This window comes from Gorilla gorilla, chromosome X (assembly GCF_029281585.2).
Source record: "Gorilla gorilla gorilla isolate KB3781 chromosome X, NHGRI_mGorGor1-v2.1_pri, whole genome shotgun sequence".
Taxonomy (NCBI): Eukaryota; Metazoa; Chordata; class Mammalia; order Primates; family Hominidae; genus Gorilla; species Gorilla gorilla.
The window spans coordinates 13,286,604-13,430,782 of NC_073247.2; the positions used below are offsets into that span (position 1 = coordinate 13,286,604).

The 144,179-nt window shown below is 41.1% G+C and overlaps 2 protein-coding genes across 4 annotated transcripts; both read left to right on the top strand.

The window, feature by feature from the left end:
• Window positions 1–3,318: 3,318 nt before the first annotated feature.
• Window positions 3,319–4,437, top strand: LOC129530067 (sperm protein associated with the nucleus on the X chromosome C-like). The gene is made up of 2 exons (XM_055376368.2): window positions 3,319–3,507; window positions 4,156–4,437. The coding sequence occupies exons 1-2, from the start codon at window positions 3,436–3,438 to the stop codon at window positions 4,381–4,383; spliced, it is 300 nt and encodes a 99-aa protein (XP_055232343.1). The 5' UTR covers window positions 3,319–3,435; the 3' UTR covers window positions 4,384–4,437.
• A 20,094-nt stretch (window positions 4,438–24,531) lies between these two features.
• ARSF (arylsulfatase F) lies at window positions 24,532–96,433 on the top strand. 3 transcript variants are annotated; one of them, XM_031005770.3, is made up of 11 exons: window positions 24,532–24,983; window positions 51,374–51,412; window positions 55,311–55,460; window positions 60,243–60,364; window positions 64,569–64,691; window positions 67,921–68,344; window positions 73,207–73,343; window positions 84,795–84,929; window positions 87,471–87,633; window positions 93,832–93,956; window positions 95,880–96,433. In XM_031005770.3, the coding sequence occupies exons 2-11, from the start codon at window positions 51,402–51,404 to the stop codon at window positions 96,260–96,262; spliced, it is 1,773 nt and encodes a 590-aa protein (XP_030861630.2). In that variant the 5' UTR covers window positions 24,532–24,983; window positions 51,374–51,401; the 3' UTR covers window positions 96,263–96,433. The 3 variants fall into 3 exon arrangements, with proteins under 3 accessions (XP_030861630.2, XP_055232345.1, XP_063558989.1); XM_055376370.2 differs by lacking the exon at window positions 24,532–24,983 and adding an exon at window positions 50,108–50,179; XM_063702919.1 differs by lacking the exons at window positions 24,532–24,983; window positions 93,832–93,956 and adding an exon at window positions 50,108–50,179 and having other exon boundaries at window positions 95,880–96,160.
• The last annotated feature ends 47,746 nt before the right edge of the window (window positions 96,434–144,179 follow it).

A 144,179-nucleotide genomic window follows, 5' to 3' on the forward strand; every position in this document is an offset into this window, starting at 1 on the left:
AACAAAGCACATCTTGCACCGCCCTCAATCCATTTAACCCTGAGTGGACACAGCACATGTTTCAGAGAGCACAGGGTTGGGGGTAAGGTCATAGATCAACAGGATCCCAAGGCAGAAGAATTTTTCTTAGTACAGAACAAAATGAAAAGTCTCCCATGTCTACTTCTTTCTACACAGACACAGCAACCTTCCGACTTCTCAATCTTTTCCCCACCTTACCCCCTTTTCTATTCCACAAAACCGCCATTGTCATCATGGCCCGTTCTCAATGAGCTGTTGGGTACACCTCCCAGACGGGGTGGTGGCCGGGCAGAGGGGCTCCTCACTTCCCAGTAGGGGCGGCCGGGCAGAGGCGCCCCTCAGTTTCCATGGTTTTATAGGTGATCGTGTGGCTGCATTTTGCTATTTAAATTTAAAAAATGTCTTGGTGATAAACAGACACCTAGAGCTTTTGTCTGATCAGCTGGAATAAAATGTGAAAACTTTCTATGGAAACCTCAGGGGAACGAAGGTGAGGTTCGTGATTTCACTGTGTTAGCAAATGGAAATGCATTGGGAGTGATGACGAATGTTATTGTCTGTGTTCCTGGGAGATAACACAATTGCATTCCAGTGGCTTTTAATGAGTTTTCACTTGAGATACAGTGAGTACATTTGCATGTCAACTACAGAGACCAAAAATATATTTCTTGTCATCACTGCAGGAGGAGAAATCATTTCTGTGCTGTATAAAGTAGAAGGAAAGTAGGTTCACGTACTGCCTTTTGTATTAACGATAAATAATTGAGTTCAGTTAGCTTGTTCTTACACAATCTGAGGAAGAAGAACTGAGTACAGTGGCTCCCATTTTGTAACAGTTTGTTATTTTTTTCTGGGATGACCTGAAGCTAAGAACATGGGGGTAGAGACATGTCTCATAATTTTTTTTTTTTTTTTTTTTTTTTGAGACGGGGTCTCGCTCTGTCACCCAGGCTGAGAGTGCAGTGGCACAATCTTGGCTCACTGCAACCTCCCCCTTCCGGGTTCAAGCAATTCTCCTGCCACCACGCCCGGCTAATTTTTGTATTTATAGTAGAGACAGGGTTTCACCGTGTTGGCCAGGCTGGTCTCGAACTTCTGACCTCAAGTGATCCACCTGCTCCAGCCTCCCAAAGTGCTGGGATAACAGGCATGAGCCACAATGACAGGCCCAAAATTTTTTCTTAAAGGTCTAAAAAAGTGTTTTCTTCCAACATAATATTCCGTACACTGCAGATGGTCTTTTATTTTGCTTATTGGTAACTGGCCTAAGAGATTTTACATTTTATTGAAGTAAATCCTATGTCATTATTATAAACTTCTGGATTGCTTAGAAAAAAATATATAAAAAATTTTTTACTTAAGGTTCTTCCATCTGTGTAACTTTCTGTATGTGCTTTTAAAGTCCTTGTGCCATTGAGCTATAGGGCTTTGACTTCTGGGTCTAAAAAGGACACCAAGTTCTGCTATATCTTAAACACTGACAGCAATTACAGCCTTATCTTCAGGCCCGGTAGAAGATGCTAATCAAAGTAAACTGCGTTCATGAGATGCAGGGCCAGAAATTAAAACTATTCAACTCCTCAAGGCCCAAGGACTATTGTGGAAGAGGTGGGCATGTGAGATTGTAAGGGCTGATATTAAGAGAAAAGTAGCTCAGTTTCTCTAGGAATTAACCATTCATATCAAAGGCACACTAAAGCAAAACCAGTATCTACGTTGCTGTGTCAGTTTAACAAGGCTTTCTTGGAGCATTAACTCACTCCTTCATGCAAAATGATAAAGGTTACAAGGTTTATAGAAATTATATTTTATAGTCAAGATGATTAAACTTTTATTATAAAATTTCAAAAAAACAAATTTAATTTGCCACATCCTGTTTTTAATTAGGGCTTATTGTTTGGGATATTAAGTCTCCTCTCTCAAAGAATAAAGATTTTCACCTTTTTTTTTTTTTTTTTTTGAAATCTTTGAGTTACTGCTTTGGTTAAATGAATGACTTATTTTACAATGACCCATGACCCTATTTCGTGATATCAAGCATTTTAAACTTTTTATCTTTGACGAACTTTCCAAAGTGAAATTCTAACTTGATTCTTCATTAATTTTTTGATATGAGTCCTCTGAAGTCCAAAAGAGACATATTTGTCTTCTTTGGTATAAAAATCATACAAGAAGCATCGTCAAATATAAAATGGTGTTTGACTTTCTTTGGGCTGTATTTATAGAAATGTTATTGATATGTGCTCCAAAATTATGGGAAACTCTTATAATTCTGAAATAACTTCTGTATGTTATTAATTATAAATTTTATGTTAAATTGTTGTATGCTACAGAAGTAACCAAAATTTACTTGTCAATGGTGGTTTTAATAATGGCCATCCTGGCTGGGTGTGGTGGCTCACGCCTGTAATCCCAGCACTCTGGAGGCCAAGGCGGGTGGATCACGAGGTCAGGAGTTCAAGACCAGCTTGGCCAAGATGGTGAAACCCCGTCTCTCCTAAAAATACAAAAATTAGCCGGGCGTGGTGGCACAGGCCTGTAATCCCAGCTACTCAGGAGGCTGAGCCAGAGAATCACTTAAACCCAGGAGGCAGAGGTTGCAGTGAGCTGAGATCATGCCATTGCACTCCAGCCTGGGCAACAAGAGTGAAACTCCATTTCAAAAAAAGAAAAAAATATACACCCCTGATTTGAAACAAGACTAGGATACACGGTAAAGAATGTCTATTCACTAAAGTTTTGACAGACTGAAGGCCATTATTTCAGATTGGAAATAGGAAACTTAAAAGAACTACATGGACATTGGGTAAAAGAACATGGGTTGAAATTTGCCTGGCAGTAGCCCAAAAGTAAATGGTCTTCGAGGTGCATGTGAAGGAACTGTAGGAGGGAAATGGGATAATTCACATCTCCGCCAATAAATAAATGTAGCCACACTAGCTTGGGGGATTTGAGGTGAGACATCGAAAATACTAAGTCATGGTGAGGGCTGGAAGACAAAAGAATGAATCACTTCATAGGAATGGCTGTGGGGAAGGGCTTGAAGGAATCATCCTCTGACTTCCACGTGAACCATGAACATTAAACATGGAGAAATGAGGAGCGGCAGCAGATCGGTTTGGGATGCATCTTCAGGGGATGCTGAAACAACAACAGCATTTGGTTTGCTCTACACCCCTGTCACCCCTCGCCCGCAAGCCCAGGGAGTGGTCAGCAGTGGTGCTTTGTGATGTCGAAGCCACCCTAGGGGTGCCATTGGCTGGGACACTGCCTGTATGATCAAACAAAGCTCAAGGGTGTGGCTTTGCCTTGTCACCAGGAGGGTACATATAGGGAGGGCAAGAGCTCTGGGCCACTGCGAAGATTCAAAAGCTACAAAAGCCCACTGCAGACATTGAAGAACCAATATATACAATGGGCCAGCAAGCCAGTGCCGGCGGGGTGAAGAGAAGCACCCCCTGTGCCTCCAACGAGGCCGGCGAGACGGTAAGATTGTTAGGTTTTGAAGCGAAGGCGAGGGTGAAAGAAAGACACACAGAGCGGGGGCGGCTCAAACAACAACACAGGAATATTGCAGACAATTGTGGAAGTGGGGGACCCGCTCAATGCCAGAGCCCACCGCCGCTTACAGGCTGGGGTGCTTGTAGGTAGGGGTGGGAGGGGCCTGGGCAGTATGGCTTGCTGCCCGGCAGGATATTGATAAGATGTTCTTATGATCAGGTGGTTTGGCCCTTTTTCTGGTGGAATATCATTGTGGTGTTCCTTAGAACGTTGCCAAGCAAGATATGATAGGGATGTTTCTTTAGTTGGGCCTTTGTCCGCCTTGCGGACAGGTGGTTAGGCAGGATGTTTCTCATGGCCTGAACCCCCATGGGATGTTTCACTTTGACCAAGGTCTGCAAAATAGCAAAGAACTTACAAAATGGTGCAGTTTGGACTAACAGATGACCCTACCCACGCTCCTCTTCTTCTTCCCCATAGATCCCTACTCTGTGATTCAACCTTGTTCTTCTCTGGATCAAACCCCTTCGTCAACCTGCGTTCCTTCTTCTCATGAAGCCCCCCATGCTATCCAGTCTCTATCCTGTTCATCCGAAATAATGTCCTCCTGGCCTCTCCCTGTTTTCTTAACAGATGCCGGAGACCCCAAGTGGGGACTCAGACCCCCAACCTGCTCCTAAAAAACTGAAAACATCTGACTCCTCCACCATAGTAGTGGTCCGCTACAGGAGGAAAGTTAAAAGACGTTACTCCGTCTCCGATGAATTGGTGAATGACCACTCCCGAGGGAACGGAATCAACCCCCTCCAAATGGAGGAGAAGGAATTCATGGAAATAAGGGTTGAAACACCTGCAAAGTAGAAGGAAGATGCATTCATTAGCCTTGGGCAATGAAAATAAAGTTTGAGAAGCTGATGGCTGTGTATATCTCTGCCTGTTTTCTGATGGTGGGGGGGGGGGGAAGGGAAGGGAAGGGAAGAGGTAGGCATTTGAGAAGGGAGGGATATGAGGTCCTGTAGGGTTGGTGGACAGACCCACAGGTTGACAGTAAGCCAGACATTGTAAATAAGGCCTGGGGGAGGACTGATTCCTAAAGAAAATTTTCTTCTTAAAAGTTTATCTCACAGGAAGTGGAGATGTGTATATGTTCACCCAACTGTACCCGGCAGCACATAGTTCTGCTGAATGGACATATCAAACGTATTCCCATCCCCTTTCCATCGGATATTTTCCTAGGCTAGAAATATATGCTTTATAAAGAGTAAATGTTCTGTAAAACACAAAGCACAATACAAAAGAAGATAGTAGATGTAGGAGTAAGTAAACGGCAGGAAAGCATTGCTTGTAATGAAATGATTGAAAAGCCAATTCTGAAACAAAATTTTCAATGCATCTTAAATATTTGTTACTGTTTTAATGACCTCAGCAGTCTTTAATCAAGATAAGTATGCTTTAGAAATGTGTTGATATCCGCAAAGTGTGAATATTCAAAATCGCCATGACTTGGGAAAAGGAAAGTAAAACACTCTTAAGTATGAGGAGCTTTTTTCCATGGAATGTGAACTGCAAGGTGGTGAGAAGGGTTAGGTGTGATGTGGTGAGATCATTTTTAGGAGAGTGTGTCTATTATCGGCTTCCTAACACTTCCATTTTGCATGATAATTTCCTGAAATTCATCATTTAATTAAGGCTATAGATTTTGATTACAATGTGTCTTAAAATGTCAAACAGTATAATATTTATAGTGAAAAAGAAAACTGCTTGGTGGATACACATCGGTTAGCGGGAAAAGACACCACAGGGATTCACCATGGAGTCACCCGTGGATGGGATTTTAGTTTCTGTCTTTGAATTGACCTTCACATAGTGTCTACCTCTTGAGAGTTCAGGGGATGTTGGAGAGATAATTAGGTAAAACAAGAAGGTCTTCTCAGGATACATGAGGGAGTTAAATAAAAATGCAGGAGCAATTACAATTTTAGTTATTTGTAACTGTTGTTTGCTAAGTCATAACACTGTCATGGATAACATGAAAAAATAAAATATACTAAATATCAATAGACAAAAACCAGTTTGCTTTTCTCCAACCAAATACCTAAATACCTAGCACTGATTTCCAGAACAAAATCCCCCATGTACCATCTTTGGAATAAAAGAATATTCTTTCAAGTTGTCGGACCACAAGGTAAAAACAAAAAATCCCAATGCTTTTTTTCTTACTCTTTGATATGTACAATTGAAGGTATTCCTCATTGCAAACTAATATTTCCATCCAGCACGTGACATTAAAGAAGTTTTCATATTTAGGATAGTAATACGGGATCACATTCTTTAGCCTTAGGCATTGCAGAGGAAAAACAAACAAACAAAAACAAACCAAAACTAAGCTGAGAGAGGCGGAGCAAGAAAAGCAGAATAGAAGGCTGCACAGATCAGCCCTCTCGCAAGGACACAAATTTAGCAACTATCCACACAGTAGAAAACACCTCCCTAAGAACCCAAAATCAGGCGAACTCTCATAGTACCTGGTGGTATCACTGAAAGAGGCACTGAAGAGTTAGAAGAAACAGTCTTAAATCGCTGACCCCACCCCTTCCCTATCTTAGGCAGTGGCAGTGTGGTGTAAAGAGCATCTCTGGAAGCTGGAAGAGCAAGAGCAGAGCAGTTGTGGGTCACTGAACTCAGTGCTGTCTCTTACAGGAGAAAGGAAAACCAGACCAAACTTAGCTGACTCCCATCCGGGAAGGGAGCATTGAAACCACCTCTAGCCAGAGGGAAATCACCCATCCCAGGAATCAGAACTTGAGTTTCTGCAAACCTTGCCACCAAGGGCTAAAAAACTGTTCCAGGTTTCTCAGACAACCTTAAAGGCAGTCTAGGCCATAAGACCTGTAACTCGTAGGTGAGTTCTAGCGTAGAATTGGGCCCAGAGGCAGTGGATTGTGGCGGGTATGTGGAGGGGTGCACATGACCTACTGAGATACCAGCTGGGGCAGCCGAGTGAGTGCTGGTGTCACCCCTGCCCTAGCCCCAGACTGCCCGGCTAGCGGCTCCATAAAAGGCCCCCTCCTTCCACTTGAGGAGATGGAATAGTGAGGAGCGTTTTTTTTCTTGCATCTTGAATACCAGCTCAACTACAGCGGGACAGGGCACTGGTCGGGGTTGTGAAGCCCCTGCTCCAGGCACTAGCTCCTGGATAACATTTCTAGACACACCCTAGGCCAGAAAGAAACCTGCTGCCTTGAAAGAAATGAAAAGAGAACACCTATACACTGTTTATGGGAATGTAACTTAGTTCAGCCATTATAGAAAACAGTTTGGTGATTTCTGCAAGAACTTAGAATTACCATTCATCTCAGCCACCACATTACTGGATATATACCCAAAGGATATATATCATTCTACCATTAAGACATATGCATGCGTATGTTCTTGACAGCACTATTCACAATAGCAAAGATACTGAATCAACCTAAAGGCCCATCAGCAGCAGACTGGATAAAGACAATGTGGTGCATAAACAGCAGGGAATACTACGCAGCCATAAAAAAACGAGATCATGTCTTTTGCAGCAACATGGATGGAGCTGGAGGCCATTACTCTAAGCGAACTCACGTGGGAACAGAAAATGGAATACCACCTTTTTCCATTTATAAGCAAGAGCTAAACATCGGTACGCATGGACACAAAGAAGGGAACAACAGACACCCGTGTCTACTTGGGGGTAAAGGATGGGGAGGAGGGTGAGGATTGAAAAGCTACCTGTCAGCTATTATGCTGATTACCTGGGTGATGAAATAATCTGTACACCAAACCCGTGTGACACACAATTTCCCTATATAACGAGCCTCCACGTGTACCCCTGAACCTAAAATAAAAGTTAACAAAAATTTAAAAATAAAATAATAAAAAATTAAGAAGTCTCACAGAGGTAGAGAGTAGAATGGTGGTGACTAGGGGCTCGGTGGTGGTGGCTGGAAAGACATTGCTCAAAGGATACCAAATTTCCGTTAGACTGAAGGAATAAGCTCCAGAGATACATTGTACAACACGGTGACTACAGGTGATCATAATATGTTGTATTATTGATAAATGCTAAGAGAGGAGATGGTAAGTGTTCTCAATACAAAATGATAACTTTGTGGGATGATGCATATGTTAATTAGCTATATTTATTCATTCTACAATGTATATACTTCAAACATTAGATACATGATAGATACATTCCATTTTATCTGTTCAGTTTAAAATAATAAAAATAAAGAAGAAAGACATGTCCAAGTGTTCTGCCTGGGAAGATGGGCCTGAGAGAGTCTTACATAGTTAATCACGTACTATGTTTTTCTGTGCAGGACAGCAGAGGGAGTGGGGCTACCTGAGAGCTGCACATAGTCAGTAAATGGCCTATAACAGCTCTACTTCCTTTCTTGAAGAATCAGAATGGTGAAAGAAACCAGTGTAATGTTTCTCATACCCCTAAGAAGGACACTAAAGTGTTTTAAAGAGAGTTGGATCTGAAGGGGCCCTGTGGTTGGGCTTGAGGGATGACATGAAAATGTTCTGCATGAATCAGCCATTTAGGGCCAGATGGGACGATACGCATCTCAGGAGACGTTCGATGGATACGACATTGGGAAATTCTGAGATTCTGAATTGACTAAGTGTGAGACTCATGCATATTAAGTGCAATTACATAAAATGGCATTGCATTTCTCATTCGGCCAAGCATTGTAACCAGGTATATTCATGTGCCAGCTATTTCAATAAAAAGTGGTATCTCTCACAACCGTTTGCATTCCAATACAATTTTCTGAATGTAAGAGAAAGAGATATAGTTATAACCAAGGTGTTAATCAATGAGAATAGTTTGCATCTCATCTTCTCTATTCTGCAGAAAGGCCCTTGAAGAGCATATTGCATCATTTTCTTCATGGCCAAGAAAATCAAGAATCACTGATCTGGCCAGGCGCAGTGGCTCGTGCCTGTAATCCCAGCACTTTGGGAGGCCGAGGCGGGCGGATCACCTGAGGTCAGGAGTTTGAGACGAGCCTGGCCAACATGGTGAAACCCTGTCTCTGCTAAAATACAAGAAAAAATTAGCTGGGCGTGGCGGCGGGTGCCTGTAATCCCAGCTACTGGGGAGGCTGAGGCAGGAGAATTGCTTGAATCCAGGCAGTGGAGGTTGCAGTGAGCCGAGATCGTGCCACTGCACTCCGGCTTGGGTGACAGAGCCAGACTCTGTCTCAAAACAACAAAAACAAAAACAAGAAATCACCGATCCATTTGAAAGTCAAAAAATATTTTGTCATTGACTAAATGTAGACCCTAGAGAGTGATCCCCATACACCACACTACAACTTAAGACTGATTCTGTTTCTTAATCATCCTTTGGAGGTCATCACGTTTTTGAACTCTTGTAATAACAGGGGACTTGAACTCATTTCAGACAGCAAACCTCGTCCTGTGTTATCTTATGCTCTGGGAGGAATCTAAAAGACAAGGAAGTAAGGAAGAAAGAAAGGAAGGAAGGGAGGGAGGGAAGGAGGGAGGGAGGGAGGGAGGAAAGGAGAAGAGGAGAGAAGAGAAGAGAGGAGACGATCTCTAAACCTAAATTGGTAGAGAGCTTCACAAGTCTGAATACTTAAAAAGTTAAATTAAGTAGCTAAAGATGTTTTTGAAAATCATCTGAGCAAACAACAAAATGATTCTGAAAAATATTTGGTAATGTAATAATGACAGTGGGTTATTTCTTCTATCCTTGATCTCCTACAATATATTTTAAGCCAGATCATGTTTTTCCTTTGATGAAAACTCCACAGAGTTTTCATCTTGATTAAAATAAAATCCAAATTCCTAATAAGGCCGTACATGATGTGGGCACCTATTACCTCTCTGACATTAATACTTATTCTTCTCATGAATCAGTCACTCTACTTCTATCACACTCCCCAATCTGTGACTCTTGTAACTCACCATGCATGTGATTCCTCTAACCTGCCATCCATATCAGGGTCTTTGCATACTTCCGCCTGGAAGGTTCTTCTCTAAAATATCCACTATGTATCCTAATTTTCTTTTCTTTTTCTTTCCTTCTTTCTTTTCTTTTTCTTTCTTTCTTTTTTTTTTTTTCTTTTTGAGATGGAGCCTTGCTTTGTCGGCTAGGCTGGAGTGCAGTGGTGCATTCTTGGCTCTCTGCAACCTCCGCCTCCTGGTTTCAAGCAGTTCTCCTGCCTCAGCCTCCTGAGTAGCTGAGATTACAGGCGCCTGCTACCACGCCTGGCTAATGTTTGTATTTTTAGTATAGATGGGGTTTCATTGGTTGGCCAGGCTGGTCTTGAACTCCTGACCTCGTGATCCACCTGCCTTCGCCTCCCAAAGTGCTGAGATTACAATCGTGAGCCACCACGCCCGGCCTGTGTATCCGAATTTTCTTAAGGTCACTAGTCAGAAGTCACTTTATTGGAAAGGCTATCCTCCATTTAATGGTGAAGACATTAAATGGTACTTGTACTTCTTTCAAAAAAAATGATACTTTTATCAGTTATTTTACTACAGTACCTGGAACACGTACACTCTCAAGAAATATTTGGTGAATGAATGCATGTTAATCTGAATTTAGTATTGCAGTCTTCATTACCAGAAAGCATTTACATGTTTTAACTGTCAGGGAGCAACGCTGGTAAGTGATTAATTCCCTATCAATAAAATGGATAGAGTACTATTCATGCTACATGTTCTCACAGTTGTGGCAAGGGTTATTAAATTGCCAACTGTAGTACTAAACTTATATTAATGTTGTACTCGTTAGTATTACTCTTGTTATGTTCAGAGGAAATATGGAATAAAAGTAAGATCATGGGCCTGGTTCAAATCTGAAATTCTGCTACGTCCTAGTTGGGTGATGTAGGTCAAGTTTCTTAACTCCTCTGAGTCTTAGATTGTTCGTCTGAAAAATGGAAAAAATGCTAGCACCTACTTCTCAGGATTGTTTTGAAAAACAAATTAATTAATATATTTAAGCTTTTAGCACAGAGCCTAGTACATAGTGTATGTTCAGTAATTACAAACTATTACTAGTGAGTATAATAGGATGTGAAAATTCATGACATCAAACAACTAGAACCAAGATTTATATATATATACACACACACACACACACACACACACACGCAGACATATGTATACACACACACACACACACACACGCACAGACATATGTATACACACACACACACACACACACACATAATTTTTTTTGCAACAGAGTCTAGCTCTGTCGCCCAGGCTGGAGTGCAGTGGCGCGATCTCGGCTCACTGCAACCTCTGTCTCCCGGGTTCAAGCAATTCTTCTGCCTCAGCCTCCTGAGCAGCTGGGACTACAGGCGCGTGCCACCATGCCCGGGTAATTTTTTGTATTTTTAGTAGAGATGGGGTTTCACCATGTTCGCCAGGACGGTCTTGATCTCCTGACCGTGTGATCCACCTGCCTCACCCTCCCAAAGTGCTGGGATTACAGTGTGAGCCACCACGTCTGGCCAGATTTTTGCAATAGAGAAAGCATTGGACATCATTTTATCATAGAATATTAAAGCTGGAAGAGACCATAGGATCACAGGAACCCATAGTCTCTTGCAAGAATCCAGGTCTCCAGACTCAGAAACATGCTGATTGTTCCTTCCTGAAAATGCACATTAGGCAGCATGGCACAGCTTTTGCAATCAGTGACGATACCAACGCATCAGGGGCTAGAGGCTTAGGACATCACCGACAAAGCAGGAGTATTGCCATCTTGAACAAGCTCTGTCATTTTTAAAATTCACCTTAATCAAAAACCGCCAAAAGCCAAAGGGCATCAGCCTAATGGCTAAGGTCAGCATGACCATAAACCACAAATAACATTTCCAACCAGAAGCATTCCAGACTCCTTCCCGACCAGAGACAAGCTAGCCCCAAGATAACCCCACCCTGGCCAGGAAGATGCCAGCCCCAAGATAACCTCCTCCCCTCCACCCAGAGGCGTGGGCTCGGCTCACTGCAACCTCTGCCTCCTGGGTTCAAGCGATTCTCCTGTCTCAGCCTGCCAAGTAGCTGGGACTACAGGCGCTTGCCTCCGCACCCGGCTAATTGTTGTATTTTTAGTAGAGACAGGGTTTCACTGTGTTGGCCCAGCTGGTCTCGGAACTCCTGACCTCAAGGTCCGCCCACCTCGGCCTCCCAAAGTGCTGGGATTACAGGCGTGAGCCACCGTGCCCAGCCGCGTTTATGTTTTTCTCTTGATAAATTCTGTTTTCCTGGAAAAGGTTTTTTCCTGGTCGACTAAATTACTTTTCTCCACTCTGTCTTGCCACTCTTGGTGCATGTATGAAAGACCCTGAAATGACTCCTGGTGGCCTGGGACTCCTCGGGAAAACAAAAAAGGTGCCGCAAATCCCGTTTTGGGAAAAACCTCTGTTTTCCTTATGAAACCCCTAGACTTAAAGATAAATAAGTACCTCTCAAAGATCTGTCTTTGCCTTCCAACCGTACTTGTTCATGAGGCCCTAGAAACTGTTTTCTTAGCCCTGTTCTTAAAAGGCCTCACCCGAAGGCCAATAATCCAATTGGAAAATTAGCAGAAAAAAAAATCTCATAACTACTACATCTTCTTCTGATTGTCTGTGTGGCTATATATGTTTTATGTGTGCGATGTCTATTAAAAGAACTCTAATTAACTGGCCAAAAAAATAAGCACTTAAATCAAATATTTCTAAGGGAAAAGTAAAAGCTGTGGGACCTTTCAGTTCTCGTAATTTTAATCTTTAGAACTTGCTGGTACAGCAAAGTTAAAAGTTGAGTTGAAAGTCGTTAAGAGTTGCCAGCGTTCGTTTTTATTTGCATTTATTAATCAAGCAATTTCATACTTATGGCTGCAAAATACTATAAGGTGTCAACATTTGTCACAGAGGCTACAAAACGACAACTCAGCCCAAACAAAATAATCTTTGCTTGTGTAATGTTTTAAATAAATAAAGCATGAATATTGGTTTAATGAAGATAGCTATATCTTAAACTATTTAGTAAAATATGCTAACTTCTAACCTTGTGGCCTTAGGCAGTCTAGTCCACAGACATGAAGGAAATTTGTTTTGGGAAAGAACTGTTATCATCTTTAATGTTAAAGAAAAGATAATTGGTATAAGAAAGAATCTTATATGGTAAATTTTTGTCCTAAAGGAAAATTAACTGTTGTTTAAAAAAAGGGATGACTTTACAACAAGTCAGAAAGTTAAGGCATGTCAGAAATTGTCTGTGAAAGTCGTGAAAAATTTTATAAAAGGGAATTTGTGCAAGAAATGTCGCACAATTTAAAAGTAATTCGGCCTCCTGAATGCTGTATACAATTTCACTCTAACTCTTAGCTGTACAACTTGCCTGCTTTGCAGCTGAATAAAACCTAGGACACATGGAGTTAAATGCTGGAAGAAGCCAGACCTTCTCCGCACTTCCGTCTCGGTCCTAGGCCCTACACCTAGTGCGTAATTAAATTCCCAAACTTACCAAGGTTTTCATCAAAAGTAAAGGTTGCTAAAAGTTAGCAGTGTAACATGTATTTAAAACTACCGAAGAAACAGTTTATGAGCAAGGTGTGTAAGGAAAGTAAAATATACTTTTGGTAAAAAGATTATAAGGAGGCTTAAGAATGTGGATTTTTGCCTACATTAAAAGGTTAAAACATTGTTTTAAAGGTTCAAGCAAGTTTTGGAAGGTTAATTGTAAAGAAAATTTTGTGTGTGTACATACTGGCTAAAGTTAAAGGGGTATCACATTCAGGTTTTCTGTAAATTGAGCATTAAAATAAAAGCACAATGGGTTTCTGTTAAAGCACTAACCTGCTCTTTAACAAAAAGTATAAACGGTTAAAAAGGGTCTATAACACGCTTACCTTCTGGTCAAACATGAAAATTGGGTAAATGCGTCTACAAGGTTTTATTAAAAATGGAGCTTAACATTAATAGCACACTAATACAATGGTAAAATTTGGCTTATTTGATATAAAATCATACAGGAAGCATTGTCAAATATAAAATGGTATTTGGCTTTCTTTGGGCTATAGTTGTATAAATATGCTATTGGGATGTGTTCCAAAGTTATGGCAGATTCCTATCATTCTAATATAGCTTAGTGTACATTATCAGTAATAAGTATAATTGTTTTGTTAAAATTATTGTGTGCCACCGAGGTAACGGATATCTTTGTCAACTGTGTCTTTAACTATGGCTACCCTCAAACTTTTTGTCATCCATAAACAATTGTTGTCTTGTTTTAGTCCTCTTCAAAGGGTGGTTTTCTAATCAGCTATAAAGCTCTGAATGCAGGTTTCTGATAAAAAGCAGGACAGGAATTAACTGCATAAACCGAACTAATAGGAAACTAATCTGTTTAACGTTTTGCTTAAAATATTGCTAACCCTTTGTTTTGCCTTTCAAAGTCAAAGAAACTCTTTTTAAGCGATTAACAGCTTTTAACTGTTAACTGTTAACTGCTAACTCCCATATGTATGGGAGTTAACTGTTCACTTTTAACTGTTTAACTTTTAACTGTTAACTCCCATCAATAAAATTCGGAGGATACTTGTTTCTCTCTACCTGATTCTCTCCACAATTTGGAAACTATCTATGAGTATCCTTAAGTTATGGCAATATAGTTATCTGCATAAATACAACAAGAATCTGTTTTCTTTTGTAACGGGACACGATTGGAAAAACTGGTTATTCTTACCGAGGCTTTAACTGGAATGGTGTGCTTTTCCTTTAAGGAATCCAGCTTTAACTTATAAAGCCAACAAAGCCCTTGAAAAACTGGCCTCATATTTTGTGTACACAGTCCCCGTACAGGGTTTGTGATCTGTGGTAAATAAAACATGTCACTTTCTAACAGGCCAGGAACCTAAGTTATCTTGAAACATCAAGAGGAGAGGAATTCACCCAACTCATAGGTATTTAATGGTACAAATCCATGGCTGGGCTTGGCTTTAAAAAGTCTTATCTCAGATTGCTTCTACAAAACCAAATTCCATCAAAGCCAATTTAAAAGGCCTATGTAACAAATAATTATTCTTGCAGCACTCTATGCAAATAATTAAGCCAAGTATCCTAAAGCAAACCTACCATAATTTGTCTTTTAATAAAAATGGGAAAGTGGAGAGAGGAAATTGTGTTTCCAAAACTATGACACCCCTCTTGTTAAATCCTAGAGTTGCCTGATGTTTTTCAGTTATTATTTTCTAGTGTTTAAATTCAATTCTAATTTTTCTGACTACAAGTCTTCAAAATAAGCTGTGCTTTCTTAAAGCCCTATAAACTGGAAACTAGATGTTTCAGCAGGCACTGCCTCTAAGCCCCCTAACCCTCACAGGAGCAAATAAAGAAATAGGAAATCTTAAGCTAAAAATCATAAAAAATAAATAACCGAGAAAGAACTGCTCGTCTTAGTCTCACCCCTACCTCACCAAACACTTTTGTCATTCCTACCTCTCCTTTCAAGCCAAATATTACAACTTTTTAATGGAAATTATTTACTACACCACCCTTGTGGAAACTGCTTTACTCACTCTACTATTTGCAGTAAAACTATATACTGTAGCACCCTCAGGGTAAAATGTCAGACAAAAACAATCTCAATTACTGTAGCATTTTGCTTAATTATTAGCCTCTTAGCAGGAATAACGCTTACTAACAGAAACTAACACATGGGCCTTTCCAAACATGTGCTTCTACCTCTCATTAGGTAAGAAATATTGTTTCTTTATCAACCAATCAGGCCTAGTAAAAAAAAAAAACGCTGCTAAAAACAACTTACAGAAAAGGCTAAAAAGCTAAGGGAGTACCAAAACAACCAAATAAGTTCTTGGTTTGGGAACAAAATCATAGCATGGGTCATCCTATTTCTGGGCCCTCTCCTAATAATATGCCTGGGACTAATTTTCTTACCCTGCCTAATTAACCTTTTTCAGAAAATTTTAACTAACAGGATCACGGCCATTTCACAGACAACTACCCAGAAACATCTACAGACGGCATTGCTCCTACTGTCAACCCAAAGCCAAAAAACTCTCCGTCCCCTCGTCAGCAGGAAGTAATTTTCATTTCAGGGAGATTTTCCAATTTATTGACATACAGTTTCCCACGGTCACCACAAGAGCCCTTTGAATTTTTGCAGCCTTAGCCTGTAATGTCTCCTTTTAATTTTGGAGTTTATTTATCTCGATCTTCTCTCCTTTTTCTTCCTTAGATTGGCTACAGGTTTATCAATTTTGTATAGCTTTAAAAAAAAAACCCAACTTTTTGTTTCCTTGATAGTGTTTTGACTTTCTTCATTTTACTTTCATTTATTTCTGCTCTGGTCTTTTATTATTTCTTTTCTTCTACTGATTTGGGGTTCAGTTTGAGCTTATTTTTCTGTTTTTTTAAGATGCGTCATGAATTATTTGCAGGTGTTCCTCTTTTTTAATGTAGGCACTTATAGCTATAAACTTCCCTCTTAATACTGCTTTTGCTGTATCCCATCGGTTTTGGTATGTTGTGTTTCCATGATCATTTATTTTGAGAAATTTTACAATTTAGTTTTTAATTTCTTCATTGACCTGTGGGTCATTCAGGAGCATTTTTTTTTTAATTCTATGGATTTGTATAATTTTCAAAGTTCCCCTTGTTATTTTCGGGATTTTCTTTTTTTGTTTTTTGGTGGTCAGAGAAGCAGCTTGATATTATTTCAATTTATTTGAATGTTGATGTTGTAAGACTTGTTCAAAGGAACTTAGTTTATAGGATATTCACCAGCTGAATATGCCCATTACCTAGAAAAAGCTTTTGAGAAAAACATCTTTAACGAAAAGAGTCCTAAAATCACCACAAAGATGGTATCACACATAATGCAACTTGTTTTTGAGGTGCAACTGTGTGGAAAGCTCATTATGTGACTCCTAAATTCTACCCTGAAGGAACAGGTGCCTGCTATGGGAGTGGAATATGTTCATGTTCGGGGGATGTAACCTACCACGACCCACCACTCCTCTTTGACATCTCAAGAGACGCTTCGGAAGCCCTTCCGCTGAACCCTGACAGTGAGCCATTATTTGACTCCGTGATCAAAAAGATGGAGGCAGCCATAAGAGAGCATCGTAGGACACTAACACCCGTCCCACAGCAGTTCTCTGTGTTCAACACAATTTGGAAACCATGGCTGCAGCCATGCTGTGGGACCTTCCCCTTCTGTGGGTGTGACAAGGAAGATGACATCCTTCCCATGGCTCCCTGAGACCATGGGGACCACGTGTTACCCACCACAAACTTACTGTTACAATGGTCATAGGAGCAGAGCTCACCTGACTGATTCATTCCATTTGGGATAAAAACTGATGGCCCAACCCATTGTTTTCTCCTCAGAAATCAGTTCTTTCAAGAGCTCGGTGAAATTAAAGTGGGCCCATATAACAGTGAACCTGGAGGGGAGCATTTGTTGTATAATTTTTTTCTAGTATATAATTGTGCCATTGCCCAAGGAAAAGAGCAAATCAAGGTGACTTCAGCAGATTCTTGTAGAGCTTTTGTTCCTAGAATTCATGGAAGCATCAGGTCCAATGTCATAAGTTAGAAACTTCTGCTTGCAGATTCTATACCCAGGCATGCTAGCTTTCTAATAAATCATGATAAGTACTTAATTTTTTCATGAAGCAGAGGGTCACATAAAACTTGAAGTAGTGCTATTATAGTCAGTTTGACTTCTTGATTTTCTCTCTTTCCTTCTTTTCTCTTCCTATCCGATACACATCTGGTTATGAGAAAAAATGCTGGGCTGAAGTTCTTGACTTTGCTTCCTCGTAGCTATATCATCGTGGAAATGTCTCTGTGATTTGGTTTCTTCATGTGTAAAATAAGGAAAACCAGTGTCTACTTCACAGAGTAGCTATGAGGATTACATGCATTAATTAATGTGAAATCGCCTTGTGTAGAATAAGCAGTCAATAAATGTTATTATTACAAATGTTGTTGTAAGCATCATCAATTGCAGTTAATCACGATTCCTTAAACACAAAATAAGAAAAATGGCAAAGAGTCAACATTTAAGAAAAAATAAAGAAACATGGCTAAAACAATTATTTAATTGAAGAAAGGCATTTGGCAATACACATAGGAAGTAATTCAAAGCAGGATAAACAAACATAAATCCAAAATTTGAAGCATTTGTGACTGCAGACTACAAAAGACAAAGAAAAGATCTACAGATGGATGCAGGGCAGGTGAGCCCCAAATTGGGGCTTAGCCTGGGAGGGTTCTTGGCTTCCCTCAGGAAATAATTCAATGAGTAAGCCAGTGGTGGAAGCAACAGCTTCATGGAGAAGGTAGTGTCACAGTTCTGTGACCGCTCCTGCAGAGAACAGGAGCTCAGGGCACTGCTGCAGTCATATTTATACCCACTTTTAATTGCATGCAGATTAATGGGCAGTTTATGCAGAAATTTCTAGGAAAAGGGTGGTAACTTCTGAGCGCTCAGGTCATTGCCATAGAAGAGGCCAGTAATGCCCAGATGTTGCCATGGCAATGGTAAACTGACATGGCATGCTGTTAGGCATGTCTTATGGAATGCTGCTTCCATGTTTTAGCTAGTCCTCAGTTTGGTCCTCTGTCTGCTTCTGCTGCTTCTTCTTACCATTCCTGGGCTCAAGCAATCCTCCTGCCTTGGCCTCCCAAAGTGCTGGGATTCCAGGTGTGAGCCACCACATGTGGCCAACAATGAATGTTCTTTATTTTATTATACTTTATATTTTGAGATAGAGCCTCACTCTGTCAGCCAGGCTGGAGTGCAGTGGTGTGATCTCAGCTCACGGAAACCTCTGCCTCCTGGGTTCAAGTGATTCTCCTGCCTCAGCCTCCTGAGTAGCTGGGATTACAGGCACACACCACTACAACCAGCTAATTTTTGTATTTTTAGTAGAGACAGGATTTAACCACGTTAACGAGGCTGGTCTCGAACTCCTGACCTCAAGCCATCCACCTGCATCAGCCTCCCAAAGTGCTGGGATTATAGGCGTGAGCCACCGTGCCAGCAACAATGAATGTTCTTAATATCACTAGCCTGTGCACTTAAACATGATTTAAAATGGTAAATTTTGTTATGTGTTATTTTACCATAATTAATTCTTTATTTTTATTTTTTTGAGATGGAATTTCCCTCTGTCGCCCAGGCTGGAGTGCAGTGGGAGATCTTTTCTCAAAAACCAAACAAAACCCCAAAAAACGACCGAACAAACAAATGCAATAACAACATCTTTTGCAATTTTTGAAGTTTGAAGATTACTTATTTCACTCAGAGCTCCCTTGTATTACTTGTCTTTAATGCTGTTCTCAAATTTGTGTGTGTGTGTGTGTGTGGAGAGAGAGAGAGAGAGAGAGAGAGAGAGGGCAGCTAGCAGGTCCTACATCACCCCAAATCCATCATTTTCTCTTTATTCAATTCTGCAGTGGTGCGATCTCGGCTCACTGCAACCTCCGCCTCCTGGGTTCAAGCGATTCTCCTTCCTCAGCCTCCCCAGTAGCTGGGATTACAGGCGCCCGCCACCACACCCAGCTAATTTTTTGTATTTTTAAGTAGAGACAGGGTTTCTCTATGTTGGCCAGGCTGGTCTCGAACTCCTGACCTCAGGCGATCCACCTGCCTCGGCCTCCCAAAGTGCTGGGATTACAGTCGTGAGCCACCACACCCGCCCCCATTCTGCTATTTCTTATCCCTCTTTACATTGCAGCCACACTGCAATGTAAATGAACCTTTGACCTAAATGAACCAATTAATGATGCCCCCACTTCACTAATGTGCCACAAGAGGGCGCCAGACAAACATTTCTCAACTACTCGGTCAATGCGTTCAAGCATGCCACAGGTGTTCTTGCTAGAGACTTGTCATTGATGTTTTCTTGAGCCATTAGAAGGAAATGGCCATGAGGAAAAGACTCGGTTTGTTTTATGTTAATCCAGGGGATATGATGGTAGATAGGTACCAACCAGACATGTCCATTTCAGACAGTCAAAGTAGCCAATCTGTCCTCCACAATTCAGCATTTTTAGAGAAATAAAAAATGGTGCTGAAACATGCAGAGTCTAAAACTGAATGTCTGTTTTTCAAGTTCTTTCTATTTATTGGCTAGGGAAAAATAAGCGTCACTTAACTTCTCTGTAGTGCAATGTCTCAACTTTAAAATGACTACAATAGCAAATGCTTCATAGAGTTGCTGCAAAGATTACATAGATAAATATGCGAAAACACAAGAGGCTGGAACGAGCACTTTAAGATGACAGTAATTTTATTTTATTACCAGAAAGACTGAGGTTGAATTTTCTTAACCCAGAACTTAGATTAGGAAGAAGTGGTCATTAAAATATACCATGCATTATTACTTATTATGGTCACCATTCTGTGCAATAGATCACTAAGCTTATTGCTCCTGGGAGGGGATAGATTTATTAACTTGCCTGATGTAATCATTCCACATTGTGAACATATATCAAAGCATTCCATGGTACTATATATATTATATACAATATTTTATATAAAATATTATATACAATATTATATATATATAATATATTATATATATAATATATATATTATATAATATATATATAATATTATATATTATATATATATTATATAATATATATATTATATATATCATATATTATATATAATATATATAATATTACATATATATAATATATAATATTACATATATATAATATATAATATTACATATATATAATATATAATATATATAATATATATAAAATATATATAATGTTATATATAAAATATTATATATAATGTTATATATAAAATATTGTATATAATGTTATATATAAAATATTGTATATAATGTTATATATAAAATATTGTATATAATGTTATATGTAAAATATTGTATATAATGTTATATATAAAATATTGTATATAATGTTATATATAAAATATTGTATATAATGTTATATATAAAATATTATATATAAAATATTATATATAATATATATATAATTTATCAATTAAAAATAAAAATAAAATGCTGACACAATAAGAGGTGTTAAATGAATGTATAAGAAACATGAGGTAGCTGAAGTAGGAGTCTTACTCAAACCATCTGCCCTGATCTGTCTATCATCCCATGCTAGGACATGAAAAGGCACATATTCAGAGGACTGGGGGAATTGAGAGAGAGTGAAGGACAGACAGAGTCTTCATCAGGGACGCTCCCACGTGGGAAGCCTCCTACCATGAACCTTAAAGACGTGAGTTCTGGAAGGTGTCTGAGAAGAGATTTTCTGTGGTTTTGCCAGAGAGCTGGCAACGAGGTGATGGGAGCAAACCCTTCCTTCATTATTATATTTTCCAAAACTCACAGCATTATTTTGGAGAATTGTTAAGGTAGTAGGAGGGAGATTTAAGAAATAGCCCCAGAGTGTCTTTGTGTTTGCTGCCCTGCATGTTTGCCAGGAAGAACATATTCCTCAGGTATTAGTCTCGTGCTGCTGATAAAGACATACCCAAGACTGGGTAATTTATAAAGGAAAGAGGTTTAATGGACTCACAGTTCCACATCACTGGGGAGGCCTCACAATCATGGCAGGAGGCAAAAGGCACATCTCACATGGTGGCAGGCAAGAGAGAAAAAAGAGCCAAGTGAAACCTCTTATAAAACCCTCAGATCTCATGAGGCTTACTCACTACCATGAGAACAGTGGAAACCGCCCCCATGATTCAATTATCTTTCACTGGGTTCCTCCTGCAACACGTGGCAATTATGGGAGCTACAGTTGAAGGTGAGCTTTGGATGGGGACACAGTCAAACCATATCACCTGAGGTATGGAGAGACTGAAGAAAATGAATGTGCCATTTTTGATCTTTACAGAGGGTTTCAAATTTGCAAATGCTCAAAAATGTTATCCCTCAAAGACCTTTGAGGAAAAAGTTAGTTGATTGACTCCAGCAAAATGGAATGTAATCCAAGAAAGGCGAGAGTAGCCAAGCACAGTGGCTCATGCCTGTAACCACAGCATTTTGGGAGGCTGAGGTGGGAGGATCGCTTGGGTCCAGGAGTTCAAGACCAGCCTGCACAACATAGTGCAATCTCATCTTTACTAAAAATTCGTTTAAAATTGCTGAGTGTTTACTAAAAATTTGTTTAAAATTGCTGAGTGGCACATGCCTGTATTCCCAGCTACTCAGAAGGCTGAGGTGGGAGGATCACTTGAGCCCAGGACATTGAAGCTGCAGTGAGCTATGACTACACTACTGCACTCCAGCCTGGGTGACAGAGCAAGACCCTGTCTCAAAATACTACTACTACTACTAATAATAATAATAATAAAAAGAAGAGAGTACACAGGAAGCAGTGCTGAATAAATAAATGTATAAAACAAAGTCTGAATGTGTTAGTGCACAGTTGTGAAAATAATCTGGAATTAACATTTCACATGGGAGGTAATTGAAAGAGCAGAGAAGAAAGAGAGAATAAGCATATGTTCATGTTTTTGTTTCGTCTGGGAAGAAGACATAGGTAATGACTATCTTTATATTTGATAGAAAATATAAGCTTAAATACGTGTGCTGACAGGTGAAAGGTGGTTACCACTAGAAAACTAGAAAAGATGTGTACAAGTTTCAGAGCCTTAATGGGAAATGCGTGGATTGAAGAAAACCTGATTCATGCAGTCAGAGGTGGGTGGGAAAGAATTACACTGAAGAAGCAGAAAATCTGATATATGTAAAAAAGGGAAAATAATATAAAGTGAAACTGCAGGACTCAATCCAAATATAACCATGATCATAATAAACATGGATGGATTAAAATTCCTTTAAAAAAGATAGGCTTTCTGAATGGGAAAATAAACATAAAATCCAGACATACAGTAGTGTAGGAGGCAGCTTAATTAAAAACAAACAAAATGTTGAAAATAAATGGATGCATTTGATATGATTCTGTTCCACTATCCAATCTAAGTAATGGTCAATTACTTTATAGATTGTTCTTCAGTTTTTTTTTTTTTTTTTTTTTTTTGAGACAGAGTCTCCCTTTATCCCTCAGGCTGGAGTGCAGTGGCGCGATCTTGGCTCACTGCAACCTCTTCCTCCCAGGTTCAAGCAATTCTCATGCCTCAGCCTCCACAATTGCTGGGAGTAGAGGCGCCCGCCACCACGCCCGGCTAGTTTTTGTATTTTTAGTAGAGACGGGGTTTCACCTTGTTGGCCAGGCTGGTCTAAACTCCTGACGTCAGGTGATCCACCCGCCTCAGCCTCCCAAAGTGCTGGGATTACAGGCTTGAGCCACTGTGCCCAGCCTTCAGTTTGGTTTTGTCCAGTGTTTTCTCATGATTAGACTGAGGTTATGCATTTTTGGCAAAAAAATCATCAGAATTGATGTAAGTTTTCAGTGTGTCATGTTACGGAGTGCATGATGTCTGTATGTCCTGTCCTGGTGATGTTAAATTTCATCACCTGGATTAAGTGGTGTCTGTTGGAATTCTCCACTGTAAAATTATTATTTTTTCTGATCCAGGAAAGGTTAAGCAAGAGTCTGGCACCATTTTAAGTCTAATAAGAAACATTTACTATCTGATTTCTCTGAAGCCTGCTACCTGCGGGCTACATGTGCATAATAAAAACTTTGGTCTCCTCAACGCCTTATCCTCACCCAGACATTTCCTTTCTATTGATTACAGGTCTTTAATCAGAAAATCCTGGAATCCACCTACGACCTGGAAGTTCCTCACTTTGAATGGAATCCCACCTTTCTGGACTAAGCCATTGTACGTCTCACATGTGTCGATTGATGTCTCCTGTCCCCATAAATTGTATAAAGCCAAGCTGTCACCCAACCACCTTGGGCACTTGTTCTCAGGACCTCCTTGGGGCTGTGTCGTGAGCCATTGGTTAAATGAATAACTCTTTTCAAATATTTTACAGAGTTTGACTCTTTTCATGGACATTAATTGGTGTCCTACACGTGGGGCCTCAGAAAAGACTCAGAATCCTTGACGCAGTTGCCCGAACCCGGAGCTAAGGTACCCGCGGGGCCATTGGAAGCCCTCCCTGGCTTTAGGTTTCTCCTCCAGTGGAACCGGTGAGTCCTCTGCAGCTCTGGACCTTCCATTTGGTTGATGGTCCTTGGTTCATTCTGAGCTGTTTTTCTACCTCCTTTTTATTTTTCTCCTAGGAAGTTGTTGTATAGGATCCTACTTTAGGTTTGGTGGTGCATTCTAAATGGTCTTCTCCACTGCCCTTTTCCCCCCAAATTAATCTCGATTGGCCTGTGAGTACATTTGCGTGAGAGACTGAACTGCCACTTTTGTGGCATAATTTTGAATTGCCAAATGAGAGGCTGACCTCCTCAGCTTGGAAAAGAAAGGGAGTTTTGCTCCTCCTAGCCAAAAACCACCCCTGGGTGGTAGGGGTTGAGTGGGAGTCTCTGGGGGATTGACTCCTGCCATGATGTGCAGTGACCCTACAGGGAACCACACAACAAAATTAATTTTAAGAGGCTCATCCAGGAGACAGGTGTAAGAGCTGATCACTTGCTATGTTGAGCTCTATCAGAGGTCTAGACCTCTGGAGAGAGAAACTCAGACACGTGAAAGGGTAGAAAGACTCAGTGGTGACACACAGTGTAGTCCCTCTCACAGCCAGCACACTTCAATCCACCCTACTAAAACCCAGGCCACAGTTTAGTTCCTCATTTTTAAATAAAAGTGGGAGACATGGCATGTAAGGATGAGGAAAGGCGGAGAGAGCGACCCCCATTTGGGCACTCCTTTTGGTTCTCTGGTTCCTCTACTTGCAAGTATTTGTGTAAGTGGGAAAAGCTTGAGGGCATGCCAGGTCAAACAAGAAGCTTCCTGTTACATATTATGTCTGTGCTTGTTCACATTTTAAACTGCTGCACACATTACACCAGAGAAAATTCCAGCCCAAAGGTCAACCTGCAACCATTCAGTTCCTAAGTCCTCTATTTTGCTCTTTTCTTTTCTGCCTACTTTAAATCTTCTGTGTACTTTTTGTTCTTTTCTTTTCTTTCTTTTTTTTTTTTTTTTTGAGACAGAGTCTTGCTCTGTCACCCAGGCTGGAGTGCAATGGCGCTATCTACTGCAGCCTCTGCCTTCCAGGTTCAAGCGATTCTCCTGCCTCAGCCTCCCCAGTAGCTGGGATTACAGACGTGCGCCACCACGTCTACGTAATTTTTGTATTTTTAGTGGAGACAGGCTCTCACCGTGTTGACCAGGCTGGTCTCGAACTCCCGACCTCAAGTGATCCGCCGGCCTCGGCCTCCCAAAGTGCTGGGATTACAGGCGTGAACCACCACTCCTGGCCCTTCTGTTACTTTTCCACTGCTGTTGAGATAGAAGTCACTGTTGGGATCCAACCTTTTTGTTTGTGTAAACTGGTGAGTTTGTGTTGATATCTCTTGCTAGAGTTCTGAAGTAAAAGCTATAGGATCTTTGTGTGAGTGTGCATGCGTGTTTAGATGTGTTTATGTACATGCACATATGTGTGCACATACATACATTTTTTACGTGCTTTAGCCCTGAATTGTCAAATTGGCTTCAAGTCAAAGAGTACTCATAAATTAAATAATAAGCCAAAAGCTTTTCAAGTTCACATGACTTACATAAATCTTTAATAAATAAGCTGGCTTTAAAATTATTGGTACGATAGTATTAGAAATATCTTAAAAATTGTCAGCATACATGTTTGTTTGCATTTACTGATCAAGCAGTTTCATATTTACCTCTGACAGATATTGTAAGGTGTCAAAATTTGGCATAAGGCTTACAAAACTATAAACCCAGCAACCCAGCATGAAACACAATAATCTTTGTTTCTGTACTTTTTGAGAAATAAGACATTTAATGTTATTAGTGTAGTAAAACTAGCTAAATCCCAAGTTATCAGTAAAATATCTATATATTTAAAATTTTTGCTTAGGCAAACACAGAAAATTCATAGACTATAAAAATGGTTAACAGGGAAATAACTTTAAATGATGACTATCAGAGTTTTCACAGATAATCTAGGTAAAAGATTTTATAAAATTAATTAGGTAAATGTAATGAAACAAATGCCTGTAAATAAATATAATTTAGAATCTAAAGTTAAATAATAGATATTCACTAAATGTCTGGGCCATTTTCAATTTAAATAAATTGTATTATAGAAAAACTTTTCTAAAAAATATGTTCTTATTCAAAGCTAAGTTATTTTCATCTAATTCCATGTTTATTTATTTATATTTTTTGAGATGGAGCCTCGCTCTGTCTCCCAGGCTGGAGTGCAATGGTGCAGTCTCAGCTCACTGCATCCTCTGCCTCCCAGGTTCAAGCGATTCTCCTGCCTCAGCCTCCCCAGTAGCTGGGATTACAGGTGCCCACCACCATGCCTGGCTAATGTTTGTAATTTTAGTAGAGATAGGGGTCTTGCCATGTTGGCCAGGCTGGTCTCGAACTCCTGACCTCAGGTGATCCACCCACCTAAGCCTCCCAAAGTGCTGGGATAACAGGTGCAAGCCACCGCACCCGGCCAGATTCTAGGTTTATTTAAGGGTTATTTATGAAATATGGTAAAAGGAACCAAGAAACAAGAGATGTAAAGAAAGTTAGGCTGCGTGTATTGGGTCACACCTGTAATCCCAGCACTTTGGGAGGCTGAGGCAGGCGGATCATGAGGTCAGGAGTTTGAGACCAGCCTGACCAACACAGTGAAACCCCACCTCTACTAAAAATATAAAAATTAGTCAGGCATGGTGGCACGTGCCTGTAATCCCAGCTACTCAGGAGGCCGAGGTAGGAGAATTGCTTGCACCCGGGAGGCAGAGGTTGCAGTGAGCCAAGATCGTGCCACTGCACTCCAGGCTGGGTGACAGAGCGAGACTACTCCATCTCAAAAAAAAAAGAAGAAAGTTACAAGGAGGTATTTTTGGTAAGAAATGTTAAAAGAAAAATAATTTTGTATGAGAAAGAATCTTGTTGTTTAAGAGATATGTTTAGGACAGAACAGAAAATCCAAGCAGGTTGTATATGGTCTGTGCAAGTCATAATACAGTCTGTAAAAAAGGAATTCAAAAAAATTTTTATGTAATTAAGTTTGCTATAACTAAAAGGAAATTATAATCATTCTAGGTATTGGACTTCAATAATAAAAATACAGTAATGCAAAAGGAGATCATTGGTTAGAACAAGATTTTCTTAAAATGCTGATGTACTCAGTGAAATTGCAAGAAGTTTTTTATTTTTGAATTCCATAATCTCTTCTTGAAATTCTTCAGATGGACATCCTAGGGGTTCCACTTCTGCTGCATCCTGCTTGCCTCAGAGCTTTCCCTCTTTTGAAAAGGCCTGGGATGGTAACTCTCTCCTTCAACTTTTGCTGGCTCCCGTAATTTTTTAAAAATTAATAGTCTAAAGGAAGAGAGAGAAGTTTTGAAAACAGGCAAGTGAAAAATGTTATAGGATGTGCCTCTATCTGTGTGTCTGTCTACAAGTTTATTTATTGTCTGTTTGTTTGATTGGTTTATTTTGGAGACAGGGTCTCACTCTGTCACCCAGGCTGGAGCGCAGTGGTGTGATCTTGGTTCACTCTTCCCTTGAGCACTGGGCTCAAGGGATCCTCCTGCCTCACCTCAGCCATCCATGTAGCTGGAACCACAGGTGCATACTATCTCGCCCAGCTAATTTTTTGTATTTTTTATGTAGAGATGGGGTTTTGCCATGTTGGCCAGGCTGGTCTCAGTCCTGAGCTCAAGCGATCCACCCGTCTTGGCCTCCTAAAGTGCTAGGATTACAGGCGTGCGGCACCATGCCTGGCCTTGTCTGTAAGTTTCTATCTGTCATGAGGAAGTAATATTTCAGTACCAAATTATATGAAAGAGCTCTAATCAAATGGCTTAAAGAAAAGTAAGTGCTTATCAGACAACCAAAAGCTAGCTCAGATGCTTTTAATTGACATTCCTTTAGTAATCTTTGGTAAGACTAATTTGGTAAATTTAATTTCAAAATCCTGTCCAGTGGTTTAAAATCTTAGAGTCACGTTAGATGGGACTGTTCCCCTGACCTTGACCCCCTTGGTGGGCAGGAACTGGAGTGGCTCATGTTACTCAGCCTGCAGTTTGTGGACAGCTATGTGTTAACAGCTCAGTGAAGGGTCAAGGTGACAGCCTTCTGCACCTGTCCTTTTGGACACCGACTTCTTGTTTGGTGTCCAAGAATCATCAGGTCACACAAACCGAAAGATGATGAATGTGGAGGACTTTATTGAGCGGTGGAAGTGGCTCTTGGTGGAAGAGGAGCTGGAAAGGGGATGGTGTGTGAAGAAGGTGATGTTTCTCTGAAGCCTAGCCTTCTCTGGCTGGGCTCCCCTCCAAAACCACATCGTCTGAAGTTAGTCATGTTTATCTGTAGTCTCCAATGCTCAGTTACTTCTCTGCTCGCCACTCAGTAGCTTGTATCCCTGCCGGTCAGCTGCTTGTGTTGCTTTTTTCTTTCTCTTTTTCGTTTTTCTTCCTGCCAGCTGGTCTGGTCCTTATGGGCACAGGATAGGGGGCAGGGCAGGCCATAAAGGCAATCATCTGGGCAGAGAAACGAGGTCAGCTGCTTTCACTAGGGCCGAGTTTCCAGAATTGAGGTTGTAGTTTAGCCGGGAGCCCAGCCATCCTGTATCAATGTTAGATTAAATTAGGCAATCCTAGGTTTGGCACTGGAAGTTAGGGTTACTGGGAGTTGGAATAGTAGGAGAGTAAGATGTATTTTTGGTGAGGTTTATAAAAACACAAAGATGTGGTTTTTGCCAAAGAAAATGTAATGTTTAGAGGCTATTTCAAGGTCACTTTAAAATAAATGGAAAATTATGTAGATAAAACTCATTGGAGAAAGAGAAAAATAAAGAGGTGGGGAATGAGAAACCTTTGACTTTTGGGTGGCCACGTGGTCACACATGGTAATGAAGTGGCATCATTGTCTGGGGTAAATACCCGAGATTCATTGTCTCATGGCCACAGAAAACGAGGACGTGGACACACAGAATGAGGTTGAGAGCAGAAGTTTAATAGGCAAAAGAAAGAGAAGAGCTCTCTGCAGCAGAGCGGGGTCCTGGAGAAGTGGGTTGCTGCTTCTTTGCTGAAATGCAGCAAGTTTTATAGATGAGCTTGAGGAGGCAGTGTATGATTTACATAGGACGCAAAAGATTGGTTGGACCAGGTGTACCATTTGCATAGGGCACGTAAAGCTGGTTAGGACTAGATGTGTCATTTGCATAGGGCATGAAAAACTGGCCTAATCTTTTTTTTTTTTTTTTTTTTTTGAGATAGAATTTTGCTCTTGTTGCCCAGGCTGGAGTGCAATGGTGCCATCTCAGCTCACTGCAACCTCCGCCTCCCGGGTTCAAGTGATTCTCCTGCCTCAGCCTCCTGAGTAGCTGGGATTACAGGTGCCTGCCACCACACCTGGCTGATTTCGTACTTTTAGTACAGATGGGGTTTCTCCATGTTGGTCAGGCTGGTCTCAAACTCCTGACCTCAGGTGATCTGCCCACCTCGGTGCCTAATCTTTTATTATGCAGATGGACTCTTTACCTGGCTAGTGCCATGTCGCCTGTTTTTTTTGTTTGTTTTGTTTTGTTTTTTGAGACGGAGTTTCACTCATTTTGCCCAGGCTGGGGTGCAGTGGCGTGATCTTGGCCTAATGCAACCTCTGCCTCCTGAGTTCAAGCAATTCTCCTGCCTCAGCCTCCTGAGCAGCTGGGATTACAGGCATGTGCCACCACGCCTGGCTAATTTTTGTATTTTTTTAAGTAGAGACGGGGTTTCACCATGTTGGCCAGGCTGGTCTCGAACTCCTAACCTCAGATGATCCGCCCGCCTCGGCCTCCCAGAGTGCTGAGATTACAGGCGTGAGCCACTGCGCCTGGCCTCTGGTTTTTTACTGTACACGTGGTGACAAAGAAAAGGGAAGATGGAGCCTCCATGTTGAACATACCTGGCTTCCAGGTAGCCCTTTCCCATTGGCACAGCTGCCAGCATTTACCCATGCAAGCTTCCAGCTTGCTTATCTATGCCTGCAGCTCTATTTTCCAGGCTGCTCTTTGTTAAAAAGAAATGTTTTGGGGGCTCCTTTTTAAAAAGGGAAATTCTGCCTAGGACTCTTTTACCCTCACTATCTGCCTGAATAATTTCTTTCTAGTTCCTCTATCAGTAAGGAGATGCAGCTGGCTTGTCTTCAGTCACTAAAGGTCAAAGCCACCAGAGGAATTTAGAGTTGGATCCTACTCATAGTCCCAGGGAATTTAGTTCACTGGATGTATAGCAAATGCAAATTAATAAGGAAAAAGTGCACTATTCAGTCCCTTGCTTACTGCCTCTGTAGTTGCTAAAATGAAAGTAAAAGAGCGCTGCCTTGGGCGTGAAGGCGGCACCAAGCTCAGATGTGGGTCTGTCTCAGATCAGGCCAGTGACCTCAAAGCTTCCTACACAAGGAAAAATTAAGCCACGTCAACCAAAAGTTACCTCTGAGACCTGTGATTACCAAGAAGATAGACATGTGGAGGAAGGGCAAAACCAAGTAACTATTAAACCCAGAGGCTATTTACAGGGCTGTTCAGTCTTTTGGCTTCCCTGGGCCACACTGGAAGAAAAATTGTCTTGGGCCATGCATAAAATACACAAACACTAATGATAGCTGATGAGAAAAAAAAAAGGCAAGAAAATGTCATAACATTTTCAGAAAGTTTACACATTTGTGTTGGGCCACATTCAAAGCTGTCCTGAGCCACCTGCGGCCCGCGGGCCGTGGATTGGACAAGCTTGAAAAGGAATTGGTTCATCTTCTAGACTGGTATCGTCAGCTTCCCGAGTTCCCTTTTCTAAAATGGGTTGTAAGAATGACTAGTTTAAGAACAGTATGTTTATTTATTTATTTTTTTTGAGAAAGGGTCTCATTCTGTCACCCAGACTGGAGTGCAGTGGCATGATCTCAGCTCATCGCAACCTCCACCTCCTGGGTTCAAGTAATTCTCCCACCTCAGCCTCCTGAGAAGCTGGGATTACAGGCACATGCCACCATGCCCGGCTAATTTTTCTATTTTTTGGTAGAGATGGAATTTCACCATGTTGGCCAGACTGCTCTTGAACTCCTGACCTCAGGTGATCTGCCCACCTTGGCCTCCCAAAGTGCTGGGATTACAGGCGTGATCCACTCTGCCCAGCCGAGATGTTTAATTTTGAAATGCCACAGAAAGAAAGAGCATGTTTGGGCTGGTGCAGGGCCCGCGGCTCACTCACCACTAAACACTTGCTGATGAGTGTATGGGACCCAGATGCACAGGAAGTTTTCCCTGAGGAAATGGCCAGCCTGGTGGACTAGGTAAACACCACTACAAGGCCTGTTTATCCTGAAAAGGGGACTGCCCAGCCCTCCCTATAAAATGCCAAGTGGAGCACCCTAGATAAAGCAGCTGATGTGCTTCATATGCAAGCCATGTGGGATTGGCTTAACGATGACCGGGATATTCACCAGCTGAATATGCCCATTACCCAATGTATTAGTCCGTTTTCATGCCGCTGATAAAGACATACCCGAGATTGGGCAATTTACAAAAGAAAGGGGGGTAATTAGACTTACAGTCCCACGTGGCTGGGGAAGCCTCACGATCATGGTGGAGGGCAGGGAGGAACAAGTCACATCTTACATGGATGGTGGCAGGCAAAGAGAGAGAGCCGAGCGAAAGGAGTTTCTCCTTGTAAAACCATCAGATCTCGTGAGACTCATTCACTACCACGAGAACAATATGGAGGAAACCGCCACCAGAATTCAATTATCTCCCACCAGGTCCCTCCCACAACAATGGGAATGATGGGAGATACAATTCAAGATGGGCTTTGGGTGTGGACACAGTCAAACTATATCACCGAGGTCACAGTGTGAAAGGAAAATAAATCTCAGGACCCCAACATCACTAAGCCAAGGGAAGAGTCAAGCTGGGAACTGTGTCAGGCAGGCCTGCCTCCCATTTGATTCTTAAATAAGACAGCTACAAAGATAAGAAGCTACATACCCCCCTCACAATTTGTGCTTAAGGAAATTCCTTGTGGACAAAGGACAGACGGAACTCAAAGTCATCCTTCCAAGGCTCCCCTGAGACAAATGCTTATCTGATAACTTCCTCTGCCCCATTGCTTATGTAAAAGTACAGATTCACGGAGCCAGCCTAAGTTGTGTATTCAGTGGAAAGCTGATCAAGGACTCAAAAGAATGTAACCTTTTGTCTCTTGTCTACTTCTAATCTGAAAGCTCCCACTCCAAGTTGTCCTGAATTACCGAACTGAGCCCATGTATGTCTTACACATATTGATTGATGTCTCATGTCTCCCTAAAATATATACAAGCAAGCTGTGCCCTGAACACCTTGGGCACATGTCGTCAGGACTTCCTGAGGCTGTGTCACAGGTGCACGTTCTCAACCTTGGTAAAAGAAACTTTCTAAATTGACTGAGACCTGTCTCAGATATTTTGGGTTCACAGTAGATTCTCAGTGTATTAATGATGTTATGGGAAGAACTGTGAAGCTCATAAATTTGGAAAGGAAAGGTTTATTTCTATAAATGTTGTGGTTCAAGGGTCCCCTTCTACAAGAGCACCCCAGGTGACATGACTCTTGCAGAATCAAACAATGGTTGGAGAAACCTTATCAAATTTGCAGTTGTAGCTTTCCCTCATGGGTCTTACAGATGCTACCAAAAGACTAGGGTGTCAACGAGAAGAGACAAACTGTAAATTTTTTTAAGAGGTTTATTCTGAGCCAAATATGAGTGACCATGGCCGCCCATGACACAGACTTCAGGAGATCCTGAGAACATGCGCCCAATGTGGTCTGAGGACAGCTTGGTTTTCTACATTTTAGGGAGACATGAGACATCGATCAATACATGTAAGACATACATTGTTTCCGTTCAAAAAAGGTGAGATAACTCAAAGTGGGGGATGCCAGCTCATGGATGGACAAGACACAAAAGGTTGCATTCTTTTCGGTCTTTGATCAGAATACACAATTTACATGTGACGGAGGTTGGGGGGTGGGGGTGGTGGGTAGAGGAATAGTGACTGATGCCTGTTCAGTGAATCTGCATGTTTGCGTAAACAATAGGGCAGGGGAATCTATCAGATATGCATTTGTCTCAGGTGAGCAGAGAGGGCTGACTTTCACTTCTGTCTCTCCTTTGACCCACACCTGTGAAGATAAGCCAAGGTGAAATTGAACAGAACTGTTTTAGGGTAAAGATCTTGAGGTCCACAAAAAATTTCTTTGTGGGCAAATTATGAAAGAGGTATGTAGCTTCTTGTTTTGTTTGTTTGTTTTTGTCTCCATAGCTGTCTTATTTAGGAGAAAATGGGAGGCAGGTTTTTCTGACACAGTTCCCAGCTTGCCTTTTCCCCTTGGCTTGGGGATTTTGGTTTCCTTTCACTAATTAACAAACAAAATTAATAAATTAACAAACAAAAACAGGGAAGGGAAAAGTGAGTCAAAGGGCTCATGCCAGAAGGGTGGAAATCTTTAGATAATTATTTTGTTATTATTATTAATTTTTCTTTTTTTGAGATGGAGTTTTGCTCTTGTTGCCCAGGCTGACATGCAATGGTGCCATCTCGGCTCACTGCAACCCCGCCTCCCAGGTTCAAGTGATTCTCCTGCCTCAACCTCCTGAGTAGCTGGGATTACAGGCACCTGCCACCACGCCCAGCTAATTTTTTTTTGTATTTTTAGTAGAGACGAAGTTTCACAATGTTGGCCAGGCTGGAATCTTTAGATAATTGTTAAGAAATAAAAGAAAAGGAAAATTGATGGAGTTAAAACAAAAGACTTTACAACATGATCAAAGGTTGGGTGGGCCACAGGGAGCCCCAACTGGTCCCCCAACATGAAGGGGCCCCATGCCAGTTTTCTTCATTTGCCTCAGATTGGAGAAGTTTAAGAAAAATTGAGGCTGGGCATGGTGGCTCAAGCCTGTAATCCCAGAACTTTGGGAGGCCAAGGCAGGCGGATCATCTGAGGTCAGGAGTTCGAGACCAGGCTGGCCAACATGGTGAAACCCCGTCTCTACTAAAAATACAAAAAAATTTGCTGGGCGTCGTGGCACGCACCTGTAATCCCAGCTACTCAGGAGGCTGAGGCAGGAGAATCGCTTGAACCCAGGAGGCAGAGGTTGCACTGAGCAGAGATCATGCCATTGCACTCCAGCCTGGGCAACAAGAGCGAAACTCTGTCTCAAAAAAAAAAAAAAAAAGTTTTAGAGCAGGAATGAAAAGAAGGAAAGTACACTTGGAAGACGGCCAAGTAGCTGACCTAAGAGATCAAGTGTATGGTTGGCCTTTAGACTTGGGGTTTTATAGGTTGGCATGCTTCTGGAGTCTTGTGTCCCTTCGCCGCTGAGTCTTCCCTTGGGGTGGGCTGTCCACACGCACAGTGGCCCGCCAGCACTCGGGAGGGGAGCATGCGCAGTGTGTTTACTGGAGTCGGACGCATGCTCACTTGAGGCGTTCTTCCCTTACCAGCTGAATGTTCCTAGAAGGTTATAGACCAGTTAAACTCCACCGTTTTGCTTCTCAGTGTGCATGCTTGAGCCCACTCACTCACCTCCTGAGATCGTATTGGGAAGCTGCTGACCACCAGTTTTAGGTGTTTTCTATTTACTGGGAGACGGCCTTTCCCTGGTGCTGACTGTGACCAATTATGATTTTAGAGAGACAGTTTAATAACCGCCTGATGCTCGCCTGACATTCCTGGTGGGGCTGGGGAGAGCCTTTCCTGCCCTGCTCATGCCTGACTAGCTACCTACTATAACAATAACTGAACTCTTTCTACCAATTTCCAGTGAGAAAATCTATGCATCTATCTATGACCTGCAAGCCCCCACTTTGAAGTGTGTCACCTTTCCTGGCTGAACCAATGTCCATCTTACATGTATTGAGGGGTGTCTTATGTCTCCCTAAAATGCATAAAACCAATCTGTAACTCAACAACCCTGAGCACATGTTCTCGGGATCTCCTGAGGCCTGTGCTATGGGCCAGTAGTCACTCATATTTGGCTCAGAATAAATATCTTAGAATAGTTTACAGAGTTTGACCCTTTTCATCAGCAGAGGCATACACTCTTGCTATGGGATGTTAACCGAAGCTAATGGAAATAATGGTGTCCAAAAGAGTTCCGTGATGAAACATAAATGGTTCGTGTAGGACCTGCTACCTGGGGAATGCAAAGATAATATACAAGGAGGGAGCTTCTTTTTCCTCTTCAGACTGACTCTGTAACTATGTGAGAAGATTTTTGCCTTCCAAAGTTATTAGTGTGTTCATTTTTATCTCTTAGGAAAAAAGTGGCAAAGTTGGAGATGGTGTACACTTTCCTTTATTGCTTGATTGAGGTTAAAAATTTGGCCAGGCATGGTGGCTCACTCCTGTAATCACAGCATTTTGAGAGCCCAAGGCCAAGTATAGCTTGAGCCAAGAAGTTCAAGACCAGCCTGGGCAGCATAACGAGACCTTGTCTCTACAAAAAATAAAAAAATTAGCTGGGTGTGGTGGTGAACACCTGTAATCACATCTACTTGGGGGGCTGAGGTGGGAGGATTGCTTGAGCTCAGGAGCCGGAGGTTGCAGTGAGCCAAGATTATACCACTGCACTCCAGCCTGGGCAACCAAGCGAGATGCTGTCTCAAAGCAACAACAACAACAAAAAGAACAACAAAAAACAAAAAAACCTTGTATTGTATTGTCACCCATCAGATTATTTTTAACTAATTTTATTTTAATCACTTACTGTTGAGTCACCTCTGAGATTTTCTATTCCAGTGGCGTCCTTATAAAATGAAGCTTCCTTGTCAACTGCACTTGTTATAACACCGAGCTTCTGCTAAGAAAAAGCAAATGCATAAGTCTGTATAACCTATCTCCCATGACAGGGTCTATGCCTCGCTGTATTTAAGCATTCATTTTAGTTTTCAGCAATGTAGTACTTTCACCTACATTTTGTCAAATTCAAACACTTGCAATACTTCATTTATTTTTTCTGCATGTCCTTCATATTTTGGCTTTGCTAGTCCACTTTGGCCAAAAAGCTTTGATTCTTCAAGTATAGGCCTAAATATCCTATCTTAAGCATGGGTGTAATTTTCTTCTATTACCAACAGAGGTTCTTTTATAGTTTTTGAAATCACTGATTAAAAAGAAACAGCTCAAATTATATTCTACTGTAAAAATGATACATTCAGCCTGGGCACGGTCAGTCACATCTGTAATCACAACACGTTGGGAGGCTGAGGCAGGAGGATCACTTGAGTCCAGGAGTTGAGGCTGCAGTGAGCTGTGATCACACCACTGCACTCTAGTGTGGGTGACAGTGAGACCCTGTCTCAAAAAAAAAAAAAAAAAGATACATTCAAAGAAGTCAAAATAAAACAGTATAAAACCTATCTCCCTGATTGCAGCTACCTTTTTCTATGCATACGCCTGCAATCCTTTTACACCTATCACACACTAAAAATGTTTTACAATTATTGTTATTGCACACAGAAGGCATCTAGGAATGTTTTAAAGAACCTGTCTCTCTGAAGTTCATCCTGCTTATCTAACTTGTCTATCAAGGAAATTATTTTCTTGATTATTATTGCTGAGAAAGACTGGGTGAGGTCGCTACCCCAGAATTAGCAGATGCAAATCAGGAGGAAGTGAACAGGCTGCAGATTAGCAAGTTCTGGCATGGGGTGAGGCAATGGCAGAAAATTGGTTTCCTGGGAACTATGCCCAGGAGCTAGCCTGACATCGTGAGAAAGCTCCCAACATTCATGATGAGTTGCATATTAAATTCCAGGGGAGGGCACTGTAGGTAAGATGGACCACATTTGGAAATACACTTTTTCAGACGTTTTATTTAGGGAGAATTTCTGACATGTCCTCCGATAATTTGAACTTCCTTGATTTGCAGTTGTACATTGAGAGATCATTTCTTGGTCAAAATAAATGTTCAGCAGGTGTGAATGCTGTATCCACAACTTTTTTTTTTTTTTTTTGAGACAGTCTCACTCTGTTGCCCGGGGTGAAGTACAGTGGTGTGATCTCAGCTCACTGCAACCTCTGCCTCCCGAATTCAAGCAATTCTAGTGCCTCAGCCTCCCGAGTAGCTGGGATTACAGGCATGTGCCACCATGCCTGGCTAATTACAACTTAATTTTTCAATTTGGGCAGATTTACAAAACTATCAAGCTATTACCCTGCAGCATCCTTAGCCCTAAGCTTGTCACTACTTGTAATGTATTTTTATTTTATTTATTTATTTTTTGAGACAGAGTTTCACTCTTGTTGCCCAGGCTGGGGTGCAGTGGCATGATCGCGGCTCACTGCAAACTCCACCTCCTGAGTTCAAGCGATTCTCTTGCCTCAGCCTTCTGGACCACAGGTGCATGCCACCACGCCTGGGTAAATTTTGTTTTTTTTTTTTTTTGAGATGGAGTTTCGTTCTTGTCATTCAGGCTAGAGTGCAATGGTGCGATCTTGGCTTACTGCAACCTCCACCTCCCAGGTTCAAGCGACTTTCCTGCCTCAGCCTCCCAAGTAGCTGGGATTACAGATGCCCACCACCACACCCGGCTAATTTTTGTATTTTTAGTAGAGACAGGGTTTCACCACGTTGGCCAGGCTGGTCTCGAACTCCTGACCTCAGGTGATCCACCTGCCTCGGCCTTCCAAAGTGCTGGGATTACAGGCATGAACCACTGCACCCAGCCTACCTACTGTACTTTTTTTCGGAGACACACTGTAGTTTCTCAAGAAAGAATGCCTGTTCCTGGTCCCAGCTGCACACTCACTTTACAGTGTGTGCTGTACTTGGTCAAGTGTATTGATATTGAAACACAAGCCAGAGTGGATGGACCTTGATCATAAATCATGGGGCAGCTCTCCTTCACTGTCAGATAAAATCCAAATTCTCTATTACTACCTCCAAGGTCCCAGCATTGACGATCTGTTCTTTTCTTCCTGAAGGGACATCACCCCCGGTTCTCAGGGTGTCTCCTCTCAGGCTTCTTACAAATGCCTTTCCTCAGGAATGTGGCTCCACAATGACTTTTTTTTATTAAAAAATTTGCAGCCTATAATCAGCCTCCTCTATTATTATTATTATTATTATTAATTGTTATTATCATTACTTGAAATAGGGGGAGAGTCTCACTGTGTGGTCCAGACTGGTTTCAAACTCCTTGTCTCAAACCATCCTCTTGCCTTGACCTCCCACAGTGCTGGGATGACAGGTGTGAGCCCCCGCACCTAAGTGTCCTCTTAAAACCCGTGAAGTCTTTTAGGGCTGTCTACTTTTCTCTATGGAATTCAAATCGCTAAGCATTCATGAAAGTTTAGATAAGGTGGAAATAAATCCAACCTTTAGGATGGATGCATGAAACTGCTCTCTTTTTTTTTTTTTTTTTTTGGTAGAGTTTTGCTGTTGTTGCCCAGGCTGGAGTGCAACGGCACGATCTCGGCTCACTGCAATCTCCACCTCCCAGGTTCAAGCGATTCTCCTGCCTCAGCCTCCCGAATAGCTAGGATTACAGGCATGTGCCACTACGCCTGGCTAATATTTTTTGTATTTAGTAGAGACAGGGTTTCACCATATTGGTCGGGCTGGTCTTGAACTCCTGACCTCAGGCGATCTACCCACTTCAGCCTCCCAAAAGTGCTGGGATTACAGGCATGAGCCACCACATCCAGCCAAAACTGCACTTAAAATCCAATCTTTGGCCGGGCGCAGTGACTCATGCCTGTAATCCCAGCACTTTGGGAGGCCAAGACGGGCAGATCACCTGAGGTCAGGAGTTCGAGACCAGCCTGACCAACATGGAGAAACCTTGTCTCTACTAAAATACATAATTGGCTGAGCATGGTGCCACATGCCTGTAATCCCAGCTACTCGGAAGGCTGAGGCAAGAGTATCACTTGAACCTGGGAGGCGGAGGTTGCAGTGAGCCCAGATCGCACCACTGCACTCCAGCCTGGGCAACAAGAGCAAAACTCCGTTTCAAAAAAAAAAAAAAAAAAATGTCTAATATTGTCCCCAATTCCTACTTTTGGGAGTAAACTATGCCTATTTCAAACTATTGCTGGACAAGATTGCCTGGTTTCTGCTTCCCCTTATCCCTCTTGTTCAAGTCAACCAGTCAGGAAATATAAAGAATGATCAAGGAAACCTCCAAGTTAACACAGAAATACGTATATAAGGTGAATGCTGTCTGCAGACAGCTTATGGCCCCATGGTACTAGCCATCATAGCACATGGCAAAGTTGTCCTATTGTCTCTGCTGTCAGCCCCTGCATGGAAGACCAAATAAAGGTGCTGGGACAGAAGGATGAAAAGGAATCCTAGGATAAATATCTCATCTTCATCATCCCTGGGTTGGATAATTCTGAGGGTCTGTCGTTGAATCTCAGTGTTTCTGCACAGGACTCAGCTTCAATAGCCCAGTGGCAAGCTGCTTCATAAGTACAACCTCTACTGGCTTCCTGCCTTTCCCTGTCTCTCTTCCTCTTTCCCTGACCAATGCTCCCTCAATTACCTCCCTAATAACCTACTTGGAGTTAAGGTTTGAAAAAGAAATGCAGCATCATTCTTTTTGTCTTAAATTTTTAATTAAAAAAATTTTTTTTCGAGATGGGATCTTGCTTTGTTGCCCGGGCTGTAGAACAGTGGTGGAATTACGATACGGCTCATTGCAGCCTCAAACCCTTTGGCTGAAGTAATCCTCCCATGTCAGCCTCCTGAGTAACTGGGACCACAGGTGTGTGCCACCATGCCTGGATAATTTTTGTAAAATATTTTTTGTAGAGACAGGGTCTCACTAGTTGCCCAGGCTGGTCTCAAACTCCCAGGCTCAATCAATCTGCCTGTCTCCACCTCCCAAGGTGTTGGGATTACAGGCGTGAGCCACTGCGCCGGGTCGCACCGTAATTACTATTTTTTTTTGGAAATGAAGTTCCCTCTGTCACCCAGGCTGGAGCACAGTGGCGCTATCTCGGCTCACTGCAACCTCTGCCTCCCGGGTTCAAGTGATTCTCCTGTCTCAGCCTCCTGAGTAGTTGGGATTACAGTCATGTGCCACCACACCTGGCTAATTTTTATATTTTTAGTAGAGACGGGGTTTCGCCCTGTTGGCCCGGCTGGTCTCGAACTCCTGGGCTCAAGCCGTCTGCTTGCCTCAACTCCCAAAGTGGTGAGATTCCAGGCGTGAGCCACCACTCCTGGACGAAGCATCATTCTTAATTTCAATGTCTAGTCTAGGCATTTAAAAGAATTGAACATATTGGATCGTATCAAAACAACATCTTGTTGAAGAGAATGACCCTCTCCACCCAACCTGAAACAGATGGAGGCAGTGCTGACTTTATCTCAAATCTTAAACAAAATCTGCTTCACTCAATTTTCTTGTAGACAGGCCGACTGCTTTATTAGAAAACGGGAGAACATTGACCTTTTTCTATGATTCTCTTCCGATCACCCTAGGTAGAATTCCTTTCACTTTCTAACCTGTGTCTGTTTCAACCCAGGATACATTAAGCTTGTTGTCTGTGACACTTTATTGAACTTTTTAATAGCCACGACTGACACTGATCCTCTCTGCTGAGAGAGGAGCTATTCTGATTCCATTCATTGTCACTCCTAAGTCTACCCTGGAAGTCAGATGCTCAGGTGGGATTTTATAAATATTCCATGAACAAATGAACTTTGGCTTTGGGGTAAAAGAGTGGGTTGCCCATCATTTGATAGATCCCTGGATATTTTTTCATAAAAAACACCCTAGCAGGTTGCTTATTGCAAAATGACATGTGTCATATCTTCTCTGGAGCTGAATATTGTTAAGCAAAATTTATATTAATGAGAAGCAAAAAAAAGTTTGTTTGTTTTGCTTTGCTTCAGCAAGAATTATCTGTTGCATCAGAAATGCAGGGAGCACTTTTGCTCTTTATTAGCGTTTTTTTCCCCAGAAACTCTGACATTACTAGGACACTGTCATCTGTGATCTGCTTAAAAGCTCCCTTCAGCTCCTGGAAGAGTGGGTGGTTCTGATTCTCTTTTGGTGAGATGGTTTATGGAGCCCTCTTCATCCCATAATTCTGAAGAGTAACAGTCAGAACGTCTTATTAGGGGGCAGCTGAAATTGTCTAGGGAATGTGGCTAGGGAGTGTCGTCATCTTTACATCAAAGCCTATGCACAGATAACACACCAATCTTGATTTCACCCATGAGAAAAGTGAACTCCAAGAATTTCAGGAATGTAGACGTGTCGATGATAAACATTGCATTTATTACAATTTCACTTTATTTCCTAGAAGAGGGAACATTATATTTCCTGGCCAGATGCTACCCTTTGAAAGAAATGCAAACTTTGATAAAATAGACATGCTATCAATTTCCTTAGGGGAGCTTTATCTTCACTGGGTCACTATACCCAGCATGACAGTAAAGTCTTCCATGTGTTTCTTGTCCCAGTGGAAAAAAATACATAGAAAAGCTATGTACAAGGACTGTATTAAGATTCATCTATGTCTTTCAGAGATGGCAGGCAAGTGCCATTTCTGAACAATTTGGGTGAAGTCAGACACATGCACCTTACCCCGACAACCACTCAATGGACAGCAGAACATTGCAAATCATGACCTGTAATAGGACTGTCTTTGACTTACACAGCTCAGGAAACAACACTTGGTTTGGTCAAAGGTTTGTTCCTTTTCATTTTGTGTTCTAGTGTTTTCTTTTCCTGCCCTTATGACAGTTGTGTGCAATGGCATTATTGCATTAAATAGACACGACTGATTAGGTAGCATGAACCATAGTTTAGAATTTGGCTAAGTGTGGCTATGTTACTGTTTGTTTTTTCTTTTTCTTTTTTTAGGAGATAGGGTCTTGCTGTGTTGCCCAGGCTGGAGTACAGTGGCTATTCAGACATGTGATTCCACCACTGATCAGCACGAGAGTTTTGACCTGCTGCATTTGTGACTTAGGGTGGTTCACCAGGCCTTAGGCAGCCTGGTGGTCTTCTGCTCCTGGGAGGTCACCATGCTGGTGCTGAATGTAGTGCAGATACTTGATCAGCCTAGCGCACCATAGCCCAGAACTTCCGGGCCCAAGCGATCCCCCACCTCAGTCTCCTGAGTAGCCGGGACCACAGGCAGGCTACCTGCTGTTTTTGTCAACATAAAAGGGAGTCAGAAAAGGCAGAACATATCAAGATCAGTAAATCTAGGCTGGGCATGATGGCTCACACCTATAATCACAGTGCTTCATGAGGCCAAGGCAGGAGGATTCTTTGAGGCCAGGAGTTCAAAACCAGCCTGGGCAATATAGGGAGACCTTGTCTCTACAAAAAAATAGAAAATAAAGAAATTACCCAGGTGCAGTGGTGCATGCCTGTAGTTCCAGCCACTCCAGAGGCTGAGACTGGAGGATCTTTCGAGCTTAGGAGGCTGAGGCTGCAGCGAGCTCTTATCACACCAGTGCACTCCAGCTTGGGTGACAGAATGAGACCCTGTCTCTAAAAGAAAAAGAAAAAAAGAGATTAGTAAATTGTTTAGAAACCAAGATTTTACCATGAGCAGTTGCACGAAGGTGGAAAACCTTTCTGTGATTATAAGTAGGGATTCTGAAAGAAGTCCTCAAAGTGAATACTTATTCCATGGAGAAACAGAATGAATTGAGAGAGTCCTGGAAGCTGGGAGGAGAGGAATCTGTAGAAAGCAGAGTCACTTAACTAATTCACCAATGAGACTGCAAACCGATGGTCATGGAGCTGCCATGGGAATCTGAATTACAGTCACTTTTATTCTTTGTATTTTATTGTTTGGGTTGAAAATGCGGCCAGGCATGGTGGCTCATGCTTGTAATCCCAGCACTTTGGGAGGCTGGGGTGGGTGGATCACCTGAGATCAGGAGTTTGAGACCAGCCTGACCAATATGGTGAAACCCCGTCTCTACTAAAAATACAAAAATTGGGATTCCATTCCAAGATGGCCAAATAGAAACAGTTCCGGTCTACAGCTCCCAGTGTGATCAACACAGAAAATGGGTGATTTCTGCATTTCCAACTGAGGTATCTTGTTCATCTAATTGGGATTGGTTGCACAGTGGGTGCGGCCCACAGAGGGCAAGCCGAAACAGGGCAGGGCATTGCCTCACCTGGGAAGTGTCAGAGGATTTCCCTTTCCTAGCCAAGGAAGCTGTGACAGACTGTACCTGGAAAATTGGGACACTCTCGCCCACATACTGCACTTTTCCAATGGTCTTAGCAAAGAGCACACCAGGAGATTATATCCTGCACCTGGCTCGGCAGGTCCCACGCCCACAGAGCCTTGCTCACTGCTAGCACAGCAGTCTGAGATTGAACTGTGAGGCAGCAGCCTGGCTGGGGGGGTGGGCATCCAACATTGCTGAGGCTTGAGTAGGTAAACAAAGCGGCCAGGGAAGCTCGAACTGGGCAGAGCCCACTGCAGCTCAGCAAGGCCTACTGCCTCTGTAGATTCCACCTCTGGGGGCAGGGTATAGCTGAACAAAAGGCAGCAGAAACTTCTGCAGACTTAAACGTCCCTGTCTGACAGCTCTGAAGAGAGCAGTGGTGCTCCCAGCATGGTGTTTGAGCTCTGAGAATGGACAGACTGCTTCCTCAAGTGGGTCCCTGACCCCCTTGTAGCCTAACTGGGAGACACCTCCCAGTGGGGGCCAACTGACAACTCATACAGGTGGTGCCCCTCTGGGACAAAGCTTCCAGAGGAAGGATCAGGTAGCAATATTTGCTGTTCTGCAATATTTGCTGTTCTGCAGCCTCCACTGGTGATATCCAGGCAAACAGGGTCTGGAGTGGACCTCCAGCAAACTCCAACAGACCTGCAGCTGAGGGACCTGACTGTCAGAAGGAAAACTAACAAACAGAAAGGAATAGCATCAACATCAACAAAAAGGACATCCACACCAAAACTCCATCTGTAGGTCACCAGCATCAAAGACAAAAGGTAGGTAAAACCACAAAGATGGAGAGAAACCAGAGCAGAAAAGCTGAAAATTCTAAAAACCAGAGTGCCTCTTCTCCTCCAAAGGGTTGCAGCTCCTCGCCAGCAACGGAACAAAGCTGGATGGAGAATGACTTTGGCAAGCTGACAGAAGTAGGCTTCAGAAGGTCGGTAATAACAAACTTCTCCGAGCTAAAGGAAATGTTCAAACCCATTGCAAGGATGCTAAAAACCTTGAAAAAAGATTAGATGAACAGCTAACTAGAATAAACAGTGTAGAGAAGACCTTAAATGACCTGACGGAGCTGAAAACCACGGCATAAGAGCTACGTGATGCATGCACAAGCTTCAATAGCCGATTCGATCAAGTGCAAGAAAGGGTATCAGTGATTGAAGATCAAATGAATGAAATAAAGTGATAAGAGAAGTTTAGAGAAAAAAGAGTAAAAAGAAATGAACAAAGCCTCCAAGAAATATGGGACTATGTGAAAAGACCAAATCTACGTCTGATTGGTGTACCTGAAAGTGACAGGGAGAATGGAACCAAGTTGGAAAACACTCATCAGGATATTATCCAGGAGAACTTCCCCAACCTAGCAAGGCAGGCCAACATTCAAATTCAGGAAATACAGAGAACGCCACAAAGATACTCCTCGAGAAGACACATAATTGTCAGATTCACCAAAGTTGAAATGAAGGAAAAAATGTTAAGGGCAGCCAGAGAGAAAGGTCGGGTTACCCACAAAGGGAAGCCCATCAGACTAACAGTGGATCTCTCGGCAGAAACTCTACAAGCCAGAAGAGAGTGGAGGCCAATATTCAACATTCTTAAAGAAAAGAATTTTCAATCCAGAATTTCATATCCAGCTAAACTAAGCTTCACAAGTGAAGGAGAAATAAAATCCTTTACAGACAAGGAAATGCTGAGAGATTTTGTCACCACCAGGCCTGCCCTACGAGAGCTCCTGGAGGAAGCACTAAACATGGAAAGGAACAACCAGTACCAGCCACTGCAAAAACATGCCAAATTGTAAAGACCATCGATGCTAGGAAGAAACTGCATCAACTAATGAGCAAAATAACCAGCTAACATCATAATGACAGGATCAAATTCACACATAACAATATTAACCTTAAATGTAAATGGGTTAACTGCCCTGATTAAAAGGCACAGACTGGCAAATTGGATAGAGTCAAGACCCAACAGTGTGCTGTATTCAGGAGACCCATCTCATGTGCAGAGACACATGTAGGCTCAAAATAAAGGGATGGAGGAAGATCTAACAAGCAAATGGAAAGCAAAAAAAAGCAGAGGTTACAATCCTAGTCTCTGATAAAACAGACTTTTAAACCAACAGAGATCAAAAGAGACAAAGAAGGCCATTACATAATGGTAAAGGGATCAATTCAACAAGAAGACCTAACTATCCTAAATATATATGCACCCAATACAGGAGCACCCAGATTCATAAAGCGAGTCCTTAGAGACCTACAAAGAGACTTAGACTTCCACACAATAATAATGGGAGACTTTAACACCCCACTGTCAATATTAGACAGATCAACGAGACAGAAGGTTAACAAGGATATCCAGTACTTGAATTCAGCTCTGCACCAAGTGGACCTAATAGACATCTACAGAACTCTCCACCCCAAATCAACAGAATATACATTCTTCTCAGCACCACATCACACTTATTCAAAAATTGACCACATAGTTGGAAGTAAAGCACTCCTCAGCAAATGTAAAAGAACAGAAATCACAACAAACTGTCTCTCAGACCACAGTGCAATCAAATTAGAACTCAGGATTAAGAAAGTCACTCAAAACTGCTCAACTACATGGAAACTGAACAACCTGCTCCTGAATGACTACTGGGTAAATAACGAAATGAAGGCAGAAATAAATATGTTCTTTGAAACCAATGAGAACAAAGACACAACATACCAGAATCTCTGGGACACAATTAAAGCAGTGTGTAGAGGGAAATTTATAGCACTAAATGCCCACAGAAGAAAGCAGGAAAGATCTAAAATCAACACCCTAACATCACAATGAAAAGAACTAGAGAAGCAAGAGCAAACACATTCAAAAGCTAGCAGAAGGCAAGAAATAACTAAGATCAGGGCAGAGCTGAAGGAGATAGAGACACAAAAAACCCTTCAAAAAAAATCAATGAATCCAGGAGCTGGTTTTTTGAAAAGATCAACAAGACTGATAGGCCGCTAACAACACTAATAAAGAAGAAAAGAGAGAAGAATCAAATAGATGCAATAAAAAATGATAAAGGGGATATCACCACCAATCCCACAGAAATACAAACTACCATGAGAGAATACTATAAACACCTCTAGGCAAATGAACTAGAAAATCTAGAAGAAATGGATAAATTCCCAGACACATACACCCTCCCAAGACTAAACCAGGAAGAAATTGAACCTCTGAATAGACCAATAACAGGCTCTGAAATTGAGGCAATAATTAATAGCCTACCAACCAAAAAAAGTCCAGGACCAGATGGATTCACAGCCAAATTCTACCAGAGGTACAAAGAGGAGCTGGTACCATTACTTCTGAAACTATTCCAATCAATAGAAAAAGAGGGAATCCTCCCTAACTCATTTTATGAGGCCAACATCATCCTGATACCAAAGCCTGGCAGAGACACAACAAAAAAAGAGAATTTTAGATCAAAATCCCTGATGAACATCAGTGCAAAAATCCTCAATAAAATACTGGCAAACCAAATCCAGCAGCACATCGAAAAGCTTATCCATCACGGTCAAGTTGGCTTCATCCCTGGGATGCAAGGCTGGTTCAACATACACAAATCAGTAAACGTAATCCATCACATAAACAGAACCATCAACAAAAATCACATGATTATCTCAATAGATGCAGAAAAGGCCTTTGAGAAAATTCAGCAGCCCTTCATGCTAAAAACTCTCAATAAACTAGGTATTGATGGGACATATCTCAAAATAATAAGAGCTATTTATGACAAACTCACAGCCAATATCATACTGAATGGGCAAAAACTGGAAGCATTCCCTTTGAAAACTGGCACAAGACAGGGATGCTCTCTTTCACCACTCCTATTCAACATAGTGTTGGAAGTTCTGGTCAGGGCAATCAGGCAAGAGAAAGAAATAAAGGGTATTCAATTAGGAAAAGAGGAAGTCGAGTTGTCCATGTTTGCAGATGACATGATTGTGTATTTAGAAAACCCCATCGTCTCAGCCCAAAATCTCCTTAAGCTGATAAGCAACTTCAGCAAAGTCTCAGGATACAAAATCAATGTGCAAAAATCACAAGCATTCCTGTACACCAATAACAGACAAACAGACAGCCAAATCATGAGTGAACTCCCATTCACAATTGCTACAAAGAGAATAAAATACCTAGGAATCCAACTTACAAGGGATGTGAAGGACCTCTTCAAGGAGAACTACAAACCACTGCTCAACGAAATAAAAGGACACAAACAAATGGAAGAACATTCCATGCTCATGGATAGGAAAAATCAATATTGTGAAAATGGCCATACTGCCCAAGGTAATTTATAGATTCAATGTCATCTCCATCAAGCTACCAATGACTTTCTTCACAGAATTGGGAAAAACGACTTTAAAGTTCATATGGAACCAAAAAAGAGCCCAGATTGCCAGGTCAATCCTAAGCAAAAAGAACAAAGCTGGAGGCACCATGCTACCTGACTTCAAACTATACTACAAGGCTACAGTAACCAAAACAGCATGGTACTCATACCAAAACAGAGATATAGACCAATGGAACAGAACAGAGGCCTCAGAAATAACACCACACATCTACCACCATCTGATCTTTGACAAACCTGACAAAAACCAGAAATGGGGAAAAGATTCCCTATTTAATAAATGGTGCTGGGAAAACTGGCTAGTCATATGTAGAAAGTTGAAACTGGATCCCTTCCTTACACTTTATACAAAATTAATTCAAGATGGATTAAAGACTTACATGTTAGACCTAAACTATAAAAACCCTAGAAGAAAACCTAGGCAATACCATTCAGGACATAGGCACGGGCAAGGACTTAATGACTAAAACACCAAAAGCAGTGGCAACAAAAGCCAAAATAGACAAATGGGATCTAATTAAACTAAAGAGCTTCTGCACAGCAAAAGAAACTACCATCAGAGTGAACAGGCAACCTACAGAATGGGAGAAAATTTTTGCAGTGTACCCATCTGACAAAGGGCTAATATCCAAAATCTACAAAGAACATAAACAAATTTACAAGAAAAAAACAAACAACCCCATCAAAAAGTGGGCAAAGGATATGAACAGACACTTCTCAAAAGAAGACATCTATGCAGCCAACAGACACATGAAAAAATGCTCATCATCACTGGTCATCAGAGAAATGCAAATCAAAACCACAATGAGATACCGTCTCACACCAGTTAGAATGGCGATCATTAAAAAGTCAGGAAACAACAGATCCTGGAGAGAATGTGGAGAAATAGGAACACTTTTACACTGTTGGTGGGAGTGTAAACTAGTTCAACCATTGTGGAAGACAGTGTGGCAATTCCTCAAGGATCTAGAGCTAGCAATACCATTTGACCCAGTAATCCCATTACTGGGTATATACCCAAAGCATTATAAATCATGCTGCTATCAAGACACATGCACACTATTCACAATAGCAAAGACTTGGAACCAACCCAAATGTCCATCAATGATAGACTGGATTAAGAAAACCTGGCACATATACACCATGGAATACTATGCAGCCATAAAAAATGATAAGTTAATGTCCTTTGCAGGGACATGGATGAAGCTGGAAACCATCATTCTGAGCAAACTATCACAAGGACAGAAAACCAAACACTGCATGTTCTCACTCATAGGTGGTAATTGAACAATGAGAACACTTGGACACAGGGTGGGGGACATCACACACCAGGCCTGTTGTGGGGTGGGGGGTGGGGGGAGGGATAGCATTGGGAGAGATACCTAATGTAAATGACGGGTTGATGGATGCAGCGGGCCAGCATGGCACATGTATACCTATGTAACGAGCCTGCACGTTGTGCACATGTACCCTAGAACTTAAAGTATAATAAAAATAAATAAATAAATTAATTAATTAAATAAAATAAAATCAGGAGAAAAAAAAAATTGGCCAGTCATGGTGGCAGGTGCCTGTAATTCCAGCTACTCAGGAGGCTGAGACAGGAAAATCGTTTAAGACCAGGAGGCAGAGATTTTAGTGAGCTGAGATCGTGCTGCTGCACTCCAGCTTCGGCAACAGAGTGAGACTCCATCTCAAAAAAAAAAAAAAAAAAAAATGCACATGCCCTTTATATGTAAATTTTCATTTTAGGGAATAAGTTCACATCTTCTTAACATATATTATTTTGGTGTTTTTAGACAATTCCATTTCAAAATTCCTCTCCAGGTACATTTACCTGAAGAAATCTGCATCTCTGGTCTGATGCAAGATCTGGTTTCCAGGCTGGGCGCAGTGGCTCTCGCCTGTAATCCCAGCACTTTGGGAGGCCGAGATGGGAGGATTGCTTGAGCCCAGGAGTTTGAGACCAGCCTGGGCAACATAGTGAGATTATGTAAAAATACAAAAATTATCCATGGACTAGTGGGTGCCTGTAGTCCCAGCTATTCGGGAGGCTGAAGCAGGAGGATCACTCGAGCCTGGAAGTCAAGGCTGCAGTGAGCTGTGATCACCATAATTTTACTCCAGCCTGGGTAACAGAGAGACAACCAGTCTCAAAAACAAAACAAAACAAAATCTGGTTTCTAGAGTTTATAGAATCATACAACAGCATGTTTAATGGAGCGTTCCATCTCACAAGGTGGTGTTTGGTTTAGAGAGGGTTATGTATGCCCTCTGATATTCTCAAATCTTTATTTAAAATGCTGGGAGAGTTGCTATCTGCCTTTGCATCAGTGTTTAATATAATAGCCATCCTTTTGGGGTGGGTGTTGATGAACAGCACACCTGCCATCTTCCAAATTATACCCCACACTTTGTCTTGTTGAATATTATTAAGATATAAAGACAGGGAAGACCTTCCATTTCCCTCCCACGTCCCCACCACCTTTAATTGGGAGCACAGATGTCCCTGAGGCACTGCTATAGACCATGAGGTCACCGCAACGCAAGGGATATCAAACGGGATTGCTCTGGCTCAAAACAGCCAGTCTTAATTCTGGTGTGATGAATGGCTTTGGTGGTCGTCCCAGATAAGAACATTCAGCGTCAGCAAGAAAGGCTGTAGGTACTTGGCTGAATGTAATGTTTTGTTGTCGATGTGCTGTTGTTTTTCTTTTCCTGGGTGTGTAGTAGGAATTGCAAATGCGGGCTGCAGATTAGCAACAGGAACCATCTGGGTGAGCCTAGCAGGGACCAGCCCTCCCATGGGAGAGAGAGGTGACACGGAGCGGCTAATGCTTTCGTAATGATTCGAGGCAGCTGCCAGAAGAGGCAGAGCCTTTGCAGAACAGCCTGTCTGTTCTGCTCCTAGACATTAGAGAGATAATACGGCTGATAGGTGAGTTGGGGAAGGCTTGTTTGGACACATTTTCTCAGCCTTTTTTTTTTTTTAACCTCTGGTAGAAACGGGCATAGTCGAAAGATCCATTGACCTATTGTATTCCGAAACTCAATGGATCATCAGCTTAGGCACTGAGAAATGGATTCCAAACCAATTTTAGTGTGAGCAAGTTTCTCTCCTTTCTGTTACTCTCATACCCTTTCTTCTTTCTTCCCTCCCTCCCTCTCTTCCTTTTTCTTTCTTAACCAAGAACGTGTGTGTGTGTTTGTGAGTGTGCGTGCGTGTGTGTCTGTGTAGTGTGTATAGTATGTGACCAGAGTATCCATGCTTTGGAGCAAAATGAATTTAAGGAGGAATGCGTTTGTATTTTGTCCTTAGTGTTATTTTAAGGTACAAATATGGGTAATAACTTGCAGACTACAGATGGGCTTTTCTTTCATTGTAATGCATTTGGCTGTCATATCCCTTAGTCCTAACCCCTCTGCCACTGCCAACTAAATATAACCATTAGTCATTCAGTGGTTTCTGCATTTTGCAGTCAAAAAAGAGGGAGCTCATTTTGATTAATTGCCTCTTTCCTTATTCAGGACACAGAAGCTTTCTGAGTTTAAACTTTTAGGCTTGGCAGGACATTGAGACAATGCTCTTGGGCCAGCATGTTTCAGGGCAGGTTTTGCCACTGAGACAATTCATCCAAGAGCCCCAGGACTTGGGGCAGCAGGAGTTCTTTTAAAAATGGGCCAAAAGACGGGCAGAGCACTTGAGGTCAGCAGTTCAGGACCAGCCTGGACAACATGCTGAAACCCCATCTCTACTAAAAATACAAGAATTAGCCGGGCGTGGTGGTGCACGCCTGTAGTCCCCACTACTCAGGAGGCTGAGGCAGGAGAATGGCTTGAACCCGGGAGGCAGAGGTTGCAGTGAGCTGAGATTGCACCACTGCACTCCAGCCTGGGTGACAGCGAGACTCCGGCTCAAAAAAAAAAAAAAGGTCAAAAGAATGAACTCATTGAAAGTTCAGGATTTGTGCAGTAGTGGCCTTGGAAAATCAATTTAAAAATGTCGGAATTAGGGATATGGCTCACAAGTCTAGTGAGAATTTCATGCTGGGAACTAATTTAATTGACACATGAATGATACTTTTTTTTTTTTTTTTGGTCTTTTAAATCATGTCTGTGTCTTCTGCCAAAGACAACAAGAAGGTATTCCAAGCTGCACAATGAGGCCCAGGTAGGTAAAGCCGTATACTGCATTGTGAGCACATTGAATCTAATGTATAATTCTGTGTATTTGTGAATCCAGCCTTATAGGTAGAGGCATTTAATATCATCTGCCTTTTTTTGTTTTTTCTTTTTCTTTTCTTGTAACCTACTATGAGTCAACATGCTGTCTTTATATGGCTGGCCATAAGATGTCTAAGTTCATTCTCTCGACTTAGTAAGTGTGTAAGTTTTTTAAAAAGGTAGGAGTTAGGCAATTGATAGAGGTGTAAACTGTAAATTTCCAACAGATACATATGAGTTTATGTTTATTTTTATTTATTTTAGAGACAGGGTTTCACAGGGTTTTGCTCTGTCACCCAGGGTAGACGACAGTGGTGCAGTCATAGCTCACTGCAACCTCCAACTCCTGGGCTCAAGAGATCCTCCAGCCTCAGCCTCCAGAGTAGCTGGGACCTCAGGTGCTTATCACCACGCCCAGCTAATTTTTTATTTTTATTTTTTGTAGAGACAGGTTCTCATTTTGTTGCCCAGGTTGGTCTTGAACTCCTGGGCTCAAGGAATCCTCCCGCCTCAGCCTCTCAAAGTGCTGGGATTACAGGTGTGAGCCACCATTGTGCCCAGCCGTATACATGATTTTAAAGTATTGTAAAAACAGGAGGTGATAAAAAAATTCAACTAACTTTGCATAGATGAAAAGCATTTCTGTAACTTCGGGGATTTGGCCCACAGTCCTGAGCATGTAGCTTTTGCCTGCAAGACATTCTCAATCTTCAAGGAGATGTTTGCATACAGCAAAAAAATTGTAATCTTCTGTGGCTGTCATTGTTTCAGAGTATTTACAAAGGACTCTGAGAGCCAATAGGGATGAACTCCTGTTTGTATTTTTTCTCTCAGAGGAGATATTTGAAGTGGGTTTTGAAACATGTATAGAGATGAGATAGGAATTGAATCAATAATCCACATGTCCAATATTCATTACCTGGTAACTGAGTAGGGATATGCTGAGAAGAGCGTCATGTGTTTCCTTAAGAAAATATGACCTCAGCTGGGACTGAGCAAAACTATGAAGTGGACTCAGGTGGTCCTCAGAGTCCACGTTTCTTTCTTTTCCTCAATTCAGTTCTTTCCCCAACTTCCACTTTTCCTTTACTTGGTAATTCCTTATTTTATTTTATTTATTTATTTTTTTGCTTGTTTTTCTTTTCTCCAGCCAAAGCTGCTATTCTCACACTTTTTTTTCTTTTGAGGGTCTCGTCCTGTAGCCCAGGCTAGAGTGCAGTGGCGCAATCTCAGCTCACTGCAGGCTTGAACTCCTGAGCTCAAGCGATCCTCCCACCTCAGCCTCCAGAGTAGCTGGGACTACAGGCATGCACCACCACACCCAGTTCATTTTTACATTTTTTGTAGGGATGGGGTCTCACTATGTTACCCAGGCTGGTGACGAACTGATTCTCCTGCCTCAGCCTCCCAAAGAGCTGGGATTACAGGTGTGAGCCACTGCAACCTGACTTTTTAAAAATTTGGAGTAATGATAAATTGCATGTATTTATTCTTTTTATATTATGAGTATTTTATTTTTATTTATTTTTTCTTTCTTTTTTAATTCATTTTTCTTTTTAATTTTTTTCCTTTTTAAATTTCTTTTTCTTTTTTTATTGTCCCTTGAGTCAAAAAAGCTGACATATAAACATTGCATAGATTTATGGTGTACAACTTGATGTTTTGAAATACGCCTGCATTTTGGAATAGCTCAATTATGCTAATGCATGTTACCTCATCCACTTACCTATTTGTGATGAGAACACTTTGAGTAGATTTTATCAGTAATTTTCAACTCTAAAATACATTCTTATTAACTACAGTCAGCACAAGTACAATAGATTCTTTGAACTTATTTCTCCTGTCAAATTGAAATTTTGTATCCTTCGACCAACATCTTCCCAACCCCTCCACTGGCCCCCCAGCTCCTAGCAGGCATCATTCTACCCTTTCCTTCTATGAGATCAACTTTTTGAGATTTCACATAGAAGTGAGATCATGTGGTATTGGTGTTTCTGTGCCAGGCTTATTTTCCTTAGCATAATGACCTCCAGGTTCATCCACGTTGTTGTAAATGACAGAATTTCATTATTTTTTAACACTGAATAATATTCCACGGTGTATATGTACCGCATTTTCTTTATCCATTCATGCAATGATGGACACTGAGGTTGATTTCACAGTTTGGCCATTGTGAATAGTACTGTAAGGATCACACACACCCACACGCCCTTAAATTAGAATAAAAATTCTAATTTTAGAATGAAGTTAAGGTTAAATCCCTTACCCGTAGAGACTCATTTAAGTCCCTTAAATGAGGTTAAGTCCCTGGAAGAGGGAGTTAACCTCAGGAGTCTTATCGTCTCCGTCCTCTGCAATGATTTGCCTCTGAGTACATGTTTTCAGACTTCCCTCCTGGAAGGGCATCTACTTTAGCCTTTTAAAAAAATTTCAATAGTTTTTGGGGAGCAGGTGATGTTTGATTACATGGATAAGTTCTTTAGTGGTGATTTGTGAGATTTTGATGCACCCATCCCCTGAGCAGTGTACACTGCACCCAATGTGCGGTCTTTGATCCCTCACTCCCCTCCCACCCTTTCCCTGAGTCCCCAAAGTCCATTGCATCATTCTTATGCCTTTGCAGCCTCATAGCTTAGCTCCCACTTATGAGTGAGAACATACAATGTTTGGTTTTCCATTCCTGAGTTACTTCACTTAGAATAATTGTCTCCACCTCCATCCAGGTTGCTGCAAATGACATTATTTTGTTCCTTTTTATGGCTGAGTAGTATTCCATGGTGTGTGTGTGTGTGTGTGTGTGTATGAATATGAAAATGTGATATGGATAGATAGATACCTGCAGATCTATACAGATAAAGAAGATGTGATATATATAGGTATCTACAGATCTATAGATATCAAGAGTGTCTCGCTCCAAGCACCAAGCACTGCTGCTGAATGGCAGCAGAAGTGCCCAAAGAAATGCGCTCTTGGCTTCTCACTTTGTATACAATCTATAGCTATCTATCTCTATATATCACATTTTCTTTAACCACTCATTGATTGATGGGTATTTGGGCTGGTTCCACATTTTTGCAACTGCAAATTGTGCTGCTATAAACATGCATGTGCAAGTGTCTTTTGTTGTTGTTGTTGTTGTTTTTGATGGAGCCTCGGTCTGTCACCCAGGCTGGAGTGCAGTGGCACAATCTTGGCTCACTGCAACCTCCGCCTCCTGGGTTCAAGTGATTCTCCTGCCTCAGCCTCCCTAGCAGCTGGGATTACAGGAGTGTGCCACTACACTCGGCTAATTTTTGTACTTTTAGTAGACACAGAGTTTCACCATGTTGGCCAGGCTGGTCTCGAGCTCCTGACCTCAGGTGATCCACCTGCCTCGGCCTCCCAAAGTGCTGAGATTACAGGTGTGAGCCACCACACCCGGCCGCAAGTGTCTTTTATATATAATGCCTTCTTTTCCTCTGGGTAGATACCCAGGAGTGGGATTGCTGGATCAAATGGTAGATCTACTTTTAGTTCTTTAAGGAATCTCCATACTGTTTTCCACAGCGCTTGTACATTCCCACTAACAGTATAAAAGGATTCCCTTTTCACTGCATCCATGTTAACATCTGTTGTTTTAGCCTTTATTTTATGCAAAGTGAGAAGCCAAGAATGCATTATGTTGGGCACTTCCGCTACCATTCAGCAGCAGTGCTCGGTGCTTGGAGAGAGGCAGTCTTGAGCTTGAGGAGATGCCTGGGAGATCCACGTGATCTCCAAAGACCCCTGTTGTGTTGTGTTGGGAGGTGGATCCTGAATCCACCCAGAGAAGCCTGATACCAATAAAATCCCTGCTTGCTTTCCAGGAGACCCTTGGTCTTCATGTCTTTGGTGTGTGCACTCTTGAACACATGCCAGGCACACAGGGTGCATGACGACAAGCCTAATATTGTCCTAATCATGGTTGATGACCTGGGTATTGGAGATCTGGGCTGCTACGGTAATGACACCATCAGGTAAGGCGGTTTCATGGCCAGTCATACGTTCATCAGTCGTTCAGGTTCAGCAGGCTGGCTGTACGGCTGCATCTATGTGCAAAACCAAATGTATTTGTTGGCATTTTTTTTTTAGTTACTTTAAACTTTTTGATAGTTTTAAATTATTTAGATTATTTAATAGTTTTACAGTTACATTTTTAATAATTTTAATTTGAATCTCTTTCAGTTTTTAAACTTAAGAAATAATAATTGTCCATCTTCACAGGGTACACAGTGAGGTTTGGATACATACAAAGTATAGTGATCAGATCAGGGTAATCAGTACATCCAGTGCCTCTAGCATTAACCAGGATGTTCATAGTAAAAGCATGGCTATCTGGACCCGAGTCCTGGCTCTGCATTTACTAGCTCTGAAGTCTTGGAGAAGTCGCTGAACCTCTCTGTGCCTGTTTTCTTATTTGTCGAATGCAGAGAAGGCTTTATATCCCTGAGTTTATGTGTGTAAAGAACTTAGAATAGTACCTAACACACAACTACCCTCTATCATACAGCCTATTATGAAGCATGATGATTGTATGTACATGTACATATACAGATATGAACATATAAATGTCATTATATAAATATATGTGATATATTTCATATATGAATATATTCTATAATATATAAAGTATATATCATACATTTATTATATTACATATCCATATATTATGAATATATGAACATATATTCAATGTATAAACATATATGAATATATTTATAATATATGAATATATAATATTACTAATATATATGAATATGTTATTCATATATACATGAACATATACATATTTCTATGTCTATGAATATATATTCACTTTTATATAAATGTATTTTTAAAAATTAAATATAAATATATTTAAATAAATATATAAACATATATTTATATATTTTATAAAAGTACATTTAAACAAATATATGTAAATATATATTTATTTTATATAAATAAATATTTATATAAAATGAATATATCTTCATACATATTGATAATATATAAAAGTATATATTATAAATATTGATAATATATAAAAGTATATATTATAAATATTAATAATATGTAAAAGTATATATTATAAATATTGATAATATATAAATATATAAAGTATATATATTTATATAAAAATATACTATATTATTTATTAATATATATTTAATTATACATATATAAATATTTTAATATAAATAAATATAATATAATATAAATATAATATAAATATTTATTTATATTTATAAATAAAATTATATATAATTATAAATATATATAATTAAATATATATAATTAATATATATTATAAATCTAGATTTATAATATAGAAATATATATTATAAATCTAGATTTATAATATAGAAATATATGTTATAAATCTAGATTTATAATATAGAAATATATGTTATAAATCTAGATTTATAATATGTTACAAATCTAGATTTATAATATGTTATAAATCTAGATTTATAATATAGAAATATATGTTATAAATCTAGATTTATAATATAGAAATATATGTTATAAATCTAGATTTATAGTATAGAAATATATGTTATAAATCTAGATTTATAGTATAGAAATATATGTTATAAATCTAGATTTATAGTATAGAAATATATGTTATAAATCTAGATTTATAGTATAGAAATATATGTTATAAATCTAGATTTATAGTATAGAAATATATGTTATAAATCTAGATTTATAGTATAGAAATATATGTTATAAATCTAGATTTATAGTATAGAAATATATGTTGTAAATCTAGATTTATAGTATAGAAATATATATTGTAAATCTAGATTTATAATATAGAAATATATATTATAAATCTAGATTTATAATATAGAAATATATATTATAAATCTAGATTTATAATATAGAAATATATATTAATAAATATGTGTGAATTTATGAATATTTATATATTCAGTTATATATCTTCATAAATATATAAATGTGAATATGTATATTCAGCAGAATTCATTCTGTTTCCTAATTTGGTGAGCCAATAGATTCTTTAAGATGGTGAGCTTGTATTTTTAACAATGGGCATTCTGAAAGAAGAAAAACAGATATGAAACAAACTCAGTGCTTTGTGGTGGATAATAGAAGCTATCTGTATTAGCCGTTCTTATACTGAGCTTAGGAGTACATCGTTATCAGATGTACATCATACACTTTTAAGATCATTGCGTTGTATGACTAATAGATGCTGAAGGTAGTCATCACAGTTTTCGACAATGGAGCTAGGAGTCATGAAAAAGTAGTCGCCAAAAATGAACCATTGCTTATGAGAAAAGAAGAGAGGACTCACCCAAAAGCGCAGAAACACGGTGTCCATAAATAGCAGATATTTACAGAGAGTATGTTAGCGTGGGGTATCGGTGTTTTGCTGAAAATACTAGCAATTTGAGAAGTGAGATTATAATGTGAAATCTAAAACCAGGCACATGTGCCCCAGGAATGCAGTTTACAATTTTTTTCTTTGCAAAATAAATAATGTTTTAAAAGTTGGTAGGTGACTTCCATATCCGAAAAAAAAATCAGATGCACACCTTGGTAAAGCTGGAACTTCTCCTTGCACCAGTTACCTGTCATAATTTCTCTCATGAATAAATGTAGAACTCATTATATTTTATTTTCATCCAAGAGGAGACTGATTCTTTTTCCAGAAGTCTCTCCAGCCTCCAGAAATCTCTTGTTAAATTATTTTTTAATTGACGAATTATAGTTCTGTGTATTTCTGGTGTATATCATGATGTTTTGATTCATGGATCCATTGTGGAATAGCTAAATCAAGCTAATTAACATGCACAACCACACATACTTATTATTTATATGTGGTGAAAATGGTGAAAATTATAGCAATTTCAAGAATAGAATACATTGTTATTAACTATAGTCACCACAATCTGCAACAGATCTCTTAAATTTATTCCTCTTTGTGAGGAATAAATCAAATAGAGGATTTATTCATGTTTGGCTCCGTGAAATGTTGTATCCTTTAACCTACCTGTTCTCGACCCTCACCCCAGCCCCTGATACCCACCATTCTACTGTCTACTTCTGAGTTTGCTATTTTAGATTCCACACATAAGTGAGATCATGCGGTATTTGTCTCTCTGTGCTTGGCTTATTTCATTTAATCTAATACCCTTCCAGTTCATCTGTGTTGTCGAAAATGGTGGGATTTCCTTCTTTTGAATATTTAATCATATGACAGTTTTGCAACCTATGTAGACTGCAGGGAAATGTATCTATCAAACCAGTGAGTGGGTGGGTCTGTGAGTAGTTAGGCATAAGTAAGGTCTGTAAGCAATTAGCCTCGATGAATCAGACCCCAATCCCTTAAGCATTTTATTTTGTAAGGCTGTAGTACCGTGAATGGACACCATATAGTGGCACCCATGTATATGAACCCTGCAGAACAACAGCTACCTGGAATCTCAGTCATACTTCACCTTGACACGGGCAAAAAAGAAAAATGAACTCCGTGTGCAGTTACCTGCTCTGGGCACCTGGAAATCATAATAAACAGAGATGTTGTTTATCTTCAGATCTCTCTGTCTCTCTCTCTCCTCTTTCTGTCTCTACATCTCTTTCTATGCCTGTGCGTGTCTCTGTCACCCCTCTCTGTCTGCTTGTCTCTCTTTCTATCTCTCTCTCTGTCTCTCTCTGTCTCCCTCTCTTTGTCTGCCTGTCTCTCTATCTCTCTCTCTGATTGTCTCTCTCTGTCTCCCTCTTTGTCTATCTCATTCTATCCATTTCTTTCTATCTCTTTCTGTCTCTCTCTCTCCCTTTCTCTGTCCTTCTGTTTCCATCTCTGTCTCTCCATCTCTATCTCTTTCTGTCTCTCTCTCTCCCTCTCTCTGTCCTTCTGTTTCCATCTCTGTCTCTCCATCTCTTTCTATGTCTGTCTCTGTCTTCCCCCTTTCTCTGTCTGCTTGTCTCTCTATGTCTCTCTGATTGTCTGTCTCTGTCTCCGTCTCTCTCTTTGTCTATCTCACTCTATCCATTTCTTTCTATGTCTTTCTCTCTTTCCTTCTCTCTCCCTCTGTCTGTATCTTTCCATCTCTCTCTGTCTCTCTCTTCCTCTCTTCTTCTCTCTCTCCATCTCTCTCTCTGTATCTCTCTCTGTGTCTCTTTCTCTCTTTTCATCTCTCTCTGTTTGTCTCTCTCTGTTTTTCTTTCTGTCTCCCTCCATCTGTCTCTCTTTTTCCACCTCTCTTTCTGTTTCTCTCTGTCTCCCTCCCTCTGTTTATCTCTCTTTCCATTTCTTTGTCTCTCTCTTAATCTCTGCATGTCTCTTTCTATCTCTCTCTTTCTGTTTCTCTCTCTCTGTCTTTCTCTCTCTCTCTTGTCTTCTCTCTGTCCCTCTCTGTCTTTCTCTGTCTCCCTCTTTCTGTCTTTCTCTCTCCTTTTTTCTGTTTGTCTCTCTCTTTCCATCTCTCTCTGTTTCTCTCTGTGTGTCTTACCCTTTGTCTCTTTCTCTGTCTCTTTTCATCTCTCTCTTTCTGTTTTTCTCTTTCTATCCTTTTCTGTTGCTCTCTTTCTCGTCTGTCTCTCTCTCTTTCATCCTTTCTTTCTGTCCGTCTCTCTCTCTGCCTCGCTTTCTGGGTCTCTCCCTCTCTCCCTGTCTGTCTCTCCTCTCTCTTTCCACCTGTGCCTTTCTGTTTGTCCTTCTCTGTCTTCCTCTCGCTCTTCCTCTCTGCTTCCCCCGCCCCCCACCTTTTCCTTCTCTCCAATACACCTTCCCTCTCCCCCTTCAGGACGCCTCACATCGACCGCCTTGCCAGGGAAGGCGTGCGACTGACTCAGCACATCTCTGCCGCCTCCCTCTGCAGCCCAAGCCGGTCCGCGTTCTTGACGGGAAGATACCCCATCCGATCAGGTGCGCAAACTGGCGGGCTCTGCTGGACTCTGCCCTCATGTTAGGATGTGAGGAAACAAAAATGTGGCTTGACCACGTTAACAAGTAAAAAAGGGCTGGGCACGATGGCTCACGCCTGTAATCCCAGAACTTCGGGAGGCCAAGGTGGGAGGATTGCTTGAGCCCAGGAGTTTCAAACCAGCCTGGGCAACAGAGCAAGACCCCATCTCCACAAAACTTTTTTAAAATAAGTTGAGCATGGTGGCATGTGTCTGTGGTCCCAGCTACTTGGGAGGCTGAAGTGGGAGGATCGCCTGAGCCTGGGAGTTTGAGGCTGCAGTGAGCGTGATCACAGCATTGCACTCTAGCCTCGTTGACAGAGCATGTGTTAGAAAGAAAAAAAAAGATACAAAGGAAAGAAAAGAAAAAGCACACATGTGCATAGGTGCACTGGCACACACAGCTAGCACTGGCCACATCAAAATGGCTGCGCTTCTCAGAGATGCAAGATCACCCTGTGTGCTTCAGTTGTCTTTTGATACAATGAGAGTTTTTTATCTGAATTCCAAGTCACAAGGTGTACATTTGAGTTTCCCAGGTCAACAAAGATAAGCTGTCTTGGAATGAAGTAATTAATACAACATGTGTTTACACATTCAGTCTGTCACCAAAAAATATCTTTTTTTTTCTTTCAAACCACAAAGTCATGGCCGGGCGTGGTAGCTCATGCCTGTAATCCCAGCACTTTGGGAGGCCAAGGCAGGTGGATCACTTGAGGTCAGGAGTTCGAGTCCAGCCTGGCCAACACGGTGAAAGCTCATCTCTACTAAAAATACAAAAATTAGCCGGACATGGGGGCATGCACCTGTAGTCCCAGCTACTCAGGAGGCTGAGGCAGGAGAATCGCTTGAACCCAGGAGGCAGAGGTTGCAGTGAGCCAAGATTGTGCCACTGCATTCCAGCCTGGGTGACAGAGCGAGACTCTGTCTCAAAACAAACAAACAGCAACAACAACCAAAAATCCACAAAGTCATAAACCAAGAAATAGCTATCAGATTTTTGGACAACTTTCATCACAGCATTTTACCCATGGAGACAGTAGTATTATCCCCTTGCTCAATTTATATCAATTTTATTTAATTTATTATTATTATTATTATTATTATTATTGAAATGGAGTCTCGCTCTGTTACCCAGGCTGGAGTGCAGTGGTGCAATCTCGGCTCATTGCAACCTCTGCCTCCTGGGTTCAAGTGATTCTCCTGCCTCAGCCTCCTGGGTAACTGGGATTACAGGCACGTGCCACCAGGCCTGTCTAATTTTTGTATTTTTAGTAGAGATGGAGTTTCGCCATGTTGGCCAGGCTGGTCTCGAACTCCTGACCTTAGGTGATCCACCCACCTCAGCCTCCCAGAGTGCTGGGATTACAGGTGTGAGCCACCGCACCCGGCCATATATCAATTTTAGATAAAACAAAAATGAAATGAGAAGAACGAAATTATCGTAAGCTCTAGTTGTCATGTTCTCATTACTTTTTAATTTATTACTATTATTTTGAGACAAGGTCTTGCTCTGTTGACCGGGATGGAGTGCAGTGGTATGATCACAGCTCACTGCAACCTCAACCTTCCAGGCTCAGGTGATCCTCCCACCTCAGCTTCCTAAGTAACTGGAACCACAAGTGTGCACCACTATGCCTGGCTAATTTTTTAACTACTTAGGGTATTGCTGTGTTCCCCAGGCTGGTCTCGAGCTCCTGAACTCAAGCCATCTTCCCTCTTTGGCCTCCAAAAGTGCTGGGATTACAGGCATGAGCAACTGCACCCAACCTGGTGACTTTTTTTGTTTGTTTGGTTTTTTGCTTTTGAGATAGGGTCTCCCTTTGTTGCCCAGGCTGAAGTGCAGTGTCACAATCTCAGCTCATCACAGCCTCAAACTCCAGGGCTCAAGCGATTCTCCCTCCTCAGCCTCCTGAGTAGCTGAGATTACAGTCACCCGCCACCATGCCCAGCTAATTTTTGTATTTTTGGTAGAGATGGGGTCTCACCATGTTAACCAGGCTGGTCTTGAATTCCTGAGCTCAAGTGATCGGCCCACCTCGGCCTCCCAAAGTGCTGGGATTTTAGGCATGAGCCACCGTGCCTGGCCAAAAGTAGCTATTTTTAAATGTGCTATTCAGTAGCATGTAGCTCTTTCCCAATGTTGTACAACCATCACCTCTATCGAATTCTAGAACATTTCCATCACCCACAAAGGAGATCTTGTCCCCATGAAGCAATCACTCCCCATTCCCCCTTCTCCCAGCCCCCGGTCACCAAGAATCCACTTTCCGTCTCTACAAACATGTCTGTCCTGGACATTTCACATAAAAGGAATCATACAGTATGTGACAGTCTGTGACTGGCGTCTGTCACCAAGCATAATGTTTTATGGTAGCCTGGGTCAGAGTTTCATTTATTTTTATGTTGAATACTATTCCCTCACATGGATTCACTACAGTTTCTCCATCCATTCATCAATTGATGGGCAGTCAAGATGTTTCTACTGTTTAGTGATTGTGAGGAACAACTATGAACATACATGTGCAAGCTTTTCTTTGAATACCAGTTTTCAATCCTTTTGGGTTCCTCAGGAACCTCAATTCTTTTGACATTCCCCAGGAGTGAAATTGTTGGGTTGCATGGTTCTATTTTTTTTTTTTTTTTCAGATGGAGTTTCACTCTTGTTGCCCAGGCTGGAGTGCAATGGCGCAATCTCGGCTCACTGCAACCTCTGCCCCTGGGTTCAAGCGATTCTCCTGCCTCAGCCTCCTGAGTAGCTGGGATTACAGGCATGCACCACCACGCCCAGCTAATTTTGTACTTTTAGTAGAGACGGGGTTTCCCCATATTGGTCAGGCTGGTCTCGAACTCCTGACTTCAGGTAATCCCCCTGCCTTGTCCTCCCAAAGTGCTGGGATTACAGGTGTGAGTCACCACATCCGGTCATATAGTTCTATTTTTAAAGGTGAGGGAAGTGGGCTTGGGGCACAGTGGCTCACACCTGTAATCCCAGCACTTTGGGAAGCTGAGGAGGGCAGATCAGTTGAGGCCAGGAATTCAAGAACAGCCTGGCCAACATGGTGAAACCCCATCTCTACTAAAAATACAAAATTAGCTGGGCATGGTGGTACATACCTGTAATCCCAGCTACTTGGGAGACTGAGACAGGAGAATTGCTTGAACTCAGGAGGCAGAGGTTGCAGTGAGCTGAGATCATGCCACTGCACTCTAGCCTGGGCAGCAGAGTGAGATTTCATGTCAACAACAACAACAACAAAAAAAAAAAGAGAGAGAGAGAGAAAAAAAAAGAAAAAAAAAAGCTGAGGGAAGTAGTCTTCGCTTGTGGGTACAGATGCCGCACTTTAATGCCAAATTATGTGGATTCCAGATAGCGGTTCTTGGAGGCAGAATAAAATCGCACATATCAACCCTACTGCCAGTCTGCTGACACTGACTTTGGACGAGAAGAAAGAAAAGGTCTTTTTTGGCTGAGTGCAGTGGCTCATGCCTGTAATCCCAGCACTTTGGGAGGCCAAGGCGGGCAGATCATGAGGTCCGGAGATGCAGACCATCCTGGCCAACATGATGAAACTCCGTCTGTACTAAAAATACAAAAATTAGCTGGGTGTGGTGGCGTGCACCCATAGTCCCAGCTACTTGGGAGGCTGAGGCAGGAGAATCACTTGAACCTGGGAGATGGAGGTTGCAGTGAGCTGAGATGGCACCACTGCACTCCAGCCTGGTGACAAAGCGAGACTTCATCTCAAAAAAAAAAAAAAGATCTTTTCTTAGTCTGTTTGGGCTGCTATAACAAAAATACCATAGACTGGGAGGCTTATCTACAGCAGACATTTACTGCTCACAGTTCTGGAGGCTGGAAGTCCAAGATCAAGGCATGCCAGATTCAGTGTCTGCTGGGGACCTGCTTCCTGGTTCATACACGGCGCCCTCTTGCTGTGTCCTCACATGGTGGAAGGGGTGAGGGAGCTCTCTGGGGTCCCTTTTGTAAGGGCACTGATTCCATTCTTGAGGCTCCACCCTCCTGACCTCATCCCCTCCTAAAAGCCCTACCTCCTAAGCATTACCTTGCAGATGAGGATTTCAATGTGCAAATTTTGGAGTGACAAAAATATTCCCTCTGTAGCAACACCTCCTCATTGTACTTTTTTCCACACTACGTCTAGGTATGGTTTCTAGTGGTAATAGACGTGTCATCCAAAATCTTGCAGTCCCCGCAGGCCTCCCTCTTAATGAGACAACACTTGCAGCCTTGCTAAAGAAGCAAGGATACAGCACGGGGCTTATAGGTAAGACACAAGAATTGGTGTTAGTCATTGATCATAAGGTAATCATGTCCTTTGTTCTACCCTTGATTTATGACTTTCTTGGAAACACTGTATTTTACAACGTCTTATGTAAAGGCGCAGTGGCCCATGCCTACAATCCCAGTACTTTGGGAGGCCAAGGTGGGAGGATCGCTGGAAACCAGGAGTTTCAGACCAGCCTGGGCAACATAGAAAGACCCCGTCTCTAAAAATATAAAATTAGCTAGGCATTGTGGCATGTGCCTATGGTCCCAGCTACTCCGGAGGCTGAGGTGGGAGGATTACTTGTGCCAGGACTTCTTTTTTTTATTATTATTTTTAAAACAGAGGAGTCTCACTGTGTCACCCAGGCTGGAGCACAGTGGCACAATCTCCGCTCACTGCAACCTCCATCTCCTGGGTTCAAGGGATTCTTGTGCCTCAGCCTCCCGAGTAGCTGGGACTACAGGTGCGTGCCACCACGACTGGCTAATTTTTGTGTTTTTAGTAGAGATGGGGTTTCATCATGTTGGCCAGTCTGGTCTTGAACTCCTGGCCTCCAGTGGTCTGCCTGCCTTGGCCTCCCAAAGTGCTGGGATTATGGGTGTGAGCCACCACACCTAGTCTGATTCTTCACACAGCTCGGTGATAGGAGATGTTTTCAAATGAATATATTACAAGAACATAAAATTTTTCTGGCTCTGCCTGCCCGCATAGTCTCTCACCGTGTATCCTGTCACCTGCCTCTTTATTTCACTAAAAATGGACCACACAGATTTTCTTCTCACTGCCAAGGATGATAGAAGTCCTCAGCCACCCAGTAGTTGGAACTCCAACTACTATTCCTGTTTGGGAAGCCTGGGTTTCAGCTGGTGTGAGAATAACATGCTATTTTAAATCCCTTCAGTTTTTGTAATACATCTGCTGTTGATAAGAGAAGGCAATCTCCGTGGGGTTGCAGGACAGGAAGCCTAAGCCAGTAGCACTGCCTCTCCTCTACCTATCCCCACAGGCACTCAGAGGTTGATGGAAGCACAGGCATTCTTGATGGGGCCCTCACCACATACAGGAAGCTGTTAATATTCCTAGTAGATACACATTATCGCAGCCTCTGGGGGTTTGCTGATCATCCACATGCTAGCAGGACTCACAGGCACCCTTTGGTGATCATTCAAGGTGTGGTACGTTTTACTGAATAAGTCCCTTACTTCGATCAGTTTTAATGAGAGCCCCTAGGATTTGCAGTCAGCCAGCTATTCATCCATCCATGCTGGTCCATCCTCCATGATTTATCTATAGCTATCATCGGTCATCTCTCTCTCTTTCTCCATCCATCCATCCATCAACCCATATATCTCTATGCATCTATCTATCCATCCATCTACCTGTCTATCTACCTGTTTGTCTATTGATCGATCCATCATCTATCATTTATCTATCATCTATGAATCTATCTACCCATCATCTATCTATCATCTATAATCTATTCATCCACTCATTCATCTATCATGTATCTATCTATCCATCTATCATCTATATCTATCTATTTATCTAGCCATTCATTCATCTATTTAGACATCTCTCTATCCATTCACCCATCCACCCATATATCTCTATCCCTGTCTATTTATCTATCTATCTACTCACCCATCTATCCTTTCATCCACCTACACATACAAATATGCTCCACCTGTCCTCCATCATTTATTTGTACGTGTCATATTTATTACATCTATGTCTCTATTGATATATACATACACATATGTATACATAGATGCATACTCCATAATTTATTTTTATCCATATCTTACCTGTCTATTCATCCACCCACAACACAGATCTATTCATGCATCTCTCTGTCTAATCACCCACTCATCCAGGTATCCATCTGTCCACCTACACACACATATATACATGCTCCATCTATCCTCCATCATTTATTTGAATCTGTCCTATCCTATCTTATCTATTTATTTATCTATCCATCTATCCAACTACTCACTCTATCTCTATCATCTATTTATCTATCTATCCATTCATCTATCAATCCATCTATCCATCATATCTATCCATTCATCTATCCTATCTATCTATCTATCCACCCATAGATCTCCATCCACCTATCTACTCACCTACTCAGCCACCCACCTATCTATCCATGCATCCACTTACACATACATACATGCCCCATCTATCCATCCATCATTCATTTGTATCTATCATATTTATCACATCTATGTCTCTATTGATATATACATACACATATGTATACATAGATGTATACACCATAATTTATTTTTATCTATCATATCCCATCTGTCTATTCATCCACCCACAACACAGATCTATTTGTGCATCTATCTAATTAGCTAGTCATCTATCGATCCATCCATCCACCTACACACACATCTATACATGCTCCATCTATCCTCTGTCATTTATTTGAATCTGTCCTATCCTCTCCTCTCCTCTATCCTATCTATCTATCTATCTATCTATCTATCTATCTATCTATCTATCCATCCATCCATCCAACCACTCACTCTATCTCTATCATCTATCTGCCTATCTTTCTGTCTACATATTATCTATCATCTATCTTTCTTTCTATCATCTCTATTTATCTAGCTAGCTATATCTACATATGCATCTGTTCATCTGTCTATCTATCTACCTATCTTTCTGTCTACATATTATCTATCTATATATCTACCTACCTATCATCTCTAGCTAGCTAGCTAGCTCTATCTATGTATACATCTATTCTTCCATCAACTATAACCTGCCTTGTCTCTGTGATGTATCTATTCTTCCATCATCTGTAACCTGCCTTGTCTCTGTGATGTATCTATTCTTCCATCATCTGTAACCTGCCTTGCCTCTGTGATATCTCTATCTTTGTGGCTATGACTTTGTCTTCTCAGTGAATGAGAAAATTTCTAGTTCATGTCATTGACAGAAACTCACAATTCTATTTTTCTCCCTTATTGTTTATCCTATCCTGTTGCTCACAACCGGATCTGAATACAAACTTCCTCTGTAAACTAAAGAAGAACAAAAAAAATGTGGCTAAGTGGCACTCGGATTTTTTAGAGGAAGGAGAATATCTCTGCTACTTTATTTTTGTGTATTAGCTGATTGTTTCACGTGAAGAATGCTCACATGGTCTTTGCAATGTGCTGGCATATGTTGACATATTGATGCGTAGATGTGTTTGTGTGTTTGGTTTTAGGCAAATGGCACCAAGGCTTGAACTGCGACTCCCGAAGTGACCAGTGCCACCATCCATATAATTATGGGTTTGACTACTACTATGGCATGCCGTTCACTCTCGTTGACAGCTGCTGGCCGGACCCCTTTCGTAACACGGAATTAGCCTTTGAGAGTCAGCTCTGGCTCTGTGTGCAGCTAGTTGCCATTGCCGTCCTCACCCTAACCTTTGGGAAGCTGAGCGGCTGGGTCTCTATTCCCTGGCTCCTGATCTTCTCCATGATTCTGTTTATTTTCCTCTTGGGCTATGCTTGGTTCTCCAGCCACAGGTCCCCTTTATACTGGGACTGCCTCCTCATGCGGGGGCACGAGATCACGGAGCAGCCCATGAAGGCTGAACGAGCTGGATCCATTATGGTGAAGGACGCGATTTCCTTTTTAGAAAGGTAAGCGGAATAATTACAAATTCATGTAATAATGATAATGATCTCTTTTTTAAAAGGACCTAGATAGATCTGTAGGGTGATTGTAGTTTATAATAATCTATTGTACACTTCTAAATAGCTAAAAGAGAATAAGTCAAATGGCTCTAGAATAAAGAAAAGACAAATATTTAAGGTGATGGACACCCCAATTACACTGATTTGAAAAAATAAATCATTTGTAATAATTCTCTACAAATTATATGAATGTATTAAATTGTAACGTGTACTCTTAAACTATGCACATCTATAATGCATTAATAAAAATAATAGGGGATGATGGTATTAAAAATATTGAGTTAGGAAATGGAATATTGCTAAATGGTGTAATAGGGTTAGATAAAAATATGAAGTGTATTGAAGACCAGTTGGACTCTTCAGTTGGTACCTAAAGCGGTGGTACCTTGTTTGGGCTCCTGTTATTAAAATCATGGCCTCTCTATTGGCTCTGAAATTTATATGTCGTCAGACCATGGACGCAGACCCTAGTAACTCAAACTCACAAATTGTTTACGTTAATTTACAATGCATCTTGTCATCATGTTAACTTACAAGAGGGAATATGTACATATACAATATGTACATACTATACTATATATGTATATATATAATATATTTTATAATATTTTTTGTCTGGTTCCCTGATACATATAGATATAGATAAATATATATATATATCTGGAAATCAGATGAAAAAAGTAAGTTTTCCATTGCATTATGTCCCTGTTGTTAAAAAACAACAAAAAAAAAGCTACTTGGGGAAATTAAAATCAGAAGGCTTCTCTTTGAGCATGTGATACGTAAGGGCTATTTCACGAATTGGATGAGGTAAATGGTCAAAGGTGATCGTTATAAAAACTTTATGCATCCAGAACACAATGACTGGAAATTTTCAAGGGTATCTATCCTCTAGTTGTTGGACCTTCTTTCTTTAAAAAAAGCCTGTGAACACATTTTTCATTTGCTTTTTCCATATTGATTGAGGCTTAATCTTTACCAATAGCCATTCTAGGATCTGGATTTTCAGGATGTAAGGTGTCTTGTGTACTCTGGTACACAGCTTTGTCCTTACTCTGTAGCCCAAGTGAAGGTGATAAATATGTAGTCTGGGGCTGGCAGCGGTGGCTCATGCCTGTAATCCCAGCACTCTGGGAGGCCGAGGAGGGTGGATCATCTGAGACCAGCCTGACCAACATAGTGAAACGCCATCTCTACTAAAAATACATATTAGTTGGGAGGCTGAGGCAGGAGAATCGCTTGAATCCGGGTGGCGGAGGTTGCAGTGAGCTGAGATCACGCCGTTGCACTCCAGCCTGAGCAACAGAGGGAGACTCTGTCTTAAAAAAAAAAAAAATGTTGTCTGGGAGTAATAAAGCCATATTTGCTCTGTAGATGCAACTGAATGCTTGGTGTCACTTAGAGCAAATCTTTCTGTTCCCTGGTACCTTTCCAAATGTGCAGAGTTCTATGAATTTTTACAGACAGAGCATCAATATGTGCAAATTAGCACCAACCACTCTGAAAGTATATGATAAGCAATCCTATTCTCTTCTGTCTGCCAGTTCATCTTCAAACATTCCCACACAGTTCTCCTTAGGAATTTACATGAGTACTTGAAGAACAGATCCTATGGTTGAGATGTACATTGTTCACCAAAACCTCTGTCGAGTTTCAAAAGTTCCATATGATCCACAATAACACAATATTGAATGGAAAAAACAATGGTGAAGAGGAAATATAAAGACTTGGACGTTGTGACAATAAGCTCATGGCTTAGGTTCATGAATGCTCAAAACTATTTTTATCTGGATTCTCTCTGTGTATGACTCTCCTACAGTTGCTATAACAAATCACTATAGGGCTGAGTCCAGTGGCTCATGCCTGTAATTCCAGCACTTTGGGAGGCTGAGGTAAGCGATCACTTAAGTTCTGGAGATTGAGACCAGCCAAGGCAACATATGGAAGCCATATTTCTACAAAAAATACAAAAAAATTAGTTGGATATGATGGCATGCATCTGTAGTCACAGCTACTCAGGAGGCTGAGGTGGGAGGATTAGTTGAGCCTGGGAGGTTGAGGCTGCAGTGAGCCGTGATTGCACCGCTGCACTCCAGTCTGGGCAACAGAGTGAGGCCCTGTCTCAAAAAATAAAAAAAATTACCACAAATGTAGTGGCCTAATGCAACACAAAGTTATTATTCTGCTGTTCTTGAGGTAAGAAATCCAAAATTAAACTTGTGGGCTAAAATCAAGATGTTGGTGGGGCTAGTTACTTCTAGGGGTTCTAGGGGAGAATCTGTTTTCTCTTTCTTCTAGTTTCTTGAAGCTGCCTGCATTCTTTAGCTTGTAGGGTTTTGTTTTCTGACTCAGACCCTTCTGCATCTCTCTTATAAAAGGACATTTCTGATTCCACTGGACCTACCCAGATAACCCAGGATAATCACTTTGTCTCATGATCCTTAATTCATTCCCATCTGCAAAAACCTTTTACCATGTAATATCACATGTTCACAGGTTTTGAGAATTAGGATGTGGATATCTTTGGAATGGGGCATTATTCAGCTGATCACTTTGACCATGACTCTTTATTTTGGCAGCTTAGTTTGGGATGGAAACTATTTAATTTTAAATATTTAATGTTCAGAGCTGTGCTTCCTCTGTAGGCTCTAGGGGAGGATTCTTCCTGCCCTTCCCCACTCCTGGTGGCTTCAGGCATCCCTGGGCTTGTAGCCGCATCACTCCAGTCTCTGCTTCATCTGCATATGGCCTTCCCCTCTGTGTTTGTGTCTCATCTTCTGTCTCTTATAACGACAATAGTCATTGGATTTAGTGCCCATCCTAATTCCAGGATGAGCTCATCTTCAGATCCTTAATTAATTACCTCTGCAAAGGTCTTGATATCCAAATAAGGTCTCATTCCAGGTTCTGGGCTTTAAAATATATGGACTTATATTTCTGGGGGCTACTATTCAATCTACTACAATTGTATCCAGTTTCTTCTGGAGGCTCTAGGGGAGGATCTCTTCTGCCTCCTCTAGCTCCTGGTGGCTCCAGATGCCCCTTGGCTGGTGGTTGCATTACTCCATTTCCACATGGCCTCTTCTTCTGTGCTTGTGTCTCCTCTTCTCCTATGGGGACAACATTATTGGATTGGGGACTCATCCTAATTCAGAATGATCACATCTTAAGTAATTAAATCTCCAGAGGCCCCATTTCCAAATAAGGTCCCATTCTGAGGTTTCAAGTGAACATGAATTTTGAGGGGTCCCTGTTCAAGACACCATGACATAAGTCTTGTTTTTAAAATTCATTTTTTAATTTCTTTATATTTTGATATCTCATCAGAGCAGAAATTTCCCAACGAATGACATTTGTGCTGTGTGTTTTCCTGGGTAGCTGAGGACTTATCATTCATGCAGATGGATTATCAAAATTAACAGTGGGTCAGCCTAGTTCCCTGTATCCTCATGTGAGAACCTACAGGGTGCAAATGGCTTGCCAAGGCATTCCTGTTTGTACTGGCTTATGGCTCGTGAAACTCTTGATCTGGCTAAGAAATGACTTCCATACCACTGTCTCTTGATGTATCTCAGGGTGTGACTCTAGTTTGAGGCTTCATGAGCAGTGAGAACATCCACCAAACAGAGCTGGATTTGACTTTTCGCACTCGCATGATATGGGAGGTCCGTGTTGGCTTGCAGTGTATTCTACAGCTGTCCTGGCATCTGAGAATCAAAGGAACTGTGATGGTGTCACAGGACTACCAGGTTCATATGCCTGCTGCACAGTAACATACCAATACACTGAGGCAGCAGGGTTTATGGCAGAGAAAGATTTAATAATTGCAGGGCAATTAGTGCGAACATGAGAGGAGACCTCAAATCCATCTTTTTTTTTTTTTTTTTTTTTTGAGACTGAGTATCACTCTGTTGCCCAGGCTGGAGTGCAGTGGTGCAATCTCAGCTCACTGCAACTTCTCCCTCCTGGGTTCAGCGATTCTCCCACCTCAGCTTCCCCAGTAGCTGGGATTACAGGAGCCCATCATCATATCTGGCTAATTTTTGTATTTTTAGTAGAGATAAGATTTCACCCTGTTGGCCAGGCTGGTCTCAAACTCCTAACCTCAGGTGATCCGCCATCTTCAGCCTCCCAAAGTGGTGTGATTATAGGCGTGAGCCACTGTGCCTGTCCTCAAACCCATCCTTCCAAGGAGTTCTGGGCTGGATTTTTTAGGGGAATCATGGATGGTCTTGGGGTCACTGATGGGTTGGGGTAAGAGGGAATGAAATCATCAGAATATGGAAATGGTATGCTTTGGTAAGTCAGCTTCTCATAGGGTCCTTCAGAGAAGCAGACATCAGCAGTTTCCCTGGTATGCACAACCTGAAAGATTATTGCAAATGGAAAACTTAACATTTCATGATGTTATGTTATCATCCTGTAACAGGATCTGTGTGATTCTAGAACAAATAGGTACCAAACAAGTAGGAATACATAGATGAGAGGGCAAGCTGACCTCAGAATCAAAGCTGAGTATGCTGCAAGCTTAGTTCATTTTGTTTCTCCCGCTCCCTTTCTCTCTGATTGATTTTATGAAGTTTATAGAGATGGTTTCAGTAGCATTACCAAAGGGGTTAGGGAGCAGTTGGGGTGCTGCAGGATCATGGAGTCCATTCTATGCAGGATGGGGCCCTTGGGTGGACCTACTCTATCTTCTGCAGCTTGGAGAAGAAGGAAGCAGGTCATGTCTATGAGAAGCCAAAACAATATTTTTCACATTCATAGATATTGAAAACTCACAAGAAGTTTCATTGATGTCTTCTCAGGCACCGTAAGGAAACTTTCCTTCTCTTTTTCTCCTTTCTTCACGTGCACATACCTCTCCCCACCACGGACAATTTCACTGGCACCAGCAAGCATGGCTTGTATGGGGATAATGTGGAAGAGATGGACTTCATGGTGGGTAAGTCACAGGACTTAAGTGGACAGAAACTAACGTGTTCTGATAGGACAGGACACCTGAAAACTGCTCTTGGTCAACCTGTAGAGTGAAGAGAATTATGCCTATGGGACAGAGTGGTCTGAGACATAAATGAGGTAATAGTTGCTAGCAACTGAGAAAGTCAGCAAAAAAACTATATGCATTTCCTCTCCTTTCTTTGCATGCTGTCCACTTATCAACTGGGGTCTTTGTCTACTTGACTGCATCTCCAGTGCTGGCCAGATAACAAATCAAGTCTTCTTTTCAAAAATTTCAACTCTTGTTTTAGATTCAGGGAGTACATGTGCAGGTTTTTTACCTGGGTGTATTACGTGATGCTGAGGTTTAGGATCTGATCAAACCCTTCACCCAGACACTAAGCATAGCACCCAATAGTTAGTTTTCAACCCTTCCCCCACCCCTTCCTTCACCCCTCTAGTAGTCCCCAGTATCTATTGTTCTGATCTGTGTGTCCATGTATACTTGATGTTATGCTCCCACTTATTTTGTTTCATTTTTAAAAATAAATTTTATTGTGTATTTTAAGATTCACAACGTGATGTTAAAAGATACGTATAGATAGTAAAATGATTACTATAGTGAAGCAAATAGTAATCATTAAGTAACATAATATAGTAATATTAAGTAATAGTAATATAGTAAGCAAATGTATCTATCATCTCACACTGTTACTTTTTTGTGACAAGATCAGCTAAAATCTATTTAACAAAAATCCAGCTGAGCACAGTGGCTTCCATCTGTAATCCCAGCACTTTGGGAGGCTGAGGCAGGAGGATCACTTGAGCCTAGGAGTTTGAGACCAGCCTGGACAACATAGTGAGACCCTGTCTCTACAAAAATACAAAAATTAGCTGAGTGTGGTGGCATGTGCCTGTAGTCCCAGCTACTTAGGAGACTGAAGCGGGAGGATTGCTTGAGCCCATAAATTGAGGCTGTAGTGAGCCATGATTGCACCACTGCACTCCATGCACTCCAGTCTGGGCGACAGTAGCTCCCACTTATAAGTGAGAACATGCAGTATTTGGTTTTCTATGTCTGCATTAATTTGCATAGGATGATGTCCACCACTGGCATCTATGTTGCTGCAAAGGACATGATCTTGTTCTTTTTTATGGCTGTGTAATATTCCATGGTGTATATGTACCACATTTTCTTTATCCAATCCACCATTGATGGGTGCCTAGGTTGATTTATGTCTTTGCTCTTGTGAATAGTGCTGTGATGAACATATGAGTGCACATGTCTTTTTTTTTTTGAGACAAGATCTCACTCTGTCACTCAGGCAGAAGTGCAATGACATGATCTCAGCTCACTGAAATCTCTGCCTCCTGAGCTAATGTGATTCTCCTGCCTCAGCCTCCTGAGTAGCTGGGGCTATAGGCACATGCTACTGCGCCGGGCTAATTTTTGTATTTTTTGTAGAGGCAAGGTTTTTCCATGTTACCCAGGCTGCTCTTGAACTCCCAAGCTCAGGTAATATGCCTGCCTCAGCCTCTCAAAGTGCTGGGATGACAGGCATGAGTCACTGCACCCAGCCCACATATCTTTTTGATAGAAAGAGAAATCATATTTTCAGACTCTTTAGTGACATAGCCAAACTTTATTTCAGGTCTGTTGAGCACCAATATCTTAGTTGGGGATTGGGAATTAACTGGTAAGTCAGAATCCAGTACCCTCATGAACTCATCCTGTAGAGAGAACAATGTAAATGGGATGTCCTAGGACTCACATGGTAAATGTATTGTTTAGCAAAATGGCTTTAATTTTCCAACATTAATGAAAGAAAACCATGAGTGAAACTCACATATGTGCAGGACACAAATTTAAAGTATAATATTTTCCAGACACAGATATTGTGAAATATATGTCACTAAATAGAAAGACGCTTTGGAAAATTAAGCCTGGAAGAAGCAAAGCCAATTTGCATAGTCTTAAACACATAAAAAATATGAAGTATTTAAAAATATAAATAATATTCAAACCAAATACATGAACATGAATAGATGTTTATGTAGGTATAAGTGTGTGTGTCTGTGTCTGTAGTGTTTGTGTACATATGTATAGAAACAGATGATTGACAGAGATAGATGATGGATAGATAGATGATAGGTAAATAGATGATAGATGGATAGATAGATGATGGATTGATAGATAGTTGATAGATAGATGATAGGTAGATAGATAGATGATGGATGATAGATAGATAGATAGATGATAAATAGACGATAGATGATCAATAGAAAGATAGATGATTAAGAGATAGATACATAGATAAACAGATGATAGATGACAGAGAGACAGATGATAGATTGATAGATTATAGATGGATACATGAATAGATAGATGAATAAGCAGATATATAGATGATAGATGGATAGATATATAGATAAGTACATGATACATATGACAGATGATAGATGACAGATAAGATAGGTGATTGATAGATAAGATAGATGATAGGATAGATTGACAGATACGTAGATGATAGGTAGGTAGATAGATGATAGATAGATAGATAGATAGATAGATAGATAGATAGATAGATAGATACATACATACATACATACATACATACATAGCTATGCATACCCCTCTTACTTTCTGCCTCCACCAGCACTAGTCCTTAAAGTTTAGATTCTTAATATTGCACTCAATCTCAAAAATCGTGGCGATCCTATTTTTGATTTGATCTTTGAAAATCAATGAAATAGGTCATTCAAACTCAGGCTGTGATAACTAAAAGACATTACTATTTGCTTTAAAAATTTAAATTAACAAAGCTCCCAAAGTATCTAATTTAATAAAACTGATGATGTGTCATAGTGTTCAAACAAGGCACTTTGGCTGTGACTTTAATTTCGATGGGATTTTTCTGGTGACATTCAGATAATATTACACAAATGGATGGGTATGTTGAATCTGGTTGGACAAGCTGTGATATCTGAAAATTATATTTTGAAAAAGCGCAACTGAGATGTACATGATACTGGTGCCCAGAGTTTTTGAATGTTTTGTCCACACAGCCAGAATCAAGCCTTTAGGAAGAATAAACATCTGCTTTAATACATAATTTTAGCAATTCTCAAGCAAACATATATTTACCCTGAAATTATTTATCCCAGAAGCTGTAACAATACCCCAAGTCCTAAGAATTGTTGCTTTTCTTATTAGAAAAGTTGATTTGTGGCCATTCCTGGTAGAGATATCACCTTCCTGCCTTTTATAATTATCATAGGTGGCCGGGCGCGGTGGCTCACGCCTGTAATCCCAGCACTTTGGGAGGCCAAGGCGGGTGGATAACGAGTTCAGGCAATCAAAACCATCCTGGTTAACACTGTGAAACCCCGTCTCTACTAAAAATACAAACACATCCGTGGTGGCAGGCGTCTGTAGTCCCAGCTACTCGGGAGGCTGAGGCAGGAGAATGGCGTGAACCTGGGAGGCAGAGCTTGCAGTGGCCGAGATTGCGCCACTGCACTCCAGCCTGGGCAACAGAGTGAGACTCCGTCTCAAAAGAAAAAAAAATTATCATGGGTTTCTCACAGCAGTGCCCTGGAATAATGGAGTCTACTGATAGAATAAACATTTATTTTCATTTTTAAATAATTTCCACCTTTTATTTTAGATTCAGGGAGTACACATGCAGGTTTGTTACCTGGGTATATTGCATGATGCCAAGGTTTGAAGTACAATAGCTCCTGTCACCCAGGGAGCGAGCATGGCAACCAATAGATAGATTTTCAGCCCTTGTCCCCCACCTTCCTTCTCCCCTTTTGGAGTCCCCAGTGTCTATTGTTCCCATCTTTATGCCCATGAGTACCCAATGTTTAACTCCCACTTATGAGAACATGTGGTAGTTGGTTTTCTTTTTCTGTGTTAATTTGCTTAGGACAATAGCCTCCAGCTGTATCCATGTTACTGCAAAGGATGTGATTTTGTTCTTTTTTATGGCTGCACAGTATTCCATGGTGCATCTGTACCACATTTTCTTTATCCATGTAGATTGGTTCTATGTCTTTGCTATTGTGAATAGTATGATAATCATGCAAGTGCCTGTGTCTATTTGGTAGAATGACTTATTTCCCTTTGGGTAGATACCCAGTAATGGGATTGCTGGGTCAGAGGGTAGTTCTGTTTTAAGTTATTTGAGAAATCTCCAAAGTGCTTTCCACAGTGGCTGAGCCAATTTATATTCCAAACAATAGTATATAAGTGTTGCATCTTCTCTGCAGCCTCACCAGCATCTGTTCCTCTTTTATTTTTTTGACTTACTGGATTCGTGCAAAAGTAACTGAGGTCTTTGTCATTGAAAGTAATGATAGATTGATATATTATAGATGGATACATTGAAAGTAATCACAAAGACCTCAATTACTTTTGCACCAACCTAATAGTAGCCTTTCCAGCTGGTATAATAAACAGTTTTAAAAGTGATACTTCCTATGGGCCATGCACTGTTACCAGTGTATTCTGGATGAATCCCCACAACATCCCCGGAGACGAGTATCATCTTCATCATCATGTTTATCCCCATTCACAGAGAAGGAGGCAAAAGTATGTGGCCTTTGGTGGCTGCTCCTGGAGATAAGCCAGGGTTGGGCTCCAAAGCTCTTACTCCCTAGCTCAGCTACCTCTTATGCAGGGCAAAGAAGTCATGTTGAATGATGAAGAAGGAGAGCTACATTCTTCTCTGAAGTCTCCAGTAGCCCCGTTAGACTCCTACAGACTGTCATTTCACAAGAGTCAGAAAAACTCCAAAAACTTCCCCCAACCTGGCTTCCTGCTTCCTTTGAGCCCAGCGAGAGGCTTTCATTGGAGATACCACCCTTGCCCCACCCAGGGGAAAATCTCTGATGCCGATTGAGTCATGCATTTCTGCATGGGCAAGAGTCCATCAGCTTGGATCTGAAGAGCAGGTTTCTCAAGAATGCAGATAAGAAAGTAAAATGTGCAAAAATGAGTAGGAGAAATGGCCTTATCAGCAGGAGATGAGACAAGGATGAGGGTCTTGGCTGAGCCTGTTGTACAGACAGTTGTGAGTGGTGGAATCCCAGGGCAGGCCTGTCTGTGGACAGCAACACAGCTTGGGCAGCAACCCTGGACAGGGCAGAACTGCAAAGGAGGCTGTAAACATGTATTTCTATGTCATATATATATATAATTTATATGCAATATATGAGATACATATATAAAATATAACTTAACCCTTTATATTATATATATTTATATTATTTGTTATACATATTAGTATTAATAATTTGAAAGTTTTATCGTATATAATGAATATATATTATGTATTTCTGTAGCATATAATTTCTATATTTATTTATTTATTTCAGTTGATGTTAGAAAGGTACGAATCATTTCCATGGTTGTAATCCCTGCTACTTTGGAGGCTGATGTGGGAGGATCATTTAAGCCCAGGAGTTTGAGGCTGCAGTGAGCCACGACTGCACCACTGCACTCTAGCCTGGGTGACAGAGCAAAATCCTGTCTCAGAAATAATCATTTCCATGGCCACTATGTAATCTCTCTAAATTTTAAGATATAAATAGAATAATTGAATATAATTGAATAATATTAAGAATACAAACAACTCAAAGTAATTTAATATTATTTGTAAAGAACAGAATTGCCTATGTTAAAAACCCTAGAGTTTAATAAAACACATATCAGCACATAGATGACATATGATATTATAATAAAATTATATTACATATAATTTATATTATAGTTATATTACTTATATACATTGTTATATTATTATGTTCATATATAATATAAACATATCATTAATATACAATTATTAGATTTTAATATATTATATGGTTCTATCTTATATATATCACAATTATGCTATGCATATTATATATTATGTACATGTATACATCAGTACCATAGAGGTTTTATTAAACTTTCTGGGGTTTCCAACATAGTTATGTTCACTACATTTAATGTTAAGTTTGTATTTTATGTGTTAAAGTATGTATTTAACTTTAATGTTAATTGCATTAGTCAGGTTATGTACAAAAATAAGTTACATAATGACAAAAATATTCTTATTTTTCTGGTATTAATGAAATAGTTTCAATTTTTACTTTTAAGCATAATGTTGACTGACGCTTTGAATATTTTAATTCTTAATATTTTGAGAGACTTATAAGATATGCATTAATTAGATAGTAGCCAGGAAAATTCTTGCATGCTTTCTAGTATTACCTAACTATATACATGTATATGTAGTTAACTATATACATGTTATATATCATGCTGTTAATATTATCTATATTTTATATATATTTAACAATATAACTTATAAAACATTTTTATTATATACATAAATACATATATACTACATGTTATGTAGTATATATGTTCTAAAGATTGATATATAATATAATAAATACATTTGTTTTTGTATAGTATATGTTAGTATAGTATTAGTCCAATAGTATAATTAGTTACATTTATATATTAGCTATACATAAATATATTAGCTATATATAAAAATATATTAGTTATACATATATATGAAGTCTACAGTGTTTCTCTGTTGGGTATATGCACCAAAATTAAGACCTTTTCTTTTTGTTAAAAATAATGCATTTCAAGATACAATGGATCACCAGCTACTATTCATTATAGCTCCAATGTCAATAACTAAAATATTTAGAAATAATTTTTCAAGCAGTAAATGAGTATCTCGAAGCTGACTCATGAAAGAAAACTTGAATACATGGAAAGGAAGAGTGGATTGTATACATGTATTAGTTATTTCAAAGTTAATATTGAAGGCTAAGGTAGCTCTGATTAGAGCATTAATTACTGTTCTCTGGGGAGTGGTCATTATAGAGGTGATGATGAAATACACACTGAATAAACTGATAGGAAATAAACTTTCCAGAAACATCTGATGAGAAAGTCTTTGGTAGAAAACATCAAGAAACACTTCTGTGACCGTAAGAAATGCTATCAAAAAGATAACTACAAAAATTAAAACACAGAAATACAAGATTTGACTTTTAGATCAATGAAGCAGAAAATAATAGCCTTAGAGCAGGTCTGGGAAAGAGAAGGACATTACATTCGGTACAATAAAGTTTTTAAATCAAGGTGGCAGGGGTGAAAGGTGTTGGGGAAAGTTTGTGTTATGAGTTGACTTACATCCCCCCAAAAAGGTATGTTCAAGTCATAATCCAAGGTATGTGAGAATGGGATCTTATTTGGAAATAGGGTCATTGCAGGTGGAATCAAGTTAAGATGAGGTCATTGGGGGTGGGTCCTAATCCGATATGGTGAATTAGGATGAGGCTGCTACATGCCAAGGAAGGCTAAGGACTGATGCCAACTGTCTGAAGTGAGGAAGAGGTAAGGAAAGGTCCTCCCCTAGAAACTTCAGAGAGAGAGAGTGACTCTGCCAACACATTGATTTTGAACATCTGGCCCCCAGAACTGTGAAAGAATAAATGTTTGTTGTTTTAAGCCACCTCATTTGTACTAATTTGTTTCTGCAGCTTAAGGAAATTCACAGAGTTAGTTTAGGAAAAACCACTACCAATTCAATTAGCATGCTTTTCCATACACATTAAGGACATTGAGTGAAACAAAACAAAAATTGGAAGAAGCTATAGTTAAACAGTAAATTTACATCTGGATGAGGTATAGTGTTAGTAATAGCAAAAGGTTATCTGATAAGTAGCATGACTAAAGGCCCTATGCAAACTGAGGAAATATTAGCAACAACATGACATTGTTTTAACTGCTTGACAAATAAAGAGTTCTTATAAATCAATAATGGAAACACATAATTCCTTCCAAAAATATCAGCAAAATTTTAAACATCTTTTACAGATTAAAAGTACAAATATTAGAGTGGACACAGGAGGAAACTCATGATCATTCATAATGTACCATAATCACCTATCAAACATTAGATACTGATGAGGAATTGAGAAAATGAACTATTATTAATGCCAAAAGTTGTTCATTATGGCATTTTAAATTATGGCAAAGTATGAAAATTAACCAGAATAGTGAACAACAGTAAAATGGTTAAATAATTTATAGTACTTAAAAATAAAGTATCATAAATTGTTTAGGCCAGGTGTGGTGGCTCACACCTGTAATCCCAGCACTTTGGGACGCCGAGGCAGGCAGATCACCTGAGGTCGGGAGTTCGAGACCAGCCTGACCAACATGGAGAAATCCTGTCTCTACTAAAAATACAAAATTAGCTGGGTGTGGTGGCGCATGCCTGCAGCTGAGGCAGGAGAAATGCTTGAACCTGCGAAGCGGAGGTTGCAGTGAGCTGAGATCGTGCCATTGCACTCCAGCCTGGGTAACAAATGCAAAACTCCATCTCAAAATAAAATATATATATATACACACACACACAACACACACACACACACATACACACAATGGACACTTTTCCAGCCATTAAATTGTACATATAATTTTTTAAATTTATTTTTTTAATTGAGACAGGGTCTCACTGTGTTGACAAGGGTGGTCTCAAATACCTGAGCTCAAGGGATCCTCCTTCCTTGCCCTCCCAAATTGCTGGGATTACAGGTGTGAGCCATGATGCCCAGTCTTGAATAATTTTTTAACACGAAGATTTTCCGAGAAATAATATTGGATGAAGAAAGCAAGTTGAAAACTGTGCATACAATATCAACCCAAATAGAGAGAGAGAGATGCATCTACAAGAGTATGTGATATGGTTTGGCTGTGTCCCCACCCAAATCTCATCTTGAATTGTAGCTCCCATAATTCCCACATGTTGTGGGGGGGACCTGGTGGGAGATAATTGAATCATGGAGGCAGTTTCCCCCATAGTGTTCTCATGGTAGTGAATAAGTCTCATGAGATCTGATGGTTTTATAAGGGGAAACTCCTTTTGCTTGGCTCTCATTCTCTCGTGTCTGCCACCGTGTAAGATGTGCCTTTCACCTCCCATCTTGATTGTGTGTCCTCCCCAGCCACGTAGAACTGTGATTCCATTAAACCTCTTTTTCTTTATAAGTTACCCAGTCTCAGGTATGTCTTTATTAGCATCGTGAAAACAGACTAGTATGTAACAATTTTTTTTAAATAGTCAAATGGCAATGGGGCAGGAAATTGGTGGTCTTTATTTTCCTCCTTATAATTTTCTTTATTTTTTTGTATTTCCAAGCTATTTTGTATTTTTATAATCAGAAAAATATTAGCCTTGTTGTTTTTTCTTGCTACTTTTCACTATTTACTGAAAAGTAGCAAGAAGAGTAAAAACAACTCCCGTGTCCCCTTCACCCATCTTTCCCAATTGTTAGCAATTTATCAAGTATATCTTCTCTCACCCCTCTTCCTTTCTCCTGATCATCCTCTTTCTTCCTCCCTCTCTCTTTCTCTCTTCCACCTCCACATGTTTCTTATGCTTCTGAATATTTGGGAATAAGATGCAGATATGATGTTCATTAAATTTAGAAACTTTAGTGTGTATTTTCTAAAACAAAGACATTCTCCTACATCATCACTGCGAATCATCAAAATCGGGAAATTAACATGGGTGGATTCTTAGGATTTAATTCACAGATCCCAGCCAAACTTCTCCAGCTGTCCTCAAAAGAAAATTTATACACAGCAAGCAAAACCAATGGACAAACAAAAACCAACCAACAAAACCCCTACTTCCTCTACCCTCTTTCTGTTCTGGTCCATGGATTTTCTTGTTGTATCTGTTTAAACTCCTCTGATCTGGACAAAGACTGAGCAATCTTTATTCTTTCTTGAATTCAAAGACCTTGACATTTTCTGAGAATAAAGACCGGGTATCATCTAGAATGTCCCTTGAATTGGGTTGGTTTGACATTTCCTTCAATGGAAGTGGAAGTGATGGTGCGTTCTCAATCCAGTAGACAAGTAAGTGAATTAGCCCCAACAATGGTTATAAAATTCTTCATCTCTTGATTAAATGGTGTCTTCCAGTTTTCTCCACTGTAAAGTTACTTATTTTGTCATTACTTAATAATTTGAGATTTTTAACTATTTTATGGGAGATACTTTGAGATGAAGCCAATATTTTGGTTCTTATCAAACATTCAATGCCAGGTTTAGCATCCATTGATCATTTTCTCTTGGATCAATTTTCAGTGCGATTTTTGCTAAAAGTATTGTGGTAAATTTTTAAAAGTATTTTAAAATATAAATTCTTTCTTAACTTGCCCTTACTTGTGTGCCTTGGCTCTAGAAGAAAATTTCTAAGGTATAGTACTTTAGGAATGTTAATGTAATGTTATCTGAGATAACCAACAGTCGAACACATAGAATTAGACACGTTTGAGACTAATAAGCTTTTTCATAATTATGCGTAATACAGACTGGGTTTGGGAACTCTAGGAATTTAGCTATTTTCCTATAAAAATGATTGGAAATGTGGTTTATTTTGAATACATTCTTCCTCTTTTAACTTGCCCATTGAGTCTAATTCTCCCAACCTAGTCATCCTATTCTCTATTTAAAATATCAAATAAGAAGGGAAGGGAAAATGGTTAAAGAATTACTTATCTAAATCATCTGCAAGAATATATCAAATAAATTATGTGAACCCAACAGTGGGAGTGTCTTATTCTTGCCTCTGTCTCCTCAAATTCTGTAACAATGTCTGCCTTCCGTGAGCAGAGAGGTTGCATAAACCGTGACTGCCATTCTGTGCAACATCAGTCAGAATACCACTACAGTCCTTCGTTTCATATCCAATGGGAAAAACTGTATTTCTCTGTTTAATGTTTTCATTCTGCATGAAGGAAATTATCAAGGAGAATTTGTCCTTTTAAATGATACCAGTAGCAACTGGTGTTCATTTGTATTGCCATAATATTTTTTTCTTAAAGCAGGTAATCTTTTATTTCTTAAAAATTTTGGACTCTCAGTTTTTTGTTTTTTTGTTTTTTGTTTTTTTGAGATGAGTCTCACTCTGTCACCCAGGCTGGAGTGCAGTGGCACGATCTGAGCTCTCTGCAACCTCTGCCTCCCAGGTGTAAGCAATTCTCTGCGTCAGCCACCTGAGTAGCTGGGATTACAGGCCTGTGCCACCATGCCCGGCTAATTTTTGTGTTTTTAGTAGAGACAGGGTTTCATCATCTTGGCCAGGCTGATCTTGAACTCCTGACCTTGTGATCCACCCACTTCAGCCTCCCAAAGTGCTGGGATTACAGGCATGAGCCACCGCGCCCGGCCTGACTCTCAGTTTTTTTCTCTTTCAATGGTTTGTCAATTTAAACTGTTAATGCACATTTCTTTTCTTTTGTGGCTTTTGACATAGGGTCACACCATCCTTGTTTTCCTTTAGATAGCTCATGCCCATTTGACTTAGGGGTGAAATACCTCATAATGTCATTATTTTTACTTGTCTCTTGTATATTATTTTAGGCAAGATTCTTGATGCTATCGATGATTTTGGCCTAAGGAACAACACCCTTGTCTACTTTACATCAGATCACGGAGGGCATTTGGAAGCTAGGCGAGGGCATGCCCAACTTGGTGGATGGAATGGAATATACAAAGGTGAGGAGAGGAACTCATGCAAGTGATCTGGTGGTGAATAAGCTTTTTTGTGGTTCTTATAATTAAAGCCCATGACACAAAGGAATGAGGCCTGAAAAACTGAACAAGTTTGTTTAATTTGACACTTAGTAAAATGAAGTATCGGACCAAGGTCAAGAAAATTGGTCTTACATATGTTAACATTTCTGTGGAAGGAAGCCATTTATGTAGAGGGAGCATCTAGAAATATGCCTTTCTGACAACCCTATCAAATTATGAGGAGTTAGCACAAGCAGATGCTTTTATGGGGTCTTTAAAGAAATATCTACTCATTCATTCCATTTATGAGATTATTGAGAGATTAAATGAGGGGGAGTGTGATTCCTAGAGAACAGAGATCAGAAACCAGGGATCCTTCATCATTAAGAAGTCTTCGACACTCTCTTCCAAGGATATAATATAGCATAGAAAGTAGACAAGCCTGTCTTGGGTTTCATGATTAAATTCACATATACTGATTTTATGTCCTCCTGTAACATTTAGTCCACAAAATAGGTCCATAAGCTACTACATTGGCCAGGTCTATAATGTGTAACCTGATGTTAGAATATTATCTTCATTTGTGAAATGAGGATTAAAAAAAGAAAAAGAAAAAAGATAATTATTGGAAAATGTCGAGTATATTTTATCATATGTCTTGAGAGAGATTTTAAAGTATTTTCTAGAGGAAAATACGTTGTTATTCATGCAACTACAGATTCCACAGTCTTGGATTCGGTAGGAAATTATAATTTCTGTATGAATGAGGTAAAGGCTCTGCCTCCATCTTGCAGAGGGTATGAATGTGTACTCTTTAGAGCGTGTAGCACTAAAGTGTGCACTTAGGACCCAAAACAAATCCTTAGTGGAAATTGTTATTACAGACATTCTATTAAAAAAAAAAAATTCAGTAGTTTTGGGGCTACAGGTGGTTTTTGGTTACATAGATAAGTTCTTTAGTGGTGATTTCTGAGATTTTAGTGCACCGTCATCTGAGCATGTACTCTGTTCCCAATATGTAGTATTTTTTTCCTCAGCCTACTCCCAATCATTCCCCAAAGTCACCAGAGCCCATTATATGATTCTTATGCCTTTGCATTCTTGTAGCTTAGCTCCCACTTATAAGTGAAAACAGGCTGTTTGGTTTTCCATTCCTGAGTTACTTCACTTAGAATAATGGCCTCCAGCTCCATCCAAGTTACTGCAAAATATATTATTTCATTTATTTTTATGGCTGAGTAGAATTCCATGGTGTATGTACACCACATTTTCTTTATCCACCTGTTGGTTGATGGGTAATTAGGCTGGTTCCATATCTTTGCAATTGAGAATTGCACTGCTATAAGCATGCGTGCGCATGTTAGACATTGTATGTTTGCTTATGGGAACTGTTTTTAAAAATTTTTGGCTCAAGCCTGTAATCCCAGCACTTTGGGAGGCTGAGGCAGGTGGATCACAAGGTCAAGAGATCGAGACCATCTGGCCAACATGGTGAAATTCCATCTCTACTAAAAATACAAAAATTAGCTGGGCATGGTGGCGGACACCTGTAGTCCCAGCTACTCAGGAGGCTGAGGCAGGAGAATCACTTGAACCCAGGAGGCGGAGGTTGCAGTGAGCCGCGATAGCACCACTGCACTCCAGCCTGGCAACAGAGCGAGACTCCATCTCAAAAAAAAAAAAAATTAACTTTTCAGCATGCCATGACATAATGTAGATTTTACTCTGATTAACTTAATAAAATAAGAGTCAATTAACACAGGACAGTGGCCACTTCTCCTAATTTCCCCCTGGAAATCCTGGTGTATGCCTGTCATCTTGGTATAATTAAGACAACTTTCTGCTTTTATTCTCAATAATACCTTGATGTGGACAATAAGTTACCATATGTCCATAGTATTCCATTTGTTTTCAAGGTGCATGAATCAACAGTGAGCAAAATAGGCAGAAATCCTCATCTTCATGGAGTTTATATCCTATTGGAGGGAGGCACAGCAGAAAATAAAATAAAATAAATAAATAATATGGCATATTAGAAGGTGGCTGTAAATATGAAAAAACACGAGAGTAAAGAATTCTGGGGTGGGACTGCCATTTCAAATAAAATGTTCAGGCACGCCTCATTGAGGTTACTGTGAGTTCCATAAAATTGGGGGCTGGATACAAGAAAAATATTAATTTAAAAAAATATAGGAAGTTACTTTGAGCAAAGGTATGAGGGAGGTTGGAAATGAAGTAGGTGTATATTTGAGATAAGAACACTTTAAGTAGAGAAAATAGCCGTGCAAATAGAATGTAAATGTCCAATATTACATATGCTTAGTTATTTAATCAAAAACCTACCAGCAGCACAGGAAAATATAATTCTGTAGACGTGCACTACTTACCCCACTAGGACTCTACATAGAGTAGACACTATACAAATGTGATCTCTTTTGATACTAGCTTACCTTTTAAATACATTCAATACAGTGACTATTTTAACTAGGCACAATAATTGAACTTAATTGCATTGTCTTATAGGTGGAAAAGGCATGGGGGGCTGGGAAGGTGGAATCCGCGTTCCAGGAATTGTCCGATGGCCTGGAAAGGTACCAGCTGGACGGTTGATTAAGGAACCTACAAGTTTAATGGATATTTTACCAACTGTCGCATCAGTGTCAGGAGGAAGTCTCCCTCAGGACAGGTGATGTCATATAAACTGTTAACAAGAGCTTATTTTCACCCTTCTTCCTTCTCAGAAGATTCAGAACAAGGAGACTGACTCTATCCTGGCAGACCCACTTTTTCCCTAGTATCTACACAGTTTTACCTTCCTATATGACTGTGTCTATTCAGCATTTTTCAGAAGAGACCAGTCTTTTCTTTTTTTCTATTGAGGTAAAATATACATATATAATTTACCATCTTTACCATTTTTCAGTATACAGTTCAGTGGTAATAAACATACTTATTTTCTTTTTTTCCCCTTCATTTTCCTCTCATCTCTCCCCTCTGGTCATCACTATTCTACTTTCTATCTTCCTAAGATTCACTATTATTTATTTTTAGCTCCCACACTGAGTGAGAAGATGTGATGTTTGCCTTTCTCTGGGCTTGGCTTATTTCACTTAACATAATGGCCACCAGTTCCATTCATGTTGCTGCAAATGACAGGAATTCCTTCTTTTTTAGGGGTGAATAGTATTCCCTTGTGCATATATAACACTTTTTAAAAAGTTAATTTGTCTGCCGATAGGTGGTTAGGTTGATTCTATAGCTTGGCTATTGTGAAGAGTGCTGCGATAAACATGGAAATGCAGCTATTCCTTTGATCTGTTGATTTCTTTTCTTTTGGGTGTATACCAAGTAGTTGGATTTCTGGATCACATGGTAGCTCTATTTTTGGTTTTCTGAGGAACACCTCACCACGCAAAACAGATAAAGCAAATTACAACCGAAAATAGAGATGGACAGATTTATAACCAGAGGTCCTGAACAAGTATCAGAGACCAGTCTTAGATACTAATCTAATGCGGACCATCTTAGATACTTTAACATTTTCAATTGAGAGAAAGATGGAGACAGGAAGCTTTGGAGATGAAGACATGGTAGGTAAAACTCACTCATCTCTATAAGAAAGGGAAAAATAATCCTAGTCTCTGGTGTGAAAGATCTGGAAGACTGAGAAGAAGGTAAGATGTTTGAGGATGCTTTGAACTCTATCATGAATACTTTGAATTTCTTCAAGAGGAGATCGTTCATACTACATTGCTCCATTCCCCGGCAGCAACCAGCCTAGGTAGGTTTGCTGCTGATTGATTGACAGTTCATTGATCACAGCTCTGCAAGGAAATCCAGATGGGTTAGAACCGCAGCTATGTCTCTCCTCCAAGCCCACAGAGTTCTTGTAATATTTCTTTCTTCACGTAACAAAGCTAATCTATTTCTGAAGAAATAGGTTCTGTTGGCACTAATACAGAAAAGAAAAATATTTTAGAAATCATGGTTAACTTACTGAAAAACAAACTATCAAGAACTAATCAAGACACATCCCCAAGTTTGCCTTTCTAATATTTAAAAATTTATGTTTGATGCTAGCAGATATCTGTATCAACACACTAAGGCTGGAATTTATTTTATAATTTTCGGGACTGAACTTTAGATGAAGACATTTTTATTTTCTGCCTGGAAGGAAGTTAGTCATTGATGATGCTAACACAGGAAAGAAAAAATATTTTTTTCTTTATTTTTATTTATTTTATTTTTGAGACAGAGTTTCGTTCTGTTGCCCAGGCTGGAGTGCAGTGGCACGATCTTAGCTCACTGCAACCTCTGCCTCCCGGGTTCAAGTAATTCTCCTGCCTCAGCCTCTCCAGTAGCTGGGACTACAGGCACCGGCCACCACGCCTGGGTAATTTTTGTATGTCTTGTAGAGATGGGTTTTCGCCATGTTGGCCAGGCTGGTCTTGAACTCCTGACCTCAAGTGATCCTCCCTCCTCAACCTCCCAAAGTGTTGGGATTTACAGGTGTGAGCCATCATGTCCAGCCCAGAAAAAATATTTTAAAAACCACTGTGAAGTTATTGCAAAAAGAACCTATCAAGAAACTATGGAGAAGCCCAGCTTTCCTGTTCTACCATTTAGAAATAGTTGTTTTAAGAAGTCTGTCGTTCCACATAGCCCAACAGCCTGTTAGGGAGACGGCAAATGTCCAGGCACAATATTGTTACGTTGCATGAGGGTGGAAGGCAACTGCTGCCAAGTTCCAGCCGTTGTCCTCACGTTAAAAAGAAGAACGAGTTGATTGGAGTCACTCATCACTCCAGTGCATTCGGCGCCATGAGATTACATGCTCATTTGGTCAGGGGTTTAGGGTTATGAGTTTGGTGTCCTTGATAAGATGTATAGTACAGCTGTCCTTTCCTGCCTGCAACCATGACTCCACTAGCCATAGGCTAAGTCCTCGGACGACGCACCATCTTTGTAGTTAAATGGGAAGTGGAAGAATATCGCGAAGATGACTAAGGCACTGTGGTGGGAGACCTAACCTCAGCTTCACGTACAGGTTGGCGTGCCGGGTACTACTCATCAGGTTGATTTTTTGGTTATTCCTATGCTTGGTTCTCCCAAGCCTCTTTATTTGAATTCATGACTTCTTTGGCATGTGCATTGACCAGTTAAATATGTCCTTGCTAACAGAATAGCTGTACTACGTAGAAGGGAACAAACAGCAAATTCACAGTATCAGGCTCACTGTCTATGACACCAGCATCATGAGGGCCTGTGGATACCTCTCTCCTGTCTGCTTCAATCCCCAACACAATGAAATCAACAAGAAGAACTCAAAAGCGGCTCTCACCTGTACAGAAATGAAGGCTGCTAATACTATAAAAGCCAAATAGTTATTTATTTTTAGAATTAACACAATTTGTTTCACCACCTCATCACACAAAACAGATAAAGCAAATTACAACCAAAAATACAGATGGACAGATTTATAACCAGAGATCCTGAACAAGAGTGTAGAATAGACAAAAAAGAAAAGTAAAGATAAAACAGAGGACACAATTAATGTGCAGAAACACGGGAATCTGAGGATGCAATGGTTTATCAAAGTGTTGGGAAAAAATGACTTATCAGGTATGTGGTTTACCAATACAGCTGTCCCTTGGTATCCATGGGGGGTTGGTCTCAAGACCTCACGTGGATACCAAAATACCCAGATGCTCACGTCCCTGATGTAAAATACTGTAGTATTTGCATATTACCTACACACATCCTCTTGTATATATTAAATCATCTCTAGATTACTCATAATACCTAATACAATGTATGTAAATGCCACATAAAATAGTTGTTATATTGTATCCTTTAGGGAATAATGACGAGAAAAAGTCTGTACATATTCAGTACAGACAAGACCGTCCCTAAAAGGACCATAAGCCTAAATGTAAACCCAAAATTATAACACTTCTAAATAAAACATAGGAGAAAATCATTGTAATATTCAGATAAGAATATAATTTTTTTAGATTTATCAAAAAAGTCGCAAGCTATAAAAGAAAAAAGTGATAGATTAGTCATTATCAAAATTTAAAATTTCTGCTTTTCAAATGTCAATATCAAGTAAATAAACATGTGACCTCAGTCCATTAGTGGAGGAAAAAAGAAAAGAAAGAAAAAATTAAAATATTAAATATGAACTTAAAAGAAAGTTTAAAAGAAAAGAAAAAGACAAGCCGTGGAGTAGAAGCAAACAGTCATCCCTCTGAACTCAGAGGTTCTGCATCTGCGAATTCAATCAACTGCAGATCAAAAGTATTTCATAGGATTTTCTAGAATAAAGAATCTAGAGTAGCCTAAAATTTTTTGAAGAAGAAAATCATTTGAAGACTCACTACATAATCCCAAAATTTACTATAAAGCTAGAGTAATCAAGTTTAAAAGAGTAATCAGGATGGTGTTCTAATGCTCTAAACTTTTTAAAATTGATATTTAATATTTTAATTTTTTTCTTTTCTTCTTTTTCCCCACTAATGGAGTGAGGTCACATGTTTATTTTCTTGACATTGCCATTTGAAAAGCAGAAGTTTTACATTTTGATAATGGCTAATTTATCTTTTTTTCTTGTATAACTTGTGATTTTTGTGATAAAACAAAAAAAAAAATTCTTATCAAAAGATCACAGTGATTTTCTCCTGTGTTTTCACTTAGAAGTTTTATAGTTTTGGGTTTACATTTAGGCTTATGGTCCACATTGAGTTAATTTTTTAATGTGGCTTGAGGTATAGGCTGAGATTTATTTTCCTTGCATTTGGATATCCGATTTGTCTACTGTCATTTATTGAAAGACAGTCCTATCTCTACTGAATTATTTTGAGCATTTGTTGAAAAGCAGTATACGTGTTGGTCAATTCCTGGACTCTCCTATTTCATTGGTCCATTGAAACCCTTATTTCAACACTACACTGTCTCAATTAGTCTAGCTTTATAGTAAATCTGGGAGTTATGTAGTGAGTCTTCAAACTATTTTCTTCTTCAAAAGATTTTAAACCATTCTAGGATCTTTATTTTCCCATGTAAATTTTGGAATAAGTTTCTTCCTTTCAACATAAACCTTTCTGAAATTGTGATTGAGATTGCTTTAAATCTATAGATCAATTTGCAGAAAATTGATGTCTTAAAAAACTTTGAATTTTCCAATCAATAAATATAGTTCATTTCTCCATTTATTTCTCTTATTTGGTGCTTTGTGGCTTTTCTCATACAAATTTTTCACATAAAAATGCTATCCCTAAATACTTCATGCTTTCTCATGTTATAGTACATGATACTTTAAAAAGCTATTCCCAGCTATTCATTGCAAATATATAGACATTTTTAAAAGTTGTTATTGTATTGTGTGATCTTGCTAGTCTTACTCATTATTTCTGGCAGTTTTTTCAGTGATAATTAACATAGGAAATCATTGTATCTGATAGTAAATATAGTTTTATTTCTTTTAAGATCCTTTTTAGGCATGGCACGGTGGCTCACACCTGTATTCCCAGCACTTTGGGAGGCCAAGGCAGATGGCCTGAGGTCAGGAGTTCGAGACCAGCCTGACCAACATGGTGAAACCCCGTCTCTACTGAAAATACAAAATTAGCCAGGCATGGTGGCACACGCCTGTAATCGTAGCTACTCAGGAGGCTGAGGCAGGAGAATTGCTTGAACCTGGGAGATGGAGGTTGCATTGAGCTAAGATCGTGCCATTGCACTCCAGCCTGGGCAACAAGAGCAAAACTCTGTCTCCAAGAAAGAAAAAAAAATCCTGGCTGGGCGCGGTGGCTCACGCTTATAATCCCAGCACTTTGGGAGGCCGAGGTGGGTGGATCCCCTGAGGTTGGGAGTTCAAGACCAGCCTGACTGACATGGAGAAACCCCATCTCTACTAAAAATACAAAATTAGCTGGGTGTGGCGGCACATGCTTGTAATCCCAGCTACTCGGAAGGCTGAGACAGGAGAATCCCTTGAACCCGGGAAGCAGAGGTTGCGGTGAGCAGAGATCACACCACTGCCCCCAGCCTGGGAAACAAGAGTGAAACTCCATCTCAAAAAAAATAAAAGAAAAATCCTTATCTGGGATGTATTATTATGTGTCCCATTACAAAGCAGGTTTTATTATTATTGCTTTCTAATACAAGGCATAAGATATATTTTCTAATATAAATTTTTAAAATTCATTTTAGTTTAGATTCAGGGTCCCATGTGCAGGTTTGTTATTTGGATATACTGTGTGATGCTGAGGTTTCTATTAAATTCATCACCAAGTAGTGAACATAGTACCCAACGGGTAGATTCTCAACCCTTCCCTCCTCCCTCCCTCCTGCTTTTTGGAGCCCCCCCAGTGTCCAATGTTCCCATCTTGATGTTCATGTGTACCCAGTGTTTAGCTCCCATTTGTAAGTGAGAACATGGTGATTGGTTTTCTGTTTGTGCGTTCATTTACTCCATTTCTCATATAAAATTAGAAGTATATGACTTTTTAGTGATTACATAAAATTTTTTCAAAGGGTAGCAATATAATTGCAAATGAAGTTCAGATTTATGAAATTGCCATAAATTGCTGAGCTGTGGAGAGCTCTGTGTCGCAGCCAAGGCTGTCTGATCTTTTCGCCTTTGGGGCATGCATTGTCACATTCCTCGGCCTCATCATTTCAGGATCAGAACTTAGCTTTCTTCTCTTGTCCACTGGAGTGTAATCTCCCAGAGAGCATGCATGAGTTTTCCTAAAGACTCAGTACGCTGTCCTCTGGACCTGAGGCATGACGCAGTCTTCACCAAGTACCCTTCAGGTAGCTTGGGACCCAACGTCCCTTCTCCCCATTTTCCTTGTCTGCACTGTCTGTGTCTCTGCAGGGTCATTGACGGCCGAGACCTCATGCCCTTGCTGCAGGGCAACGTCAGGCACTCGGAGCATGAATTTCTTTTCCACTACTGTGGCTCCTACCTGCACGCCGTGCGGTGGATCCCCAAGGACGACAGTGAGTGCTCAACCCGTTGCTTCCTGTTCCCTGCCAGGAGCAGGGTCACTCAGGTGTATCCTGAACACATTCTTCCTTTCCTCTCTAGACCGGTCCTTTCATTCCAGGGCTCACTGAACACATGTTTTTGGAGAAGTTTCTCAGAATTGCTCTTCTGCAGAAAGGCAGGCGGGGGTAATGGAGATGCTAATTGGCTTCACTTAATTATCTCAGCAGTTGCACATACATTAAAACATCACATTGTGCATGGAAAATCTATGCAATTTTTACTTATCGATTACACTTTAATAAAGAAAACAGATGTATGAACATAAGATTTGCCTATAAAGTCAGGGAGACACTTTTACGAAACATACATTTTTAGCCAGGTGTGGTGGATCACGCCGGTAATCCCAGAACTTTGGGAGGCCGAGGCGGGCGGTTCACTTGAGGTCAGGAATTTGAGACCAGCCTGGCAAACATGGCAAAGCCCTGTCTCTACTAAGAAATACAAAAATTAGCCAGGCATGGTGGTGCACACCTGTAGTCCCAGCTACTTGGGAGGCTGAGGCGGTAGAATCACTTGAACCCAGGAGGCAGAGGTTGCAGTGAGCTGAGATCACACCATTGCACTCCAGCCTGGAAGACAGAGTGAGACTCCATCTCAAACAAAAACAAAACCAAAAAATATATATACATTTTTAGAAACAGGACTGATATCTGCTGGAAAATGTGTATATCATTTCACCAGGGAACTCTAATGTTCTCGTTTTGTTGTAAGGATTGCATAATATTTAGCATTGACGTGTGGGCAAAAAGAAGCCCAAGAACCAGCCTTGAGAAGATGGAAGAAGACAAGAGAAGCCAGCACCTTGGGTGCATGCCTCTGATGTGTTTTCTTTCTTTCTTTCTTTTTTTTTTTTGGAGATAAAAAAATATGTATTGAATATCTTCTATGGGCAGGTTATTTTGTAGGCATAAGTGGTCATGGCTAAACTTTCATTTATAAAAATCAATTCTAGGCAGACTAAAGATGAAATGTAAGATTAAAAGTGTTAGAAGAAAATGAGTTTATGACCCAGAAATTGGAAGTTTTTAAAATTTTTAAAAAGTGACACACATATAATAATATGCACACATTGCACATGAAAATTGGGGGTATCTAGTGATATTTTGAGATAGGCAATGCATAGTGATCAGATTAGAATAATTGGCACATCCATCATCTCAAACATGCATAATTTCTTTGTGTTGGGAACATTGAATATCCTCCTTCTAGCTATTTGTAACTATGTAACATATTATTGTTAACTATAGTTATTCTACAGTGTTTAGAACAGGAGTCCCCAACTTTTTTGGCACCAGGGATCAGTTTTGTAAAAGATAATTTTTCTGCAGACTGGGGTGGGGGATGGTTTTGGGATGATTCAAATGCATGACATTTATTGTGCACTTTATTTCTATCATTATTACATTGTATTACATAATGAAATAATTCTACAACTCATCATCATGTAGAATCAGTGGGAGCCCTGAGCTTGCTTTCCTGCAACTAGATGGTCCCATCTGGGGGTGATGGGAGACAGTGACAGATCATCAGGCATTAGATTCTCATACGTAGCCTGCAACCCAGATCCCTTGCATGTGCAGTTCACAATAGGTCTCGTGCTCTTATGAGAATCTGATGCAGCCACTGATATCTGACAGGAGGAAGAGCTCAGGCAATAATGCCAACGATAGGGAATGGCTGTAAATACAGAGATAAAGCTTCGCTCTCTCCCACAACCACTCACCTCCTGTGTGTGACCAGGTTCTTAACAGGACACGAACAGGTACCAGTTTGTGGCCTGGGGACTGGGGACCCCTGCTATAGAACACTAGGACTTCTTCCTTTGATCTGGCTGAAGTGCGCATCATTTGACGAGTCTCTCTTTTCTCCTCCAGGTGGGTCAGTTTGGAAGGCTCACTATGTGACCCCGGTATTCCAGCCACCAGCTTCTGGTGGCTGCTATGTCACCTCACTATGCAGATGTTTCGGAGAACAGGTTACCTACCACAACCCCCCTCTGCTCTTCGATCTCTCCAGGGACCCCTCAGAGTCCACACCCCTGACACCTGCCACAGAGCCCCTCCATGATTTTGTGATTAAAAAGGTGGCCAATGCCCTGAAGGAACACCAGGAAACCATCGTGCCTGTGACCTACCAACTCTCAGAACTGAATCAGGGCAGGACGTGGCTGAAGCCTTGCTGTGGGGTGTTCCCATTTTGTCTGTGTGACAAGGAAGAGGAACTCTCTCAGCCTCGGGGTCCTAACGAGAAGAGATAATTACAATCAGGCTACCAGAGGAAGCCTTTGGTCCTAACGAGAAGAGATAATTACAATCAGGCTACCAAAGGAAGCACTAACTTTGGTGCTTTCAAGTTGGCAAGGAGTGCATTTAATAGTCAATAAATTCATCTACCATTCCAGATTATTAAAGGCCCACTGGTTGTTCCACTTGCTGCTTTTTTTTGTATTCCTGTGGATAAATGTTGATTGAAATTTGTTTTATTTCCCGAAAGCTTATAATTTACTAATTCTCTTATAAAAAATCCGCACGATGGCTGCTGATAATGTCACTGCAGAATTGCTACTTCTTCTGTTTTTCACCCAGTCTCCACCTTGCCTATCGCCAGCACCAACACTGGCCTTTGCAGTCTTCCTGACTTTCTTTGTTTTGTTCTTTCATTCCATTTGCTGTTTCCTTGAGGTCTTTTTCTTCTCACATGGGCTGTGTCTTGCAAGTCTATGTTTGGGTTCATTTTTCTTTGCATAATCTGAAGATTTGTAAATTGTGCCAAAACCAGTTGTCTTGCCACCACCAAAATGAATTTTGAATATGAATACAAAGAGGACATCCTGGCTGGGCACGGGGGCTCACTCCTATAATCCCAGCACTTTGGGAGGTTGGGGTGGGGGGATCACTTGAGGCCAGGAGTTTGAGACCAGCCTGGCCAACATCATGAAACCCCGTCTCTACTAAAAATACAAAAATTAGCCAGGCGTGGTGACACATGCCTGTAATCCCAGCTACTTGGGAGGCTGAGGCAGGAGAATTGCTTGAACCTGGGAGGCAGATGTTGTAGTGAGCCAAGATTGCGCCACTGCACTCCAGCCTGGGCAACAGAGCAAGACTCCATTTCAAAAACAACCAAAAAACCAGGACATCCTGTGTGGTCTTGTCCATTTCGGCTAGTTTTTCTTGAATATCTGTCTTAGGTGCTGTTGCCTTCCTGGGGTGAAGGACATCGATGACCATTTGTTGCCTCTGAAGAAGTCAGTAGCTCATGACCTTCCTGTGTAGATAGTTACTATGTCATCCATGTTGACAGCTGAGGGCACTGGCACCATCATAACTCACTGAAGACTCCGCCGCAATCCTCCCAGTTCAGCCTCTGGAGTAGGTGGCACTGCAGACACATACCACCACACCCGGCTCTTTTTATTCTTTTGTAGAGAATGGGTCTTGCTATGTTGCCCAGGCCCATCTCAAACTCCTGTCCCCAAGTGATCCTCCTGCCTCAGCCTCCCAAAGTGCTGGAATTATAGGCATGAGCCACTGCATCAAGCCTAATTTCCATTTTCTAAACGTGTCTTTCCGTGCCAGAAAACAAGCACCTACAGACACTTGTGCCATCTGCTCAGTTGCTTTGCTCTAAATATAAGGCCCTGTGTCATCAGGAGGCAACATACGAGGCATTTAAACAGTGCATTAAGAGGATCAAGTCTAAACGTGGCCACTAACCAACCAAAAGGGTTTATGTTTGTCAACAACAGATAGAAATTGAATCAAGAGTGGTGCAATAATTCAGCAAAACGTGTGTGAACCCAGAAAGTCTGAGACAGGTCTCAGATAACTTAGAAAGTTTATTTTGCCAAGGTTGAGGACGCGCCTGTGACACAGCTTCCGGAAGTCCTGACAACATGTGCCCAAGGTGGTTGGGGCACAGCTTCATTTTGTACACTTTAGGGAGACATGAGACATCAATCAACATATGTAAGAAGTACATTGGTTCGCTTTGGAAAGGTGGGACCACTTGAAGTAAGGGCTGGAAGACTTGAAGTGGGAGGGGGCTTTCAGGTCACAGACAGTGAGACACAAACTGTTGCATTCTTTTGACTTTCTGCTTAGCCTTTCCAAAAGAGGCGATCAGATACACATCTATCTCAGTGAGCAGAAGGGTGACTTTGAATAGAATGGGAGGCAGGTTTGCCCTGAGCAGTTTCCAGCTTGAGTTTTCCTGAGTCATTTTGGGGGCCCAGGATATTTTTTTTTCACACATGCTAGCACTGAGTGACATAGCAATTGGTCTCCTGGCAGTCTGGAAATTTCAGCAACAGCTGATAAGACATCGTGGTGAGCAGCCAGGTTCTAGAAAGCAAAGAGAAGTAGGCATCAACAACCTGGGAGGAGCACTGCTTTGATCCCCCCAGAATGTGCCAGACCATTAATGAAGTATCTTATTTCCTTCTTAATTCAGCCTCATGATTTAGGTATAAACATTTGTGTGAGATTGCCCAGAGCTGCCATAAAAATCACCATAAACTTGGTGGTTTAAGAAAACAGACATTCATTCTTCCACAATTCTGGAGGCTAGAAGTTCAAAAATCAAGGTGCTTCCTCCGAGGCCCTAGGTAGAATCCGCCCTTGCCAATCCTTGAAATTCCTTGGCTTGTGGACATATCACTCCAATCTCTGCCTTTGTCATTACATGAATGTCTACGCTCTGTGTCTTTAAATCTCTCTCTCCTTATAGAGAGAGATTACAGTCATATAGAATTTAGAACCCACCTTCATCTAGTATGACCTCATTTTCTCCTGATGGCATCTTTAAAGACCCTATTTCCAAATAAAGTCTCATGTGCAGGTACCAGGATTTAGGACTTTAATGTAACCTTCGAGGAGGTCATAATTTAACCGTTTGCACCCTTATATACCAAGAAGAGTACCTGGGACTTGGAAATGCTCTGTAATTTGCTCAGGAGAACACACCTTAGGTGTTACTGGGCTGAGACTGGCACCCTAGCCATGCCAATCCCAAAACTCCATGTACATCAACCCTATGGTGTTGAAGTAGGAGGCGGGACTTAACTCCAGAGGTGGGGGTTGGACACCAGACCAGATTGAGGGCTAGCTAAAACAGGGCAGACCAAAGCAGCTTTCAGTCAGACACGCCCATCAGTGTGCCATGTCAATTTACCATTGCCATGGCAACACCCAGGAGTTACCAACTCTTTCCAAGGCAATGACCCAATAACTCAACGATTACTACCCTTTCCCTAGAAATTTCTGCATAACCCGCACCTTAATCTGCATGCAATTAAAAATGGGTATATATTTTGGGAGGCCGAGGCGGGCAGATCATTTGAGGTCAGGAGTTTGAGACCAGCCTGACCAATATGGTGAAACCGTGTCTCTACTAAAAATACAAAAAAAATTAGCTGGGTGTGGTGGAGCATGCTTGTAGTCTCAGCTACTCAGGAGGCTGAGGCAGGAGAATTGCTTGAACCCGGGAGGCAGAGGTTGCAGTGAGCCAAGATCGTGCCACTGTGCTCCAGCCTGGGAGACAGAGTGAGGCACGGTCTCCAACAAGGAAAAAAATACAAATAAAAATAAATGGGTATACATATGACTTCAAAAAAAATATGCCCTGAGCTGCTACTCTCTGCCTGCAGGGTAGCCCTGTTCTGCAAGAGCAGTCACGGAGCTATAACACTGTCACTTCAATAAAGCAGTTTTCTTCTACCTCTGGTTTACCCCTAAATTCTTTCCCGAGCTAAGCCAAGAACACTTGTGGGCTAAGCCCCACTTTGAGACTCACTTGTCCTCCAGGAGTGTCTCTCAAAGGTGCAACCCCAGGAGTAACACAATCATGTGTGTTCGTCAATTTGCAATTGCAAAAATGTGGAACAAGCCCAAATGCCCGTCAATCAATGAGTGGATACAGAAATTATGGTATATATATGTACAATGGAATATTACTCAGCCATGAAAATGAATGAATTAATGGCATTTGCAGCAACCTGGATGGATTTGGAGACTAAGCGAAGTCACTCAGAAACGGAAAACCAAACATCGTATGTTCTCACTCATAAGTGGGAGCTAAGCTATGAGGATGCAAAGGCCTAAGAGTGACACAGTGGACTCTGGGGACTCTGGGGGAAAGGATGGGAAGGGGGTAAGGGATAAAAGACTACAAATTGAGTGCAGTGTATACTGCTCAGTGATGGGTGCACCAAAATCTCACATATCACCACTGAAGAACTTACTCATGTAACCAAACACCACCTGTTCCCCCAAAACCTATGGAAATAAAAAAAAATTAGAAAATTATGTGTGTTTGACTTATTTCAATGGACCGATACTGTTGCCTTGTCTTTACTAAGGAGTAATATGAATGTGTCAAGTGAAATACAAATAACTGTCTTAATATTAACTATTAAACAAGGATATCTTTTTCCTAAGTGATTTGGGGCAACCATATTAGACCTTATTTGTCCACAAAAGAATTCCTTACAAAGGCTGAGCATTTTTCTGCCACTCTTTGTTCTAAGATCTCTAAAACATCTTCGTTTTCTCATCACTCTTAGGAGGAGGTTCATTTTGAATTTAGAATACCCTAGAACAGAATCTTAGGATTTTAGCCTGAGAAATAACTTCTGAAATCATTTTCTCAAATGCTCTTATATTTGCAGATGAAGAACACAGAGTGTGAAGACACGAAGAGGCTTTGATGAGTCTGCACTGTAAAGGGAGCAGGACCATGAGGTCTGAACCCAAGGTTGTCAACCCCAAATGCAAGGTCCTTCTCCCTCCCTGGCTCCGGTCCTTCCATTTTCTTTAACCACATGGCAAGGAGAAGGTAGTAGATAAAAGCAAGCTATGTACAACCAAGGGAACACGTTCTTTTCCACACAGTGGTGTTCAGAGGTGGAAAGAATGTTCTCTAGGGTTTGACACAATTGGGGTGAATGGGAATTGTTCTTCTTGCCAGCTAAATATCTTTGGACATATTCCCTAATCTATCTGTACTTCAATTGTTCCCTCTGTGAAATGCAACTAAAAAGTATATTACCTGACTTACAAAGATTCATGGAGATAATATCTGTAAAAGACTTTGCACATAGCCCATAGGCCCATAGGCAGCTCTTAATAAGTATTATATTTCCTTTTCTAGTGGTTTTTTTGAAAATACCTTAAGATTAAAATTGAAAGAACGTCATCTATCAAAATGATACAAACGTTTGCCATTGGTCTAAACACTCCAAACTCAATGCTTAAGTAACCTATCATGACCCATTGCATCGAGAAAATACCTTCACCTGCCTTGTCTATCCAAGGTGGTCAATATTTTCCATATGCCCCTTAAGCCCTTAATTAACCTTTTTCCCTAAATAGAAAGATAAATTATACAATTCAGTCTGCAAATATAGTTACTTAAGGGATGTCTATTATTTCCTCATTCTGAATCATCCTTTGAATAATTTATATTCTTTCCTTCGCATGGAGGAATACAAGCGTGATTGAGCACTGCGTGTTTTTAATCATTACATGAATTTAAACACTAGGTGGCATGCTAATCTAGCTGCCTGCACAGCTAGCTGCAAATTCCTAATATGATAAATGTGTGCATTTATTTCATTTTTGTAAAGATAGCAAACATTTTAACTTTATTCTCGGAAGAGGAATTTGAAAAGGAAAGACACCTTTTTCAACCCATATTGTTTGATTGCATCCAGAATTCACCTCCACCTACTTTATCCATCTGAGGTGGTCAGTATTTTACATAAGCTCCTCAAACCCTTAATAGCTTTGAAGGAATGGAATGCATTGCCTAAAGTTTCAGACAGGGATAACAGAAAGCAAAAATTAGAGAAAGAAAGACAGACAGAAGGGTAGCGGGGGAGAGAGACAGAAGTATCAAAGTGCATCATTTATCATCTGGATTTTTCTAAGCACATATATTTTAATTACAACTAGTATGTGTGATCCGTGCTACTCATTCATCCCCCAGAGGGTGAACATAAATGGAGAACCTGGAATAATCCAGGCACTGGTCTAAAGTTGGAGAAAAGATACGTAGTTTCTTCTGTCTCAAGACCGTGTTCGGAGGATGAGTAAAGCAACGTGAATTAGAGTTGAGATGGGCCAACAATAAATAATCTCAAAAGGGTTGGCTGAAAGCAGCACCCGCACCTCAGATCTTGGATATAATTTAGCTAAGGAAGCAGTGTATTTAGAAGCCTACTTGCAATGATTTTTTCAAATCCAAATCTTTTATGAAATTTGACTTGGGTGGTACAGGGATTCAAGAGCAAATCCCAAATTGGATGGACCCACAAATGGTAAAGACTCCTAGGGTTAGGGTTATAGGGTTTTCCTTACTCAGATCTGCAAATAGCCTCAGAAGCCCTGCCTCTGGCTGGAGCGGGTTTCCTTAGCAGTGTTGTAAAAAAAAAGCGGGAGATACAGGAAGTACACATTGCATGGAAGCACAGTTTGTATGGGTGGATACCTTGGGGTGATGTTATGGGGTGATGATTAGTTGCCCGGCCACCTCTTGGTGAGGGTAATTGAGCAATGGACATTTTCCAGCTGCGGATGGCAGGATGACAGTCAGATTCTGCAGAATAGAAAGCTTGGATTCTGGTTCAGAAAAATCCTGCCTCTTCAAGTATGCCTTGTTTGATTTTGCATTGCATTTAGATGACATGCAAGTGAAACCCCCACTTGGAAAATGCCAAATATCCACCCACATCTCCAGCCTGTATCCATTCTTTAAACAGTAAAGACTTCCTTCCTTCTTTTTTTTTTTTTTTTTTCTGAGACAGGGTCTTGCTCTGTCACCTGGGCTGCAGTGCAGTGCTGCAATCATCATTCACTGCAGCCTTGACCTCCCAGGCTCAAGTGTCCTCCTGCGTCAGCCTCCCAAGCAGTTGGGACCACAGGTATGAGCCACCACTCCCTCCTAATTTTTGTATACTTTGTAGAGATGGGGTCTCACTATGTTGCCCAGGCTGGTCTCAAATTCCTGGGCTCAAGCCATCCGCCCTCCTTGGCCTCCCAAAGTGCTGGAATTACAGGCATGAGCCACCATGCCCAGCCTATTTTTGTTTCTTCTAAGCAGAATTTTGATCAGCAATCCAGATTCCCTAACTTTAACCCCAAGAGCCGAATTTAGGTCCTTGCCAGAGAAATGCTATCAATGGTATAGACTTAGGAAATATGCATATTTAAGAGGAAACTTTTGAAGAAACCCACTGTTGCTATCAGTATGAGTAATAATGACTTAAGCAACCTCAGTTCTTGGCATCATTCCTTTGTGGATAGAACCAGGTATATAGTTTGCAAGGCCGAGTGCAAAATGAAAACGCTCAGCTCTTGGGGAAACAGGTAAAAGTAAAAATAAAATGGTTATGTCTGTTAAAGCAAACTAAATATGGCCCGAGAAGTACTCCGTACTTCTATATTTGAGTCCTTGTGGATGAAGGGTATCCTAGCTTAATAGGCAAACAAAATTGAAAACCTAAGTTAATAGCATGCATCTGTAACAATAGCTGAGTGCTGGCCAATCCCAGCGGCCATACTTCAACCACTCATAGACTGCTGAGTGTTCAAACTGCGTTCAAATCAGGCAAACGCCGAGCAGTAATCCATTTCACTGTTTCCGTACCGCACTTCCGATTCCTGTACCTCTCTTTACCTTTTTTTTTTTTTTTTTTTTTTTTTTTTTGAGACGGAGTCTCACTCTGTCGCCAGGCTGGAGTGCAGTGGTGCGATCTCGGCTCACCGCAAGCTCGGCCTCCCAGGTTCAAGCCATTCTCCTGCCTCAGCCTCCCGAGTAGCTGGGACTACAGTCCCCCGCCATCACGCCCGGGTAACTTTTTTTTTTTTTTTTTTTTGTATTTTTAGTAGAGACGGGGTTTCACTGTGTTAGCCAGGATGGTCTCGATCTCCTGACCTCGTGATCCGCCTGCCTCGAGCCTCCCAAAGTGCTGGGATTACAGGCGTGAGCCACCGCGCCCGGCCCACTTTACTTTTTTTGTCTATAAATTTGTTCCGACCATGAGGCACCCCTGCAGTCTGTCTGAATCGTCTGTGATTCTGGAGGCTGCCTGATTCAATCAAATCTTTTCTTTGCTCAATTAAACTCCATCAAATTTCACTTGTCTGAAGTTTTCTTTTAACAGCTCCTTGTTCCAAAATGTTTAAGAATTTCGATAGGGTGCCAGCAGAACAGAAGGAAAAACAACAACAACAATAACAACTTTTTCCTCTGTCCTCCTCAGTTCTCCAGCTACTGCTCTGGAAATTAAACTGTCAAAAGAACAAAAGAAAAGCAGAGTTTATTAAGACATGCAGTGCATATCCACATGTGGTGAAACTCAGTGATGAATAACTCAAAAACATGGTTAGAACTTGGGGGGCATACAACAAATCAGCCAAGAACAATACATTTGTCAAGAAGGAAAAAGGCAAAGGAAAAAGGCCTTTTAAGCTCCTAGGAGCTGCAAACTTTGAGAAGACAAATACAGGAGGAAACAAATGGAAGATAAAGGCAAATTGAGTAAGGTTTGTTATGTAGATTCCTCTAGGCCTGTGTCTCTGATAATTAACAGTCTAAGCCTACTTTCAGGCAAATAGGAGAGTGCAGAGAGTTTTTTTTTTTTTTTTTCCACTCCCTTAGCTGACTTGCTTTTATTGTTTGAGTTAAAAAAGAACTGAGATCATGTCCTTTGCAGGAACACAGTTGGAGCTGGAGGCCATTATCCTTAGCAAACTAGCACAGGACCAGAAAACCAAATACCACATGTTCTCACTTATACATAGGAGCTGAATGATGAGAACACACGGACACAAAGAGGGGAGCAACACACATTGGGGCCTTTCGGAAGGTGGAGCGTGGGAGGAGGGAGAGGATCAGGAAAAATAACTAATGAGTATGTGAACCCAGAAAGTCTGAGACAGGTCTCAGCTAACTTAGACAGTTTCTTTTGCCAAGGTTGAGGACGTGCCGTGACACAGCCTCAGGAAGTCCTGACGACATGTGCCCAAGGTGGTTGGGGCACAGCTTCGTTTTATACATTCAGGGAGACATGAGACATCAATCAATATATGTAAGAAGCACATTGATTCGGTCTAGAAAGGCTGGACAGCTTGAAGCAAAGGCAGGAAGACTGGAAGCAGGGAGGGGGTTTCCAGGGCACAGATAGGTGAGACACAAACAGTTGCATTGTTTTGAGTTTCTGATGAGCCTTTCCAAAGGAGGCGATCGGATACGCATCTCTCAGTGAGCAGAGGGGGGACTTTGACTAGAATGGGAGGCAGAGGCCCTAAGCAGTTCCCAGCTGGACTTTTCCCTTTAGCTTAGTGACTTGGAGACCTCAAGATATATTATCCTTTCGCAGGTTCTAAGCTTAATGCCTGGGTGATGAACTAATCTGTATAACAAACCCCCATGAGAGGTTTATTCTGTTTTCTTTTAGCAGCTCTTGCTTCTCATTTGTCTTCAGCTCAAAATAACCCTTATGCCAAAGGGATATCTTTTGGGGTGACCTATCCTGCTCTCCTACAAGAGCCTTCAGCAAAGTTTAGAGCTGTCTTGCAGAAGACCACCCGGGTGGCCAAATAGTGTAATAGAAAGGAGAGGTTTTTTTTTTTTTTATTATACTTTAAGTTCTAGGGTACATGTGCACAATGTGCAGGTTAGTTACATATGTATACATGTGCCATGCTGGTGTGCTGCACCCATTAACTCGTCATTTAGCATTAGGTATATCTCCTAATGCTATCCCTCTCCCCTCCCCCCACCCCACAACAGTCCCCAGAGTGTGATGTTCCCCTTCCTGTGTCCACGTGTTCCCATTGTTCAATTCCCACCTATGAGTGAGAACATGCGGTGTTTGGTTTTTTGTTCTTGCGATAGTTTACTGAGAATGATGATTTCCATGTTCATCCATGCCCCTACAAAGGACATGAACTCATCATTTTTTATGGCTGCATAGTATTCCATGGTGTATATGTGCCACATTTTCTTAATCCAGTCTATCATTGTTGGACATTTGGGTTGGTTCCAAGTCTTTGCTATTGTGAATAGTGCCACAATAAACATACGTGTGCATGTGTCTTTATAGCAGCATGATTTATAGTCTTTTGGGTATGTACCCAGTAATGGGATGGCTGGATCAAATGGTATTTCTAGTTCTAGATCCCTGAGGAATCGCCACACTGACTTCCACAATGGTTGAACTAGTTTACAGTCCCACCAACAGTGTAAAAGTGCTCCTATTTCTCCACATCCTCTCCAGCACCTGTTGTTTCCTGACTTTTTAATGATTGCCATTCTAACTGGTGTGAGATGGTATCTTATTGTGGTTTTGATTTGCATTTCTCTGATGGCCAGTGATGGTGAGCATTTTTTCATGTGTCTTTTGGCTGCATAAATGTCTTCTTTTGAGAAGTGTCTGTTCATATCCTTCACCCACTTTTTGATGGGGTTGTTTGTTTTTTTCTTATAAATTTGTTTGAGTTCATTGTAGATTCTGGATATTAGCCCTTTGTCAGATGAGTAGGTTGCAAAAATTTTCTCCCATTTTGTAGGTTTCCTGTTCACTCTGATGGTAGTTTCTTTTGCTGTGCAGAAGCTCTTTAGTTTAGTTAGATCCCATTTGTCAATTTTGGCTTTTGTTGCCATTGCTTTTGGTGTTTTAGACATGAAGTCCTTGCCCATGCCTATGTCCTGAATGGTAATGCCTAGGTTTTCTTCTAGGGTTTTTATGGTTTTAGGTCTAACGTTTAAGTCTTTAATCCATCGTGAATTAATTTTTGTATAAGGTGTAAGGAAGGGATCCAGTTTCAGCTTTCTACATATGGCTAGCCAGTTTTCCCAGCACCATTTATTAAATAGGGAATCCTTTCCCCATTGCTTGTTTTTTCAGGTTTGTCAAAGATCAGATAGTTGTAGATATGCGGTGTTATTTCTGAGGGCTCTGTTCTGTTCCATTGATCTATATCTCTGTTTTGGTACCAGTACCATGCTGTTTTGGTTACTGTAGCCTTGTAGTATAGTTTGAAGTCAGGTAGCGTGATGCCTCCAGCTTTGTTCTTTTGGCTTAGGATTGACTTGGCAATGCAGGCTCTTTTTTGGTTCCATATGAACTTTAAAGTAGTTTTTTCCAATTCTGTGAAGAAAGTCATTGGTAGCTTGATGGGGATGGCATTGAATCTATAAATTACCTTGGGCAGTATGGCCATTTTCACGATATTGATTCTTCCTACCCATGAGCATGGAAAAAGGAGAGTTTTATTGGTGATGTCAGTTTGCAAACTGGGTAGTGAGTGTCCCTGGCATAAACAGAACGTGCTCTCTCTCTGAAGAGGGAAAAGAGAGATTGGATCTCATGCCTCATAGGGATCATATTACACAATAGAGTCATGTATATTCAGCAGATTTGGGGGAGAAGCTATGCATATTTATGAGGGGAGCTGAGTGCATGCCCAATGGGTAAACATATATGTAACATATGTCCCATGTTCACTTTGGGGCTATGTTTTAGCATTAAAATGAGGCAGGTGTGGTGGCTCATGCCTGTAATCCTAGCACTTTGGGAGGCCAAGGCAGGAGGATCACTTGAGCTCAGCCTGGGCAACAGGGTGAAACCACGTCTCTACAAAAAATAATAAAAGAGCCAGGCATGGTGACACACACCTGTGGTTCCAACTATTTGGGAGGCTAAGTTGGGAGAATCGGTTGAGCCCAGGAAACTGAGGCTGCAGTAAGCCATGACTGCACCACTGCACTCCAGCCTGGGTGACAAAGTGGGACTGTGTATCCAAAAAAAAAAAAAAAAAAAAAAAAAATGAGATGGGATTTGGCTCTTCATATGAAGAGGTGAACTATAGGACACAAAGACAGTTTGTGTGAAGCCTCTATGAGCTGGTGAAACTGGAGTAAGGTCTGCAGTTGCTTATCAGAAAAGAATGTGTGTATAGCTGCTCCTCTGTCTGAATAGTAGTCTGGGTTGTCAAGACTTAGAAGGGGCTGGGCACAGTGGATCATGCCTGCAATCCCAGCACTTTGGGAAGCAGATGCAGGCAAATTGCTTGTACTCAGGAGTTTGAGAACAGCCTGGGCAACATGGTGAAACTCCTTCTCTACAAAAAATACACACACAAAAATTAGCTGAGCATGGTGGCATGAACCTGTGGTCCCAGCTACTCAGGAGGCTGAAGTGAGAGGACTGCTTGAGCCCAGGAGGTCAAGGCTGCAGTGAGCCATGATCATACCACTGCACTCCAGCTTGGGCTATACAGTGAGACCTTGTTTAAGAAAAAGGGTTGGAAGGGTCTGATAATTTGCCTGGTAGCTCCTCTTCTTAGGGAGTTTAGCAGGGGTGTGGTTTTTCTTATAGCCGTAGGAATTTAGGAAGTTGCCACGCTAGCCTCTCTGTGAACTCAGCCTGTAGCGAACTTTTCTTTCCTTGGCATTTATTTTGGTCTCTCTGATGACAGGGCCTTGTGCAACAGTGGAGGTCCTTCATCTTGAAGTTCACCCTGAACATGGGTAATATCACCCAGACCACACCTGGAGCCTTCACGGTAACTTAGGGCAAGTGTCACTGGTTTTCCAAAACCCAGCCGAAATTTCAGGTCTCACTAGACAGGCACGGCCCTCTTCTTAGACTGTTCATGTTTAAGGCAAGAGCTATATTTAAGCTGAGCGCCAAAAGATGCGTCGAATTCAGTTTAGCCTAAAGCTGCCCCCTGACATATTTTAAGGTTTGCCTAAAGGTTTCTCCGTACGCAGTGCACTGAAACCTAACTGGATGTGTAAACAGGCTGGAACCTACTTTTGTGCCAATCACAAAGTTTTGTCCGAAGGAAGTCAACTGTCCAAACCATGCTCAAATAAGGCCAGTGGTGAGCTGGACCGAATTTGGCTATTTCTGTACCTCACTTCTGTTTTCTGCACACCACTTTCCTTTTTCTGTCCACAGATCTTCTCTCAACATGAGACAGTGCTGGGGTCTCTCTGAACCGATTCTAGTTCCATGGGCTATCCAATTTGTGAATCGTTCTCTGCTTAGTTAAACTCTGGTAAATTTATTTTACTTATATATTGTTATTTTTCTTTTTTTTTAGAGACAGGTTCTCACTCTGTCACCCAAACTGGGGTGCAGTGGCAGCATCATAGCTCACTGCAGCCTCCCACCTCAGCCTCCCAAATAGCTAAGAGTACAGATGCCCCCCACCTGCCTCAGCCACCCGAGTAGCTGGGACCATAGGTGTAAGCCTGTTTTTTCTTTTTTTTTTTTTTGGCTTTAGCTGCTAGAGGAATCCTGGTGCCACTGGCAGATCTGATGGAAGAACCTATGCATTGCAAACCCTGGGTTGGAGATGCCACTGAGATACCTCAGGGGAAATGCCGAGGAAGGAGTGGAAGGCTGGATGACAGGAGACTGTTGGTCTGCATGTGAGACAGAGGTACTAGGGGATCCTGGTTTCAGCCACACTGGGTGGTTTTCTTTAAATTTACATCTCACACTAGTTCAAGTCATATCTGGCCTTCTGGGGACACAGTCCCAACATGTTTCTTTTGTTGTTGTTTTTTGTTTTACTCCTCTGATGCTACAAAGGCTCCAATGCATACTTCTTTTAAGGTGCCCTGGCTCATGCCTGTGGGCCGAGGTACTCAGGAGGCTGAGGCAGGAAGATGGCTTGAGCCCGGGAGTTCGAGGCTGCAGTGAACTATGAATGCACAACTGTACTCCAGCCTGGGTGACAGAGTGAGACCCTATCTCAAAAGAAAAGAAAAAAAATAAACAAGACAGTGCATTTCAATGAAAGAACATTCTCTTAAAACGGAATAGAAAACACTTTCAATGGATGGGCAGGGTGGCTCATGCCTATAATCCTAGCACTTTGGGAGGCCAAGGCAGGAGGATTGCTTGAGCCCAAGAGTTAGAAACTAGCCTGGGCAACATGGCAAAACGCTGTCTCGAACTCCTGGCTCCAAGTGTTCTGCCCACCTCAGCCTCCCAAAGTGTTGGGATTACCTGTGTGAGGTACTGCACCCGTCCAGATACCTTGTCTCTACAAAAAACACAAAAATCAGCTGGGCATGGTGGTAGTGCATGCTGTCCCAGCTACTCAAGAGGCTGAGGTGGGAGAATAGCTTGAGCCTGGGAGGTGGAGATTGCAGTCAGTCGAGATTGTGCTACAGCACTCCAAGCTGGGTAACAGACTGAGATCCTGTCTGAAAAAAAAACCAAACAAACAAACAAACAAATAAAAAAAAACAAAACAGGCCGAGTGCGGTGGCTCACACCTGTAATCCCAGCACTTTGGGAGGCCGAGGCAGGTGGATCACAAGGTCAGGAGTTTGAGACCAGCCTGGCCAACATGGTGAAACCCCATCTCTACTAAAAATACAAAAAATTAGCCAGGAGTGGTGGCGCATGCCTGTAATACCAGCTACTTGGGAGGCTGAGGCAGGAGAATCGCTTGAACCTGGAATGTGGAGGCTGCAGTGAGCTGAGATCGCGCCATTGCACTCCAGCCTGGGTGACAGAGAAAGACTCTGTCTTGAGAAAACAAACAAACAAAACAACAACAACAAGCCAACAAACAAAACAAACAAAAACAGAGTAAGCCAGGCTTGGTGGCTCAGCCTGTAATCCCAGCATGTTGGGAGGCAAAGGTGGGAGAATCACTTGAGCTCAGGAATTTGAGATCTGCCTGGACACCATAGTGAGACTCCATTTCTATTTATATTAAAAAATAAAAATTAAAAAAACAGAGTACCTCAGAGTCACATGTCATCAGTGTAGATACAATTATTACCCACAAGGGGAAGAAGTGTGTCCCCAGCAAAGTGAGAATTGATGATATCTCTTCAGATGTTTAATCTCATGAATCAACATCAGTTTTGTTGATTCAATGGTACAAATATAAAGTTCCATGAAGGAAAACAGTCCTAATGTTAGATAGGTCATAGGGTGACTATAGTTTACAGTAATCTATTACATATTCAAAATTGCTGGAAGAAAAGAATTCAAATGGTTCTAGTACAAGGAAAAGACAAATATCTACAGTGATGAAGATCCCAAGTACTCATTTGATTTTTACAAATTATATGAATCTATTCAATTATTACATGTATCCCCAAACTATGTAGATCCATTATGCATCAATTAAAAAAAACAAAGAAAACTCCAAAAAACCCATGAGCTTTGAAGTAGATTTCAATATGTTTCATATTGAATATTTACATATTGAATATTCACATATCGGCATATTTACATATTGAATATTTACATATCGGCAAATTTACATATTACATATTCAAAAAGCATGTAATGAGTGGAGAATACCCCGAGGGAACACGCTAGCAATGTGGTTACCATATCTGTCTTTCTCTTATGTTTTAGTGGAGAGAGAAATAACAGTACTAGTTCCTACTTCATTAGTACCAGGAGGAGTGTTTGGCAGTAGAAATAAAGGAACGTTAGAGGAAATTCCCCAAGTTTGGAAAGGAAGGAAAGATTTCCCGAGAAAGTGATGTTTGAAGGAAAATCTGATGGGTGAGTAGGGTAAGGGGTGGTAATATGGAGCATTGGGTCCTTCCTGGTAGAGTTTAGCAAGGAATGGAGTAGGGAAACTGTAACCATGAGATCAGGTTGAACCAGTTCAACTCAATTGTTTAACCATTGTTTAAGCTGTTATACAGTTGCAACAGAACCAACATTGCATGTTGTGTAGCCTGGGCACAGGCAAAGGGAAAAAGCTTTGACCTCCAATCACACTGGAAACTGATGATGCTTCCCTATGGAACCAAAGACAGCTGGACATGACCAGAACCAGGATGCAGAAACCCATTCGGAAGCAAAAGGTCTACTCTCCCAGAAGACATTGTGCTGAAATCCACCATTCTGTACCTTATTATAAATAGCCAAGGTTAAATCCCTTTGATTAAAACTTGCCACACCAGCCCTTCCACATACTTCTTTTTCTTTTCTTTTCTTTCTCTTTTTTTTTTTACATGGTCTTGCTCTTTCGCCCAGGCTGGAGTACAGTGGCGTGATCATGGTGCACTGCAGCCTTGACCTCCTGGGCTTAATTGATCCTCCCACATCCACCTCCTGGGTGGGTAGCTGGGACCACAGGCATGCACCATCACACCTGGCTAGTTTTTGTATTTTTTGTAGAAATATGGTTTCGCTATGTTGCCCAGACTGGTCTTGAACTCCTGTCCTCCAGCAATCCTCCTGCCTCGGCCTCCCAAAGTGCCATCATTATAGGCATGAGCCACTGTGCCCAGCCACATACTTCTTAACCCATAAACATTTGAGCTAACTCCCCATATCAGAGAGACAGATTTGAGCCCTGCCTCCTGTCTCCTTGTCAGTTGACCTCACAATAAAGTCTTAAAAAGAAAGAAAAAAGAAAAAAAAAACCGGTACCCTACAGCACGGCGTGGTGGCTCACACTTGTAATCCAAGCACTTTGGAGGCTGAGGCAGGTGGATTGCTTCCGCTCAGGAGTTGGAGACCAGCGTGGGAAACAGCAAAACCCAGTCTCTACCCAAAAATACAAAAATTAACTAGGCATGGTGATGTGTGCCTGTGGTCGCAGCTACTCGGGAGGCTGAGATGGGAGGATTACTTGAGCCTGGGAGGCAGAAGCTGCGCTGAGTCAAGATCATGCCACTGCACTCCATCCCGGGCAACAGAGTGAGACCCTGTCTTAAACAATAACAACAAAATCCCCAAAGCAATGCCCTAGTATTGGCTTATATACATGTCAAGCAGCAAGCCCATTGCTCAGTAACAAAATGGGTGACGCAACCCTGAAGAGCAGTGAGAACTGCAGTGTGGCTGGGAGGCACAGAATGAGGTAAACGATGGCAAACACTGAGGACGGAGAGGTAGCAGGAAAGAAGCAACAAGTACAGATGATTCAGACCTCGTGGTCCAAGATGAGGAGCTTCTTCTTTATCCCAGGAACAGTGGAAAACCATGAAATGGGTCTACACAGAACACAGCGTGGTCAGGTCTATAATCTCATCTTCCACTGTGTCCAGAGGGTTTTGGACTAGAGAAGAATAAGGCTGGGAATTGAGGCGGTACAAGTTAGCGGGGTGTTGCAATCAAGAGAGGAAGAGATGATGAAATCTTCCACCTGGCTCCTGACATTATGAGAGCTGGCACCATGTAGACTGGTCCAGGAGCTATTTAGGGTCAAGCCACAAGACAGGAAGATTAAATGATTCATGATTAAATGATATTCGCAGCCTCCAATAAATCAACTTCACTGTTATTCATCCTTGTTTTCTTGTTCCAGACCACCGTCTCTGAGAAAGAAGTAGGATTATTGTGAGAAGTCTTCTTTGATCTTTTGTTCTTTCCTTTTTTAGGGGTTGGGGACAAAGTCTCACTGTCACCCAGGCTGGAGTGTAGTGACATGATGTTGGCTCACTGCAACTTCCACCTCCCAGTTTCAAGCAATTCTCCTGTCTCGGCCTCCTGAGTAGCTGGTATTACAGGTGTGCACCACCACGCCCAGGTAATTTTTGTATTTTTCATAGAGATGGAGTTTTGCCATGTAGGCCAGGCTGGTCTCAAACTTCTGGCTTCAAGTGATCCACCCACCTCCGCCTCCCACAAAGCTGAGATTACAGGTGTGGGCCATCACTCCTGGTTGCTCTATCCTTGAAGGGCTATAATGGAACCAACCAAGGAAAGAACATAGCAGCAAATGGCCACTCCTCACCTTGGTATTTCTGGGAATTTTATGAGGCTACTGTAGAAAAATGGTTTGATGAAATGAAGCCTGTGATCACCTAGTAAATTGTAGAGAAATGGCTTCCACATGTGAGGCTGTCCTTTCCCAAATACATGACCTTAAGGTGAAATGGATAAAACTTCTGGCTTGGAAAGGTAGTTAGTATAATGAGGACCATATTTATTTTTCAAATACAGAGTTGAGGACCCCTGTCGTTTTCTGTAATGCAAGTCTAAGTGGGCTCGGAGGGACTGTGAACTCTGGTCCTGGAACTGATTTCATAACCTGGGGCATGTTCATGGAAATATAAGGTTGGAAGGGAGCTTGGACAGGTCTCTACAGATCCCACTGCTGATTGGTTTTGATAGAAGAAATCACTCACGTGCCTCTGTAGTTGACTCCATTTTAATAAGACAGCGCAGCTTCCTCTCTTCTCAGCTTTGAACATCTGTGGAGACAGAGAATAAGGATTCTCATGCCATCTTTTAATGATGCTTTTATAAAACTTTTGACTAGATCGCAGGGCTTGCCTCTACTTTTCTCAAGATGCATTAAGCATTCTTTCTTCCCATTTGCATTCACCAACCCCTTTACCTTCTCTGTGTCCTCTCCAACCAAATATTTTTTTTAAAAATAGGCATCTACACTTGACCAAAAGTTGAATACATGTCTACCTGAGGATACTAAAAGAGTTCTATCTTGATTTTCATACCTCTGACCTATATGTTATTTTGTCTTGTTAATAATTGTAACTTCCAGGCCAGGCACAGTGGCTCATGCCTGTAATCCTAGCACTTTGGGAGGCCAAGGCAGGAGGATCACTTGAGGTAAGGAGTTCAAGACCAGCCTGGCCAACATGGGGAAACCCTGTCTCTACTAAAAATTCAAAAATTAGCCAGGCGTGATGGCACACGCCTGTAATTCCAGCTACTTGGGAGGCTGAGGCACGAGAATGGATTGAAACTGGGAGGCGGAGGTTGCAGTGAGCCGAGATTGTACCATTGTACTCCAGCTTGGGCGACAGAGTGAGAGTCTGACTCAAAACACAAAAAAACCAAACAAAACAAAAAACTACATTGTAAAGATATTCCATGAATGGGGTCATACTATTAGTAAATGTTTGGATCAACATCTGTAGTCCTTTTAGGAAGTAATAAGAAGGTATAAGAGGAGAGGAAAGAGATCTTTCATTGCAATCTATGTGAGGCTTTGGGTGTGAGCTAGGTTTCTGGGGTTTTCTCAGAGAGAAACAGCAAGAGAGAGAGAGGCATGCTTATATTCCATGCTGCCGAGAGTGGCAAAGATATGACAGCATTGCTTCAGCAGTAGTGGTGACATTGAGAGGGAGATGGTCGTAGGAAGTGAAAAAGGAGAATTTTCCCAGTGGAGCACTTTTTTTTTTTTTTAAATAGAGAAGGGGTCTTGCTATGCTGTTCAGTCTGGTCTTGAACTTCCGGCCTCAAGTGATCCTCCCACATTGGCCTCTCAAAGTGGTGGGATTACAGGTATGAGTCACTATGCCTGACCCACAGTGGAGCACCTTGGTGCTTGGCTATAAAAGTTATATTCCCAAGAAGCCCAAAGATGGAGAAAAAAACGTTTGTTGTGTTTACCAAAAACAAGGTGTCTGCTTTGTATATAACCCCAAGAGAGATCACCTGGCGGCCCCTCCCAAATATTTGGAGAAGAATTTGCAGAAAGTTCCAAGTCCTTCAAGAGTAAAGACACAAGAGTAAAAGAACACACCAACATTCATGATTTCAAAGTTTGATTTGCTCCCGAATCGAAAGCCAGTTTTTTCATTTTGATTCAGATCTATACGTTCACAAAAGCCATGCTCATTTTGCAAAACTCTTATGCTAAAAAAAGTGATGCTTCCTCCTTCTAAACAGAAACCCCTTTCTCTACAAGTGTCTACTTTTCCTACTTTCTGATAAAGGGAAGACAATCTACCCTGTCTGTTTAATTTTTTACATGCAGCCTCTCTGACACGTGGAATTGGGAGACTGGAGTGCCAAATCTGTTTTTTTTCAGTGTGTAATTTTATAGCTTTCCCCAGAGCAAAAGAGGGCAAGGCAGGCAAGCTGTAAAGCAGAGGGGAGGAATTTCATGGGACAATTTTATTATGCCATGAAATCAAGACAGAGTTTGATGCCAATGACCATCTTGGACAGGCAGGATGCAGAGAGAGATGAAGCCCGTGACCTGCAGAAGTGCACTTCGAAGAAGGCATGCTGCACCCCAGCCATTCTCTTTGCCCTGAATGGTTCCTGCCTTATGGGACCAAGGAAACGGGTGTTGCTAAAAAGGTAAAATTGGCAGCTTCCAGGAAAACTTCTGGAGGAATGTCCTGAGGCCCCTAACAAGTCAACATATGTTGGGTGGCTAAAAATAACAAGACTTTATTCTCCCCCAGTTCAGAAGACCCGAGCCTGAGATCAAAGCATCTCAGGGCCACGATTCTCCAGAGGCTCTGGGGGAGGCTCCGTCCTGCCTCTCCCGGCTCCTGGGGGCTCCAGGCATCCCTGGGCTTGTGGCCGCACCACTCCAGTCTCTGCCTCCGTCTCCACATGGCCTGCTCCTCTGTGTCTGTGTCTGTGTTACCTCTTCTGTCTCTTATTTTATTGCATTTATTTATGTATTTTCTGCATCAAATCATACATTGCTCTTCTGTCTCTTATAGGGACAGCTCTCGTTTGATTTAGAAATCACTGTAATCCAGTATGATTTCATGTCAAGATCCTTAACTAATTACATCTGCAAAGACCCTATTTCCAAATAAGGTCTCATTCCAGATTCTAGGCTTTAGGATATGGACAGATCTTTCTGGGGGCCACTGTTTAGTCCACTACATTTGTATTCACTTCCTTCTGGAGGCTCTAGGGGAGGATCCTTCCTGCCTCTTCCAGCTTCTGGGGGCTCCTGGCATCCCTGGGTTTGTGGCCACATCACTCCAGTCTCTGTTCCCATCTCCGCATGGCCCTTCTCCTCTGTGTCTGTCTCTGAGAATGGCAAAGGTCTGACAGCATTGCTTCTACAGTAGGGGTGACATTGAGAGGGAGATGGTGGTAGCAAATGAAAGAGGAGAATTTTCCCAGTGGAGCACTGTTTAAAACAATAGAGATGGGGTCTTGCTATGTTGTCCAGTCTGGTCTTGAACTTCTGGCCTCAAGTGATCCTCCCACATTGGCATCTCAAAGTGGTGGGATTACAGTTATGAGCCACCATGCCTGACCCCCAGTGGGGCACTTTGATGCTTGGCTGTAAAAGTTATACTCCCAAGAAAAAGCCCAAAGATGGAGAAAAAAAGTGTGTTGTGTTCACGAAGAACAAGGGGTCTGCTTTGCATATGACCCGAAGAGGACACCTCTTAGAAAGACACTGGTCATTGGATTTAGGGCCCATCCAGATAATCCAAGATGATCCCATCTTGAGATCCTTAACTTGATTCCATCTGCAAAGACCCTATTTCCAGATAAGGTCCTATTCCCAGGTTCTGTGGTTAAGATGTGAGCTCATATTTTAAATGTCTCCATTCAACCTACTACAGCTTCCATGGGACATATTTGCCCAGCATCCAGTGATGTAAACTGGATTTCTGTGTGTTTTAAGAGCTGAAAAGGAAGGAATAATTATCATTCCTGAAATACCCTTGGTATTTTAGCAAAATAAAAGTTCCCCAGATTTGCTTAATGAATCTTTACAATAAGTAGCAGGGAATTAAGTATCATGGGTGTGATTTGAGACTTGGATGAATTAAGGGAAAAACTTAAAAGTTGTTAAAACCTTACTACCTCCTGCCAGCTCACCAGACACCTTTAATGCTTCAGGAGCAGCACACGAAATATAATTTTTGAAGGAGGAGAGTTCCATGTCCACATCTACGCCAATGGAAAAAATAGCTGGGTGGAAAAGACTAGGAAAATGAACAGAGAGTAATTTTCAAGATTTCCTTTCATTAAAAAACAAAACTTGCTGGTTCAGAGATAAAAGAAAGTGAAGCACTTTTTTTTGTAAAGGAAAGAATTATAAGATTTGAAGTGAAACATTAATATGAGCGGTAAACGAATAGCTGAAAATATAAGGTAACCTTAGTGGAAAGGGATTTTGAAATTATTCTTTGAAACTCCCTCTTTCATATGCCTTGTTAATCCAATTTATTTACGTGCATTTAACATGAGCATAGGGACTCATGCTTTTACTTATGTTATGCAGGATTTGGTGTACAAAGAAATATGTCTACCTATACTGATTTTGGTTATTTGTAAAATTAAATGAAGATTATTGGTTATCATGTCTTCCTGGATTTGCAAATACTTGGTACACACCCAGTTTCAATTGTGGGGAAGTATATTATGGGGAAACTCATGAATCACTGCTTATTTTTTCAAAGCACGTGGAAATTCCACTCACATGAAAAAACATACTTCCACTTAAAATAGCGTAAGTCCAATGGGTGCTTTTGAAACAAATGAATCAAATCAGAATCAAAATTCTCTAGCTCTCTGATCTTCAGTTGTAGAGTTAAAATATTAAGGGAAATTGCTTAAATGTTGAAAAAATTTTGAACAGATGGCTACCACATAACCATATGGAATCAATGACCCTCCCCAAATGCATGAGAAAGTCATTTTAAAAATTGATGATGCAACTATAGTTGGAATACACACACGTAAACACACACAAAATGACCTATGGCAAGTTTTATTTATACCATGCAAATGTTAAGTTAATCATCGCCTCTAGTTAATGCATATCCCAGATTTTCTGACACTGTGGATGAAATCTAGACCCACTTGTTGTTTTTGCAGAGTTACATGGAAATGTTGATTAAATCTAAATGGAATCACAGTTTAGCTGAATTAAATGCCAAATGGCTATGATCACTTCCTGGAGTGAGAGAGAGGGGAATTCATTGCAAATGCAACCTACACAATGCCTTCTGTTGAAAATTTAGTGGATACTTGGTTTCACATGGTCACCTCCACGCAGTAGCTTAGAAAAGTGGTGAAACTTTACAGACAGACAGACAGGGAGAGAGAGAGAGAGAGAGGATAAATTAGATAGATAGATAGATGAGATAGATAGAGATGACAAATAGGTGAGATACCTAATTAGACAGACAAATAGAGATAGATAGACAGGTGATAGATATAGATAGAGGAATAAGTGACAGACTAGATAGATAAGATAGATAATTAGACAAAGATAGACAGGTGACAGATGAGATGGATAATTAATAGATGAGATAAATATAATAGATGAGATAGATAGATAGATAGATAGATAGATAAAATAGGTAGGTACCTAGGTAGAAAGAAAAAGGAAAGAAAGAAGAAAGAAAGAAAGAAAAGAAAGAAAGAAAGAGAGAAAGAAAGAAAAGAAAGAAAGAAAGAGAGAGAAAGGAAAGAAAGGATACATGGATGGATAGATAGGTGGTAGCTAGGTATGTAGATAAATAGATGATAGATAAACAGACAGAATATATGGGTGAATATTTAGATAGATGGATGGAATACATAGATGAAATTGATGGATGGATGGATGGATGGGTAGGTAGGTAGCTAAGTAGTTAGGTAGCTAGCTGGATAGTGATATAGTTTGGCTGTGTCCCCACCCAAATCTCATCTTGAATTGTAACTCCCACAATTGCCATGTGTTGTGGGATGAACCTAGTGGGAGGTGACTGAATTACGGGGGCAGGTCTTTCCTGCCCTGTTCTCATGATAGTGAATGAGTCTCACCAGATCTGATGGTTTTAAAAAGGGGAGTTTTCCTGCACAAGCTCTTTCTCTTTGCCTGCTGCCATCCACGTAAGACATGATTTGCTTCTCCTCCCCTTCCACCGTGATTGTGAGGCTTCCTCAGGCACGTGGAACTGTAAGTCCAATACTCTCCTTTTCCCGTATAAATTACCCAGTCTTGGGTATGTCTTTATCAGCAGCCTGAAAACAGACTAATACAGATAGACGCATAGATAGATAGAAACATTAATTCATACGTACATACATAGATGATAGATGATAGATAAATAGATACATAGATATATAGATAGAAATAAATAGAAAGAATAAACGGTCTGGACAGCAGGATAAAGAACAGAATTTATTGAACCTAAATTCTCCATATGCGTCTGAAACAGTGCTAGCCAAAGCCCTTCTCAGATACAAGAGAGGGCCCCTTGATTTTCATTCCCTTGTTCCTCACACTGATACCTCCTTGTTCTCAGCAGCGAGGTGCTCTGTTTAGCACTAGGAGTCACTGTCCCAGCTCCTAATGCAAGAGACATCTGCAGGTTAGCACTCAACCTTAAAGAAAGAACGTGAAAGCTGTCAACGCTGTGGAATGGGATGAGGCGGGAGAGCAGGTGACAGCCACCATTGCAAGTCCGCTGGCTCCATCAATGCTCTGTGTGACTTCAGTCCTACTCAAGGCAGCCCTCGCCTGTGGGCTCTGCACAGTTCTTTTTGGCTTACAAGAGCATGCAGGGATGGCGAGAGAGGATTAAAGCTTCTGCTTGCCTCTGTCCAACCTTGACCCAACCTTGAGAAAAGAACAGTTTAATGATGTCAGAGACAGCACAAAGAACAGGACTTGCAAGCCAGTTAGACCTGCATTTTAATCTTAGCTTTAAAGCTCAGTCAAGATATGATCTTCCCACCTTCCTGCACCCCTGAGATATCCTGTTACATGATGGGCGTTGCTCTTCGCAACATCATTTGCATGTCAATAAGACTGCAGTGCACACATTCAAATACAGGAAGGCTTTGTTTCACACAGACATCACTTTGAGTGAGCCAGGATTGAGCCTCTGACACAGCTCAATTTACACAAATAGCAATTTACTCCAAAAATTAACTGATTTTTTAAATAAGGTGTAGACTTACTTTACAGTTTTGTTTTTCAGATGAAAATATTGAGAGGTTTTTTTTTCTCTTGTATTCTTTACACTTAGAGTTGGTTTATCACACAGTAGACATCAAGAATTTGTTGAGTGAGTCAACAAAGAATCTAAAATTAATGATGTTAATACCTGGTGTTGTTTGCCATATGACATAAGACACGGATTTTTTTTTTTTTTGGAGGCAGGGTCTGGATCTGTTGCCCAGGCTGGAGGGCAGTGGTGTGATCTTGGATCACTGCAACCTCCACCTCCCAGGCTCAAGTGATCCTCCCACCTCAGCCTCCCGAGTAGCTGGGACTCCAGGCACATGCCATCACCACAACCCACTAATGTTTTCTGTAGTTTTTTTGGGTAGAGATGGGTTTTTGCCATGTTGCCAAGGCTGGTCTTGAACTGGGTTCAAGCAATCTGTCTGCCTGAGCCTCCTAAAGTGCTAGGATTACAGGCGTGAGCCACCATACCTCGCCAAGAGTTTTTAATATACATCAAAGTTTCCATAGATCATATAGTTGTTTATTATTATTATTATTGGTAGTAGTAATAGTAGTAATTTATTTTTCAAGGTGAGATCTTGCTTTGTTGCCCAGAATGGAGTGTAGTGCTGTGATCATGGGTCACTGAAATCTTGACCTCCTGGGGTCAAGCAATCCATCCACCTCAGTCTCCTGAGTAGCTGGGAATACAGGTGCACGTCACCATGCCCAACAAATTTTTCTATTTTATGTAGAGATAGGGTCTCATCATCTTGCCAAGGCTGGTCTTGAACTATGAGCCTCAAGCAATCCTTCCGCCTTATTATTATTATTATTATTATTATTATTATTATTATTTTGTGAAGGAGTCTTACTCTGTCACCCAGGCTGGAGTGCAATGGCACGATCTCGGTTCACTGCAACCTCCGCCTCCTGGGTTCAGGTGATTCTTGTGCCTCAGCTTCCCAAGTAGCTGGGACTACAGGCATGCATCACCACGCCTGACTAATTTTTTTTATTTTTAGTAGAGACAGGGTTTCGCCATGTTGGCCAGGCTGGCCTTGAACTTCTGACCTCAGGTGATCTGCCCACCTCGGCCTCCTAAAGTGCTGGGATTACAGGCATGAGCCACCACATTATTATTTTTAATAGACCTTTATTTTTAGAGCAGTTTTAGGTTTACAGCAAAATCGAGTGGAAAGTACAGAGACTATCCACATACTCTGTGCCCCCAGACACGCACAGCCTCCTCCACTGTCAACATCCCCTACTAGAGTGGTGCATTTGCTACAATCCTTGGGCTCACACTGACACATCATCATGACCCAAAGTCCATAGTTTAAGTTCCTGGTTGGTGTTGCGCATTCTGAGGGTTTTGACAAATCCATAATGACATGCATCCCACACTATACTATCACACAGCATAGTTTCACTTTTCCTAAAATCCTCCGTGCTCCACCTATTTATATCCCTCCTCCTCCAACCTGTATCAACAACCGATCTTTTTATTGTCTCCGTAGTTTTGTTTTTTCCAGAATGTCATATAATTGAAAGCATGCAGCAGAGAGTTAACTTTAAAAAATAACATTCTGAATTATTTCTTTTGGAAAGAAAACATTATTTTTTAGTCAAGATGAAGTTTAAATAACTACTCTGTGTCAGACATTGTATATACCTTACCTAATTTAGTTGTTAACATCTTTGTGAATAAAGTGTTCGCATCCTCATTTTACACTACAGCTCAGAGAACCCAAATTCAGGCAGGGTATGCATGTGAGCTTCTTTGCTTTTGAGCCCTTTGCTGTTGGCTCTACATTTGTTTTTGGAAACTCCAGGTCTGCCATTGGCCATCAGAATACCTTGATCTTGACTTTGACCTTAGGCTTCATTTATTTCTATCCAGGTACCATTAAACAGGTTGAAGCCACCACGAAGTTGAGATTTCCTACACACAAAATGTTGTTATGAGCAGGCTGGGCACGGTGGCTCACACCTGTAATCCCAGCACTTTGGGAGGCCGAGGCGGGCAGATAACTTGAGGTCAGGAGTTCAAGACCAGCCTAGCCAACATAGCAAAACCCTGTCTCTACTAAAAGTACAAAAATTAGCTGGGCGTGGTGGCATGCACCTGTAATCCCAGCTACTCGAGAGGCTGAAGCAAGAGATTTGCTTGAACCCTGGAGGCGGAAGTTGCAGTGAGCCGAGATTGCACCACTGCACTCCAGCCTGGGTGACAGAATGAGCCCCTGTCTCAATAAATAAATAAATAAATAAATAAACAAACCAATAAATAAATAAATAAACGTTCTTATGAGTGATCATCTCTTTGAGGAATAAGGGAAAGACCATTCTATAAACAACTCATGTTTTATTATCACTGGTCTTCTGTTTTATTGCATATTTGATGGGCAAGTGAAGAAGAAGACCAAAAGAATTTTGGAGAAATGCCTCATGTAGATAGAGTTAGTAGTTAGAGGAATCAAACGAGAGAGAGGACCTTATTTAGAAATGAAAGTCTACCTGGGTTACCTAGATATATTAGAGAAGTTTTGGTTTTTCACTTGGTAGAATACTGGTAAATAATTCTTTCCTTTCCCTTTGACATCTTAATGTGAATTTTATTGCAATTTTCTTATTGGGAAAATCAAAGTAAAACCATAAGAGGTTGTGGGTCTCGTGAAACTCTACTTAACATAAAGCAGAAAGTATTGAGATACACGGAGAAGCTCTGAGGGGCTCAGTGGGTCTCTCTTTCCCTGGATTGTGTTACATGCATGAATTCACACTGGAATTCCAGATACAACATCCTTTTTGTTGAAATGCTTTTCAGGCAGGCTCTGTAGGGACCTTTCTCAGAATCAATGACTGGTGACACCTCTTCGTAGCCTGCACTTATATTTGGAATCCATATAACCTCCTTGCATGCAAATACACAAAGATGGAAATGCCACATCTAGCCGTAATTAAAGAGAGTGAAAGGTGGATAATTGCTGCTGTAATCAATTGTGTTTCTATGAAAATGCTTAGGCATAATTTTACCAAATTAATATTACAGTAACTAAGTACTTGAGTCAACTTCTACTGAGTTCATTTGGGTTTAAAAGAAACACAGAGATGAGCCAGTTTTTACCGAGAAAGGCAGGGGGAGCTACAGTAATATTTTTAGTTCTTACAGCTGGTCATGAAGAAAAGAGGTTCTGGATTCTATGATCCACCTTGAAAAAAAAGAAATTCTAGTTTCTATGGGGAAAATTTAACTGCTATGGAGAAATTCTAGTTTCTTGGGGGAGAATGAGGTGCCAAAGACAGGAAGGAAGGAGGAGTTCAGACAGAAGACATTTATGCAGGAAGTACAACACACCCACACACACACACGCACACGCACATACATTCACACAAACACAACAGGAGTAGGGTGGACACTTCAATAAAAGCAAGGACTAGAATGAAAAAATGCAGACCTGGCACGGTGGCTCGTGCCTGTAATCCCAGCACTTTGGGAGGCCAAGGCGAGAAGATTGCTTGAGCCCAGGAGTTTGAGACCAGCCTGGGCAACACGGTGAAACACTGTCTCTACAAAAAATGCAAAAAAATTAGCTGGGCATGGTGACACATACCTGTGGTCCTGGATAGTCGTGAGGCTGAGGTGGGAGGATCTTCTGAGCTTGGGAAGTTGATGCTGCAGTGAGCCAAGATTGCACCACTGCACTCCAGCCTGGCTGACAGAGGGAGACTCTCAACAAAACGAAAAAATGCAGAAGAAAAATATTTGTATAGGATAGCAAAAAGGAGCATCCACTTAATTGAAATAGCCATAGTATGCCAAAAAATTTACAGATGGTGAAGACAGATTAAAATAAAGCAGAGAAAGTTGTTAGCTTGGGGGTGGTCCTTATAATATGCAGACAATCAAGGTAAGTTGCTGTGTGATGATAATGGAAATGTGGATGTGAAGGTCAACAAAAAACAACTACATCACCTTTTTGCAATTCCCCACTTCTGGTGTCTAATGTTGAACAAGACCTTGGTCACCAAATGCTTCCATAGGCAATAGGAGATGAAGGGTGGGTGGGAAAAATAAAAATGGCAATAAGAAACTATCCAAAGACATGAGGGTAACCTCCAGGCATTGCTGAGAGTGAGGGTAGAAAACAACAGTGCTAAAATGCACACATGATTACCATTTTGGATTCTCAACAAAGACTGGGGTTTTCATTTGTAAAGACTGTTAACTAATGTGCTCTTGAATTCCGTCATCCCTGCTGTCCAGATCTCCTGCACTGCCAAAAATTTAGCCAGAAAATCCGTGCAAGTCATCCTGCTAGTCTCCATAGACTAGAAATAAAAGTTAACTTGTTCCAAAACTTTTCTAATTAGATTGATTGAATTGTACTGTGCCTCAAAGTCATTTCTTTTCCAGCTCATTAAGCTCATCCTATAAAAACATATGACATTGTTCATATTCATTGCAAGTGGATTAATTATCCAGTATGAATTGTAGGTTCCAAATGCATTGAATCATATCATCATGGTGGGTGTAGTTTTTTAAAATCACTTCCAAAAGAGAGACATTTATTTTTGTCGGTTTCTTTGAGCCTCTCCTCATCTAAATGCTGTAAAGACAGAAAAAAATCCTGACACAATTTTTATAACTAGTGTAAGTATGTTGATAAATCCCACGATAATTCCCTCCACTGTTGTTAGTTAAGAATTAAACTTTGTTATGCAAATGAATCAATATTGAGACACACATGTCAAATAGGGAACAAAATGTCTTAAAACTTATTTTTTCTGCAGAGTTTTCTTTTTCCAAAGTGTACAAAAGTCTATCATTCTTGGATGTTTTCTTAACTTTATTAATAACTTTGAACACCACCTTTATCGATTTTTAGAATTGTTAACCAGGATTTCTTGACAAACAGGTTATGCTGATTTGAATCGGCCATCAATTGAAAAAATTGCCTAAAGTTTTAATATTTAAGTGTGCTGAAATAAACTGGTGTCACCCTAAGTAACAGAGAAAGCCTCTGTAAAAGAAAAGATATTTATTTGGGAATGTAGTATTGCAGTGGAAATTCGCATGCCATAGGAAACTATGTGCATATTTGGTGGGGGAAGAAAGACAAAGATTTTTTGTAAGAGAAGTATTACTTAATTGTTTTGAAATAATTATCTGTGGCTACAAAGATCGATAACAAAGATGGGACAGGCACAGTGGCTTACACCTATAGTCCCAGCACTTTGGGAAGCCAAGGCAGGAGGATTACTTGAGCCCAGGAGTTCAAGGTCAGCCAGGGCAATATAGTGAGACCCTGTCTCTACAAAAAAAAAAAAAAAAAAAAGAAAGGAAAGAAACAAAGACAGGAAAGAAAGAAACAAGCAAAAAAAACAAAGAAAGGAGAGACAAAAAAGAAAGAAAGAGAAGAAAGAAGAAGAAAGGAGAAGAAAGAAGAAGAAGGAGGAGGAGGAGGTGGAGTAGGAAGAGGAAGGAGGGAAAAAGACAAAGAAAGGAGAGAAAGAAAGAAAGAAAAGAAAAAGAAAGAAAGGAAAAAAAATAGAAGGAAAGAGGACAGACAGAAAAAAAAGAAAGAAAAAGAAAGACAAGGGTGAAAAAGGAAGTGTGTCTTTCTCAGGAGAGTAACAGGAAGTGTGTCCTGCACAGGACAAGAATAGAAATTGTGTGCTGCACAGGGTAGGAACAGGAAGTGTGTCCTGCGAAGAAGAGACACAGGAAGCGTGTCTCACAAAGAGGAGGAACAGGAAGTGTGTTCTGTACAGGGAGAAACAAGAAGTGTATCCTGCACAAGAGAGGAACAGAAAGTGTGTGCTGCACGGGGAAGCAACAGGAGGTGTATCCTGCACAAGAGAAAAACAGAAAGTGCGTGCTGCACAGGGGAGAAATAGGAAGTGTGTCCTGCACGAGGGCGACACAGGAAATGTGCCCAGTGCAGGGGAGACACAGGAAGTGTTTCCTGAAAAGGGGAGGTATAGGAAGTGTGTCCTGAACAAAGGATGAACAGAAGGTGTGTCCTGTACAGGAGAGGAACAGAAAGTGTGTGCTTCACTGGTAGGAGTAAGAAGTGTGTCCTGCAAAAACGAAGTGCAGGAGGTGTGTCCTGCACAGGTAAGGAACAGGAAATTTGTCATGCACAGGAGAGACACAAAAAGTGCATCCTACACAGGGGAGAAACAGGAAGTGTGAGTCTCATGAGAGTAACAGGAAGTGTGTCCTGCACAGGGGAGACAAGGAAGTGTGTCCTTCACACGGGAGACACAGGAAGTGTGTCCTGCACAGAGGAGGAACAGAAAGTGTATCCTTCACAGGGGAGATACAGGAAGTGTGTCCTGCACAGAGTGGGACCAAGAAGTGTGTCTCTCTCAGGAGAGTAACAGGAAGTGAGTCCTTCACAGGAAAGACACAGGAAGTGTGTCTTGCACAGGGGAGGTACAGGAAGTGTGTCTGTCTCAGGAGAGTAACAAGAAGTCTGTCCTGCAGAGGGAAGGAACAGAAAGTGTGCCTGTCTTAGGAGAGTAACAAGAAGTCTGTCCTGCAGAGGGAAGGAACAGAAAGTGTATGTTCCACAGGGGAGGAACAGGAAGTGTGTCCTGTAAGGGGAGACACGGAACGTGTGTCTTGCACAGGGCAGGAACAGGAAGTGTGTCTTGCACAGAGGATAAACAGGAAGTTTCTCCTGCACACGGGAGTCACAAGAAGTGTGTCCTGCACAGAAAAGAAACAGGAAGTGTATGCCACACAGGGGAGAAAGAGGAAATTTGTTTTTTACAGAAGAGAAACAGAAAGTGTATTCTGCACAGGGGAGGAACAGAAAACGTGTCCTTCACAGTGGGACACAGGAAGTGTGTCCTGCACAGGGGAGGAACAGAAAGTTTGTCCCTTACAGGAGAGAAAAACGTAGTGGCCCATGTTGGTCTCGAACTCCTGACTCAAGGGATCCTCCAGCCTTGGCCTCCCAAAGTGCAGGAATTACAGGCATAAGCCACTGTTCCTGACCCTCAGATCATTTCTTTATGGCCAGTTTTTACTTGGAAAGGCAGGTGGAGGGAATTAGAGTTATATTTTTAGGTTTTATGCTTGACTTTGGGGAAAAGGGGGTCTTGTTTCTAGGACTCGCCTTGGGGAGGAGGGTTTCTAATTTCTACCGTGCCTTGGGTCAGAGTGGGACTGAGATACTCAAGATGGCGAGTAGAGTGATGTCTGATCATCCTCACTGCTACACTCCTACCAGCGCCATGACAGTTTACAAATGCCATGGCAACGTCAGGTAGTTACCCCATACAGTGGAAAAAGAGGAGACAGGAATAATCCACCCCTTGTTTAGCATATCATCAAGAAATAACCATAAAAATGGGCAACCAGCAGCCCTCAGGGCTACTCTTGTCTATGGAGTAGCCGTTCTTTTGTTCCTTTACTTTCCTAATAAACTTGCTTTCACTTTACTCTATAGACTCGCCCCGAATTCTTTCTTGCGCCAAATCCAAGAACCCTCTCTTGGGGTCTGTTTCCTGGACCCCTTTCCCGTAACAATATTTGTTCAAAATAAATCTCTTCAAATATTTTACAGACTTTGACTCTTTTCATTGACATTCCTGTGAGTCAGGGGTGAGAAAAATAATGACGTTTTTGGGAAGAGAGAAAAAACCTGTACGTGATGGAACACAAGGATTTGTTTTCTCTCTCGTCCTGGGCCCGTTGGCTTTTTAAGTATAGCTACCCCAGGTATTTGTGCGTGCTCTCTCTCTCTCTCCTTTTCTTTCTCTCTCTCTTATACACATTCCCCCCTTTTCCTTCCCCCCTTCCTTTTTCCCTCTCTTTTCTCTACCTGTCTTCCTCCCTTGTCTCTCCTTACTTTCTTTCTTCTCTCTCTCTGCTTCTCTTTTCTCCCTGGTCTCTCTCTCTCTCCCTCTCTTCTTCCTATCCTCTCTCTTCTCTCTCTGTCTCTAACTTTGTTTCTCATATTCTCTTCTCTCTCTCTCCACTTTTTCTCTCCTTTCTGACTTCCTTACTCTTTCTTTCCCCTCTCCTCCTTTTCTTCCCCATCTCCTCCTCTTCCTCCTTTCTTCTCCTTCTTTCTTCTTCTCTTTCTCCTCCTTTTCTTTTTCTCTCTTGTCTTCCTCTCTCTTTCTCTTTCTCTTCTTTTCCCTCTCTCTTCTCTCTGTCTCTCATTTTTCTTATTCTCTCTCTGTCTCTCTCTGTCTTCCTCTCTCCCGCCCACCTCTCCTTTTCCATTAAAGTCTGCAAAGAGTTCCCATTTCTTCTAGCAATTGAGATTTCTAGACATCACCAGGGTGGCTCATATATATCCTAGGATGTGATTACCTATTTGGGCTGTTGAAGGAGTGAAGGATGTGCCTTCCCAAAATATGCTGGATTGGTATCTTGCATATTTTGAGTTGAAAACACTAGAGAAATTGTAGTTTCAGAAAGTGCTAGCCGACCTGTTTCTTCCTGCAGGCAGCAAGCCATAAAGATTCCTTTGGGAGGGGACTCCTCCCCATACCAGGGTGAGAAAATAGCTCTCATCACCAGAGACTGGACTTTGGGACCTGCAGTGGACCTCAACAAATGCACTTCCCACTAGTTTAACCCCTCCTATATATCTCCTTGTGACTTTCCCAGAAATTCACTGCCCCTAGCCAGATCCCGTTTGTTTTTCATTTCTTCTCAAATTTGTCATTCTTTGTTTAAAAAGTATAAAAGCATCTTGGTTTGGTCACCTCTTTGAACATCACACTTAGGAAGATCCCCATGGTCCGTGGAAAATTAACAAAATCTGTATGTTTTCCTTTGTTAATCTGCCTAGCATCGACTTGGTTTCTAGTTGCAGCTACAGAACTCACTAAGAGCTAAAGGAGGTTGAAGGGGACCTCTGGCTCCCCCTCCCCCATGCCATGCACACAAGGGAGCTGACCCACTGACCCCCTGGACAACTCATGGACAGCTCAGTGGGACAGGAGCTTTGGAGGTCATAGGGGTGTTTATGCAGACCCCAGAGTGGCTTCCTAGGAGGAACAGGATTCAGCAGATCAAAGTTTCCCAGCATCTGTGATAGTCTGAGGCCAGCAGGAGGGAAGGAAAACAAAGACTCTCAACCCCAGCCCCAGGTGTCATGAACATTCATGGGGGAGAAAGGGAGCAGAGAGTGTTGAGTCTCTGAAGAGGGAACAGTGGAAAACAGCTCTAAGCAGAAATTGCCGGCTTCACTTCACTTCTGTGCCTTTTCTCTCTGCTATCTCCTGAATTACATTTGTTTTTCCACAAAAGAAAAAGAAAGAAAGAAAGAAAGGAAGGAAGGAAGGAAGGAAGAAAGAAAGAAAGAAAGAAAGAAAGAAAGAAAGAAAGAAAGAAAGAAAGAAAGAAAGAAAAAGGATTCTTCTGCCTTTGGTAACCATGCATGAGAATGTTCACATTTCTTCTTCTCTTCTCCTCCCTCTCCTTTTCCTCTCTCCTCCTCCTCCTCCCTCTTCCTTCTTCTTCTTCTTCTTCTTCTTCTTCTTCTTCTTCTTCTTCTTCTCCTTCTCCTCCTCCTCCTCCTCCTCCTCTCCCTCCTCCTCTTCCTCATCCTTCTTCTTCTTAAGACAGGGTCTCACTCTGTCACCCAGGCTGGACAATCATAGCTCACTGCAGCTTCAACCTCCTGGGCTCAAGCAATCCTCCCACCTCAGCCTCCCTTGCTATGTTGCCCAGGCTGTTCTTGAACTCCTGGCCTTAAGTGATCCTCCTGCCTCAGCCTCCCGAAGTGCTGGGATTACAGGCATGAGCCACCACACCTGGCAAGGATGTCTAGAGTTCTAAGAGCCTGTGGACAAGTTCTAAGAAGAAATCTCTTTTGTTCTCTGGCACAAATTGCCACAGGTCCCTTTTCCCACGACTTATGTTTCTGTCCTTAGCACTAATGGCTTCCACCTTGTGAGGGGTGAGGCTGTTTTCTCCCAACCATATGGGAATATGCATGTTAGGACTTTTCGTGGTATAAGCTCTAATGGGATTTCCAAGTAAGAAAAAATTTGCTAGTCTCAGGATTTTAGTTTTGTTGCTACACCTTTTCACATTTCTGTGGGGTGGTGAGGTAGGAGGAATGTCTCTTTTTCCCTTTTAATTTTTGAAACTGCCTTTTCTTCTTTTTAAGGATGAGTGTTCACAAATTGTAAAAACTTCCATGAAGCATGAACAAGGTGAGTCACAGCCTCGTGAGTCTCTATAGTTGCCAGCGTTGATTGAAGTGATTGTAGGAAGAGTAAGAGCACCTGCCTTCATCCTTTACTGCTCCATTCTGAAAGCTCCATTTTATTTTCCAAAAATGTACCCCATAATTCACTGCTCCCTTCTCCATTGGAGCCTTGCAGTATCAAAACATAATTTAATATTTTTGTCACTGTGGTATAAAAAAAGAACAGACAAGTCTGTGAGTTTGCAAGGACACTGGACTTTTTACTCTTTCCAATGCAACTTGGGAGACTGTCATCTGGATTAGGATGTGGGCAAAATTTGGTTTTCATCTCACAGGGGTTACAGACCTTGGGATCCTGGTAAACACACATAGACTCTCACACACACACAGTCACACACATACCACAAACAATTTTTTTTTCTGCAAGAGACACTTTTCTGTTTTATTATTCTTTTTATTGCTTGTTTTTTATTTTACTTCTGTTTTCCCACCAGAAATAGTGGCTTCAAAGCCATAAGGTTAACACTTGAAAAAACAAAAACAAAGCATAGAGAACGGTGCAAATTTCATTCATTTTTTTTCTTTCAATCTTCCAAAGTGGATGTAGAAGGGTATAAAATAAAAGTTGAAGAACTAAAGTTTGCATCAAAACCTGTGGTGTTAGGATGTAGGTTTTTATTTTATTATTTTATTTTCCTGAAAAGAGTTAAAGGAAATAGTTTTTTTCTGGGAAGGGTGAAGTTTCTGTGAGTGTTTTGTGGGTTTAGAGATTGAATAAATCAGGAAGACAACAGATGTGTGGTGTGATTAGCAGGTCTGATTGAATGGAGCCAGCTTTGAAGTCTAATTGAAGACATTTGACATTAAAACGCTAAGATTATTTAGGTGCTTCACAAAATAAAATTAAAAATGAGACCCAGTAAAGGAAAAATACATAATATGAAACATTTGTTGGCCAGGTGAGAGACTATGCTGATGAAATTATTATTGGCATCCGAAGACTCCACTTTGATTGAAATTTATTTAAATTTTCCATTCTACTCAGTGGTGTTCTGCTGAAAACAGTAAAAATTTGTGGAATATGAAAAATAAGCTTAAGTACCTTTTTCAAAATCAGTAGATGTGACTAGAAGAATTTAAAACAAGATACACAATTAACAACTATTTGGAGAAGAAAGATGAAGAGGGAGGTGAATGGGAAATGAATTTCTTATATTTCAGATTTGGAAGTCAAAACATCCTGCTTAAAATAGATTGGCATATAAATACAGCTATCTTGCATAAAATTTCAGAGAGTATCATTCAAGAATTTAAAACTGCCTGGGTACGGTGGCTCATGCCTGTAATCCCAGCATTTTGGGAGGCTGAGGTGGGCAGATCACCTGAGGTCAGGAGTTCGAGACCAGCCTGGCCAACATGGTGAAACCCCGTCTCTATTAAAAATACAAAAAAATTAGCTGGGCGTGTTGGTGGGTGCCTGTAATCCCAACTACTCAGGAGGCTGAGGCAGGAGAATCACTGGAACCCGGGAGACGGAGGTTGCGGTGAGCCAAGGTTGCACCATTGCACTCCAGCCTGGGTAACAAGAGTGAAACTCCATCTCAAAAACAAAACAAAACAAAATTAAAAACTGAAAAGGCAAAAGGGATTTCTATGACCTCCCATTTGACCATATCTAGAAGGGGAGAGGGAAATACTTTCCACATATTTTTACCTTTGTGAACTATTGTGTTTTTATGGCTGTCTTGCAGGTATCAATGTTTCACCTTGGAACAGGGAACCAAAATAGTACATAAAGCTCTATTATCATATGATCCAGCAACCTCACTACTGGGTGTTTGATCAAAGGAAAAGAAATCATTATATCAAAAATATCCCTGCACATGTGTGCTTATCACAGCACCATTCACAAGAGCAAAGATGTGAAATCAACCTCAGTGTCCATTGATGGATGATTGGATAAATCGAATGTGGTATATATACACAATGGAACACTACACAGCCATACAAAATAAAATCATGTATTTTGCAGCAACATGGCTAGAACGGGAGGCCATTATCTTAAGTGAAATAACTCAGAAACAGAAAGTCAAATACCGCATGCTTTCACTAATAAGTGGGAGATAAATAATGTGTCCACATGGACATCCAGCGTGGAATAATAGACATTGGAGACTCAGAAGGGCAGGAGGCTGAGGGGGTGAGGGATGAGAAATTATTTAATGGGTACAATGTACACTATTCAGGTGATAGATACATTAAAAGCCCAAACTTTACCACTATGCAATATATCCATGTAACTGCACTTGTATCCCTTAAATTTATACAAATAAAAAAAATAAGCTTCTACATATACTTTGCACCAACCCATTGTATTTTACTTCCCATCAGTAGAAATACAATTCTCTCTTTTACTTGAGGTAAAAAAAAAAAAAATTCGTTGTTGTTATTGTTTGTTTTGTTTTGTTTCTACGATGAGAAATACCAGTTCATGGCATTGCTGAGGGGAGGCTACATGAACAGTAAGCAGTCAAAGCTGCAGGAAATAGAATAATTAATAAGACTTGGTCTACCCAAAGAGACAGCAGGACCCATGATGGAGAAGGTGCGTGTGAATGAAATCACCCCAGCAAGGCGTGTGCATTGGTTTCCTGGAGGGCTGCCATCACAAATTACCACACACTGCATGGCTTAAACTAATGGAGATTTATTCTCTCAGCCTTCTGGATGCCAGAAGCATCTGAAATCAAGGGATCAGCAGGATGGGTTCCTTCTGGATGCTCTAGGAAACACTGTGTTTATGACACTCCTGCTTCTGGTGGTTGCCAGCCATTCTTGACATTCTTTGACTTGTAGATGCATCACTCCGATCTCCATCTCCATCTTCACATGGTCTTTTTCTTTATATCTCTCTGTGTCCTCTCCTCTTCTGTTTATTTATTTTTTTGAGACCCGGTTATGAGACTGGCTAATTTTTGTATTCTGTATTTTTTGTACAGAAGATGTTTCACCATGTTGCCCAGACTGGTCTCAAACTCCTGGGCTCAAGCTATCCAGCTGCCTCAGCCTCCCAAAGTGCTTGGATTACAGGCATTAGCCACCACACCCAGTCCTCCTCTCCTCTTCTTATAAGGGTGTCAGTCATTAAATTTAGGGCCTACTTAACCTGCAAAGATTCTACTTCCCGATAAGGACACATTGTGAAGTTCCAGATGGCCATGAATTATGAATTATCAGTGGAGAATACTACTTAGCTCACTACAACCTGCAAAAGTGCAAGAACACACCTTCTGTAATCTTCTGTGACCAGAGGAGGGAAAGAGACTCAAAAAGATTGGAAGGGCTGAGGCTGAGAAATGGAGTGAATTTCCTATGGGTGACTTTTCCATTTCCAGGAAGTATGTGGTAAGATTATGAAGGGGATCAGAATATGCCACCCCAAAATATGACACTTTGGTGCAAGCATTATTTTGAGCTAAAGGCTACTGAGTAAAAGCAGACACAGGACAAGCTTTCTACCCTCCCACTTTCTGCTTAAAAGCAGGGCATATGTTTTCCATTTGAAAAGAAAATTCATTTGTAAAGAAAAATTTCATTTATAAAGGTGTTCTCTCATGGATGAATCCAGAGATAGAGATTATCACCTGAGATGACTTGAGTCTATATAATAATCTATACTTACCAGGCATTTTCTAGTCACCTTCTACAAACTTACCCCTATCCTAGAAGCTTAAATTCCATTTGCCTTTGTCTAGTTCTTTATCTAAACTTTGTCACCCTGTGTTAAGATGGTATATAATCCCCTAGGCCCAAGCACCTCTTTGGGGTTCTCACTTCTTTTCCATGTGTCTCTCCACGTGCATACAAAATAAACCATTTCTTCTGTAAACTTGTCTTTTGTCAGTTTAATTTGCTGTTCTCAGTAACTAAATCAAAAAACAAAGGTTTTATTTTTCCCCCTTTTACAGTTACCTATTAAGAGTGTGTTTGTGTGTTGGGGAGATGGGAGGTTGGTGGGATTGGCAGTGGAAGGGTCTAATGTTAGAAGACAGCAGAGAGTTAAACATTGATTTTGTCAATGGCAAAGAGCAGGATGACAAGGCAGTTTGGAGACCTGGTTGGAATTAGGGACCCAACTGTGCCGTGGCACCAGCATTGTTAGTGGAGACCAGCCCCTTGGGTAGGAAGGGGATCTCTGGCATTTGGGCTCACTCCTTTGAGTGAGCTACCATCATTATGGTAGTTTTCTAGGTAAATGTTTGCATAGACAATGGGGCAAATAATTAAACATTGTGGAGAATTCCTCAGGTGTTGGACCATGGAATTTAAGTTGGGTGGGTAGCAAAATGGAGGAAGCAGCACTAGTGAAGAAGGATTAGGCAAAAGAGTCAATGAATTCGAGAGTCTACCTTTGCAAATATGGTTGTGTTTTTCTCTCTCCTTTCAAAGGATTATCAACATCCTCATTTAGCGGTATTGGTATGAGCAACAATATTTCCTAGCACAATCTGTGAAGTATTCAGTCTGAGGATGACTTCAGCAAGTCAAGAAACCTTAGAAGAACAAACATTTTCTTTTTTTAAGACAGGGTCTCACTGTGTCATTCAGGCTGGAATGCAATGGTGTGATCCTGGCTCACTGAAGCCTCAACCTCCTGGGCTCAAGCAATGCTCCCACCTCAGCGTCCCGAGTAGCTGGGACCACAAGTGTGTGTCACCATACCTGGCTAACGTTTGAATTTTTGTAGAGACAGGGTTTCACTGTGTTGGCCAGGCTAGTCTCAAACTCCTGGGCTCAAGCAATCCTCCCACCTAGGCCTCTCAAAGTGCTGGGATTACAAGTATGAGCCACCATGCCTCGCCAAAATTTGTCTTTAAAACCATCTTTAACCATATGACCCGATCACTCCATTTCCTAGGTATATATTAAGAAGAACTGAAAACAAGCACTGAAGCAAAAACTTGGTATGCGCATATTGAATGCAGTTCTGTGCCCAAGACACGGAAGGTGGAAACCACCCCAAATTCCATCAGTGGTTCCATGAATAAACAGAATGTGGGCCATCCAGACAGCAGAGTACCATTCAGGGGATGGGGGAGGAAAGAATGGAAATGTCTCCTTAATGGGTACGGGATTTCTTTTGTGGTGATGGAAATGTTCTGGAACTAGGTAGAGGTAATGGTTGCATATCATTGTGAATGTGCGAAATGTCACCGAATTGTTCTCCTTAACATGGTTAGTTTTTCTTATGTGAATTTCACGTCTATAAGAAAAATGAAAAAATAATTCCTCTCTGCTCTTTCTTGTTATGAGTGTATACCCAAAGGAATAGAAATCATTCTATTATAAAGACACATGCTCTCTTATGTTCATTGCAGCACTATTCACAATAACAAAGACATAAAATCAACCTAAATGCCCATCAATGACAGATTGGATAAAGAAAATGTGGTCCATATATACCATGGAATACTGTTCAGTCATTAAAAGGAACGCGATGATGTCCTCTGCAGGGACATGGATGTAGCTAGAGTCCATTATCCTTAGCAAACTAACACAGGAACAGAAAACCAAATACTGCATGTTCTCACCTGTAAGTGGGAGGTAAATGATGAGAACACATTGACACATGGAGGGGGGAATACACACTGGGGCCTGTCAGAGGGTGGGGGATGGGAGGAGGGAGAGCATCAGGAAGAATAGCTAATAGATGCTGGGCCTAATACCTGGGTGATGGGATGATCTGTGCAGCAAACCACCATAGCACATGTTTACTTATGTAACAAACCTGCACATCCTGCACAGGTACCCCTGAACTTAAAATGAAAGTTGGGAATTAAAACAATATAAAGAAATATTCCATATTCTTAAAAAAGGAAAAATAAAAGAAGACATTTTGATACATATTAAATGGTCCATAGGATCACAAATATGCTATCTATTACATGATTTCCCTACTAGTGTTTCTGCGGAAAAACAACTTCTGAATGAAACAACCGGAAAAGCACAATCTTCAGGCAAGACACGTTTGACAGGGGCTTTTTCTGTCACTTTGTCCAGAAAATAGTTTTGTCCTTGAATATTATAGGGAGGACAATTGAAACATAAAATGAATGGTTGTTAAAGTGCAGCATAATAAAATCTTTCATTTTATACATTGCTGTCTAAACTCTTGAATCAATACTTTACATTGGAAGGTTCTACCTTAGAGAATTAATTTATTCTAACTGTACTGTAAAATAAAAAGACTGGGGACCCAACTAAGAAAAACAAAATTAACCAGCCAATTTATACTGTCCTGAAAGTGAAGGCAACCAAGTATTTCTGCCTTATCCCTGGAGGTTTTATCCAAGGGGAATGTATTAGTCCATTCTCACACTGTTATAAAGAAATATCTGAGACTGGGTAACTTATTAAAAAAAGAGGTTTAACTGGCTCATGGTCCTGCAGGGTGTACAGGATGCATGGCAGCTTTTGCTTCTGGGGAGGCCTCAGAAAACTTACAATCATGGCAGAAGGGGAAGCCGGTGTCTTACATGGCTGGAGCAAGAGGGAGAGAGAGGCAGGGAGATGCTACACACTTTTAAACAATCAGATTTCATGAGCACTCTATCATGAGAACAGCACTAGAAGGATGGTGCTAAACCGTTAGAAACCGTCCCCATGATTCAATCACCTCCCACCAGGCCTCACTTCCAAAACTGGGGGTTACGATTCAACATGAGATTTGGGTGGGGACACAGATTCAAACCATATAATTCCACCCCTGGCCTCTCCAAATATCATGTTCTTCTCACACTGCAAAATACAATCACGTATTCTCAGTAGTCCCCCCAAAGTCTTAATTCATGCCAGCATTAACTCAAAATTCCAGTCCATTGTCTCATATGAAAGAAGGCAAGTTCCTTCTGCCTATGGGTTTGTAAAATCAAAAACAAGTTAGTTACTTCCAAGATACAATGGGAGTATAGGCATTGGGTAAATACTCCCATTTCAAGAGGGAGAAATCTGCCAACAGAAAGGAGCTACAGGTCCCATGCAAGTCTGAAACTCAGCAGGGCAGTCATCAAATCTTAAAGCTCCAAAATAATCTCTTTTGACTCCGTGTCTCCCATCCAGGGCACCCCAGTGCAAGGGGTGGGCTCCCAAGGCCTTGGGCAGGGGAGGTCTCAGAGAAAAAATCATGCTGCAGCTACCCTCTGTGTGAATCAAAGAAATTTATTTTGCTTTTTTTTTCTTCTAATTTTCTCATTATAGACCTTATTTTAAAGCTGTGAGTTGAACACTGGTTCACTGTGTGGGAAAAAACTGAAGAACCCTATCAATTTACACACTTTATAGGGACTGCTTATGGAGCCCCTTGCTATTCTAACCACCCGGAAGGTAGGATCTCAGTGGATGAAACACTTGGAAAAACAAATCATTATTCTTTCTTATTCATGCTTATGTTTTGTTTGAATAATGATTTTGTTTTACTTACAGGTTCTTTTTTTTTAACTTGGCTTTACCTACGGAGTCATTTATAATGTGTCAGACATCCTCGTTCAATGGGAAGTCTGCTGTATAGGACTCAATAGTAGTTGCTCAAGAAGGGGAAGTTAATAGTGTGTCAGAAGTCAGTGAGAAGCCAGACATCTTCCTCCCCCATGGAGAGGCACAATTACATGCAATTACATCTTCCTTTTCATGCCTAGGGAAGTCACTGATATATCCACTCATAAAATACCGGACTTTGGGTGTCTATTTAGAAGTTTTTACAGCTCAAAAACAAATTTTAAAGGCAGTCTCAAACTCAATGTCTTAGGAAGGTCAACCTTAAAATGAATAGAAGACCTTAAGTTGTAAAATGTAGGGCTCATTTAATTTATAGCCATGGATCTGTGTATTTCAGACACACATGGGGAGGAGGGAAAGTACAATGTCATGCAGGGCTAAGAATCACCTAGTCCAAGAATCCCGCAAAACCTCTCAACCTTGTTTTCCCAATGGCCAATGTTGCTGTGAACATGAAAATTAAGGCAGTTTCAGGCACTCACTATAGTATAAATTGGGTTCTCTTGCAGGCAACACTGAGGCCAGCATTCTGAATGTGCAACTTTGGACTAAGCACATTGCACATTTAGGAATGTAATCTAAGCAAATACTTTCAGTTGTGGATGCAATTACATTTATTGTAATGTTGATAATGTTATAGTAAAGAAAAACAATGTGAATATATGTCAGTGAGAGATTGGACAAATCACCTTGAATAAATATATGCAACAGCATATTATATAGCTGTGAAAATGGACAAGGTATTTATTTACATTGTCAAATGAAAAGATGATAGAGAATTGAGTAGCAAAGTAGTTCCAAAGAGTATCTGTAATATAATGTCTTTTATGTTAAAATTACATGTTAATAGATGCACTAAACATTTTCCCAGTGAAATGGTATATGTTGCTATAACTGAAGTTACAGGAATGTAAAGACACGGAAAGGCTTACATTTGTTCTTACCCTTTCATGCAGTCTGTATTTTTATCTATCTCTATCTATCTATCTATCTATCTATCTATCTATCTATCTATCTATCTATCTATCTATCATCTATCTATATCTATCTATCTATCTATCTATCTATCTATCTATCTATCTATCTATCTATCTATCTATCTGTGTAGAGACCGAGTCTTGCTATGTTGCCCAAGCTGGATTCAAACACCTGGGCTCAAGCAATCCTCCAGCCTCAGCTTCCGGAGTAGCTGTAATTACAGAGGTGCACCACTGCACGTAGCTATTTTTTAAATAATAAACATTTTTAACACATTTATCTAAAACATAGTGAGAAAAGAAAACAGAGAAACATAATATTTGGAATACTGGGGAATAGCGTCTGTCACTTCTGTCCTGTCTGTTGCTATTTTATAAAAAGCCTTAAGAACCAGCAGTGTACACGTAGTTTTCAGGCAATCAGACATATATCTGCTATGAGACCATTTTTTAAATGATGAAATAACTGTGTGCATGTTTGTATGCTTTGTATATCAGTTTACAGCAGATAGCTATTCAATTCCTCTTTGAGATGTAAAAGGAAAAAAAAACTTCCCCAAGGTGTTGTGTTACAGACTGAATGTCTGTGTCTTCACAAAATGCATGTGTTGAAATCCTCCCTTCAAAGTGATGGTGTTATGAACTGGGGCCTTTGGGAGGTGATGAGGTCATGAGGATGGAGCCTAATGAATGGGAAGATTGCCCTTATAAAAGAGACCCCAGAGGGTTCCCTCACCCTTTCCACCATGGGAGGACACAGTGAGAAGGCGCCGTCTACGAACTAGGAAATGAGTCCTTACCAGACATAGAATCTGCCATGCCTTGATCATGGGTCTTCAGCCTCCAGAGCTGTGCATGATCAGTGCGTTATTTATAAGCCATCCAGTCTTAGGTATTTTGTTATAGCAGACTCAATGGACAAGAAAAAAAACTTTGGCTTCAAGCAAAGTGAGCTTGCTCCTCTGTCCTTAATAGACACAAACAAATGGACAAAGATGACTACATCATCCCAACCCATAAATCAAAGATTTTCAACCCAGAAGCAAAGATCCAACTGACATAAGCAAAGCTCCTGTCTGTACAGGAATAAACAGAAAGTGTGCAGATCACAGGTAGCCTCTCCTATTTGTGCAAACCCCTTTGTGAAACTCCACAGATTCATGGCAGAATCATCACTTTGGTAACCAAAAGGAACCTTGCAATTTGTACAGTAATTCATCTATAGGTGCATTCTGACAAACCAAGATATTCTTGGCATTGCGCTTGTCATTGTCCATCCAGTGAAGAGCAGGATGGATTCATCAACTTTCATGAGTTACATACTAGAAGAAAGGGCTGAGAAGTTAGTGGGCATTGGCTACCCCTGGTACAGGTTGCATGGGGATAGATGACATAGATGTAATCTTAAGGTGGGAATGGAGTGATCAGAGGAGGCTTCCTGATGCCTGTGTACCTTCTGAGCCCTTGCCGATGAATGACAAGTGGAAAGGCTACCTTGAGCAAAAGAAGAAGGGAGTAGGGGTTCCTAGCAGGAAGGTGGGGTTCCTGCTTGGGGTTTCTAGCAGAAAGATGCCCCAGTGCCTTGGCTTATAGGCAAAAAATAGCAGATATTGGGGAACTAAAATTGGTTAGCATTGGCTGGTGTGCAGCAGGTACTGAAGAGGCAGGCAACAGTGGTCAGGTAATGATGAATTTACAGATGAAGGTGTGGAAATAAATGAAGGCCACCCACATGAAAACAAGCAAGGTGTTTATTCAGAGCTTGCTGTAGCAAAGGAATCAGCCATCATCACTCACGTCTGGCCGAGATTCAAAGGCCGGCAGAGCCATGGGGAATCTTTATAGTGGGGAAAAAGGGAAAACTTAGGTGTGTTCTGATTGGAGGCAGTTGGTGGTTCACTAGAAGTGAGGCATCCTTTGTGACTGGTTAGGGGGAGAATTTGGGTTTCTCTGTTTGGTCCTGAGTTGGAAGTAGGGGAAAAATTAGGGAAGCTCATAGTTATTGATCAAGTTCTGGACATTTTGGGCTGGTTGCTACAGGGCTTCCTATTGGCTTCCTGGATGAGTTACTACAGTTTATAGGTTAGACCTCTCTTTTTATATATAGTCTAGTCACCGTCCATTTGTACATTACTTCTCTCAATGATAAGGATTTGAGAACATATGCTAGGAACAATAGTTATTTAAGTGTTTTGACCTCAGGGAATTTTTATTCTATTACTTGTTTCGTCATGCTTTCTCCTGCATCTTTCCATTTTTTTGCACACTGTGATGTGTGAGTATCGCATTGCTGCTCTCCCAAATATGTCATTCAAGTTTTTTGCCTTTTCCTCCATGGTTTTTATTTCTGTATTGTTACTCTGAGTTTCAGATATTTCTTCCATTTACTCTTCTAGTTCAGGGATTGGCAAATGCTTTCAGCAAAGGGCCAAATAGTAAATGTTTTTGGCCTGGGGAGCCATTCAGTCTCTGTTGCAACTACACAACTGTATCATTATACTGCAAAAGCAGTCATGCACAATATATAAATGTATAGGTGTGGCTGTGTTTAAATAAAACTTTATTTACACAAACAGGCTGTGGGCCAGATTTGGCTTTTGGGACAAAATTTTATGACTTCTTTTCTAGGTTACTTAGTTAAGTCTCAACAGGTGTGTCCCTGAATCAGTGAATACAATGACAAATACAAATGCATAATTTTTTAAATAAAATTGTATAAAGTATATGTGTGTGTTATATCTCCCTAAATACTCTGAAAGGCATCAGCCTATGTCATCTCCAAATATGCCACTTTGGTGTGAGAATTATTTTTAGCTGAGGTGGAAGGATGGCTTGAACCCAGAAGTTCAAATTTGCAGTGAGCTGAGATCACATCACCTCAATCTAGCCTGGATGACAGAGTGAGATTCTGACTCAAAAAAAAAAAAAAGAAAAGAAAAGAAGAAAGAAAGAAAGAAAGAAAGAATAAAGCAAAATAATAGAGGTGCAGAGGAGATGCAAATTCCACATATGGTCAGATAAACTTGTTGAATGAGAAACACAATTTTCTAACTTAGAAAATAATGAAATCGAAAGTTGAAGAGGGTGTATTCACCGACAGGAAGTGGGAGAGTCAATGACTGGCATTTCCATGAGTTCAGATGGCAGGTCCCGTGGGGATCACTGAGAGCTGGAATTGCAGGAAGAGCCACTTGTGTTGTGCGTCTTGAGTGATGACAGGCAAATAGTGGTTCTGGAAGTGCCTTATGGAATCAGGATGGCTGGGGAGGTTAATCATGGAACTGGGAGGCCAGTGTGTCCAACACGTTATGCACGCAGAAGGGGAGACTCTGATGGGGTTCAGCACACACTACCCCAAAATACAGCATTTTGGCATTTGAAAAAAGAAAACAACAACAACAGCAGAAGGAGAAAACCTACTCTCACCTTTCCCTCAGCCCTTTCCCCTGAAATATGTTGCCCAGGCTGGTCTCGAACCCCACCTTCCTGCTAGGAACCTCTACTCCCTTCTTCTTTTGCTCACAGTAGCCTTTCCACCTGCCACTCATCAGCAAGAGTTCAGCAGATGCACAGGCATCAGGAAGCCTCCTCTGATCACTCTGCTCCCTGAAGCAAGTCAAGAAACCGGGGAAGAGTTCTCTAACCTTTCCCTGAAGCAGGTCCTAGGACCTTCATTCAAGAAGTGCCCTCTCTATCTCCAGAGAGAAAGAACATCTTTATTTCTGAAGACACAGACACAGAGAAGAATCTTAACATGCAGCCCTTGCTAAGTTCCCCCCACCCCAGTTTATTCCCATTAGATCACGCCCTGTTGTCCCTCAATCACACTTCTGTGTGATCGCCCACAAAAATATAGTTTTCTGGCTGGTCATGGTGGCTCACGCCTCTAATCCCAACACTTTGGGAGGCTGAGGCAGGGTGGATTGCCTGAGTTCAGGAGTTCGAGACCAGCCTGGGCAGCATGGTGAAACCCTGTCTCTACAAAATATTTATATATAAATTAGCCGGGTGAGGTGGTGCATGCCTGTAGTCTCCACTACTCGAGAGGCTGAGGTGGGAGGATGATTTGATCCCTGGAGGCAGATGTTGCAGTAAGCCAAGATTGCACCACTGCACTCCAGCCTGGGAGACAGAGCCAGACACTATCTCTCTATATATAGTTTTCCCTGGGTCTTTAGGTTTTTATCCTAAAAGCTCCTGTATCACATACAATTTATACTACATAAATCTGTATGCTTTCTTGTATCTGGCTAATCTGTCTTTTCTTATCAGGGTCTCAGCCATTAACCTTGCGATAGGTGAGGAAAAGATCTTACTTTTTCTCTCCTACAATGTGTAGGAGTTAGGGAGTTTATAAACCGTGCAACAAGACTACGGAGGAGACCTGAGGAATGGAACGCCCTCTGAAGAATTGCCTCAGAGGCAGAGACAGCACAGAGCAGAACGGACTTGGGGATTGTGGGTGGGACTAGGGGCATAGACTATCAGAGGCAAGTGATGAGGTTACTGGGTGCGTGGCTTATCTAGAGAACTGCTCCCAGAGAGTATGCGTTTCTGGGGAAGCACAGGGCTAACCAAGATTTGCACTCTTTGTACCTCAGAAGGCTTTCTGGGCTCTGGAAATGGAGCGAATCAGCTGAATCTGTGATGGCCATTCTGGCTCCAGAAAGAGACTGCATGTCCAAGTTCCCTAGTAAGCTCCTGGGGAATTACCAGGATCTGGCTAGAGACAGAAGCTGCCCCTCTTGGTGACCTTGAGACTCGTTGCCTCCTAGTATTTTGCAGGACAGAAATGTGAGCTGCCTTTGTGTCTTGCTGTGTAG

What these genes read in the sequence shown, in the direction of transcription:
- LOC129530067 (XM_055376368.2), top strand. Translation starts at nt 3,436, where the DNA reads ATGGGCCAGCAAGCCAGTGCCGGCGGGGTGAAGAGAAGCACCCCCTGT. An exon ending in CCAACGAGGCCGGCGAGACG is followed by an intron (nt 3,508 to 4,155) that starts GTAAGATTGTTA and finishes TTTTCTTAACAG; the next exon opens with ATGCCGGAGACCCCAAGTGG.
- ARSF (XM_031005770.3), top strand. An exon ending in AAGATACCCCATCCGATCAG is followed by an intron (nt 60,365 to 64,568) that starts GTGCGCAAACTG and finishes CACTACGTCTAG; the next exon opens with GTATGGTTTCTAGTGGTAAT. An exon ending in ATACAGCACGGGGCTTATAG is followed by an intron (nt 64,692 to 67,920) that starts GTAAGACACAAG and finishes GTTTGGTTTTAG; the next exon opens with GCAAATGGCACCAAGGCTTG.